Here is a 144179-nt window from a genome sequence, read left to right as displayed (position 1 = left end):
GTGTCATACTCATTTTCACCGGGGGCCACATCAGCCTCACAGTTGCCTTCAGAGGGTGGAATGTAATTTCAACTCCTTCACAGTTAAGGAGTAGTTACTTTTATACCGTCCTAAAATTATTTCACCCATTTAAAAGCAACTGCGAGGCTGATGTGGCCCCCCATGAAAATGAGTCTGACACCCCCGAAGTATACTATAGTATGTTGCTTTTTAAAAGTATGATTTTTTGTTACACTTAGAAAAGAAGACCAGAAAAGAGACATATTAAATTCTTCACAATGATTACCTTTGGGGAGTAAAGACACTTTAACTTTTTATTTACTTACCTGAATCTTTATAGGTAGTATACTTTTTTATATAGTCTTAAAAATAGTAAAGATATTTTATCTTAGACAACAGGTAAGGAACTTCAAAAACAAACGAAGCGGGCAGATGGTTACAGACAGCCAGTAAGACAGACTCGGGAAGCATCGGTGGTCTCTAACCAAATGCTCTTCCCCCTAAACTGAATTTCTCTTTCGCGTCCGCGCCTCTCCAGCGGGTAGCCATGCACAGAATAAATGAAACAGCTAGACATGGTGCTCTGCTGACCGACTTTTGGCCATCAGTTCTGCAGAATGGTTTCAATGAATCAATTTACTTGATTCTGATATACAACTAAGTGACAATGAGGCAATTCTTAAAGTAAAACAATGGACTAAAAATATCTGAGAGCTTCTGTCAGGATTTCTTTTCTTCACATTTGCATAATGCAACAAAGTTTCTTCGTTTTAAAGTTTCAAGTTGCATATAAAACTTTGGTACTTCATGTTCCAGACTATAAACATTCTATTAGAAATACCTACTTTTTTTTAGGTGAAAGAAAATAAAGTTTATCCAAAGATAATTTAAAAAAATAATAATTAAGCCCAATTTTGTCTTCTTGGTTAATGCATTTATTCTACTTTAACCTCCTAGGGTTGTAGAAAAAATAGATTACAAAACATTTTTATGGTTTAATGGGAATAAATGTTTACTAAAATTAAAATTAATTTTGCAGTGGCTGTGACATAAATGCAGCAAGAATGTTCATCTAATTAATGTTTGGTCTAAGAAACAACAATGCTACATTTTTCCTTGGCATAAAATGAGAATGTGTCCGGGCATGGGACCATTCGTTTGAACGGCAGCTGTTGAATGCCTGCTCTGGGCCTGGTCATGAGGGCAGAGCGGTAGACAGCATACTTCCAGGGCTCTCTGTGTTCTGAAGTGGGCCATCCACAGACTCTCTAGTCCAGCTCCTTTTTGGTAATGGGCTGGGCCACAGACCTGGAGTTGGTTCCATGTGTCGAGCCTTCCACTAAGGCTGGGAAGGCAGGTGAGGGGATTCTCACTTAGGCCTCCAGATCCCAAGCCCTGCTTGTGGAAGAAGCTCTGCCCTGGGGAGAAGGGGCCCTTTGTATGTTGGGACTGACTAGCTACTCTATTCCCATCCATTTGAGCACATGTCCAAAGCTCAAGGAGAGGTTTGGGAGGGGACAGGTCCCAATGCCACTGCCGACCCCCTTAATGGCTACCACGGACATCTTTAGTACTGTTTCTAATGGTGTTTAACTTCATTCCTGCTTAATGAAAGGCCTTAAAGAGGTCAAAGACTGCATCTTTTATTTGTTTGTATTCACCTGAAGAGCTTACTTAGTACACGCCTTTGACATAGCAAGGGTACAATGACTGTTTGTCTATATGATTTGCCTTCTTGCAGGAAGATAAAAGCCACATGTCAAGCATGATCAGCCACCTGTGTGAGTTAAGGGGCAGAGTCATGCAGATCAGTCTAAACAGGCTTATATTCCAGTCCTGCTAGATTTAACCACCTGTGCATTGAATTATACTTGACCTTCTCTCTACTCCTCTGCAACCCTTGCACCCACCACCACCCACAACTCTCACTAGGACTAAGAAAATAGTCCAAATTTCCCGATTAGGTCCTAATAGCCAGCTTACTGTACCCTTAAAATAAAGATATAACATCAACAAATATTTATTATTTCTCCTCAAATAAACTTCTTAGCCTCTCTTTAAGTGAAGAAAATAACTCATTTCTCTTAATGGAATAAAAACTTTCTAGAAAGTAATCACAAAGTTGCATGCAGTTGTAATAACCTGTAAGACCTATAAGAAATGTCTTCCCTATTAAGGACACAATCGTTTGTTACAGGGATATGAATTCCAAAATTATACTCCTAGTGACACACAATAAAATGAAGTAACATTTAAATGAATTAATCCTTAAATTAATTTAAGGTTAGCTATATGATGAACTGACTTCAGAAATGGGAAACCCTGACTAGGATGGTAGAAAAGAATTTTTCCATGGAGGGCAATTTACCCACCACTTCAAGAGGAAACTGCTCCAAGATGTACGGGCTGAGTGCATAGCTTTCATTTCCAGAACTTATGGTGCTGGCTACGATGGAATGCAAAAGGCTTTTGTAAGCCCTTGAACCTAGGATGAGGGCTGGCAGGCTTCATTAGACCATGGGCCCATCCTACCTGACACCCAAGTCCCACCTCACAACTGAGGCCCTGGGCATTGGGGATTGGACTGCACATAACTGGGGAGCTCTAAGAGATTCCCACTGGGGAGCCGAGTGCCTTCCTGCTGAAGTATTTTCCAATCGTGCAAGATCAGTTCTGATGGGAACACACCTGGCAAGTTAAGGGGGACCTTGGTCCAATGAGCAACATCTGGGGCCCCAGCTACCCCTCCAGAGGTGCTCGTGGATTCCCGAGCTCCCATGACCCATAGGTACAAGCAGAGGTGGATGCAATACTGAGTCCCCTGTCAACACACTGAGTCACCTCTCAGTCCATCAACTAAAAGTATTTACTGGGCAATAGACAAGCTTGGATTTTGGGGGGACCCGATAGAATATCAACCCACACCATTCTTTAAAGATCATCTAGAAAATCGAAATAATAAAATAAAAAGAGGAGGAGTTACATTTCTAAGCACCACTCAGAAACTGGAAGTTTACTGTGTTTTAGTCACCAGAGTTAGAATAATTTATTAATCATCCTCCTTCTGAGTCTAAGTCTTCTTGTCTTTAAGAATTGTAACTATTTTAAAGCCAATAAATAGTAGTGGCAAATGGGCAGAGAGTTGGTTACTGAATGGAGGGGTTTTTGTTGTTTTTTTTTTAAACAAGGCCAATAGGTGCTGGCTTTTAGAACTTTCAAGCAATTCCTCTCAAAAAGAATGTTAGGACAATTCTTTGTAGAAGGCAGACGGTACTAAGTTCAAAAGGAAGAATGACTTAAATAGGAGCTTTCATTTCCCAGAGCCAAGGAAGGTAAGCTGCATGAAAGATGATTTGGACTGAGAAGGGAGCTTTCGGGAAGCATGGTGACCCTTTTGCACTTATTTGGGTAGCATTAACCTGAGTAAATGTCACCTGCATCTACTTGCTCAGCATTAGAAGACCCAGCATTAGTCACAGAATCTTTCCTAATGGGATTAAACCTGCTTGAAAACGATCTCGCCAGCAAGCACTCCAGGCAGTCTTTCCTAGAATGTCAGGAGCAGGAACTGCTAGTTAGGTGCCTGCTTTAAACTTTTGTCAATGTTTCCCCAACCAGAGAAAGCCAAGGCCTTTCACAAGGCCCCTGGAACTGATACAAAATAGTATCGACCATAGACTGAAATTGAAAAAAAAAAAAGAAGAAGAAGAAGAAGAATAGATTTCGAAAGCGGAGGCTCACCTGCAGTGAGTGTTTCAGAGGCCAAGGGAGGTTCCCTGGGGCTAGATTACTGGGCATTGCAAAAGCCCAGTAATGAGCTCAGCAGCTCATGCCACTGCCTGTCGGTGCCCCAGGTGACAAGCTGCAGCAAGGAGCCAAGGGGCACATTTTGGGACACTGTCAGCTTCCTGAGACCAGTGCCCAGGCCTGTGTGCCCCACTGCTGGACACTCACACCCAGTCCAGGCTCTGGCACATTGGCTGTGCTCAGTTAACATTCACTGGGTGACGAATGAAGGCATGAACATCAGCTCTTGGACGGCTTGGAACCACTTCTGAGGTTTCTGGTTCAGGATCCACACTGCTTTTCCCAGATGCCTCTCATCTGTGGTGTTGACCACAACAGTGCAAATGTGGGAAATGAGCCCTCTCCCAGGAGCACCTCTCAGGTCTGAGCGTGTAAAACACACCTCCATGAGGGTGTTTTTGCACAGGAACACCACACCTTCCTGGTTTTAGGCAGTTTTCCAGTACGGTGAAGCTGGCGTCTTCACTGCAGATTATGCTGCCAAAAGAAAAGTGGTCAGGACTGTGGAGGCGCAGAGGGACACTTTTCAGGGAGGAAAAGGCAATCTAGAGTCACCTTCACAGGGCGCTTTATCCTGAGGAGCTCTGGTCAACCACAGTGTGTGTGACCTGGAGAGACAACATCTAGGGGCCGTCAGACAAAAGGCAGCTAAGAAAAGATGGCTTCTCCTTTGTCAGAACGCTAAGTATCCTTTGGGTCTATCTACAGAGCCAAGTTCTGCTTGTTCTACAAATGTACATACATTCCAGCAACAAGGTGTACAGCAGGATGTAGGGCCATAGAACGCTACCACAATGGACTTCGTTGAAGAAATGGAGGGTGCATCCAGGTAAGGTTGGAGTGTGTTGGCAAATTTCCCAATAACAGAGCATTCCCTTTTTCCTCTGGACCAGGTGACATTTTGGGGAAGGGTGGTAAAGTTTGAGATGAACAAGGCTGCTTTTTAATATTTAAGGAAAGAGCCTTGAACTTGGGATAATTCTGGGTTGCTTGTAGATATCCCTGACTGACTGATGGATGGAGACTTCTATATAATGTCCCACAGATACCTGAGCCCCCGGCAGCTCAGGAGACAGGAATGTTCTTAAGCCCTAAATGTCGAGAGTAAAGGCTGCTTATTTGAGTATGTGCAAACACAGCCCTAAATACGGGGGGGAATAGAAAATGGAGAAGAGAGAGAAAGAAAGAAGAAAGAAAGGGAAGAAAGAAAGAAAGAAAGAAAGAAAGAAAGAAAGAAAGAAAGAAAGAAAGAAAGAAAGGGACAACAAGAAGCGCCTAGGATGGGAAGAGCCTATGAAGGAATGCATTCGCGGCTGAAGTGGAAGTTACTCAAAGAAAGGACTTAGCCTGAAAATGAAGTGCTCAGAAAGCAGTTTATTTGGTGTTCGGTACTTTGGGATGGATAATCAGACTGAAGTCCTAGCCCTGACATTGGACTAGATTGATGTGTAATCTGTACCATGAGCAGGGAGTAGCACACACCTGATCTAGCAGAGAGTGGAGGCCAAATTCATGGAAGAAGGTCAATGACCGCCAGAGACCCACATACATCTTTTGGGAGAGACCCAGGGAGCAAAGACCCAGATTCAGAAACCCTGCAGTACTTTCAGATGTGGGCCAAAGAGTGGTGTTGAGGAAGACCCCTGCACCAAGGTCAGGGTCAGCTCAGAAACGAGCCAGAGGTCAAACTGACCTTACACTCAGCCGACCTCTTTTATAACAGGCACTGCAATGAAGTTGTGGGTACGCTGGGACACACTCAAAGGTTCACCAAGGCAGGGGAATGTGAGGATCTCTGGCAGAGAGCTCTCAGCATGGCAGCAACAAGACATAACGATGCCGAGTCAGACAGACATGACTTCCAGTCCTTGTGCCACCATTTACCAGCTGTGGGCTTGTACAATTCACCCAGCCTCTCCAAATCTCCCCTTCTTTCCCTGTAATGGAATTATGTGGGGCTGACCTCTAGCCTGCAATTGCTGGAACAATGGCCCCTCCAGTTGTTTTTAGCCAGTGTACATTCTGACTAGTCGGCACTCAAACCACGCCAATTGTTAAGCATTTTGAGCATCGCTCTAGGTATAATAATGGAGTTATTTTGAGAACTGTAAATAATACGCATACAGCCTATGTACTTTGCCTGACACACAGCAGGAACTTAAATAGATAGTAGCTGTTATTATTTTATTAAAACAGTTGTCACAATTGCTCACAGGTGTGGACTGAGTTTGTTTGTTGAAGCCCTAATGTGGCTGTATCTGGAGACAGGGACATTAAGGAAGTAAAGAAAGCTTAATGAGGTCCTAAGTGAGGGGCTCTAATCTAATAAAATGGATAAAACCTAATAAAAATAGTCTGGTAAGAAGAGGAAGAGACACTAGGAAAATGCCATGTCTGTGTGAGGACACAACAGAAGGTGAACCAGGAACAGAGGTCTTACCAGAGACCAACTCGGTGGGCAACTTGATCTTGAACTTGCAGCCTTTTAGAACTGTGAGAAAATAAATGGCTGTTGTTTAAGCAACCCAGTCTGTGGTATTTTGTTATGACGGTCAAGCTAATACACTAAGAGTCTGATTTACATTTCCAGGCCAAAGGTGAACTCCATTTAGATGCTGCTGGCAAAATAACCTACATTTGTGGCCTGCCATTTAGAACCAGAAGTACTCTGAACGAGATCTTACTTTAGGATGTCCAGCCTAAGCAGGGGTGGAGTGTCTTCTTACTTGTAGATAAAAAACAGACACAATCCTGCTGTAGGGACCTCTACAGGGGTCAGAAAATGTAGGAGGGAGCTTCATGATCTCACCTAATCCATGTAATAGCCACACTCTTCTCCTTGGGAAAAACAAGAATGAATGGGCTTTCACTGGGTGGCAAATCTCATTTTGTTTTTGCAGGGCTCTCAATAACGTGTCAGAGTACACTTGCAGGTACGCAGTCTCTGAAGTCTACACAAGAAACTGATAATAACAACTGTGTTCAGAAGGGGACATGAAGACAATGGTAGAAACTTTTAAATAATATTTTTGTATTTTTCTTTATGCTTTAAGGAAATTATTTTGGCACTTTTTTCCATTTTTTTTATTAAGGTATAATCGAAGAAGAAAAAGTATAACTGACACACATTATGTTAGTTTCAGGTATATAACGCAATGATTTGATATTTGCATATATTGCAAAATGATCACCACAATAAGTCTAGTTAACATCCTATTAACCTACTATTTTACAGTATTTGTTTTTATGCCTCTTCAACTTTGACCACGTGCAGAAATACAATTTTCTTGAGAAAAAGGAGGAGGATGAAGAGAAGGAGGAGGAGAAGGAAGAGAAGGGAGCTTTATTTTGGAAATAAAGAAAACAAAGAGGGCTTCCAAAAGTGACACAGTAATGTCTACCATGAGCTCGTATTTTTCACATTTTGGAGCACTAGTGGGAAATTTTCTTTGTAAAGAGCAGTGGATTTTAAAAGAAGAAAAACACAGCTGCCTATCTATCTGTTCCAGGGGTGACCTGCTTTCCTGCCCCTGCTAATCCTTCAAACATCCTCATACCATCTCTACTGACTTGATATGTTTGCTCAAATAGTCATTCCTTTCCCGCATTTGCATGTCTCCAGGCAGTCTTGTGCTGAATCCACACTTTCTCTGCTCTAAGACCGACACCTCTGTACTCAGGAAAGGAAGAAGGACTTCGACGAACCAGAAAAATCCTCCGGTCAAAGCCAGAGTGCCACTTGCTGGCTGCTGGATCTGCTGTGAGTGGTGGGCACAGTGGGCTGGAGGGAAGGGGCAAGTGCTCAGAAACCTCTTCTCAGATGGGAAGACAGTGTTTGGCCTTGATTTTCACTTGTCAGAAAGGGCCTCTTTGCAGAAATTACTGCAAACAGAAGTTGTGAACATCAGGGACTTGTGTTTCATCAGCTGCAACTGTTGAAGGCTTGGTAGAAATTCCCACGGGCAACAAATGGAAATGTGCACAGTTGGGAGCACATGGGGTCCAGGCACAAAGTTCCCAGTCGGAACAAGTGCTTTTGTTCTGTACAGTTCAGCTTGAATGAGGCAGCAGGCCACGGCAACAAGTGTCCTACTTACAACAAGGAGTGGGAAGGCCTGGGCGTGAGCAAAGAGAAAGGCGGTCCTTACCAAGGGCCATTTTTGTTCAAATAATGTCCCTGTTCAGAAATATTCATGAGGTAGTTCACTGTCTCTATTTTAAAATTTAACACATAAAACAGATCTATGGATCACAGAGAACAAAAGAACAACATACAATTAATAATCAATTGTAAGGAAGTATTTTTAAAGGTAAGAACAAGTGCCATTTTTTAGTGGGAAAATAGGAGCTTTCACTTTCACTGAATGGAAGATAGAATGAAACCAGGATTCTAAAAGACTGACTTTGAAATTAAGTTATAGTATGCTTTATTAATTTGGAATAAATTGTGCTAATTTAATTTGTTAAAATCCAATTAGAAATGTTAAAGAAATAGTTTTGGACACAGGGGTTTGCTTCTGAATGTATCCAGGTTCAGCAAGTAAAGGTTTTCTTTCCTTTCCTTTGATGACTAGATAAGTGAGATAATTTGTAGATAGTTTTTAGTATATTCACGGAGTTGTGCAGACATTACATCGCAACCTGCTTTAGAATGTCCCCAAACCTTAATCGTCCCCAAAAGAAACCCATTAGCAGTCACTTCCCATCGCATGGCTCAAGGGGCAAGTGAGTTTTCTGGGGTCCCTTTTTGAAGGGCACTAATCCTATTTATGAGGGCTCTGTCCTTATGTCTTAATCTTCCCAAATCCCCAGCTTCTAATACTATCACATTCAGGGGTTAGAATTTCAACATACGAATTTGGGGAGGGAGAGGCAGGACACAGCATTGAGTACACTCGAAGCAACAGGTGAGAGTCTTACTGGGCCTGAGAGTCTGACGTCTCAGGAAGGTTAGAGACCAGTGAGTCTTGTGGGCTGGTGGAAGCTTGCTTTCTACTGCTGATTTTTTTTTGTATCAGAAATAGCATCAGTTCTTATCAGTCCCACCCATGAAATTGCACTAAGTTTTAAAAGACCTGGGACTATGTGGGCATTGGTGGCCTTACCCAACCAGGAATTCCCTGTGCTCCTTCCAGAACAAAGATGGGTGGATTAGGAGGCCCCTTGAGATCTCTTCATTTTGTGGGAGTACTCTATTTCAACGTGTGATACTCCCCTAGAAACAATATGCATTCAATCTGAACACCTCTTTCCCCTCGTTCTCAGGATCTTTCCCCTCTAGCACCAGCATCTGTCAGGGGGTTGTGGAAGCTGTGTTCTTGTTTGATATATCTTCACAAGCACTTAGTAAAATCAAAGAAAACAGCAAGGTCCTTACGCCGCTTAGCTGAGAAAGGGAAGACCAACAAACACTTCCATGGTTCTTAAATATTTCAGGAAAAGAGACGGTATAATTTCTAAAAACAGAGAATTTTTTATCAGATCAAAAGGAAGAATATTGGAATCGATGATCAAAATTATGAAAATGGAGGTAGAGAATGTTCCAGGAAATAAATCACTGCAGATGAGAAAGAAAGAAAGAAAAGCAGCAAAAGAACAAACAACCCCTCTTGCTGAATGGAGTAAGAGCATTTGCAAGAGCCAGAAGAGCAGAACATGTCATTCCAAAATCAGGAGACATTTGTTTAATTAATACTGGTCAATGCCCTGCACCACTTTACTTCCTGTTCATTCAATCATAAAAATGAAACAGGATACAAAAAGTTCTGAAGATTGTATAATTCAAATGAATTATTTACCTGGGCACTGAACCTCTTAATCAGTGGCTTTCTAAGCCACTATTTGACCCTGGCCCACAGGAAGAAATACATCAATATTTGACATCAAAATCTGGTAGTACGCACACAGGCACACACTCTTCTAAAAGTTTCATATTACCTTTACGACAGGCGATGCACACTAATATTTTCTATACAGTCTATTTTACTCCATTTATCAATTTTAAATGTTAGAGACCCACTCAGTTCATTTCACGATTCATTAATGCATTGCAGTTCACAACATGAAAAGTATTATTAAATAACCTGATATCTGATATGTAACGTCTTAATTCTGACCACACCTGCTACTGCTCTGCAGACCTGGGCTACAGTGGAAGCTTTCTTCAGCTCAAGCCCCCACCACGGTTCCTGGAATGTGAACTAGACTTCCCGGCTATGCTTCTGGTGGTTTTCTCCCATTTCTTAAAATGGGATGTGGTTTCTTTCCCCTCTTCCAACACTGGGAAACTAGTGTTGTTGGCAAAGCAAGACAGCGTCCCCAGGATAACTGTGACCTCTACTTGTCTTCCTTTGGTGTCATTGCTCTCAGTCACTACCAAGCCACCAGGTTGGTACTGGCCTCCACTTGTGGTTAAAATCGGCCTTAGCTCTGGTTCCATTCAACCAGACTCACCCCCTCTGTTTCCACTGTTGACCCTGGTTGGCACCTGCTTGAGTACCTCTACCATCTCTCAGAGGTGGTATTGAAACCTGGGGCTCCTGGGTCACTGTCCACTGTGTCTCTGAGTTTATGCTGGTGTGTAGAAGACCCTTCAGTGTGGGGGTTGGCTCCTCATCTTCAGCACACCAGGACTGTGCTAGTCTAGCTGCACAGAAATGGCTATGCCATCCTCAGAAGAAGCTAGTCAGTGTGTGTGTTGGGGGGCGGGGGTCTTCGGCCAAAGTGCCGGGGTTGAGACTCATCCTCTGTGAAGCCTTCCTTCCCCATACCCCAAAGCAGGGCAATGACCACAGACTTCCTCCTGGATTAGGGAACCTCTGTTTCTTCAGGACACCCTCCTCAGTAGTTCTCATATGGCACGTTCTCTCCCTCCTGGTAGGGGAAGATGTTGACCCAAATGTGTGGGATCTACTGGAAATCTCCAAAGCCTTCCTTACAGACCCTGAACTAAGGAGCATAAATCCCAGGATGCCACGAGCAGTGAGAACTTGAAACAAACATGGATCTGAGTGTGAAGTTACGATATTGTATTGGAACCACTACGTAAAACTCAGCACAAATAAAAGCATGTCTCCTTACAATGGCATTGATGAGAGGTTCCAATGTACCATTGAACTCTTGGCATGAAGTTAGAGATTGTGGTACTATACACACATATGGGAGTGTTTTAGTGCTCTTAGTATACTACCACCTATAAAGTGAGTACTCAGAAGGATACTTATTGGTGAAATATAGAAAACTTTACGGAATTAACTTAGTTTATTGTCTAAAAGAAATCTTAATGTTGGTAGAACTCTAGAGTTAATCTAACCCCCTGACATTGTTATTTGCAGTTCATTTTCCTGGGTTAGTTAGGAATGCATTTGGCTGCAAATTATAGAAAAATCTGACTGCTGTTGGCTTAAGCAAATGCAAACGTATTTTTCTCACACAGTGGGGTATTTGGAAGCCAGCAGTTGCTGCCTTTGGTTTAGCAGTTCTGTGATGTCAGAACTAAAGGTCAGCTTCTCCCTGACTGTCGTGGCCTTTTCCTCAGGATTCAAGACAACTTCTGCAGCTCTTATCATCACGTCTTCACTTCAGGTAGAATGAAGTGGGAGGCAGCTGCAAGCCATTCATCTGTTCCTTCTTATCAGGAAATCAAAAGCTCACTCCAATGCCCCAGCAGGGAATTTCTCCAAGGTCTTAGTTACTCTGAGGTTAGAACTGGGTTGTCTGCTTACCAGCAAATAAAACTGAAGTATGGTTATAAAGGGAGAAAGTAGAGGATGGATATTAAGTAAGCAGTTGTGAGTGATGGCCAGATTTCTTCAACCAGCGACCATTCATTCTTGCTCGAACCTTTTTAGGGCAAGGGGACAGCCTATTTCATTTCTGGCAACTCTAGAAAGCTTCTTATTTTAAACTGGAATCCACTTCCCTGTGCCATTTCCCTGCAGCTTCTGATTCTGCCCTGTGGGGCTATGTAGATGGATTTGACTACTCCTTCTTGGTGACAGCCATACACACACTTGAAGACAGCTGCCATACCTTCTCCAACTCTCCTCTTACCCGTGTGGAACACCTCCAGGTGGGTCCTCGTGTGGCATGACTTCAAGTGTTCTCACCTTTCTGTTTGCTGTTCCCTGTGCCTGTTTGAATTTGTTGCCATTTCTGTTAGACCTTGTTTCCTCAAATGATGCCACTGGTCAAGCAGTGGCCTGAGCACAGAGAAGTCTGATGATCCTGTTTGTTCTGGGTTATCACTAAGAAGATCAAGTTCACCTTATTTTCCATGCACTTCCTGCTAGCGATTCAACCAAAAAGAGAAATAAAGCAAAAAAGAAAATAAAACAAGCCCATTGATGTTTTCCATCCCTTCATATTTCTTATGTATTTGGTCTAGGGATCCTAGAGCAGAATTTATATTTATTTGAAGTATATTGTATGGTGTTTCGTTTGACTTGTATTTCTAATTTATTGAGTTCTTTTTAGATTTCAGTTCTATTATCCAGGGCACAGGTTATTCCTCCCAGAATCACATTATTGGCAAAGGAGATAATGTATGCTGTTCTTACCTCCATATCAATTGCCTTTAAGTATTTTCCAACAACAAAAAAAGTCAGGTAAACTTTCAATCTGCTACCAGTGACTTCTTTCTAAAGTGAAGCTGATCACCATTCAGAGAGGGTCTTTCAATATGTTAGAAATTCACCTTATGATCATCCAGCCTACATCCTACCTTTGTCCTAAGGATGTTATGAGATCCTATTTAAACTACTTCGCAAAAATTCTAATCTATATATTAGTCTCCTGGTCAACTAACTTAGAAACCTAGTGAAGTTTATGTGGGAAGACTTTTCCCGGTGAACACACACTAACTGTGCTGGAGAGCACTAATTCCCCTTCTCGGTTCTTCAAATTAGCCTTTACATACTGCAGTCTAGAACTGTTTATGATCATGTCGTCCTTTTTACCCTGGATATTGGAAAATCAGAGCAAAATGTGGAGCTTAATCACAACAACTGCTATTAAATTGCACGTTCAACCAGGGATTAGTACAAAGGTGAAAATTATGTGCAATTAAAGTTATCTTTGAAAATCACTCAAATGACTCATGAAGCCTAGTATTCAATGAGTGCCATACATATCTTGTTGCGTGATCTTTTTCCTTGTCGGAGCTTGACAACTGCTGAGCTAGACTAAAGAAAGCTACACAAGGAAGCCCATCATGGAACATTTAAAACATTTTATCAATCCATCTCTAACGGCGAATGAGGGAAAGGTGAAGAAATTGTGAGTATCTTTGTTGTCACTAAGGTTTAATTTGCATTGATTTAATATGAACCCTTTATAATCTTAATATATAGTGATAGATTTTTTTTGTTGGTATAAGGATTGAAAGTTTAATCTATGAAAGTACCTAATTCAGGGTCTGACACCCAGTAGATTTTAATCTGTCTTTCTAGATTAACTGTATATGCACTGTTCTTTGAGAGTTTGGAGAAAAGATCTTGGCCACTGACTTCTTGTTTTTCCAAAACAGTCTTTCTCCTCCATGATGTTGGGCATGGATCCTATGATGACCCCTTACTGTGCATTGATCTTTGTGATTAGTTTCTGAAACAAGGAAATTGCAGAGTTGAAAGGTGGGCTTTGGTTTAAGATGGCAATAAGTAAGCATGACTAACTTTATCAGTTATCAGTTATATGGCCTTAGGCTTTTAGTTAGCTTTTTCAAACTTACTTTTCTATCTTCAGAAAACATATTGATTAACTACATCAGTGACTTCAGTCATATATGTGAAGCACCCAGCTCAGAGTAGACCCAGGTGGGTGTCTATGTTATCCATCCAAGTCATATTTCAGGAATAGATTGTTTATTTCAAAAGAGTTATAAAGGGAAATGATTTCTCTAAGAACTAATGTAAAAAGTCCACCTAGGTAACCAGAAACCCATCAGTCAGTTCTTTTTACTCATTAACATTGCCTCCAACCATATTACGTGACAGTTGAAAATGAATTACGTATGTAACAAAAACAATGAAATGTTTTGTGCAGTCATTCTTTCCTTTCAAACATTGACTTTGGGTGTACCAGTTGTCTAGGGCTGCTGTAACACAGAGCCAGCCCTGCCTGGCTGGAAACATCAGCAATTGTCCTGGTCTTCAGAAGTCTGAAATCAAGGTACGGGCAGGGCCGTCCTCCCCCCAGCCCTCCAGGGGAGCACCTTCCTTGCCTCTTGTACATCTGGCATTGGCCTCTGATCTTTGGCATTCCTTGGCTCATAGATGCTTCGCTATCTTCTCTGTGAGGGTCCTCACATCTCTGCACTCTCTATATGTCTGTTTCTGCCTCCAAATTATCTTACTTTAAAAAATAAGAACACCAATCATATTGGATGAGGGCCCATGCTAATGACCTCTGTAACGATCCTTATTTTCAAATAAGATCACATTCTGAGGTACCAGGGATTAGGACTTCAACATATCTTTCTTGGGTGGGGGTCACAATTCAACCTGTAACACTGGACTTGAGCAAAGAATCATGGGGCCATGCTAGCTTTTTGAACAAAGGTAATAGCAATAGAAGCTATCTTTGAGAGGTGGGCATTGGGCAGGAGGGGGGTGAAAAGGAAAAGCTTTTCACACCACTTCTGTTAATACGACATTTGTAGAGGAACATGGAGATGCACATGGAAAGTGGGAAGTGGCAGCTTGCTTCAGGCCTCAAAGTCTTTTATGGCAAAGAAGTCATAATATGAACAGAATATTATGAACAGTATAAATAACTAGATCCAAGGCTTTACTCTCTCCTGCTGCAAGTTACAGCATAACTTAGCACTGACTTAAATGTGTTCTTTACAAATCAGCACAGGACATGGATAACAACATATAACAGTTTGACACATAATAAACATCTATACCCATACTCAGTGAATATTCTTTTCCTCCCTCCTGTTGACTGTCAGCTCTTCAAAAGCTAACTTGAGTAGATTTACTATGACAGAGAAGAACACCACCTTGGCAGAACAGCCTTAGTGTCTCAGCAGGAAGATTTCAAGGAAGGCTATTTACAGAGCTTGGGGTAGGAGCTCCAGTGATACAGGGCTGATTTTTTAATACCGAGAACCAATTGACATTTGTCGGCATGTATGACATAATGGTTTAGGACTGGCGGGCACAGGGAAGTAAGGGTTTTGGTGAGTAAGCTATTGTCTGATAGATGAGCGTTTCTCACAGGTGAGCAATCTGATTTCATGCACTGTTTTCCCTGATAGTTTTCCCAGTTGAGCTAACTGGTTTTCATGGATAAATCAGTTTACAGGGATCACCTGAAGCAAAGAGCTGAACTTTATTCATTTGTTTATTTGTTTACACTTACCTCCCTAGGCGATAATTTCCAGAATATATTAACACAGGTGTCCTCAGTTCTCACGCCTGTCATATACTTGGACACAACCCAAAGTTATTTTACGGGTGGAATCTAAATTCAATTATCTTTAAAGAATAACATGGTGAGTTTTCTTTAAATGACTATTTTCAGTAGATGAAAGGATATGTATGCCTCTTTTTGCAATAGAAAGACCACAGACATACATATATGGGCTTTTTATAAGAGGTAGCGCATAAACCTGTGGCCAGTACATGGTGCTAAGCACATCACAGTCACTGCTGGGCAGGCCGGAGAACCTTTTGTTGTTTTATGACCCTCATTACACCTATAACCTCAATTTTCCATTATGGATGCCATTAATCACGAGAGAGAATAAATGTGGGCAACATCAGATGACTTAATAACCAAATAAGGAAATCTATCTCCACAGCTATAAAGAGAGCTCAAAGCACATAACCTTCAAAGAAGCATTTCTTACAGAGCTCAGCACATTGGCGAAAAGGCCAATGTGGCCGATGTACTTCTTACCCGCTGTCAGGGCTGACTGTAGACCACGGAAGTTAACTGAGTTAGGAAATATTAATACGACAGCACTGAACGAAATCTCCATGATCAGTACGGACACCAAAATCAAAGCATGCGGGAGGCATGCAGGCTGATGGGCAGGTGTGAACTTCGCAGCTCAGGGAATGTTTCTCTAAATAAACAGATTACGCTGAAACAGCAACTTCCCACCTGATGGTGGATCAGCATTTCTTCAAATCAGACTCTTATTTTCTGCAATAGCAATCACCGGTTTGATGACATAAGCATCATTTCTGGTTCTCATTTTGAGACAAGTTATATTTCACTGGAAAATTTCTAGCATGGGAGTATATTTTGGTAAACTGTTTTGTTGCCATTGATACCAAGAATAAAGACCAAGGGAAACCAGAGTGCCTCTTGAGAGAAACTGAACAATAGTGTTCACAATTTTAAGAAAATCTCTTAAAAGCCTGCTTTCAAAGTTCCATTTTAACATAATCAGCTCTTTAAAGACCTAAGCTTCAAGTACGGTTACATTCTGTGGTCCTGGGGGTTGGGATTTTAACATGAGGATTTGGGCGGTCATAACTCAGCCCATAACAGGGGTAACAAGGAGGGTGGTAGTGCCCACGGTAAACACACCAGGAGAGGCGAAGCCCAGGGGATACTGAGTAGACAGGTGCGTGTCTCACAGGACCCCGAGAGGCCAGGCAAGTTCTCCGACAAGAAGAGAATGAAGAGTTCTGGGCTCTGCTGCTTACGAGGAGCCAGTGCCAGGATCTGACTTAAATTTCAGGCGTGGAATTTGTGTGGAAGGAAAGCTCAGCTGCCTGAGGAGTTGCGCTTGTTGTGATGGTTTGTATGTCTATCTTTCTAGATCCCAGGCTCCTGGGGCCAAGGACTGTAATCCATCCACCTTGGCATCCCCAGTGACCAGGGGCCTGAAGGAACACAGCAAGGCTTGTTGAATGAATTAATGGGCTTCTTATGGAGGCATGGAATGAACTAAAGCCTTCTTTTCAAACCATCTGTGAACTGGGTCACTTTGCAGGTGGGTGGTCCCATTATTTCTATGTTTTTTTAATCTTGTTCTCAAACTCTGGTTCTTGTCCTCCACACCCCAGGCTGTCTACACATACATGTTCACACACACATGCATGTGCACACATATGGACACACACTGTGGTCCTCTGGCTAGAGCAAGAACGGATGGCAGAATCCCCACAGAGGTGGTACATACCCATCTGCCTAAAGGTAGAGGAGGTCAGACCTTCACTGGCCCACGAGCCTTTGTTTACAAGAACTGTTAGTAACACTGGGTTAGACTTCTAACTAAGAAACACGGTGTTTACTCTGCCCTTTCTTCCTACCTTCTTTAACCCTGCCCTGCCTCACCACTTTTGGAAATGTGGAAAGGTGGCCTGCGGTCAGTGGGAGTGGTCATTGCAGCTACTCTGAGAATCTGATCTGGGTGCAGATCACTCCTGTGGATGAAAAAAGAGGTTCAATGGAAAGTGACCTCACAGGGTGATCTGACCATAAATTCCTAACTGGGCAGGTCCTGCTGGGTAGTCACCTCCCAGGCATATGACTTCTTTAGAGAAAGGTTTCAAGCCGGCCCTGTCCATTGTTCCGGTGCATCTAGGCTAAGCACCTTGGGAATGCCTGAAGTCATGTGCCTGGAGGAGGTACGATGCTCAAGAGCTCACCCCATCTTGTTACATATCCTTTACTCCAGTCCCCACGGTGCTTTCTCCCACCTCCACACAGTCTTCCTTACATTCCCTGCTCAACTTCAAGTTCCTAAAAGAAGCTGTAAAACTTATTCTCCGGGCCATTTGAGATCTTCTTCCCCAGCTATGTCACCGGGTTGGTTCGAATAAACCCTGATAAAATTTTTCTACAGGTTTGGACATCCCATAGGTCCAAACTCATTCCATTTTTAGGCACTACACCTTGTCTTGCTGCAGTAGCTAAGACAGATTTCAATTTTTTGAGCCAGTGTGGTCTCTCCCATAACCCACACTGAATCAACGGTGCAGCCAAAACACAATCAGAAATCTTTGGGTTGGAATACAGAAGCAAATTCTTTCTAATCTCCATTTCTGAGATACTAGCATGACCTGGGAGGAAATGCTGTGTCCACATGAAGTGGGCAGGAGGCAGGTCAATTGTCTGCTTGGGCACACCGGGCCACGTGTTGCCTGTCAAGTTTACAGGTCTGCCCTGGGGAGGCTGCCTCCCATCCACGTTTACAGCCGGTAGCTGTAACGGAAAGCAAATGATCAAGTACAAAGGCCTCTCTGGTCACAGGGGGAAGTGCAGTTACTTCCCAACCAGTTCCTAACGTTTTTGTGCTCACAAGTGTGTCACTGGACCCAGTATTCCCAATGTCTAACCTCTCAACATTGCCAAGAGACAGGAAAACATGTCACAGTCCCTCTGATAAAGGCCTTAATTGTGCTCCGCACCCCCCCCCCCACACACACACACTCATATATTGAAGTCCTGGCCCCTTGGACTGTGTTTGGAGATAGGGCCTTTAAAGAGTAACTACCGTAAAACGCGGCCATGCGGGCGGGCCCTCATCCAATCTGAGAGTGTCCTCATGAGAAAAGGAGATGAGAACACACACAAAGCATAGAACAGGAAGCGCCTCCAGGGGTGCCCACAGAGAAGAGGCCAGCGAGGACACAGAGAGGAGGCGGCCATCTGTAAGCCAAGGGACAGGCCTCGGGAGAAACCAAACCTGCCCACACCTTGATCTTGGAACTTCTCGCCTCCAGTCCGTGGGGTTTTGTTATGGCAGCCCTAACAAATTAATACACCCCATTTTACAGTAAGCAGCTTGCCCAAGGCCCCTGAGCAAATTAGACTTGGACCAAGACCCCTAGGTTTAAAACATTTTTTACCTCGGTCTCGTTCTAAAAAGAAATATAGACATTTTACTTACCAGTTTAAAAGTAGCCCTCCTTGCTTTCTCCTTATTGTTATAAATGTACATAGGTCCACTGTAGAAAATTTAACTTTAGAACAATAAAAGTAACTTGAAAGAAGAAAATATAAATCGCCTATAATCCCAAGAGCCTGAGGCGACAGCCGCTGTTCTTGGATTGGGGCTGACTCCCAGGCCGACGGGAGTACCTGCTGGTTTGTGGACAGAAAATGGTCCGCCTCTGACTGATCTTTCAGTGGAAGCTCATCCTATAAACAGCAGAACAACAAAGTGGAAGAAGGCCGTTCCTGATCATCACCAAGGCGCCACCGAAGGCGCGGACTACCCATCTTACCTTCCAAGTGAGAAAGAGAAAATTTCATCCAACTAATCACTACTATTTTGAATGTCTCTGGTTCAGCCTTAGAACCAATGATCCTGACCAAGACTCAATAGAAAACTTAGAAATTTATGTATTCAGGGTTCTTAAGGTTAAAAAATCACGAGAACTCATTCTAGGTGATTCCAGAATACCACTTAGGTTATTAAGGAAGGTTAGTGAGATTTCATTACTTAATCCCAAAAATCTGATGAAAAGATTCCTTTAATCTTTTTTTTTTTTGCTTTCTGTTTCTGAGTCTCTCTAGAACCCTGCGTCCAGGTATGAAAGAGGAGTCTGCCAGATCTACTGTCGGGGAGCATCCGGCTGCTTCAGGGGATCCAATGAACTCTGGAGACCCCACTGAGGAGACTCATGAATTTTACAATTATAATAAATATGCTGTGGGACTATCATAATCACTACTGTTTATTAAGACCAGATGATGTACAGATAAGGTGCTAGATGTTTTTATGTAGGATCTCATTTAACTCCCAAACATCCTTGGGAATGAGCTCCTGTTAGTATGTCTTACTTTAACGAAAAACTGGGACTCAGGTAAGTGAAGTAACTTACTCAAGGTCCTATGGGAGCTGGGTTCCCCAAAGGATCTAGAACCAGCTTTGGCCCAGTGGCGGCCCTCACCCAGCACGGAATCAAAAGGCCTACAACTCCGTCCACTTTAGACAGTGTTCGAATCCCATCTTCAAAGTGCCCTTTGGATTTGGCGTGAAGGGAGAAACAAACAGCAATGTCCCATTTATTTTGTTGAAATGTAATTGAAACTGCTCATTGTTTTTGTTTAATCTGAGTTCCCTATCAGCCAACAAATAGTCGGCACACAATTGAAAGCAGTTTTAATGCAATGACTGCAGAGTTTGTGTGAAAATAAGAGGTAATAGAATCTGGCAGGAAGGATTTAGGGGGCACGCTTGCTACTTTAATTGTCATTAATGATAATGAGTTCATATAAGGACATTGCCTTGCTCAGAATTCAGCCTTTGTTTTCTCTCTTGAAGGTCTGCGTTACCTAGTTTACTTCCCTGGCGTGTTGCTATTTTCTTTTTAAAAATATAAGAATGTTTATAATTTTGGTTGATTCATATTTTATCTAAGGTATTAAGTATTTTAAATGTCAAGTTTGCTGGGTTTTGCTATCACTATTCATCATCCGTATGCTCCAGATAATAAATAAGAAAATAAATATACAACTGTAGTTCTTTTGACCAAAGTAACTACATTTATTAAAGGCCTTATGTCCTCCTCCACCTCTGCTGCACTGTTCCTGCTGTGAAGCAGAGCACCTTGAAAATTTCATCCCCCTTTCATATGTGAACCAACCAACCTGCATCCATTCTCCCAAATACCCACTTTGTCTAAGCCTCACATACCAAGCCAATATTTGCCCCTGCCTTAAACCGCCCCTGAGCTCAGGTACCCCTACAGACCAAACAAAGCCTGCTGGAATGATTCAAACTAGCTGGTCCTCAACCGTTTACTCTGCTCTGCAGGCCTTGCCTGGCGGAAACACTAAGAAAGGCTTCGGCCTTTCTTCTGTCCCTGACCAAACCCCAGTATTTTCTCTCTGACCCTGTGTGGTGTGGCCCCTTCGTCTTGAGAAATGTAAGTCATAAAAATCTTCTTTCAATGGCAAAACAAACAAACAAAAAACAAAACTAAGCATAGTCCACTATTACACCCCGATAGAGCCAAGTCCATGCATTAAAACATCATCAGTTCTGCCCTGGCTGGTGTGGCTCAGTGGACTGAGTGCCAGTGTGTGAACGTAAAGGTCGCTGGTTAAATTCCCAGTCAGGGCACACCCCTGGGTTGCAGGCCAGGTCCCCAGTTGAGGTGTGTGAGAGGCAACGAATCGATGTTATCTCTCACACATCAATATTTTTCTCCCTCTCTTCCTCTCTCCCTTCTCCTCTCTCTAAAGGTAAATAAATAAAATCTTTTTAAAAACCCCATCAGTTCGAATACCTGGGGCTTGGCAGGGCCGTGGCTGCATGTTCTCCTTCTTGATGAAGGTCAAGGCAGCCCTTTCCTGCCATCGTAACTCCATTGAGCCCTTTCTCACGTAGCCTAGTTTCACGAAACATGGATACAGGAAAAATTCATTATGGTTGTTCTCTGTTATTTTCTTTCCGGAGCAAAGAACAATGCATGGCATTAAGCATAAGAAGGAATAAAGCCACATTTAAAGAAGAAAACAAAACCAGGTCATCACCAATTGCTGAAATGCTGCCCTCCAGAATGGTTCCCCCAAGGGACACACCTTGCTCTCTCATTCAATTATGGAAGCAATTTCACCAGGGCAATAAACATTTACTAAGTCCCTCTTCCATCTGGGCACTGTGCTATGCCTCAGCGATTAAAACACAAACAAGAAACAAAAAGCATAATAAAAAAAAGTTATGACTTCCCACATTCCAAGACCTCAGAGTCTTGTGGGGGGGGAAGGAGCTACAGACAAGGTGCCAGTTCTTGGTGAGAAGCCACAAGGAGGTGAGAGTACTGTACAGACAGACCACAGATTCGAGGGAAGACATCCCATCTGCCCGAACTGTTCAGGAAGGGTTTTGTAAAAGACGAGCACTTACACGGGATGGGCAATGGGTGCTGTGCAGTAGCTGGGTGGGAGGCTGAGGGGTGAGGGGTGGGGGGACATTCCAGGCGGAAGGCCCCGGATGAATGGAGGCACATGGGCAGCGCAGGACTAGGTTTATGCGTGGCTATCCCCACGGCCATACTGGTAGGAAATACACAAATATGACACCGGTTACCTCTTAGTTCTGGGATTGGAGGTAAGTCAATTTAACATTCGCCATTCCCCATGTTTTCCAAAATTTGTACAAATAGACTGCTACATTTTTAATAAGGAAAAAAGGTCCTTAAGTGCATGCAAATTTGGGAGGAAGTAAAGAGGTCAAGATGCTGAGGGTGGGCAAAGAGCCTGAAGAAGAAGCCGTGGTTAGGACGGCCTCCATTTCCCTGGAGTCCGGGAGGTGACCTGTGACTCCCAGCCCTGGCTGGGGAGCTTGAAAATGTCTCATGCTCAGGCCACACCCTGACCAACCCACAGAAACTCTCTGGCGGAGGGTTTCGGGCCCCTGTACGTTGCGGTGGATATGCCCAGGCACAGACACTCTAAAATGAGTGTGCAACACGAGGCTGGGGGAGGAGCCAGGAGGGGGAGTGGAGGCACTGAGGAGGGCAGAGATCCGTGAGGATGTTCTAGGGTTGGGAGAGGGAGGAATTCAGCAGATAAAGGAAAGGGTGAAGAGCATTAGAAGACAGAGGGAAGAGCACAGGAAGGTGTGGGGTATTTGGAGGAAGGACATAGCAAGCCTGTGACTAGAACACGGTACAGAGAGGACAGGAAAGTGGTGAGATTGAGGACAATTGGTTTAACATATCTTAAAATACCTTTACCATTAAACCCATGGCTCCTTATACAATAGAATGTGATATGTTTGCTCTCTCTGGCCTCTATGAAGTTATGTGCATGGCTGTTGAGTTATTATTGATTTTCAAATAGTTTCATCGATCCAGTTTCAGATGTACGGATTCTGTGGTTAGTTCTGATTGACTGATGCTTATAAGCTGCAATTTGCTTTAATAATAATAATAATAATAATAATAATAATAATAATAATAATGTTAGTGTTTAAACTCTGGAGTCTGTTGGTCTGGAGCAGGGTTTCTCCACCTCAGTACCTACTGGCTTTTGGTGCCTGGTCATACTTTCTTGGTGGGGGGACTGTCCTCTGTACTTCTACACTGCTCAGTAACACCCCCAGCCTCTACCCACCAGATGCCAGTAACATCCTCCCCTCCCTCTCCCCAGGTATGACAATCAAAAATGTCTCTGGTTGTCACCAAATGTCCCTTGGGAAGTAAAACCTGAGCCTGCCCAAGGTGAGGGCCACTGGTATAAATCTAAATCTAGACAAACTCTTCTCAAACTGTGTGTGCATGTGTGTGTGTGGCCTGAGATTTTGCATTTGTAACCAGCTTTCTAAAGCGGTGCTGCCGCTGCCCCAGGAGCAGCGTTCTGGGGAGCAGGCTCTCTAAACCCTTTATAGAGTAGCTAGTGCTGAAGTGCACGCTGATTTCAGAACCGGCTCATGTTCTTTGCAGCTTTCCATTAGTGCACTTGGGAACTGACCATGACCTCTGTGCATTTGCAGGATCCCTTTCTACCTTTTTACAGAATTCATAAACATGGAGACTCGCAAATACACTGGATGCTATCAACATGGAGCCTGCCACCTGCGTGACTTTGTTTACATAATATTATTCACCTGGAAAGCTTCTTTTTAATTGCCCCATCGTTAATCCTTTCCACTACAAGAAGTGCAATTATAATGTGATCTTCATTGGCAGCATACATTTCCATTTGGTCATGGGATACTGTTTTATTCTAATCACACTCCACTATCTAATCAAAGTACATTTGTGGATCGTGGGTAAATGTTGTTCCTTTAGCCTAGGAGCCTGTATTAGAGGCTACATATTGGCCACCCACATGAGTCTCTTGGATGGAATAGATGTGATTCAGAACAGCTGAACTGGAAAATCCATTTTGCAAAGTTAAATAATATTTTCTCCAACTTATATAATGGAAAGTTTATTTCCCCTGCAATGACGCCCTTAGAAGACACTATCAAGAGAAAGTCTGTTAAGAATCCATTCAGCATTCTTTCAGTCCACAAATACTTACTGAGGCCCTGCAATGGGACGGGCACCGTTGCGGGAGCCCGGCACACAAGCTGGGACGTGACAGTGACAGGGAAGGGGATGCGGGTGCTCGGGGCGGGAGTCTCCAGGAAAATGCAGCCTGGGCGCTGAGGGCCAACAAGAAGATGTCCCTGCAGAGATGTGGAGGAGGGACACTTCCCAGGAACACAAAGTGGTGTGAGCTAAGAAGAGTGGACTGGAGTGGAAGAAGAGGAAATTTCAAAATAAAGAACTAGGGGGGGAAAGGGGGCCTTGTCTCACCTCAGTCACTTGCTGGCTCTTGGAAGTTGAGCAAACTTTCCTCATCCTTTCTAGGTCTCAGTATCTGCAAAATTAGTTGTTCCCAAACTTGGCTGCGCTTTGGAATCCCCTGGAAACCATCCAAACACCGATGGCTTAACTGGCCTGCGGTGAAGCCTGGGCAGGGGGACCCCAAGTGAGTCTAAGTCCACAGCAGTTTGGGAGCCCTGAGCTGGATCATCTGTGACATACTGCCCCACCCCTAACACCTACGGTTGCAGGGCTGACTCTGGTGTTAAGTGACCTCAGCCAGCTTGCCTCCCTGGACCTCTGGGCCTCCAACTGTTGGATGTGCGCAGTTGACCTGGATTTACCTACCCCCTTTTGTATTCTTATTATTCTATGACACGGTTAGATGGTTTGCTTATTTAACCACAGGGCTGAAATCCCATCTTGGGCCAGCAGCCTTTTTCCCAGCTGGAGGAGGCAACGTGATATGATAGTCCCTGCAGGGTTTCTTTCTGTCTCTTAGCCTTTCCAAAACAAATACACTTCTCCACCCTTTTCAACTGTAGCATGAAGAGAAAGAACCACAGTCTTTATAAGCATTTCCTTCATGGGAGGAGGCAAACAATAAAACAGCGCTCAGCTTGCTAGCCAGTGACACTCAGGACAAATTTAGAAACATTGAACTTGACCCATCAATTGACAAAACAGAGTGAGAATATGCTTGTTTTGTTCCTTGACTATTTCATTCCCCCATGCTCTTTTAAATTCCTTAAAATATAATCCAAAAGAACAGGTAGTGTTTCCAACCAGCAAAGCTCGCTAAAGGACTTAACTCTGTTAATGACTAAATTCCAGCTCAGGCAGATTAGCCACTTTAAGTCCTTGGCATTAGGGCTTCCTGTAACATCCAGGCCCATTGCGCTGTCTGCCCTCCTGCTCACAAATCCGCTCTTAGCTCCCAGCAATAGCAACTTAATCTATGAAGAAAGCTACCAAGGAAGAGATCTAAGAACATCCTGTGCCTCCAAGCTGCCCTGTAGAAATACAGGGTCCAGCAGAAGTGAGGCCTGCTTGAGTGTGGTTGGTAGGGTAATGATATGGGTGTAATAATTTATAGTTTTAATTTGAACATTTCACCTAAAGTGTCAAATGATGTGCTTGACTGTGATATTATTAGGTTACAGAATTACATGCTTATGATTTTGTAATAAAAACAGGGTCGTTATCTGTGCCGGGCCTGTAGCTTGTGAGCCACAGGCTAATTTAAAACTCCTTAGTAGCCATACTAAACAAGTAAAAAAAGAAGAATTGGAATTCATTTTAATTAATATTTTACTTTACCCCGTCTAGCCATAGTACCGTTTCAACACATGATTGATATAAAAACTTCATCAATGAGATGTTTTACATTATCATTTTCTTAACAAGTCATTGACACCCCGTGTGTATTTGGCTGCACAGGACAAGCTGAACTGGACACATCTGCAGTGTCCAGCAAGCCAAGGTGGCTAGTGACGGTGGGGCCTCAAAGGGTCCTGAGCGTCTGTTGCACTGGGGGTGGGGGAGGGGTGAAGTCCCATAAACATTTCTTTAAACAAATAGGACGCAGTGTGAACGCGACCAGGAAAAACATGTTAGCAAATTAAATTTTTTTATTAACGAGGCGAGCTTGAATGAAGAAAGGCTGTGTGGTCAAGTAGAGCTCGGTTCAAATCCTGCCTGTTTGAGTCATAGGATTTTTAGACAAGCTGTCTCCTCTCTCAGCCTCACTCTCCCCAACAGGAAAATGGGGGGAACTCCTCCTCATCTGTTCTCAGGAGAGCGAAGTGAGGACACTCGTGAAAGCCCCGTCAGAGCGCCAATCTGGGACTAGTCAATGAGGAAACTTGGACACCGACCCCAGCTACCCTTAGTGCCTACAGACAGCAGGGAACGGCTAGTGTTTGTCACCCTATAGAACGATGACAGCATTAACAGAAGCAGCAGCAGCCGGCCTGGTTCTTATCGACAGAAGCTCAAGAGCCATAAACCCTACACGTTGCAATAAATCCAAAGGCTGCTAATTTATTTATGTGTTCTCTAACTTCTCTGACCTTAACACAGGAACTATTATTTGGAGCAAGTTGCCACATCACTTCTTGACATGGCTCCAAGATTGGGTTAAAACGGTCATTGTTCTTTAATTAAAGCTCACTTTAATTTTTCTTTCAGATGATTTTTCTTTACTAAAGCCAAAGGCTGTGCTTTTGTGCTCTTCCAGACTCCCGCTGTTACATGAAAATGAACCCCCTCCACCCCTGCTCTGGGGAAGCACGCTGGTAATGGCTGAGTATCACCATATCGCTGCTTTTAAAATCTATAAGGTGTTATGCATTTCTTAACTTTTAAAAAGACAGAAAATATGCAATTTAAAAACAGTTTGGCATGGGTAGTGGGGGAGGCTATGCATGAGTCGGGGCAGGGGGTACGTGGCAATCCCCTGTACATTCTGCTTCATTGTGTTGTAAACCTAAAACTACTCCCAAACATAGCCTTCTTGGAAGAAAAAAAGTTTGGCACAGGTAAAAAACTGAATTGTAAACATACAGTAATACCATAGCTACTATGTTAGTGTATGCAATTTAGTTCTTTCTTTTCCTTGTTTTTAGCCATAATGAGACCTAGAGAGAAAGGGGTTATCTAATAGATGTAGAGACAAAGCTCAAATTAAGAATTGCAACTAGCAAGTCAATAATGTTTGGATGTCAGCTTGGGTAACTGTGGTTTTGCCAAACTCGGAGCTAGCAGGGTCGAAAACAAGCACAGGGCGTCTCTGTGTGCGCATGCATGCAAACCAATCTGGGGGTAATTTTCATTGCCTGAATTCTGATGTTAGTATAGGATCTAATAAGAGGAAAAAGATACCAGAATCAAATTGTACCAGGGTCCTAGTCTAAGTTCCCACAATCCACACCCTAAGACAACTCAGGGCAAGTCGTTTTGGGGGAGGTGATCTCAGTAAGTTACCAGTGAGGGAGCAGGAAAGGAGAAGGGATACAGGGAGAAACCAGTAAATAAGTGGTATGTAAATAAGCCTTTTCTCTAGGGACCTCTAAGATCAGTCTCACTGGGACCCTCTGGGGAGCCACACAGGACCTTACAGAATGGGCCCACTGTGGGGGTTGGGAGGGAGGGGGTTGCGAAGTTGAGTGTTTATCCACTGACTCCTCTCCCTCATTGACTGAGGGCTGCCCCTGAGGTTACTGAGTTCCTGGGTCTTCCAGGCTCCCCAGAGCACACAGACGGAACAGATGTCAAACTCCTTTTGAACGAGCAGAGGGTGCCCCCTCCTAGAGGTGGGAAGTTGTTGCTGTGCTGGGAACTGTCCACTGCAGCTGCCAGTGAACTGGGACAGAAGCAGGAGATTGGAAGGGGAAGGACGGGGAGGCAGAGGAAGCTGGCCCCGGCAGCTCTGTTTTAGAAAAAAACTGATCAATAGGTACATTCTGCTAATTTATAATGATGTGCTATAATTTTTTTGTAATTTGGTTCCTCCTTCCCTCTCTCTCTCCTTCCCTCCTTCTTTCCTTCCTTCCCCTTCTTTTACTCCTTCCCTGCTTTCTTCTCTCCTTCCTTCCTCCCCCTTCTTTTACTCACTCCTTCCTTCCTACCTTCCTTCCTTCCTGCCTCCCCCTCCTCCTTCCTTCTTTCCCTCCATCCTTTTTTTTTTTTTAATTAAAAAAAAAATCTTTAGACTTTGTCAGACCCAAACACTAGGAAGGGAGCCTAAGCATCCAAACTTGCTCACCACCACCTGGTGGCAGCTCCTGGGATTGCAGGCAAAGAGATTTGGTAAACAACTCTTGGGTATTATTAATTTAAATCTGATGTATCACATCAAAACTCCAGAGAAAGAACTAAACAAAATGGAGATAAGCAATCTATCAGATGCGGAGTTCAAAACACTGGTTATAAGAATGCTCAAGAAACTTAATGAGGACCTCAGCAGCATAAAAAAGATCCAGTCAGAAATGAAGGATAACACTAATTGAAATAAAGAAAAATTTACAGGGAAACAACAGTAGAGTGGGTGAAGTGGAGAATTAAATCAATGATTTGGAACATAAGGAAGCAGAAAACAACTAATTAGAAACAAGAGGAAAAATGAACAAAAATAAAAAGCCATGGTTGGTGTGGCTCCATGGATTGGGTGCCGGCCTGCAAATCAAAGGGTCACCAGTTCGATTCCTGGTCAGGGCACATGCCTGGGTTGTGGGCCAGGTCCCCAGTGCAGGACATGTGAGAGGCAACCACACATTGATGATTCTCTCCCTCTCCTCCTCCCTCTCTTCCCCTCTCTTTAAAAATAAATACATAAAATCTTAAAAAAACAAATGAGGATAGTGTAAGTACCCTCTGGGACAAGTTCAAGTGTTCCAACATTTGTATCATAGCGGTGCCAGAAGGAGAAGAGAAAAGGCAAGAAATTGGAAAGCTAATTGAAAAAATAATTAAAGAAAACTTCCCTGATTTAGCGAAGGAAATAGACATGCAAGTCCAGGCAGTATAGAGTCCCAAACAAGGTGGATGCAAAGAGGCCCACTGCAAGACACATCATAATTAAAATGCCAAGGGTTAAAGATAAAGAGAGAATCTTAAAAGCACCAGAGAAAAGCAGTTAGTTACCTACAGGGGAGTTCCCATAAGACTGTCAGCTGATTTCTCAAAAGAAACTTTGCAGACTAAAAAGGATTGGCAAGAAATATTCAAAGTCATGAAAAGCAAGGACTTACAAACTAGATTACTGCAGCCAGCAAAGCCATCATTTAGAATTGAAGGCCAGTTAAAGAACTCCCCAGATAAGAAAAAACTAAAGGAGTTGATCATCACCAAACCATTATTATATGAAATGTTAAAGGACCTTATTTCAGAAAAAGAAGATCAGAACTATGAACAATAAAATGGTGATAAATACATATCCATCAATAATGGTTCAAGTGGAAAATTTTATGTTAATATTTTACCACATAAAAAAAAAAGAATGATGAGGGTAGAAAATTTTAAAACCTTTAATAAGTCACTAGAAATTGTAGTTTATAACTATAGTTAATATACTATAACTTCTAGTTAAAAAATGAACTAAGCAAACAAGAAGAACAGAGGCAGAATCATGGATATGGAGAGCATTTTGATGGTTGCCAGATGGGAAGGGGATGTGGGGGAATGGTGAAGAGGTAAAGGGATTAAGAAGTACAAATTGGTAGTTATAGAATAGCCATAGGGATGAAAAGTACAGTATAGGAAAGGGAGTAGCCAAAGAACTTGTATGTGTGACCCATGGACGCAAACAATGGTGTGGGGATTGCCTGAGCAAGTGGAATGTACTAGGTGGAAAGGGGGCAAAGGGAGAAAAATTGGGAAAAGTGTAATAGCATAATCAATAAAACATAATTAAAAAATAAATATGATATATTTCCTTGAATAAAAAGGCCACTGAAATGTAAGGTGCAAATAAAGACTTCTGTTATGGGATAATGTCTGTGTAGTTCCAGGAATTTTTCTATACTTTTAATAGCCCTAGTTTCCTAATGTGTAAATGATGACACACAGGAAGGGTAAAAAAATTTTAAAATTACAGCATATTTTTAAAAAATTCTATATTAATGGAGATTAGTTTTGATGACAATGAAGAGATAGCACTGAAGTGAAATGACGCATTTTCTGGACCCAGAGCAAATGCCGCAGCAGCACAGACAGTGCTGACACTGGAAGAGTTGAAAAGGGCTCTCTTTTATTACGGAACTTCTCAGAGCCTTTATGCTCTGACCGTATACCTGGAATGTCCAAGGAGAGGGTTTGGCTGGCAGCTTTCTAATGATTAACAGTGGGATCAATCAGCGGCTCCTTAAATCAGTGTTTCTTACGTCACTGTGGAAATACCTGGCCGATGAAATGCCTAAAATAAACTTGAAGCGAGTATTTTGCTTTATGTGGAGATAAAAAAAAGATTCGAAGTTCAAAAAATGCATTGATCTCATTCCTTTTACAAGAGAGTCATGATTTTTTTAAAGTCAAAAATTGGTTACTCAAATTTTACTATTGTTTTACAAGTTTAATTTTTTTAGTGACTTTTAGAAAGCATACAAATAAGATAAATAGACTGAGATGGATCAACTAATAGTTGACGAGCTGTTTTGGTGTGGGTCCTTCACTCGTGTTTAACCAGCACCATTCAACTCACCAAATCTCCAAGTAACATCTTATTGTTTCTACATAATCTAATTGACCCATTTTGGATTTGAAAAGGCAAGAATAATGGAGTTCTGTTTCTTAAAAGCAGTGGTATATATATACTTGGCCATGTCCTCACTCCTTTAATTTCAGAGGCTTTTGTGGGGAAAGATTTGGGAAGTAGGGTGTTGGTGGCATAGACTGGATGCCCATTTATGTATGTGAAACAGACCTACCTCTCCTTCACCGACTGATGCCTTTAATGAGCAAAACAATGGCTTTGAAAGAATATATTTGGCCACTGAAATGTATACTTAAAATGGTTCAAGAGGAAAATTTTGTTAATTTTTTTATTACAATAAAAAAGAGAATGATGAGAGCAGAAAATTTAAATCCTTTAATAAGTCACTAGAAATTATAAACTATCCAAATATCAGATTTCATGCCCTTTACTGCTGTTGTAATTCCTGGCATCCTAGAGGGGTTCCCTTTTCCCTTGTTCTTTAGGAAAGGACGTTCTAATAACCTCTTCAGTCTCGGGAGATTCACGGGAGACCAGTATTTTGTCAGCACGCTGGCTGATTAGCATTCTAGTCTATCATGCCTGGGTATTCACTTTGAAAATGTCAAAATAGTTATTAATCATTCTGTCACTTACTGATCAAGGGGAATGAAGCTTGGTTTGATGTCTGTGTCCAAAAGCAGGATCCACTTGGCAGAGCAGTAACCTATTTTAATGTCCCAAGTCCATGGTCATGAGATGGACTGATTTATCACATTGGCTGCAGAAAATGCAAGTCTTGTTTCAGGGAATATCCAGCCTGGCCTAATTTTTCTTCGGGGCTGAGAGCTGTGAGAATGTACTCGGTACAATGCATTAGTGTTGTGCTTGGGGAATTCAAGGACCTGGTAGAGTCCCTAGAGGAGCAAAGAGAGAATGGGCTGTGGAGCTCAAGGAGCCCAACTCAAACACCCCCAGTGGCCTATATTTAACATCACTAAGATGATCTTAACGATCCAGAAAGTGCCAGATTGCAGAGCAAACTAAACCCTAGGAGGCCTATTGTCTCAGTCATCCAGATAGCTTCCTGACTGAATAATAGTTATTATTATTAACATTGTTTGCTGAAAAATTTCTACCTGTCCTCAGCATGCACACACAGATTTGTGCGGCCCTCAGCTTACGTGAGCCTCACATAGCCCCTTCGGGCTCTGCTCTTCCAGAACTCTGGTCCTGCTTTTGTGCACTGACCAGTTGCAAAGAGGAGTTTACAGTTCACCTCATGAGCCATCAGACTTACTACACTCAGTGTATGTCAGGTGTACAGTTGACTCTTGAACAGCATGGTGGTGAGGGCCGTGGAGCCCCTGCACAGTCAAAAATCCATGTGTAACTTTTGACTCCCCCAAAACCTAACTACTCATAGCCTCCTGTTGACCCAAAGCCTTACTGGTAACATAAACAGTCAATTAATACATAGTATTTTGTATGCTATATGATTTATATACTGTATTCTTACAATAAAGTAAGCTGGAGGAAACAAACTGTTATTAGGAAGATCAACCCTGGCTGGTGTGGCTCAGTGGATTGAGCACTGGCCTGTGAACCAAAGGGTCGCCAGTTTGATTCCCGAAGTCAGAGCACATGCCTAGGTTGCAGGCCAGGTCCCCAATGGGGGCCATGCAAGAGGCAACCACACATTGATGTTTCTCTCCCTCTCTATCTCCCTCCCTTCCCCTCTCTCTAAAAATAAATAAAATCTTTAAAAAAAAAAAAAGAAAATCATAAGGAAGAGAAAATACATGGATAGTATTCATGGAAAAAAATCTGTGTATAAGTGAACCCACATAGTTCAAGCCCAAGTTGTTCAGGGCCAACTGTGCTGTCTTTTCGACACGTACATAACCCTTCAAATTTCTGTTCAGAAAGACCTGCTGAGTTTGCCCCGAGGGAAGCAGCTGTCCCCCCGTCAGGCAAACTAGTACGTTCTGCTTTGTTTCAGGGTGCAGTGGGGCTATCTTGCTTCCTTTCTTTTACACCAAACAATATTAAGGCATCTAATGTGAAATCAAAGACCCATTTTGTAAACATCTCAGGGGCACTTACACTAGGATTGAAGATTCACGTACTTTCAGGCACCAGGCCAGTGACAGGCGAGAGAAGGGCTGACGCAGTACGAGAGGATGGAGGCAACTCTGCAAAGTGGAAGTACGCACCTCCCCTGAAGAGGAAGCCAATTCTCAGCTCCGGGAATGGCGGCCATGTGGCAGTGCCAGTCTGCCACTGAACCATCTTGATTCGTTCAGAAAAGCTGTCAATCCGTATATGAGTGTGAACATTCTCAGTGTTTGAAAGGGCTAAATAAAATGCAACTGCCGGCCAAGTAAGGCCTGCGGACTGCCAGTGTTTGACTTCACGCTCAGAGTATTTTAGACGTTGTGTTAATAAAAAGAGCCTGCGGTCTACAAAGAAACAGACAGGTGTAAGCCTTAAAGTATAAGGCGCAATGCTATCCTAAAGGGAGGTTCACGACTGACAAGGGGCACAGAGAAACTAGGAACCCTCACAAGATTTAACTGTCTCATCTTGCGTTTGCAATTTGTATCAGGCTGTTGATTAGAAACTTGACAGTGTGCAGGCCATGGCTTGGGTCTGCAATGATAATACAGGAGCAAAGTGTTCCAGAGAAGAAAACCTAGGATCGCTTCCTCTTTTCTATTAGGAGAACATTCATCTTAGTAGTTGACTTGGTCTTTTCCCCAGCCCCCTCCACCACCTTCCCAAGCAAAGTAGACTTTACTAAAGATATCACACCATCGTTTTCAAACGGTGGTGATTTTGCTCCCCAGGGGACACTAGGCAATATCTGGAGACATCTGAGGTTCCTTAAAGTTACCTTAGAATTACCATATAGTTCAGCAATTCCAGCCTTACATATATACCCAAAGGAATTGAAAGGTACTTGAACAGATATTTGTACAACCACGTTCATAGCAGCAATTGTCACAATAGCCAAAAGGTAGAAGCAACTCAAGTGTCCATTGGTGGATGAATGGACAATCAAAATGTGCTACATCCGAACAATGGGATTTTATTCAGCCATCACTGCCAAACAAATGATGTGCCGTGGCCTGCTGCGATGTGCAGGAATCTTGAAAACTTTATGCTGAGTGAAATAAGCCAGACACCAAAGGGCAAATACTGTATGATCCTGCTTGTATGATGGTGAGGAGGTATACTTAGGACAGGCAAATTCACAGAGATGAAAATAGAATGAGGTTACCAGGGGCCAAGGGAAGAGAACAAGAAGCCTAGAGCTTCTGTTCAGAGTGATAAAAAGTCTTGGAAGTAGACGGTGGTGATGGTTGCACAACATTGCGAATGTCGTCAAGGCCACTGAATTATATACTTAAAAATGGTTACAATGGCAAATTTTATGTTATGAATATTTTACTAAACACTCAAAAAAGCCCATGAATGTGACATTATTTAGACATAGGTCATGTCATCAGGGTGGCTCTTAATGCAATATGACTGATGTCTTTACAGAAAGAGGGAAATTAGAGACACAAAGGGAAAACACCACGTGACAACAGAGGCAGAGGGTGGAGAGATGTGGCTGCAGATCAGTGGACACCATGGCCACCAACGGAAACTGGAGGAAGCAGGGAAGGGTTTTCCCCTAGGTTTCAGAGGGAGCAAGGTCCTGCCAACACCCCGATTTTGTGCTTCCAACCTCCAGATCTGTGAAACAATAAAACCTGTTGCTCTAAAGCCACCCAGTTTGTGGCCCTTTGTTATGGCAACCTTGGGAAGTCAATCTACAGACCTTGAGTAAATCCCTTAGCTTCTCTGAGCCCAAAGATTTCCATCTGGGTAAAAGGTGGGCATCCTTTAATGAAGCTGTACGACGATGCTGCCAGGATGAAAGCGAACATCGGGGATCTCTGGAGGAAAGGTCTGCAAGTGTTGTTACAAGCTGACAGAGAAATCTTGAACTAGGTCAGTATGAATTAAACACACTCAGTAAACAGATATGAAAAGAGACTTCTATCCTGGAATCTGTAACTTTCCTCAGGTTCACAGGTTTATTTCATATTTTTTAATCACATACAAGCCTGGCATTTGCTATTATAACCTCCTACTCTTCTTAGTCCAAAGAGATGGTCAATGCAGAAAAAACTCACTGAAAAAGGAGAAACAGACTTTCCCCTTAAACTCTCTGTTCCTGACAATCTGACCCATTTTCCCCCCATGTCAGCTTGTCAGAGCAACTCAGGTCACTGGGGTTGCCGTGGATTCCTTGCTGCTCTGCTCACCTCACCTTCAGTCCGGGGGGGGGGGGGGGGGGGGCTTACCTGACTACTGTATTTTGGCCAGGAGAGGAGCCACTGCAACCGCTGGTTCGACTGACCAGCGAGTATGAGACCAGGGACCACACTAGGGGCAGCCTTCCAGGATGAGTTAATTGGTAGGATGAAAGTAAAAAGAGACTGTTATTTATTTTTCTAAGGGAAATAATTATAGTTCCACCTGGCAGGGAGAGTTCTGAAAAAATCATGCATTGTGTTTTCCAGTAGAGAATCTATCATTTGTGCCTTACTAATTGAAAAAAGAATGCCTTCTTGGGCATGGTCTGGGAGAAGAGTATTACATTAAGAAATAAATAAAATGCAAAGCATGCCATATAATAAAGTAACAAATAATCCTGGGAGAAAACCAGTTAAGAGGCTTTGGAACCCAACAGAAAAGGAAATGGGAAATTGGGTGAAAGGTGGATCACTAACAAAACAAGTTTTAAAAAGAGAGGGAGGGTCTTTGGCACCTGGAAGAGCCGCAGGAGTGGATAAAGAAAGGGCCAGAATCTATGTGTGGAGGTCTGGTCAGTGGCGGTGCCTGGCCCTGTTAACACAAATGTCTTTGTATACAAGTCAGATGTTCCCTATGTTAGATGACAGCTGATTGGGTTGTTACTTCTCCTTTCGGCAAATCCACAGAGACGGAAGTCATCAAGGTGAACTGGAAGGGACAGAAATGTCAGACAGGTGTTAGTCATGGGACCAAACACAGGGGGTCCCACCAAGGAAAGTCATGAAGTGCAGCCCTGAAGTGACACCAGGTTTGCCTGCACAGAGACGCCCCGCGGTGCCTGCGAGGACAGGGGCGGTGGGGCCGAAAGTGAAGATGAAGTTTTCACGGCAAATCTTTCAGTGTTAAAGAAGTTTGAATGTTGAAAATATAACACCTGTTCAAAATAAAAATAAAAAGATGTAAGTTCAATAAAATCTGCTCTATTTGGTAATAACTCACTTTGCATTAGGATTCCATAAAGAAGGTATTATTAAAACATAAATTTCTGGAAAGACAAAAGCCTGAAAAGGGGAGCCAAAGGTTTTTTCCCTTTTGTCATTTTTATTTTGAGATAATTTTAGATTTACAGAGAAGTTACCCAAAACGTATAGCATTCCCTTGGTCCCTGTCCCCAGCTGCCACTCACATTAACATTGTACATAAACACAGAATCATTGCCAACAGCAGGAAGTTAATATTGGTACGATATCAGTAACTAAGCCAAACAGAACTTTTAGCTGAAGTATTATTCTTGATGCCCATTTAGAAATTTGTTTGCTGATATTAAAAAAAAAGTCCAGAAGTGAAAAATAGGCTAGAAATTTTCTGAAATTCTCTCTTTTTCAGTGTAGCCCCCAGAGAAATGTCTTTAATTGTCTAGATGGGAAAAGGCATAGGTGGGCTCGTCAGTTGTCCCATCTGTTTCCCCACCTCCTCCTGCCTGAGCTAAGTAAGTTCCGGTTTCTCTGATTCCTTGTCCGCTTCTCCGCATGTGCACGTCCATGATGTAAATCTGTAGTTTGTTTCCAGGAGACCCAGGCAAAGTGATGATGCATCTTTTATCTTCCCCATCCTTCCCAACCTTTCATTCTGTGACTTTCCTCAGGGGAGCCTCAGGACTGCCGTTTCTGCACCCCACCAAGACCTGCCCTGTTCCCCAGCTCCCACATACCCTTCCAGGTGTATCTAGGCTGGCCTGAGTCTCTGACAAAAAATATATATATGTATCCAATAAAATATCAGTGCTGGATTAATACGCTGCGCCGAGAGGAATTTACCTGCAATATGCAAATTCCGTAGGCAACGTGGTCCACTGGATGGTGTTGATGGGGAAGGGGAGGGAAGACATGGAAATCTGAGTGTCTAGGACTGTCGCTACGGAGCTGGATATTTTCCCTATCTTTTAATATTTAAAAATTTTGAGTGTTAAAAATGTAACACCTGCTCAAAATAAAAATAAAAGGAACATGTTAAGTTCAATAAAATTTGCTATGTTTGGTTATTAGTTAATGTTTTGCATTAAGATTCCATAAAGATAGTAGGATGGCAAGAAAGGATTCGATAGAGTGTGGGGTGGCAAGAAAGATGGGGCAATTGCCCACCCCAACTATGCTTTCTCCCATCTAGACAATTAAAGAAATTCCTCTGGGCGCTACATGGAAAAAAAAAGATACTTCCCTTTAAAACAAGAGAATTAGGCTAGATGCATATTTCTGAATGTTCTTGACATGAAAGATAGCTTTGCAAATCTGATTAAATAAACCTACAGGCCTGTACTCCCAGAAAAAATACTTTTTGTGTATCTGAAAGGGACAATGATGTGAAAATACAGGAGGTCAGAGTCTTTCTTCCTCATTTCACATTCTAAAAAAGATATTGTAGTTGTTCTACTTTCCTCAGAGCCTCTGTTATACATATCAAGGCAAGTGTGGAAAGAAGAATGGGAAGTAACAAGAGAGGCTGGATTGACTTACCAAAGGGTCAGGATGCTAATGTAGAGAAGGCGAGTAAGAATAGATCTGGGGTAGATAAAATGTACTTCATCAAAATTAAAAACTTTTGTGCTTCCAAGGACATCATCAGGAAACTGAAAAACAACCCACACAACGGGAGAAAATATTCGCCAATCCTGTGTCTGACAAGGGACTTGCATCCACAGGAGATGAAGATCTCATACAATTCAACAATAAAAAGACAAATAAGCCAATTTTAAAATAGGCAAAAGACTTGACTAAACATATCTCTAACAAAGTTATAGAAATGATCAATTAGCTCACTATCATTAGTCATTAAGGAAATGCAAATAGAAAATGCAAGGAGACACCACTGCACACCCACTGGGAGAGCTATAATAAAAAGGGTGGATAATAGAACTGTTGGCAAGGACGTGGAGAAATGAAAAGCCTCCTGCCTGGACGGTAAAACTGTAAAAATGGCTCAGCAGCTGTGGGAAACAACTTGGACAACCTTCAAAAAGTTAAACACAGAGTTATCATATGATCAGCAATTCCACTCTTGGGTATATACCAAGCGAATTGAAAACACATGTTCACGGAAAAACTCGTGCACGAATATTTCTATAGCAACGTTATTCATGATAGCCAAAACATTTACAAGTGGAGAACCTGAGGCACAAAGAGGTTAATTCACTTGCCCAAGGCTACAGAGCTGGTAAGTCACAGAGCCAAGATTCACCCCAACCCAACTTGCCTTCAACTCATGAACGGAGAAACAAAATGTGGTATATTGGAACATTATTCTACCATGAAACTAAATGATGTATTGATACTTGCTTCAATGTGAATAAACTTTGAAGACATTATGCTACGTGGAAGAAGCCACATATCCTATGATTCTATTTGTGTAAAATGATCAGAAGAGGCAAATCCTTGGAGACAGGCAGTAGACGAGGGGTTGTCAGAGCAGCGGAAGGGGTAAAGGGCAATGACTACTGACGGGAGCCAGGTCCTTTATGGGTTGATGACAATGTTCTGGAGTTAGCAGTGATGGTTACACAACCTTGTGAATAGGCTAAAACCCACTGAATTATACCCTTTAAAATGAATTTTATAGTATAAGAATCATACCAGAATTTTAAAAAAAATAGATCCTGGGGCAGAAGAGGAGAGAAGAAATGAAGAAGACAAGGGAGACTGCTTGGGTCAGACTTTTGGGAAGAACGAGGGAAGAAAATTCCAGATATCCACCTTGCATGAGATGTGGGAGACATTCATGGACAAAGAGGATTTTTGAGAAGTTTGATGTATATTTGGGACATATCTCCACATCCTGTTGTTACATATTCTAGAATCTTCAGAAATTACACATTGTTAACACATTTTAGAATCGGATTTGTGGGTTTGGGGGATGGGATATTGAACTGAGATTGATTCCGAAATAATTCACTTACTTTTGGTTTACACATTCATTCAGTGAGCAAATGTTTACTGAGCAACTACCAAGTGCCAGGCCATGCTCTGAGGACACTGGTGCATGGTGACGAGGACGAGTGAGCTGCTGCCCTGCTGGGATCTTTGTAGGCTGGGGGTGTGGGTGTGGGCGTGCGCATGCACAGAAATGTGGGCTCCGACACAGGCTTGAAGAGAAAAGTAAAAACATATTATTATTATTTCAAGCAGTAGTAGTGCTTTTAATAAAAAGAAGGTAGAAAACAGCAATGAAGAGTGACAGGATCCTGAGGGCTCCATTTCAGGTGTACACGAAGCCCTTGAAGCCCATTGGTTTAGAGACCCCAGGTCCAGAATCCCTGGACAATTTGATCTCTAAATATCCCATTGATCTAAAAAAAAAAAAAAAAAATCTGTGATTCATGGACTGGGTATGAGAGGTGTAAAAGTGCCAAACACTCCAAATTCAATATAATGTCAGTAACTAGGAACCTGCCATTTTGAAATCTGCACTAGTAGAACGAGGAGCTTGGCTGAGATTTACTTTGTACAATATTATCAATAAAGAGAGAGTTTGCAAACAAACCGTGTTAAAGTCAAATCACTTCACCAACTCCCTCAATGAACTCACAGGCATTTCCTGAGGTCACGGTGCCCAAGGCACTGAGATGACCAAGGGCGGCCCACGTGGCGGACTCCCAGTGATGATCTAATAACGACTTCAATCCCTCCATTGTATAGGGAAGGAAATGGATATTCAGAGGCTCAAGTGACTTGGCCAAGTTTCCACAGTTTGCTAGTCGCAGAGCTGGGATTACCATTCAGGTGCCCTAATTCCAGGTTCAGTCAGAAGCATTCATTAAAAATAACTGAAATGTCCATAGATGATCCTCTATTTACTAAATCGAGGGTCCAAAGTTCCCTCTAAAACAATATATTGCTTCTTTGTTCTGTCTCTCTCAGTGAACAATAATGAAACAGAATTCTGTTTGTTGATTTTTTCATGCATTCAGGCTCGCTATGAAACAATACATCATTGTTTCATCACTCAACAATAGTGATTGACTGATTGCTTTCATTCATTCAGCGCTCTACTATGCGCCATTAGCAACGGGAACGCCATTCAGATGTAATCCCTGATCTCAAAAAGCTAAAAATCCAGAAGAAGAAGTAAGACGTTAAATAATTATGATGTAGGGTAGATCTTGGTGACACCATCAGATGCTACCACCTGCCATGAAGTCCCAGAGGAGCGAGGTCACACCAGCCTGGTACGAAGGAAAGCAGGAAAATACAGGATGGGGGAAGAGTGGGTTTACAGTTGTGAAGACACGAAATGCAGTTTATTCTCATATTATTATTTATTAATTATTGTATTATTTTCCATACGAACAACTATAAACCTACTTTCCCCCCCACCCTGCATAGTCTGACTTTACAAAGCTTCAGAGAAATAACATTTACAGTTTATAGAAACTGTTTAAGTCTTTGGACAACAAAAAACACATAAATTACAAGGGAAAATTAGCCATTTCCTTAAAAGCACCCAAACTATTTAACCACACACACACTTTTTTTTCCACAGTGGCAATACAACGTCCTGACCAGGGGTAGCTTCAGGGTAGAGAGTTTCAGACAAACAGTCCAGAAGTTAAAGAAATAAGTAGAAACGCTCCACACGCGTGGGTAGAGACCAGGGGCTCCCAGGCAAACCCCTTCCCATTTTCTCACCATATGCAGCTGGCACTGGGGACCCGGAACAATGCCATCTAGTGGAGTTCAGGAGGCCAGAGAAACAAGTGGCGAGGAAGTACATTCGGGCCTCAGTCCAGCAGGACAATGCGGCCAGTGTCTTCCGTTCTGGCTTCTCGGGTCTTGTCACATCTTCACAGACCACGGATAAAGAGATGGGAGTTGGCCAAGCCACCCTCATTCTCTCAGCTTTCCTTCTGTGGTTGCCAAAGCACCCTTCCCTCACATCACCCCACTAGCTTCCTCTTCCCACCACCCCCTCTCAGCAATGAAAGTTCATCATTGTCCAACAGACCCAGAGGGATGTGGAAGACGAGAACGGAGAGCTGGGAGGCATAAGCACACCTCCTCTCTCGCAGCAGTGGGGTGATCCCGGAGACCTACTTCCAAATTCCCACACTCTGCCACCAAATGGCTGTGCTAATTGGGGCTCGCTAGTGTCTATCTTTTAAAAAAAAGAATTGGGACTGCAGTTAAGAAGTAAACTATTTCCTGTATAATAATTTCTGTGGGGAGGGTGCCAATGCTGAAGGAGCAGGGCGAGGAGTTTTACTTCTTTCTGACCCTTTGACACCCCTGTGCCTCACTGTCCTTCACCCTTGAAATCAGCCTGTATGCATGGACCAACAAAGTAGCATGTCAGGAGAGGAGCCCCCTATGACGAGAATTTACCCACAACCCTAATAGTTTTACCATTTTTCTGAGTTTTGCCCATTTGGGGCTTGCTTCTCAGGGAGCTTCAGTTAATAGGGTTTTCTTTTAGGCCCGTACACCCTTAGCAGGTACCTAGCAAATGCTTGCTGATAACCTGTCATGGGAACCAACAGGTAAAGATGAAAATGGCCCAGAGCCAGAATGGGTGATTTTTTTTAAAAATCTAATTTTATAGGGTACATTTATTTTCTTTGAGATATGAGGTATTAATATTTTTTTTATTTTAAAATATATAAATATTTTAAAATGTGAAAACTAATAAAAGTATTATAATACATTTTAATATTATCATAAACATGGATTAACAAATCAAGTAAGTAAGCCAAGGGTTGGCTTATAATGAAAGCATCAGTTTCCTGCTTCACCTTCAATTCCCTCTTCCACTCAACAATTTTCAACTTATTTAGCTTTTTCTTTACGTATTTTTGTCTGTATTTTAAATTATATGCTTAAGTTGCTATCCTTTGGTGTTTTTATTTTAGACTATCCAACAGCTCTCTTCTATGCAAGACGAGGATTTCATTCCCTCACACGTTCCTGTACCTATTTTTCTCCTCCCCGAGCCCTGTACAGTCACGTCGCCTTCTTTTTTCCAAATTCTTTTTGCATAGTATTCTGTTCTTGTTTTATTGTCACAAAATTTCTTCTTATCTCTCTACAGATTTGAATTAGGTGTTCTCCCTCTGTCTCCATCTCCCCGTGTTTCTCATTTGTCGTGGCCCCTCCCGTTGAAGGCTTTCTTCCAACGCCTGGTGATTCTCGGATGTCTGTGACTGCCCCCAGAAAGCTGACCTGCTGCAGCTCTGCGTAAATAGACAAGAGTTTACTCATTGGTGGGCCTCCTTCTATGGTAACAGATGGGGACCCAAAAGGATTGGAATCAGTAGCTCTTCTCTCTTGGGTTGGTCAACTTCCCCCAAAAGGAATCCTCCATTCTCCCGTTGGGGTGAGAGAAAATTGGCTCCCCAGGATGATGGGAACCTTGTATGAGAAGGAAGCTATGGGCATATGAAGAGTTTCTCTGAATCTGCTTTAATGGCACCTCATCACTCCATCATATTCTGTTGAGCCTAGTATTCCAGAGCTCAGAGTTTCTCTAGAATTTCTAAGAGCAAACAAAGCTTTTGTGCACTATTCAGGTAGGGGATGGACAAGCTGCAGGAGCTAGGGCAGGGAATCTGGAAGTCTGACCTTTAAAGAGACTTTCAGCTCTTTTCTGGTTTTGGTTCTCTCCACACCCGATTTTCAATAAGCGGTATCTTCCATCACTCTGCCTGAGGTTCTGCAGAGGGAGTCAGCTTGCTCCTTAGTGGACTCTCCCCTCCACTGTCTTTGACATTCAGTTTCTGCTTTTTCAGCTCTGCCAAGTCAGCTACCACATGTCCATCTGTTTTTCATTTTGCAAAATAGTGTTGGCACCACTTTCTCCTCTTCCGCCTCCCTTGTTCTCTTTGACTTTGACTTTTCACCATTTTTATTCCTTTATTCTCGTTTCAGTGGACTTTCATGAAAAAATAAAATGAATGTAAGCATTCAATTTATAGTGTTTAACTGAAAGTAATAAATGTTTAATTTTTAGGTGTTGTATGCCCACTCAGCTATATGTATATATATGTGTATTTGGAGACACACACACACACACACACACACATATATGTATCTGTGTATACATTTATAACTGGGTGAAAGAAAGACTATCCTTTCCAGCTTCCCTTGCAGCCCGCTGTACCATGTGACTAAGTTCAGGCCAATATAATGAAAGTGGAGTGATGTCCGCACTTCTGAGCCTTGGCCTTAACATAAAAGTCGGTGCTGCTCAGCCCTCTCTTTCCTTTTCCCATGGGCTGGAATGTGGACGTGGCAGAAGCTCTGACTATGCATCTCTCTAGGGGATGGTGGAGCAACAAGACAGAGGGACGTGGGTCTTTGAATGAAGACATATGTCATCTTGGACTGTTTGCCTCCAGACTATCATGCAAGAAAAACATTAACTTCTCTATAGTTTGAGGTCTTTACACGGCAGCTTAGCCTAACACATTCTAGTGCGACCTCATTTCTTGGTTTCCAAAGCAAGTCTATGGATAAACTGTGGATCTACTGCCTGGGAGGATTTAAAAATGCACAGAACCCCAGAATGTATTCTCAGACGCAGATTCAGTCAATCTGGGGTCGGGTATGGAAATCTGTTTTTGTTTTTTCTTGACTACCTTGCTTTTTCTGATGCGTGGCCAAGATTATGAACCACTGACCTTGCCCAATGAACTATAAAACATATTCTTTACATTCCCATGGTTTTTCCATTCCTCATTTATTTTCCTTAAGTCTCCCTAGTCTCTTTCTGATTCCTTTGTTGAAAGCCACACGTTAATGTTATTGTGCTAAACAATTGTTTGTGTCTTCCCAGAACCCATTTGCCCTGGTTCTCCTTTGGGAACTACTTATCTTTTAGTTCCTGTCCCTGTGGCTCAGACAAACCAGCCAACCCAACAATGTCCCCAGCTCTAGGAGGGGACCTTCAACCACACCAGCCAGGCCAGGCCAGGCCAGTCAGCATGTTCCAACCTCCTGACCACCGTGGTGTGCTCAGGGGTGGATCCAAGGCAGCTCAGGGTAAAACCCCGTCTGGAGAAAAAGAGCAGATTTTTTCCTCTGGGAAGCCGAGCTGGTAGCATGTGTGCCTGATGCTGCTGGTGCCCATCTTCCTGCGGTGAAGGGAGAGGGAGAGTGAAGTCAACACAGCGGGGAGAAGAGAAGAGAGAAGGAGCAAGGCTGAGTTCTGACGGTACCATTCGACCTTCTGGGGCCCTGCTTGAATCCCTGGTTTCTCCACCCACCCAAGTCAGTACATTTCTTTTTTTAAGGAGGAGAGCATCTTATTACACATATAATAGAGTTATATATTACATATGCATATACAATCTATCATGTTCACATGCATGTATTATCATATTAGAATTAGATTACAATTCTATGTTTATGGGTACACATATGTGCATATGTATGCATGCATGGTTATAATATATATCCTATATTTATATACAAATACATATACATGCAACATAATTATAAAAGTAACTGTAAAATTCAAAAGAGCAAATAGAGAGTTTCTAAGGGAACAAATAGGTAACATTTTAGAGATGGTTTCAAAAAAATAATCATTAGGCCAACAGATGTAACATATCACTCTCCTGTTTTAACTGGCATCTCGGGCAGCGTTTGCTCGGGTTTTCACGGAGCTCGGGCAGAGAGGCCTTTGAGCAGTCCTGAAAATGCCTGTGTTACAGGGTCGGGAATTTTCTGCTTACAGTTCTGGACCTTATTCTAAAGTTTTTCCATGGAGAGTTGGATCCAGCTTTTACGGCCATTATAGGCCAACTTAAAACAAAATATGTGAACCATATAAAACCTCCTGGCCCAGAAGGTCGGCAGTGCAGGTTTTCTGAGTTAAAGCTACCTGGTAAACTTCAACTGGTTCCGACAACGAGCAGGATTTGCAGGCTGCGTGCCCTTGGCGACCTCAGGACAATTAAAGTTGGCTTGATAGCCTGAGCTTGTCATCACTTTCCCATGTTCTGCCGATTGGCGGCCTCCAACGCCATCCCCCTCCTCGCACACATGACGAGCCCGTAGCCACATTGTTAAGTGGCCGAGAAAGATCAAAAGAAAAACAACACTTCACGAACAGCACATGAAGCTCAAAACTCAGCGTCTATAAATAAAGTTGTGTTGGAACCTGGCCACACTCACTCCTCTACACGTTATCTCTGGCTGCTTTTGCCCCGCACGCCGAGTTGAGCGGTTGTGATGGAGTCCAAACAGCCTGCAAGGCCCAGGCTATTTATTCTCTAGGTCTTTACTGAAAACGTCCACGGACCCAACCCCTACCCGCCCCCCCGCCCCACAGGGGAATGTCAATCACTTTCCCATGACCATGTGACCCCATTCCGACCAATGAGATGTCAGGAAAGTTTGCAAGAGGAATTCTGAGAAAGAGTGCGATCCTTAATAAAGTAAAGGGAGCGCGAGGACTCCTTTCTCCTTCCTGCCTTCAATGCAGATGTGACTTCTTAGCGCCGGGGACATATTTTTTGCCACCAAGCTGAAGTAAGCATGAGGTTGTCAGCCTTCCTATTGGATATACTATTACTTCGCTGGTTCAAGATTGAATGCTTCCTTGAGTGTCTCGGGTTGGAATTGATTTGAAGCAGTCTGTCGTGTTACTGAAACTAGTCTCAACAACGGTCACTGGGGAAAGGGTAATTTGGACAAATGCTTCCCAAGGGAAACCTCCTGTTGCTTTAGGAATTTGGTCGTGGTCATGTAGCCCCAGTTCCCAGAGTTCAGCGTCAGCCCAAGCTAAATCTGCCAGGGTACTTGGGGTGGGAAGTGCACACAAACACATTTAAGAAACCGTGTCCCAAGGTTAACTGTGCTCACTGAACTGTGGCAAAGAGGTAAACACATGGGTGACTATGCATTCCTACCATCCAGTGCATCTTCTGTATAGGAGAAGTAAGTGTATCATTTTAAGTAAACACTCAGCTGAAATTTGATCTTCTTACATTCAATTCTCACTTCTATTACCTTATGTCATAAGTGACAATTTAGATTACAAAATCTCTACCACAGCTATTCCACCTATGGTCCTCTTGGGAACAAAGTATAAATAAATAAGTAACCTTTAAATATTTACCTGTTAAATTTTTTAGCAGGTAAAAGGCAGAAAAAAACAAAATAGAAACTAGTAAATGCTATGAAAAGATGAGAGCATTTCTTAACATTTCAGACCTGTAAGTCTATCTTGGGTTTCAACAGTCCCAGGGGGTGGGTAACCCTTTATTAAAAGTATTTTTGCAATCCATTATAGGAGAAAATAATTTCCCCTTGCAGAGAGAAAAACTGAAGCCCAGAAGAGATGGTCACAGTCACCGAGTAACACTCATTCAGGCAAAATAATGCATCACGAGGAACTTGTGACAGAATGTCGCTCAAACGTATGGAGACCTTCCGGAACCTTAAGCCTGTCTGTCACTCACCTTGAGCTCCCTGCCGCTGGGAAGTTTCAGACTATCACAGGGCATGTAACTACATATACAAAGCATAGGGTACATAAAACCATATAATTTCAGAGTGTCATAGAAAAATGTATTTATTTTCCAAAAATTAGTTTAAAAGCTACTTTCTGGGACATTAAAAAAAAAAAAGCCTCCCTGCCATCCTTCCCAAAAGTGGAAAGAGTGTCTAGCTCTCCCTTCCTGCCTAGGGTGGCCAACCAACCCACTTCGCCTGGGGCCAACAGGGTTCCCAGGGCGGGAGCTTTCACTGCTAAAACCAGGCAAGTCCTGGGCAAACCATGACAAGCGGTCACCCCAGCCTGACTCCCCTGCCCAAGGTCTCCCTTCATGCTCACCTAAGTCTTCCTCATCACTTCCTCATCACAAGCTCGAGTGATTGCATTCCCTCCATGATTCCTACCAGACCCGAGAGCAAGAATGTCTCTGCCCACACAGCTAAAGCTCTGGGCCCGTGCTGCGCTCGTGACACTTGCCCCACTCCGTTTCCCATGAGACACTTTTCACAGGTCCCACACCCTGGTTCTGCCCACCCAGTGCTTGATCACAATCAGTCAGTTGACTGGGAAGGTGTTCAGAAGAACTGGGCACTGAGCATCTTCCTCCACTCTGCATCCTGACTTCTTGCGTGAACAGGCACAGCACACCTTGCAGCCTGGGCCTCAGCCCCTCTATGCATATCTTTGAATGACTAGAAGATGCAGGAAATTCCAGCTGAATCTGGTAACCACAAACAAAGCTGGGAGTAGTTCTTCAGTGGGTTCCTGCCAAATAGCTTTGGCAGAGAAATATTCCTGATGGAACTCAGTGAATTAGCAGGAAGAAGCATACATATAACCCAGACAGAGGATTAGACTGAAGTCATTCCATGCCTGTTTCACAAAAACCAGCGCCCAGAGCAAAGAGAAATCACAAGCAGGATGGAAGAGGACTTTCTCCTTTGAAATAAGGGCCCTGGGGCAGTTCTTAAGTCTATCAAGATGTGGGAACAATAACTTCTGCAATCAAGTCAGGCAGAAAGGATGTGGTAACAGATTCAGAGCCAGTGGAGAGAGTTCAATAGCAACAGTTCCTTATGAACAGCATTTTCTCTGGTCGCAGGTGACCCTCAGGGCACACTGCTTCCATGAGCTCTGCCACCTAAGCATCTACACTCAGTAATTGTAGCCAAATCATCCTGATGGTTTGTTTCACGGAACCCTCAACAGTAAGAGTGCAAATGTATACTTCCAAATATATAAAGTTGCAAATACATAGTTTCAAATATATAAAGTTCTAAAACCTATGCTAATTGGAACTAACACAGTTTTACTATACTGTTTTCACTTGACTATTTCATCTTTGGACTAGTTGGTATAATATCATCTGTGAACTTAGCATAGTGTCAGGGCTGGGGTGAGGTACAATGAGCTTTCAGGGTCTCCCATAAGATTTTCAAACAGTAATCAGTGTTATCAATAGCAGCCTGGCAGGACTCAGAAATTCTGAACTTCTGATGCAGGAATACCACCTTCCGATTACCAGAAAAAAGGCCAAGAAGGGGCTGTGCCTTACTGCAGAGGGTCGCCCTCCCTGAGAGAGCTGTGGCTCAGGAAGCATCAGGTGGTTCTGAAATGAAGGTCACTGGGACAAGGACACACCAGGGGATGGAATGGGAGAGGTCCCTAAACGTAACAGGCTCTGCTGTCCCTCCTTGTCAGTAACCCCTCCTCCTCACTTCCTTTTCAACTCTTCCCTACTTTCAGCGTCCTTGACTTGACCTTTGACAGGAAATATGTTTCTCAATTGCTTCTTGCAATTCAACTCTTCCCCTTCTCTTGCTTTGATTTTTTTTTTCTTTCCTGGATTATGGACAAAAGCAAAGCTAACATAGAAAAAATGAAATAATGCAAAAAGGTGGAAAAGGGGAGGCGTGTGGGTAGTGTCTGACCGAGGTCCTCTGGCTGGGAAGGTCGCCCACCCTCTGGAGCTGAAGCGCCTTTTTAAGGGCAGGGTAACTGGTTTGAATCAGCAAAGTGTGTTGCTTCCTGAAGAAACACTGTTGGATGTCACTGCATCGTTGCCTGTGTTCCCTTGTAATGATAATGGCACTAAGCTCAATCAACTATGTATTACTCAAAATGTCAATCACATTCATCTCTAAAAGTATGCCTTGTTCCCCCAAAAATTACATTGTTCCCAAATTAATTAATTTTATGTAATAAAATTACATAAATTAAATTTTATTCCCAGTGATTTAAGATTTCCTTTATTTGGGTATTATTTCAAGAAGAGTAATGAATATATCTCTCTCTATAATATATATAAACTCTTCTGCAAACCCCAGCAAAATTATTTAATATGACTGAACATTCTACACTCATGGACTCAATATCATTTTAAAGTTAAGTGAATTTGAAATGTTATGATCCTGCTCTTATGCCGTCCCCTGATCTGAGATAGATGATAGCGTTCCTTTCATCATCACACATAACATGTCAATGCTGGGTCGAACTGAACACCAAATTTTGTATCCACCTAGAATTTTTTTTTAATTTTAATTTTTTATTGTTATTCAATTACAGTTGTGTGCCTTTTCTCCCCATCCCTCCACCCTACCCCAGCTGAACCCCTCTACCTAGAATTTTTAAAGATTGGGGAACTGGAGAAGGCAGGAGAGAAACAGAAGTTTCTTCTTCAATTTGGAACATGCAGCGATTGTGGAGAAAGTATTTTTTAAATACATAGAAATACACGTGAGAAAGAAACTTTAAAATCAGATTGGAGAAATGAGCTTCCCCCAGCTAATGCTCCATGTAGTAAAAGCTACCAAAAAATCAAAAGACTTTTAGTTAAACAGGTGTTCTTTTTTTGTTTTTTCAAGATTTTATTTATTTACTTTTAAACAGAGGTGCAGGGAGGGAGAAAGAGATGGGGAGAAACATCAATGTGTGGTTGCCTCTCACGCACCCCCCATCAGGGACCTGGCCCACAACCCAGGCATGTGCCCTGATTGGGAATCAAACCAGCGACCCTTTGGTTGGCAGGCTGGTGCTCAATCCACTGAGCAACACCAGCCAGGGCTAAACAGGTATTCTTAATGTAACATTTTAAGTGTTTAACCATGACAACAAATATTAGTCCACTTATGAAGCCTTCTTACCCTGTCTTGCTAAGGAAGGACAGGGTATTGTGCCAACTCACAGGCCCCCAGGGTTGTTCTCATTGCTGAAGATGGCTCCCGTGCCCATTGGGTTTGGGGGTGGGGGGAGGGGGATGTTCAGAAAGGGAGATATAAAATCACCAGTAGGTGGACCCATCAGGAACCACAGAGATCTGGCACTGCCCACCCCTCTAACAGGTGAACAAGGTCACATACGCAGAGTCACACAGCAAGTTAGTGGTGGACATGGCAGACGCCCCAGGACTCTCGAGTTCTATACTGAGAGTGAGGGCTCTGGCCAGAGGTCCCTGGCACCACCCTGATCAGGGTTGCCTCCGCCAAGTTCTTCGCCCCTGGGAGGCCCAGTTTCCTGTGGGGTAAAAATAGTACCAACCTCACAGGGCTATTTTAAGAGCCCAGTGCCACAATGTACACCAGGTATTCAGCCCGTGTCTGGCACACTGTAGGTGGTCGATAAACCCTGAGTGCTGTTTTTATATGATAACGTGTAATTAGCATATGCCGCAGCATTCATAAAATACCGGTGAAAATGAAAGTCAAACAGTATTTTCTTACACAATAATAAAACAGCACGTGCTTTATCCAATAAAATACTCACAAAGAGTATTAAAAACACCTATTTTTTAAAGACCACCAGAAATGCCAACAGTTCTCAAAAATCAAGGACTAAACTTTCATGTACAAAGTGCTGACATTGAAGGGAGGCAATTTCCCTTTTGACACATTTTAAAAAGGGATTTAGTTGTTAGTGGCTTCTATTATTTTGGCAAGTGTATGGCTGACTCAATTTTGTGAAACAGCTTTGCTGAGATATGATTCACAGACCACAGAATTCACACATTCGAGGCACAGAGCCCAGAGGTTTTCAGTGTATTCACAGAGTTGTGTAACCAGCACCGCAGTCTAATTTTAGAACATTGTCATCACCCAAAAAGAAACCCCGTAGCCATTCGCCTCAATGTGTCATCTGCGCGCGTCTCCACCAGTTTTCGAAGGGTTCCGATTCTGAGAGGCCCCTCCCCCCACCACGTGGGCCCAGGGCTGTTTCCTGGCTTTCCCTCTGCTGCCTCCTGTTGGGGCTTCCCCTGGCACACCCGCGGTTTTCAGTTACCGCTGCCCCTGCTTTCTGTACGGTCCTTCATCCCATCGGAAGAATTAAAGGACTGACTCTTCAGTATAAGAATGTGCAATGCTCATGATTTCAATGTCATTCCCTTGATTACATTCATACGCAAGTCCAAGTTAACGCAGCCTTGCCAAGGCAGCTAAAAGGAAAACCATTCCGTGCAGGTGAAACACCACATCCACACGTTTATGACTTCGGCATAAAACACATTTATTGGTCAAAACTTTACAAACCGAGAGCTTTTAAAAAGCACACAGCAACAAATGACAATATAGAAAATATAAAAATTCACCATTTCCTGTAAAGATTTTAACAAGTAATAATGTATGATTTCATAGTTTTGAACACTATAAAGGAGGAATCCTTGTAGATCAATTTCTCCTTTTTTATTTAGAGAATTAAATTATTTCTTAGAAATACCAGGACTGAAGGTCACTGCAATGGTGGAGAAATTACAGTAGCAACTTATGTTTTCTATATACCAAGAGAGAGAGGCACTCATTTGGACTCACTGCATGCCTCGCAGGAAACAGGAAGCTAACCCTACATCTCTAACTAGAGGTCACTACAAAGACAGGAAAAAAAGTCAGCAGAAACCATAGGCATGGAACCAGAAGGGACCTTGATCATTCACTCTGAACTTGATTTCCATAGGAAGGGACTGAGCCCAGGTCTCCCAGCCCGCTAGTGGAAGACCAGAAGCTAAAGGATTGTTTGAAATAGAAGCCTGGAGAGTGGAAGAGCGGGGCACCTAGGTTCTCTGGGCCTGTTGCCTCGAAACCACTCCCACACTGAAGGGTCTAGAATCCAACCAGAAAGTCCTAGGATCCCAGCTGAGCTGGAAGGAGAGTCGGCAAGAACTGCACAGCCCTGGGAATCCAAGGGAGGTCAGGTTTATCTTTAAATTCGCAAGAAAGCCGAAGATAATTCTTAACCAGAATGTGAGAGCTATAAAAATAAATACATTAAAAAAAAAAAGCCAGCTGTGGCAACCCAGCTGGATGAGGCCAGAGCCAGAATCGACTCGGAGCTAGGGGTTATCAGTGACGGGAAAGAATCTACATGCACCTGTCTGAATAACGAGCTCGCTTTGTCCTGTGTTAACAACCACGACACGGCTGAGAGGGGTCCTTTGCAAGGTCTGTCCCCATCCCGAGCACAGGCACCTCGCCTGACCCTGCGGCTGCAATACAAAGGCACTGGTGGCTACGCTTGCTGTTGAGAACTTGGCCTGGACCCAGGATGCACCACCAAAATAGCTCTTGCAGAAGGGCAAAATCAACAACGCGGTATATACTGGTCTCAAAACAGAAAAATGTCCGCGGCCCCAAGAAGACAGAGCTTGCTTGAGAGTTGTCAAATCCCATGCTTTAGGTTCATTTTGAAGCACACTCTACTTTTGGGACACTTTTGTCTCCTCGGGGAACTGCTGGGTTTATTGATCAAGGATCAGGACACAGAAGCACCTCCAGCTCAGTCTCGAGCAGAGCGATACGAACACAGAGCCGGTTCCAATCTGCATTCAGCTTCACTGGGATTCAAGCGCTTCCTCGGCAGAAGGACAGACTAGGAAGTCCCTTCTCGCTCTGAAACTTGGCTTTGGTGCCGTGCTCCATTCAGTGGCCAGGTCGGTGCCGTGAGCATCCACTGAGAGATTGCTCCAGAGCCCAGGTCCAAATGCACGCAAGCCAGACTCTGCTATCGGGGAGTGGCCAGGTCGGTGCCGTGAGCATCCACTGAGAGATTGCTCCAGAGCCCAGGTCCAAATGCATGCAAGCCAGACTCTGCTATCGGGGAACTTGTTGTCCCATGGGTTGGCCGTGGATTGGGGGGAACCTTCTCCTCCTCGTTTAAGCTATTAAGACACTAAGCTGAAGATGTTTGGGAAGGATCAGTTTTAAAAATCAACATATGAACTATTAGAGAAATCCTTTTGTTGTTAATACAAAGAACTGCTTCCAGGAGAAACTGGAGCAACTAGTTGGTTATTTCGAAGCTACCTTGTTTTTCTTTTTTAAAAAGATACACAAATTTGACTTGGAGGAACTCTCCCAGCACCACCAATAGACATCTTATCACTTAGTGTAAAAAAATACAAAAATACAGGAGATAGAAGAGAACCAGCAACCCCGGATTATTGGGGGGGAAATCCAATCAGCAAATCCCATCACCATTGTCTCTTGTCAGAGGAAGAGGAAGAGGTAGCCTGAAAGAGGCGTCAAATTACAGAGGTATGGGCATCCTGCCTGGATTCCACGCCCTGTGCTTCCCAGGACAGAAACGTACCAATAAAGGCTCACCCACCATCCGTAAAGAATGTACACTTCGAACATTTTCACAGTTGTAGTGAAGGGTTTGTGTAAACCATACAGCAACCCTTCCCCTGGTTCCCCATGGGACAGAGCAAAACTGGCTGGCCTCCCGAAGCCCTGAGGCTGCACCCTGCAATGTGAGCGCAACGGACTTCGCCAGACACAGACCACTTCAATACTTCCAGACTGCAGACACAGGAAATGACAGCCTGCAGGCAGTGTGCAGAGGAAGCAGGAAAAAGAGCTGTCCAAAATAAACAGCATGCCTGCACATTTTCTCAAGGCAGCTATCCCAGCCTCTCTTCCAGCATTCTGGGGTTACTGCTGTTGCTGTTACTGCTGTTGCTGCTACTGTGTTGCTTTGCTGCTTCAATTTTAGGTGCAAGTGTGTAGCAGATGAGAACCTTTAAAATAGAGGTCTCCATCAAACCATGCTCGTGGATACACTATATTACCCACATTTGCATTGCAGCCAAAGTTCACATCAAAAACTCATTTGCAATTTGTAGGGCTCTATGGAACTTACAACTGTGCTTTGAGTTTATGAAAGGACTTCTGGCCTGAGGGATTAAGACCTCTGGAGACCCTAAGAAAAGAAGAGATGAACTCCCTAATATTTGTACCTAACAAGAGAATTTGGGGTATGCCAAAATTAAAGGAACTGATGTATAGATTTTTTAAATGGTGGAAATCTAGATGAATTCACCCGAGCAGAGCTTTTCTCACTTTTCAATGCCTCTGTTTTACTACACATGAACTGTACCTGCTTACTAGACAACCCGCTGATGCCGGGGGGAGGTCAGCTCGGCCCTCTTACTCCCAACTATGAGGTTAAAATTCATACCTTTGTGAAACCGTAAAACACTATGTCTCATGAGCTTTTAATAAACTCCAAAGGAAGGAAATTCATGTGTTTTACAATAACTTAAATGCCTTTGGTTGTGGTTATTTGAGTCTCAGAGTTACATTCTGAGAGATTGAACTCTGACCAGCTGGAGAGTCATTTTATGTAAATGGTGCTCCTTTTCTATATATACAGAAATGTTTGTTTGTTTGTTTATTTGTTTTAATATTGGGTAAAAAGGATTTACAATCGAATTTCTCGCATCTAGTAAAGAAAGCGTTTACTAGATTCCCTGCTTTCTACAAAAAAAAAAAAAAAAAAATCAGGACCTTGGCCACAGAACCTTATGAAGAACCATCAAGAGAGAGCTCCCTTTCACCTGTGTGAAATGCATCCCTATTCAGGGCATTACCCAGCATGATTTCACTCTGCTCTGGCAGAACCCAATCCCGCTCCAGCCCAGAGCTCAATGTTTTAGAAATTAGAAGCCTGAAGACTTATTACCGATAAGTGAGAACAACTCAGGGGAGTTAGCCTCAAATACCCAGAGTGGGGGAAGTTCAGAAGCAACCCCTAGCAATGGAGATTGTTTGGAAACTAGACATTCTTCTTACCAAGTAATTACTTAATTACTTATTATTAGCCCAGTGGCTAATTATTAGCAGGGTCCCGCTGACTTGCTCCTTCCAAGCCAGCCTGCAGTACCGTCAGTCACTGGCATGGGACAAACAGACACAGACAATTATCTCCTTCCGAAAGTGGGTCTCGCCTTATTACAGGTTTCATCCTATGGTAGAGCTTTAAAAATTCTTCACTTTATGGCAAAGTTTGTGGGTTCCTCTGCAAATACATTCATTTAATCATATACTTATTTTGTGCCTACTCAGGGTCATGAGCTGACCCAGGCACAGGGAGACATCAGCGCGCAGAAGGGACAAGGCCCCTGCTCTCGCAGACCTGACCTCTGGTTCCAAGGGGACTCACATAACCCAAGTCAGCTGAGAACTGGACACATCTGACCAGAGGGGGCGCTCTCTTTCATAGCTTGTCTTATTCCAAGAGGACATTGGGGAAGAAAATTAACACCATTTCTATTACCATAAAAACCTGTTGCAATTTCAGTGTCCTAAAACATGTGCAAAAGTTCATCTTCCTCCTTCTCTGTGGCAAGTGAACGTACTCCGAAGCAGCTGACAAGGATAACTCCTCGTGAGCATCAACAGAAACCAGGAGTCGTGCTCTAACCCACACGGTTTCCACGTGGGAGAGGCACCCTTCCTGGAACACTGCACAAAAACCCTGCCCTTTTCTATAAAAATGCATTGGCTGACATGATCCAACCCATCAAATGATCTAAGTCTTAAAAGTAACATTATTCACTGATAAAATGGTCTGTTCAAGTGAAAGAAAAATAAATAAATGATCTCTTCTAGCTCTGTATGGCAGATTATTTTACACACCGACTTCTAAATGTCCCAGTGGCGCTGAATAGCAGCTAACACACGTAGTGAAAACACCGCCTTCCATTATTGTGATAGGTAGCAAAAGGGTCTAATTAGTTTTGGAAGCTGTCATATTTTTCTGAGGATGTAATTCTAACCCATTCCTGAACCCGTAATATGATTTCACCTTCCTAAACGAGGAAGGTGATTGAGAGACTTACAGTCATCTCTAACCTTATCTTACAGTCACACACTGTATCCTTATTTTACACAGGTGTACATACATCAACATCTGTCACTAAAGTAATACTTTTCAGTTGCAAACTTGATTCCATGGTCAAGGGAAAATAATAAACTTATTTGAAGTATTTATTCTCAGAATGGGATGTTCTCTCATCCTCCTCAATGCCTTCTGAGAGTACAGTTATTTAAAAACGACAGTCTCATGCTCTGGAATACCATACTTCCCCTTGTGCTCCTCAAATAGTTTCCTTAGCTCCTCCATGTAGGTCTGATGCAGCTCCTCGATCTGCTCTGAGGTTGGGTGCAGCGTCTGATGCACAGGGATTGGATGCCCAACTGCAAAAACAGAGAATACATCAGACGTAAGAAACTGAAACCACCCCACCCCAAACGACTGCCTCGCTGGCCAGTCCTGGAAAGATCTTCCCATCAGGACCCACCAGGCCTGCCAGGTCCAAGCCCCCTTTCTTTTTCCTGGCTGCCGACAGTGGTCGCCCCATCCCACCTGATAACAAATAAAGAACTTCCCTTCTCGTCAGACACTGGACTGTCTGTACCCTGGTAGGTTGGACTTGGAGTCAAGCGAACCACTGTGCTGACTGCAGCTGTGAGGGAAGAGGCCACAGCTGTGCATGCACGTCACCAGCATCCCTCCTCGGGGACAGCTGACAGCCAGACCACAGTCCCCTCTTATCACTGACTGTGAAATCTTGACTCATGAGGCATCAACCCTCTGCTCTCTTTTTAATGGCACCCTAAAAAATTCAAAGAATGCATGTCTTTGCAGCTATATATCTGTAGTAGGAAACATGCATGATCACAAAGATTCCACTATTTGTAAGAGTGGAAAACAGAACAACCAAAAGGCTCGGTAGAAAAGTTACTAAATAAACCATCAAACATTCACTCAATGGAATCCTAGGCAGCAATTTTTTAATTAAATAATATCTTTGTAACTATGTATAGTGAAGTTAACTACATTTATTGTGCTCATTTTGCAATATATACAAATATCAAATCATTACATTGTACACCTAAAACTGATAGAAATGGAATTACACTTCAATTTCTAAAAATGAAATTTTATATATATATACATATATATATATGTAATACACACAGAGATGTGTAAAATGTATTAAGTGGGAAAGAAGTTGTAAAAAAAATCGTATGACCTCATTTATGAAAAAATTATATTTCTTAGGTGCACGATAAGCTTTTTGTGTATTTAAAAAGTATGGAAAGAGAGACTGACAACTATTACCTCAAGCAAGGAAGGAGAGATGAAGAAATTCTCACTTTACCTGCACTGTGTAAATTTTCTACAATGAGAATACATATGTGTTTTACCTATGTAATTGAAGATGAACGAATTCATTTTTTTAAAACTGGCAACTTCTACATGCATTTTAAAGTGCATTTGTATAGTAAATAACTTTAATCTCACTTGTCTCAGATTTTAGAGAATACAGATAGTAAGGTACACAGGACTTTTTTGCTCTTCTCGTTCCCTCTGCTACTCACTGCGCCCTCTGCTGGTCTAGTGCTGCTACTAACGCCAAGAGTTTAAAATGTACAGGATGTTCAATGACCAGCTTGGGCTTGCTACCTTTGATCAGCCTGGGCATGAGGTCAAGTGGGGCTGTAGGTAATAGAATAGAACTCGTAGGGAAGGAGGTGTCCTTTGCCTACCCTGGGTTGCCCAGTGCTACATCCAAGCTCCAATCCATGTCAGTAACAGCAGGTGATTACTTAAGGGAGAACCAAGGAGATACATTTGTTGTATATACAGACCCTTGCTGCAACATTTAAGCAAATTGCTAAATTTTTAACCATTTATGCCCTCAAGAAGCTTGTGTACAGCTTCTTGAGGGTATAAATGGTATAACTTATACCATTTATATTTATACCATTATAATTTATACTTGAGGAAATAATTCATAGTCTGGAGGCCAAATTTCTATGTAGTAAACATCTGTCCTTTGTCATTCAACACAAAGAACTAGAAACAAGGGAGGTGGGGGGAGGCAGAAGAGGGTAAAAGGGGATGAATGGCGATGGAAGGAGATTTGATAGACACCTGAAACCTATATGATTTTATTAACCAATGTCACCCCGATACATTCAATAAATAAATTTTTAAAAAAGAATTGGGTAGTTATGCAGCTGAAAAAATAAAGAAGTGGAGACATAACCGTCTCTGTCTGTTGTGGTTGGAAATACACGCAGAGGCTAAGGTGCTGGGTGGCAGTAGGAGCTGGTGCCGCACAGGAACCAGGGGGCTGGGCTGGGTCTGGTGCTGGCTTACCAGCAGGCACAGTGAGCTAACTGGTCATGTCCTCCCTCACCTGCATTTCCACATGTATAGGATATAAAGTACAACTAGGAAGATTCTGAACTCCCTTTCAGCTCTGAACTTTGTTGTTTGAGGGGGGAAAGAAAGAGATATCTACATGTCAATCTACTAGCAAACTCCTGATTTTATAGGAAAAGCTTCTGTTTTCTTAGTGAAATTATCCCAAGGACAGAGGTCAAGTGCAACTAACTATTCAGGGTGGGAGTGAGGGACCTGTAGAGAGACACAGTTGTCTAAGAAGATGAGGCGTGGTGTTCCCAGCTTACTTTATAATTAGGATGTGTGAGTTCTGAAGTTGAGTCTTATTTTCTATGAGTTATCTTACAGTCAACTTCAATTCTCTTCAATGCACTTCTTTGCACTTCAGATAGTTCTTCCAGAGAGCTCAAACAGGCCTATTGTATTTACCATCGTAAGACCTTTCCCTGTAAAGTGTGAGGCAGTCACACTTGCCTTCTCTTATTTACATGGACAGAGCTGAGATGGTGGAAGTTGCTAAACACACACACACACACACACACACAGAGCAGAGGAAGTGATGACTTAAACCCAGTATTCCTGCCCCTCATTACTAAACTGACCTGACATTGGGTTAGAGAGTAAGAAACCTTTCTCCGTTACTTCTTAGGGATCAAGACAGAGGGAACAAACAAAAATTAGCAAATCTGAGAAGGATCTCCTGAGCCCCAAAAGACCAGCGTTCCCTTCTCCACAAAAAGGAGATGTTTACTACTAAGGAGAAGAAAAAAAAGTTTTCAAACTAAAACAAAGCTAGTGGCAAACTGCTGCATAATTCTCTTTTTACAATACCTAGGCAAAAACAGCTGCCTCAGGCTGCTCTTGGCGAGAGAACTCCCTGCCCTGGAAAAACCACCCAACCTCTACTTGTGGCAGAGCCAGGAACCCGAGCTTCTGTTTAGGCTTTGGTGCTTTTTAGAGCTGGCAGGGCCGCTTGTCCCCTTTTCCAAGTTCATTAGGCATTATCGCCTCCCATGGCAGCCTCACTCTAATGTCTGAGGTGCTGGGCTGCATTTATCAAAGACGAAGAACTGGCGACTTTGTGAGCCACTGTATTTACAGCTGGAGAACAATTTGGACATGGACATTTTTCCTTCTCACTGAGGCAAAGCGTAGATCTCTGATGAAAAGTAATCTTTGTTCTGCTTTTCTATAATTATGAAAACTCCACACTTTCTCTAATGGCCTCACACAGGAATTACTTTCTCTAGAAGCTACGAAGCCGTACATGAGAGAAAGAACAGGCAGAGAGCTGCGTGACAGAGTGCGTGAAGGGTCCCGTGTGGGTGCCAGCTGAAACCTAGGCGTCAAAAGATGCCCAGTGTGTGTGTGGTGTGTGTGTGTGTGTCTACATACACACATTACACACCCCACACTCATGAACGTTTACTGAGCACCTTATATGTTATACTGGGTACTATACTGATCCCCGTCAACATTATGTATTTTAATCTCTTCAATTAAAGGTTCCTCTTCCTTTCTTTCTATTTCAGAGAACCCTTTACTGTGATTTTTCTTTTCCTATCAGGATGTAATAATGACTTGAAACATAATAGACTACTTTCTTCCTCATATGGTTTCAAAGCAATTTTATTCAAATAAGTACATCCCTTCTCTATATATGAATCTCATATGCAAGGGGGGAACTAATAAAACCCGGAATTATCTTCTGTAGGGTGGGTCTCTTGTAGTACAGGCTCCCCCCCACTAGGTGAGTGTTCCAGGAACCCATCCGTATCAGTGCGCCAGCTGGTGTTGCTGTGAGAGGCTGCGTTTGGCTTTGGCAAATTTTTTTTGAAGACTCAACACATTTGCCCATTTCATGATGGGTGATTTACGAGCACACCTGCCCACACTGCGCTGAGTGTTCAGCAGTGTTTCACCAAAATGGCGTGACTCCCCGTTCCACCCTCCCTACTCACCCAATCTCGCCCCAACAGACTTTGTTTTGTTTCCCCAGGTGAAAAAAGTCCTCAAAGGCAAATGTGTTGCCAAAAAGGAAGAGGTGAAACAAAAAAACAGCAGAAGCACTACAAGGCATCCAAACTGATGCCTTCAAAAACTGTTTTGAGCAGTGGTAAAAAAGTCTTGATAGGTGTATTACATCAAATGGAGAGCACTCTGAAGGTGACTGAAGTTTAAACATGTAAGAATAAATAGATAATTTTTTTATAAATTCTGTTTTGGAGTCCCCCTTTGTATGTATTTACATATGTATTATTATTTTTATTTTTGTGGAACCATCTGAAAGTTGCAGACAACAATGATTCGATCATGCTAATCACCCCTACGTACCTCAGCACACAAGAACAAAGACACTGTCCCACATCACAAGGCCATTACCTTACCAAGGAATTTAACCTCTACCCCATATTACTTTGTACTTAACCCGCATTCAAACTTGATCAACCATCTCAGATGTACCCTTTACAGTCCCCCGCCCTCGGCGCCCCCCTCCCCAGTCCACAGCAGCTGCTGTGTCTCTCCGAGTTCTCACTCTCTCCGCCTAGCCTTTCACCACACAGGCGTTTTTTGAAGAGTCAAGATCAGTTGTTTTGTACAACATCCTACAATCCGGATTTGTCTGATCGCATCCTCATTATCGGATTCAGATGAACATTTTGGCCAGAATACTTCCTTACACAAGGAAATTGAAACAGGTTTGATGGCTGTCAACAATCTGGTCAGGAATCCACCTTCTGCTCTGTAAGCCCACCTGCATACACTTGCCCAGCACCTGGAGGCCACAGGCTCCCCCGCCCCCTCAGACCAGCTCCCGAGGGACCCTTTGAGAGGACAGGCAGCAGGCAAGTGTAACTGTCTCCCCTTTTAGAGCTGGAAACACGGAGGCTCCAAGAAGATAAGGGAAACGTTCTAAGTCGCCCGAGTCAGACCGCAAACCCACAGCACTTCCTTCCTCAGGACACCTTCCCGGGGGCAGAAGCACCTGCGAGCGGTGACGGCGGCGAGCATCAGCTGCAGCTGTCACGGTGGATCTGCAGATGGCAAGCGCCAATGCCTTTTTTCTGTTTTTTTGAGAGACACATCGATTTGTTGTTTCATTTATTTTTGTATTCACTGGTTGATTCTTTCTTTTAATATTTTATTTATATTTTAGAGAGGGGAAGGGAGAGAAACATTGTTGGGTTGCCTCTCACATGCCCCCATCTGGGGACCTGGTCTGCAACCCAGGCATGTGCCCTGATTGGGAATCGAACTAGCAACCCCTTGATTTGCAGGCCAGCACTCAATCCACTGAGCCACACTAACCAGGGCAAGAACCAATGGATTGATGGCATTGTTTGTATTTTTGCAATGTTGCCATAAGAATCCAAATGAAACAAACACTTCTGTCACACCTATAATCAGAAGACAGGCTGAGGGGTTAACAGGAAGTCAGCAGAAGTCTCGAGGCTAGTGAAGATGGGACTGGATCCCTTTCTGCACCACACCCAAACACAGCGGGTGAGCCTGTCTGGGTATCCACACTGCAAATGATCTAACACCGGGACTTTACGGTAAATGACAATTAACTAATGTAAAGGGATGTCGCAGTTAGAAAATCGCAGTTAGAAAATCACCAGTCGGCAGTCACAGCTGTAATAATTGAGTCAGGTCAGAATTACCAATGGATAGTAAACGAGCGAGTGAAGTTTAATGAAGAACAGGGTAGGCCCTGGCCAGGTGGCTCAGTTGGTTGGAGCATCATCCTGTACAGCAAATGGCTGTGGGTTAGGGCCCCAGTCAGGGGGCCTACCCAGTCAGGGCATATACAGGAGGCAATCAATTGATGCTTTTTCCTCACATTGATGTTTCTATCTTCTCTCTCTCTCTCCCCCTTTCTCTCTCTCTCTCTCTCTCTCTCTCTCTGCTCGCTCTTTCTCTCTCTTCCTCCCTTTCTAAAAATCTATGAACATATCCTCAGGCAAGGATTTGAGAAAAAGGATAAGTGCACCGTGTCCAAGTAACGCTACCCCCAGATAACTTCTCAATGAAGGAAAAAATATACATTTATACATATAACACATAACACATGTATGTAAATATATAAAGATGTATATAGATAAGTCTACAAATGTATCTTCATAGTAAAAAACCTGGCAAACACATCACCTAAGTGATCAAAGTTAGCATCACCTACAGTGAGACAAAGGGCCATCTGGTGTGAGGTACCCAGGAGGACACACCACCATTTCTGTGGAGTTCCTGCCAGACACGCACAACCGGGACACAATCACGGTGAAACACACCAACCCAAGCCAAGGAAGCCCAAGAGTTATTACTCTTTACGACGAATTTGAATTTGGCCATGTCCTTTTGACCTTGGACCAATTAACTGCTTGTCCGTAGGATGTAACCAGGCTGTCTAAAGGACACGCCACCTAAAAAGAAGTGTCCCTAGGGGGATAGATGACGATGGAGGGAGACGTGACGTGGGGGGGTGAACACACAGCACAGTGTGCAGATGATGTGTGGTGGAACGGGGCACCTGAAGCCCATTTAATTCCATGAAGCAATGTGGCCCCAGCAAATTCAATATAAACATCACATAAAACCAGCTTATCCTAAAAAACACGATTAAAGACGTATACTTATCTCAGTACTTTATTACACTGACTAATCAACGTCTTCTAACATTCCATCTGAGTTAAATGTGGCATTTAAAATGTGACGTAACTGCGTGTGAGATGCAAAGCTCTTACGAACTAACAGTTGTAAAATCCCATCTTGATGAAACAGACCTAAAAAGAAAACATTCGAGTTTCATCTAATGGGCTATTCATGGTGCAACTATCACTTCCAGTTTCCTAGGAAGTATACAGTTTGGTTAACTCTGCAATTAGCAGCTGACTCAGCAGTTTCTCATCTCCGACTCTCCAGTCCCTTGCAGTCGAAGACCTGACTACTTTCCTGCTCAGTCTGTACATCCACACGATCTGTCACCCCCCTCCCTCACCTCCGTTTCCCAAACATGCAGCTTTTAAAATAAAACAGTCTGCATTCGGATACGCATAATGCATCTAAACGACAAAAAAAGTGCTTTGACACAGAAACTGATGCCTGTGTGAATTGAACATGAGGAAGATACCTTTTATCCAGAAATTTGAACATATTAATAGGCTCTGATAGAACTTTATCAAAGAATCGCTACATTATGATCTGCTGCTACAGAGACAGATTCATCCTAGAGGATTAGAAACGTTACTTCTAAAATTGGATTCTACCTGTAGCTCAAGAGCAGGAACCTGAGAAGTCATCAATTCCTGTTCAAATGGAAAACATACTCATTTTCTAAATAACAGGCATCCTGAAAATGAAACTCGAATGACATCAATAGAATTGTTATTTTAGAAAGTTCTCACTCGAAGCCACTTCTCTTGCATTAGCGCCTCCGTCAATAAGAACAACTGCTGCTCAGAGGAAGTTCACATCTCTACTCGTTTTACCAAGCCTTTCATCTTTGACGTACGTACCAACGGTGTGAATGGGTTTCCTGTAGGGCACTAGCCCAAAATTGTACTGGAAAATCCCTCTGGCGTGGAACAGTGGCAAAGCGAACCCCATGACCTTCTGCAGTTTATTCTGAACCGTTCGAAGCAACGAGCCTTCAGGGTTGCTAACTTGTTTAAATAGTTCATTTTCACCAAAAGAAAACACTGGAACCAAATAGGCACTACAAATAACAAAAAAAGGGGGGAGAATAAGAATTTTAAATGAAACAGATTGAAAGATGTTATTCTGTCCAGCTGACTTTGCAAGACTTCTAACAGTTCTTTCATGTCCCCTTCCTAGACTGCTAACTTTGTGCTCCACACGTTGAAACTGACTTACACTTGAACTTGGGGGGGCGGGGGGCGGTACATGAGCAGTGTAGTAGTTGGTGGAATTTTATTCTATAGAAAATCAGGGTTCCAGGAAGATCTTTCTTCTGTAGTTTTGGCCATGGTTCTTTTGTTTATTTGGCTGGAAATCTTGTGTTTCTTTGTGTGCTTTGCTTTTAAAGAGTTTAGTTACCGGGTGCCATGCATGGCATTGAGAGGTGGGAAGGCCAATCCCATGCGCCATGAGCACCCACATCCGCTTTTAGGGGAAGGTCGACAGGAGGAGGGCTGCAAAAATGACGTTTACTCCTTTGTACTCACTTAACAGTGTCGACATGAAGAGCCACTTACCCGTGGGTCAAAGCGATTTTCACAAAGCCTTTCCGCTGGCGGATGAACAGCGTGAATTTCCCAGGGTGGGCATCTAACGACTCCTCTGCACCCCCGAGGACAATGACGGAAATGTTTCCACCTCCCTCCTTGCTCAGCACGTGGGACACACTTTTCTTGGAAACGGAGACTGGCCCTTAGTGAATAAAACGAAAGGAATAACTAATTATCCTTTTTTAAACATTAAAACATTTTAATCACAATACTTTATGGCATCAGAGAACATCTAACAAGATTTTCTATACCGCTTAAACTCTGTCTACCTCGACGGCTCAAAGGCCCCTCAAACTGCAGGCTTCCAAACCCACGGACCAAATTCTTCATCGAAGCTGGTCCAGGTCCAACATTTCCTATCAAGGTGAATGGAACCATCACCTGTCCTGTCACTCAAGTCAGAAACTGAGTCCCATGTGCATCCTCCTCTTCTTCGCCACCACGATGAAACCATCTTTCACTCAAAATCATTCCTTGAGCGCCTGCCACAGGGAAGACACCCTGCTAGATGCTGTGGGTATGGGGACAAGATCACCAGATGCTGCCTCCACAAGGCCAATCAATCACTAAGTCTTGCTGGACCTCTCAACCCTTCTTCATATTAATCCCCTCTTCCACATTTCCGCTGCCACCCTCACTGTGCCAGCTGAGCCCGCAGCACCTGTCCCTGATCACTGCCCCTCCCATCACCACAGCGTCCAGAATCACCTCCCTCCAATCACGCATCTCCTGTCTGAATGATTTTTCTCACATGCGAACAACAGTCAGGTCTCTCCTTTGCTCAAAGGCCCTCACAGGTTCCCACGGCTCACTACAAGGCAAAATCTAAAGTCCCCCCACAAGATACACAAGAGTGTAGTAATCTGATCTCCACTCCCTTCTGTGCCCGAAGGGGCGGACAGAGGGGGCGTGAGCCTGAAACACAGTGTGCTCTGGCTGACCCCTGCTGGGCATACACCCACCCGTGTGAGCCAGGAGGGAGGGCTTGGAGCAGGACTCACAAACACGCTGAGCCACAGGAATCTCTTGAGGGAGAGCAAAGCAGACACCTGACAACAAATGGTCTCTCAGACCTGCTGGCTCTTTGCGGGATGAGGTCTGGTGCACACGTCTGTCAGTCTGTCTGTCATGCCCAGACTGCACTTGCTGAGGCAGGCGCACAGCAGATGGGCAGCCTCGCACCAGGGCCTGTCCCGGGAAGCAGGCTTCGGGAGGCATTGGGAGTTCTCTAATCTTAGACACAAGAGTACTGAACCTCCACTGGCTATAAATTTGGATATTTTCATTTAGTTTTTTCTTTTAAAAAAAATTATTGAATTTATTGGGGTGACATTGGCTAATAAAATTGTATAGGTTTCAGGTGTACGACTCTATAATACATCGTCTTTATATTGTATGGTGTGTTTACCACCCCCAGTCGAGTTTCCTTCCATAGCCATCTGTCCCCCCTTTACCCTGTCCTACCTCCCTCCACGTGCCTTTCCCTCTGGTCATCACCACACTGTTGCCTCTGTGTGTCTGTGTGTGTGTCTTACTTAATCCCTTCGCCTTTTTCACCCAGCCTCCACTCCCCTCCCCACTGACAGCTGTCAGTCTGTTCTCTGTATCTATCAGTCTCTATTTTGTTTGTTAGCTTATTTTGTTTACTAGATTCCACATGTAAATGAAATCATATGGCATTTGTCTTTCTCTGACTTATTTCACTTACTGTGATACCCTCCAGGTCCATCCACACTGTTGCAGAAAGATTTTTTTTTTTAACAGCTGAGAAGTATTCCATTGTGTAAATGTACATTTATGCAGGTTTTAGAACATTTTAGGTCAAGCACAGGAAAAGATCTCATGGTGTCATACCGCAGTCAAACGCCAGCTCTGCAAATGGCAGAGGCAGTGGGGGCACTAGCAGGAGAGCGACTCCCAGGCTGAGAACTGGCAGCTGACCCGCAGTGGAGAGGGTGTGCCTGCATCTCTTGCACCGCAAATTTGCCACAGCTGCTCTCAAGCACACCACTCAAACCCACCTAACGCTGCACCTCGAATCAGCAAACTACACGAGTATCTGCAAAAATATTTCTGTGCTTTTTTGAAATGTTTTAAAAGATTTCCAAAGTTTCCCTTTAATTTTCTTGTGTAACACTCTAATTTCTTTGTTATTTTGTTCCTTAAGATTCCACATATGAGTGAAATCAGATGGTACTTGTCTTTCTCTGACCGACCTATTTCACTTAGCATGATGCTCTCCAGGTCCATCCACGCTGTTGGGAGGGAACCAACAATATAGAACCAGACTCATAGATAGAGAACAGACTGACAGCTGTCGGAGGGAAGGAGTGCAGGGCTGGGGGAAAAGTAAAGGGATTAGCAAAAAATAAAAATAAAACTCACAGACACAGACAACAGCACAGTGATTACCAAAGGGAAAGGGGTGAGAAGAGGCAGAACAGAATACGGGGGGACAAGTGATGATGGAAGGAGACTCGACTGGGGTGGTGAACACACAACACAATATACAGATGATGTGTTACAGAATTGTACACCTGAAACCTATATAATCTTATTAACCAATGTCACCCCAATAAAGTCAATAAAAAAGAAAAAAAACTAACCCAACGTCTGCAAAACAAGGAAAAGAAGGGATATTTTTCCTTTATAGTAGTTTGGGAGGGTTTAGTGCGCCCCCTAGAGGCCACATGCAGTGTCAGCCTCCGCTGGACTGAGCCCAGGGCCACGTGGGAGAAGGTCCATAAACAGACCCTAAAACTCCAGCTACACGTTAGTGTTCAGTGATTTCCTATCAGGTACTAATGACAACAGAGACTTGATCAATTAATAGGGAGTAGTGAAAACCTGGAAGACCATGGAAAATTTTATCTCTGAACATGCCACTTATTGATTCTGAAATTGAAATTTCTCAAAAGAGTAATTAACTATCCACTTTTCTTTCTATCCAAGAAATTCAAAGACAATAATCCACATAAAGCACTTTCTAAGTTACTGTGGTTTATGGTTAGTCGATAACTTGCTCCCATTGGAAAACCAAACAAACTGAGCCCCTTTGGGTGAGGTGACAACTACTGACACCAGCTAGGCCTTCTGTCCGCATTCATACGGTGTCTTTGTGGCATTTCTGCTGAGTGTACTCCCAGAATCAGTGGAATGCCAATTTCACCGATCAAACAGCCTTCCACTAGTTCAGAGTAGAAAAGTGCAATCAATGAAGTCTTATTTCTGACCCAAGCGATATGTAATCTGGGAAACAAAAGATGGCAGATTACGTTTAGTTTATAGCAGGGAAGCAAAATATAGTAGATTATATATACTGCCATTACTTCAAGGTACATTGGAGGACATTTCTCATCTCTAATATTCATAAAATACCTTTTATGAATATTCATAAGATATCTTTCCACAAGTGCACTTTATCATTTCTTTGCTTCTCTCTCCTGCATCTGTATACAGTACACTCATCAATTTATCCTTTTGTTAAATTCACGTCTAGGGACTATCCCTGGATTCCAGGCACTATGCTAGATACTCGGGTGGAACAGGAAAAAAAAGACGGTCTGTGTCTTGCTGGCACTTGTGGGGAGTGCAGCGAGGAGGCAGGAACATCCAAACAGTACACGAAGTGCCCTGTTGGGATAAAGATGCTGAGGAACTTTAAGCCCACTGGGTGTGGGGAGGGGACATTCCTGGGGCCCCGTGTCCCAGAGCGCTGCAGAAAAGGCAGTCCGCCCTCACTCACCACTGCTCATCAGATATTCTCGGAAGAGAGGACACCGGAACCAAATCGGAAGCACGTGGAGGTACGCAGTGAAGCCAGGAAACAGCTCCTTGAAGTCCGAATAGTTTGTGCAAAAATTTCCGAAGGCTCCAGCCACGAGCACTCCATGGGGGTGAAACCCAAATATATAGTTGTGATTTGGATCCAAATCCGTAGTTTTGATGAGCTACAACACATTTATATCAAGAGGTTTTTTTAATGTTCCCTGATCAGTTTCCAGGAAGAAACAAAATGACTCGCAATTACCTCTTATATCAACGCAATATAATATACAGATGATGTATCATAGAACTGTACACCTGAAACCTATATAATCTTATTAACCAGTGTCAACCCAATAAATTCAGTAAAAAATAAATAAATAAATAAAATATATCAGAACTTAAAAAAAAGAGGAAATAAAGAATATGACTTGTTTTTGTTCTCTGGGTTAGAGTTGTTCTCCCAATATATTTTTATCCTCACTCAAGGACATTTTTTATTTATATTGTTTAGAGAGAGGAGAGGGATGAGAGAGGAAGGGATAGAGAGAAACATCGATTAGTAACCTCTCTCACGCATGTACCTGGACCGGGGATCTACCCCGCAACATAGGAGCGTGCCCCGACCAGGACTCAAACCTGCAACCTTTTCGTTAAGGGACAACGCTCCAACCAACTGAGCCACACTGGCCAGGGCCCCCAAATTTTTATCTGTTTCCTGAGCCCAGAGCCCCTCACACTAGCCTTCTAAATTTCGATATAGCTTACAGTCCATTCAGTAACTTGGGCTGACCTGTATGTAGGCTTTCTCCCCTAAAAGGGGAAAAGTCTGAAACATGTGTAATAAAAGTGTTTCATTCTTCTCAAAATCATACTATGTAAAACAAGTCTACTCACATGAATTGGAAAATAGTCTTTAAAGTACTTCCAAACGGCCCAGCTTCTGACCCAGTTGGACCTCCTGCCTCCTTGCTCGGGGGTACGCCAGTCAAAGTAAAGCCATGTCAAATACGGGATGTAGAGGAACCAATAGTTGTACATGATCAGGAGCAGAAGGATTCCGATGCACACCTCCGCTGCAAGAAAGGAAGACCTCAGGCATCAGGGTCCGTTGGCACCTGCTCACCGTTGTCCAATCAGTGGCCCGTGCAGGGGGACTTAACACAGACAAAGGGGGTTAAACTGAGCCTCAGTTCAAGTGGGTAATAAATCAAGACGGCAATGACCTAGTATTATTTGACATTCACTGGATGTTTACTATATACCAAGTATCACATTGTGTATTCTGCCAAAATATTTCCATGTAATCCTCATATATCCACAGTATCAATGAAGCAGCCACAGTATTCTTAACGTCCTTGTTATAGAAGAGACGATGGAGGCCTAGAGAGGTTCAGAGAATTGCACAAGCCACATAGAAGAAAGTGGTTGATCTGTCTAAATTCAAAGTTCACACGACTCCCTGACATGAGATATGTGGGGGGTGGGGCAGCAGGGGCAGCAGGGGATCACGCCTGACTGGGGCATGCAGAGGAGTTCCTGCAACAGGTGTTCACCTTGACCGAGGAACGGCCGTTATGCATGCGCTCACACAGGGGCCCACGCTAGCGACAAACTTCCTTTTCAGGAACTCTACTGCCAGAGACGGAAAGAGTATGGAAGGGATTCTTTCCGTCTTCGCTCATCAATCACTACTTGCAACATTTCACAATGACAGAGCAAAACCCAACTGCTCTTGTACCTAATGAAGCAAAAGCTGACAAAACTTGACCTGGGTAATAATGAGAAGAATACATGCCTTAAAGCAATACCTTAAGCTAAGCTAGAGATTTCCTTTTTATGTCTGTGCTACATATTGCACTCAAATATTTATAAAAATATTTCTGCATCGAGAGAGGAGGGATCATGAAGACATAAAGCTTGGCACATAGCAGGTGCTCAACAAGTGCCAGTTGTTACTGTTACTCTAAGGAGTGCCACTGCCTGCCTCTCTGCTCTGATGGGCTGCAGTCGTGGTCCAGGGCTGACTTCAGGCCCCCAAGTCCTATCCACTGCCCGTCGACTTTGTTAAAAGGAGCTCTATCCTGACCCGACGATCCATCACAGTACCAGAGGAACAGCATCTTGATCTATTATTGTTTTATAGACACAGATTTTTTTCTGCCCAAATCAGAACATGTATGTGTATATATTGTTTTCTTTGGGAAACATACAAATCACAAAATTTCCTGGTATAGATTTAAGCCAAACAGAGACTCGAACCCCAACCGAGGAGTGTGGGCTAAAGGTGAAAAGAATGCATTAAGGAAGCGTAAGCCCTGCACCTCTCTACGGGTTGTTGTCTTGCATGCTTGGACCACCAACAGAGTTCCCATGAGACCAGAAACGAGGCCAAGTGAGTGTCCTCTGCCCTCATTCCTACAAGGGACATTCTACAGGGTCCAGCTTGTGCCCTTTTTTATTACAAAATCATAAGCATGTCATTCTTCACATAACACTATCACACTCAGGCACACCAAATGACATCTTAGGTGAAATGTTCAAATTAAAACCATAAATTGTTACACCCATATTGTCACCCTACCAACCACTCTCCCTCAGGCGGTACTTCTGCCAGACCCCGAATCTGGCTTCACCTACTTCCCACTGCCCAGATCTGAGTGCTGGCAATTTATCACCACTCGTTAATTGTTTGCTTTACAAAAACAGGCAAACAGTGTATAAGAAACGTAGGCAGGTCTCATTATTCTGTCCTCTGAGGTACATCCTGTGAGCTAAGAGCAGAGAGGGGAGAGGAGAGCTACCGAGGAGCGACCAGCCCCACCCTCACTTACTCCTTCTCGCAGCCCCGAAGGAACACAGGACAGTCCCTGTGTGCAGCTGTGGAAACGGAGGCCAGGCACTCTAAGTGTCCCAACGACTTGCACCTGGGTCTGCGTAATCCCTAAACCCATGCGCCACTTTTACAAAACCAAACCACCCCCAAGTAATGGTCCTAACATCATAAACGTCTAAGTATTTACTGCATGCGCACAAGCAGGCTTATAAGGATAGAGACTCAGGCAAATGAGACGTTCAGGGTTTGTGGGTTTTGTTGCTGTTGTTTTTTTAACTATAACGGTGGAGAAACTGAGACGAAAAGCAAATTTATTTGATTTCAACCACGGAGTGGAGAGCAGATCCAGAAATCGAGCCCCCCAGCTGCTAAGTCAGTGTTCCACTCCCCCAACTACACACGGCCTCTACCTGAATACACATTTGCATCTCCTTACTATTCATCATATGTTTTGCATGTATAATGATGAAGATTTGAATCTGGAATTGTACTACTTATGTGGGAATCTCCCCCAACTAGAAGCCTGACTTGAGGGAAGTCCTTTTAGTTCTTGAGCCTCAATTCCTTTCCCTGCGAAATGGGTGAATTACAGAACCTCTGTCCAAGGACTGTGGCAACACTAAACATGGAGATGCCACAGCGCCTGGCATGAAGCAAGCACTTGGCGAATGGGAGCCGTTGTTATATACGTATATATATTTACTATTATACAGGGAGAATGCCAAAGGTAGAAGGGGGTAAAATGTCACCCATGTTCCGGTCACCCAGCAAAAGTTACTGGTAATGTTTTCCTTATATGCACTCCTATGTTCATTGCAGTGTTGTTCACCGTGTCCAGGACATGGAAACAAACCTAGTGTCCCTTGATGGATGACTGGATAAAGACGATGTGGCACATACGTGCTATGGAACACTACCCAGCGGTAAGAAGAGATGAAATCCTGCCATTTGCAGCAACGTGCATGGATCTTGAGAGGGTAGAGGGGGCCAAACACATGGCGATGGAGAGAGGCTTTGGTGAGCACACAATGCGATGTACAGGTGATATATTGTAAGTGTATTCGAGTTTCTAGAATTATACACTTGAAACATATATGATTTTATTAGCCAATATCACCTCAATAAATTTAATATAATAAAAATAAAAAACTCTCCTTGTAATCTTTTTTTTTTCTAGGAACAGGTTATATTTCTTTAACATGGTTGATCATACATATTTTTTATTCTGTATTTTATCACTCACCCTGTTCTCACATTAGCTGTTTGGTATTATACATATGATAATATAACTTTCATAAATGTTATTTTAATAACATTTGTCAATGCTAAGTCAAACATTACTTTCTCTTTGAACAGCTGGGCATCTAACAAATTTTGCCTATAAATGTACATTTTCATGAAGCTTCCCTGCTTTTTTATTTTACTTTCACAGGACAGTAAGTCAAATACTGGGTCACCGAGCAGACACATCTTTGTCACCGGATACACTTCAGTGCCTTTCTATCTGAAGGAGTTGTTCTAATTTAAACCCCCATTCCGCAAATTGCATACACCCTTTTGTATTTCACATCATGAACAGCGCCAAAATCTTTTCCTAATCCCTTGGTCCTAAAATGAATCGAAAGCAGAAAACCCTACAAAAACTAGGTGAAGAGATCACCTCGACTTTCTATTTTTATCTCATTAAGCAATCCAAGGTAACATGATTCTTCTAAATTGGAGGTCAAAGACACAAGGAATATACGAAGCCTATTCCAATACATTGTGCAGCTCTCAAAGCTGATGTTGATACCTGCTAAAATGGTCTAGATGCACAAACCAAGTAGTACTGAAGGCCTGAATTTCAGCGGCCTTGACCTAGTACCTCCTGAATGAAACGCCACGGGTCAGCCCCTATCACTTACACTCCCATAGGCTCCACTTCCTCTGCACTGTTGAGGCACCTGCCTCCCACCATTATTTTATCGAGGTGAAATTCACTTCACGTAAATTAGCCATTTTAACTAGGTTAATCTAGCAGCATTCAGAATATTAATAATGTTGGGCAAGTACCACCTCTACCTAGTTCTGACACACTCAGATCATTCTAAGATAAAACCCTGCACCCATGAAGCAGTTACTCCTTTCTCCCTTCTCCCCTGGCAGTCGATCATCTGCATTCTGTTCCTATGAATTTACCTGTGCTCGATAGTTCATAAAAATGGAATGATCTACGCACACTTTCGTAGACATCGAGTTTTTGAGGCTCATCCATGCTACGCCCCAACACTTCATTCCTTTTATATTCCCATGTATGGACACCTCACAATGTGTGTATCTGTTCATCTGCGGACGCACTTTTGGGTTGTTTCCACCCTTTGGCTGTTGTGAATAGTGCTGCCAGGCCCCACTCCCTTCAATGGTACCAAAGTCTGAAACGAGTAAGATGCAGCCACAGCGCATGCATCGTCGCTGCACTCAGCATCACCAAGGCAGTCACAAAATGACATATGCCGCTCGATATGATCTCACGGAGAATATACTGCACTACCCTTGCGGGCTTCTTGCCACAACCTTTAACCTGCCCCTACTCAGGGAGCATGACCTAGCAACTCCAGACCGTGGGGCATTCTACAAGATAACTGAGACTTTTTACAAATACATATTTATAAGAGATTAAAGAACAAATAAAAGGCATAGGAACTGTTCACTTTAAAGGGGAATGTAAAGACTATTAGGGAAATATGAATCTGACTCAAATAAGATTATTGTATCACTGATAAATTTCCTGAAAAAGAAATGGGATTGTGATTCTGTACAAAATCCTTCTTTTCAAAGACACACTCTAAGGTGCTTATAGCTGAAATGCAATGATTTCTTGTTTTCAAACGGTCAACAGCAACAGGAACAGCAAAGTGTGTGTATGTGTGTGCGCGCATGCAGAGAGAGAGAGCAAATGTGGCAAAATGCTAGGAGTTGGTGAATTTGAATAAAAACACTCTTTAGTGAACTATTCTTTCAATGCTTCTCTAGGGTTGAAAATAAGTAAAATTAAAAGGTGGGAGAAATTATGCATCACACAGATAACTGATAATTATGTGCCGCAGGCTGAGCACTGCTGCCCGGCTGAGCACAAGTGGGAACCTCGGAGAGGGACCTACATTTGCAGGCAAGTCTTGACTTCTAATCTCAGACAAGAAGAGGGAACCACTGATCCAATGACCCCCTTTCAGCTTCACAGCATCCTCCAGGTCCTGCTAGCTTTATAGAACAGAAGTCTTCTAGCAAAACCAGGGATGTGTATTTCTTTTTTCCCCTCCGTGGACTAGAGACTTTGGCAAGGAGAGTGGCCCGGTCTACGGCATTTGGGAGACAGAGGGTCCTTCAGTGCTTACGTGGGCACTTCCCATCTCGGCAGCTGGGAAGCAGCGATCCCCCTCAGTGTCCCCCACTCTTTCCGCCTCCAGCACACTCACCTGGATATGCACAATTGGTGAATGTGGGTCGACCAACAAAGTGTGAATGGAGTGCACTCTACTGACAGGAGGCCAGCCTTTTGGCATCTCTGCGCCACACTGGGAAAAGAAGGGTTGTCTTGGGCCACACATTAAATACATTGCCACACAGAGTCACACACAAAAAACCTCATAATGTTTTAAGTAAGTTTACGATTTTGTGTTGGGCCGCATTCACAGCCACCCTGGGCCGCAGGCTGGACACCCCTGCTACAGTGCCTGACCCACGGCAACTGCTCCATCGATGTTAGCAGGGTTTCAAAAGTAAACGATCAACCTAATAACCTGTGACACATGGGGTTGTCCATCGACGGATGAGTGGATAAAGAAAATGTCTCTCTCACACACACGCACACGCACACACACTGGGATATTATTCAGCCATAAAAAGGGAAAGCCTATCACTTGTGACAACATGAATAGACCCTGAGGCATTAGGTCAATGGAGTAAGCCAGAGAGAGAAAGACAAATACTGTATGATTTCACTTCTCTGTGGAATCTAAAAAATAAAATAAAATCTTACTCGTAGATACAGAGAATTGGCCGGGGCTTGCCAGAGGTAGGAATGGAGGGGGAGGGGTGGTAGTAGGGTGGCATACACTTCCAGCTTTGAGATAAATAACTCCTGGTGATACCATGTACAGCAAGGTGACTGGAGTTAACAATACTGTATTGCATATTTGAAAGTTGCTAAAAGTAAACCTTAAAAGTGCTCATCACGGGAAAAGTTTGCAACTACGTGTGGTGATGGATGTTGACTAAATTTACTGTGGTGATCACTTTTTAGTATGTACGCATATCATCAAATCATTATACTGCACACCTAAAACTAACACAATGTTGTAAGATTGAATGACACACCTGGCTGGTGTGGTTTAGTGGACTGGGTGCCAACCTGTGAACTGAAGTTTTGCAGGTTTGATTCCCAGTCAGGGTACAAGCCTGGGTTTCAGCCAGGTCCTCAGTCGGGGGCATGAAAGAGGCAATCAATGGATGTTTCCCTCCCTCTCTTTCTCCCTCCCTTCCCCTCTCTCTAAAAAATAAAGTCTTAAAAAAATTGACACATACTTAACATTTATCTCAAGGAAACAATGTTTGATTTCATGACTAACTGAAACATTTTGCTATTTTTTAAAATATATCCCAAGGGTTTATAATCTCATTTCCTGATGGTGGAAAGAAAAATGCATTCCAAGATTCTGATTTAGAGATCTTAATATATATACTTAACAAAACCTCCCTTTTCACCATTTGCAGTAGCTATTACGACAACTTCTTACTTTAAAATTGATAGGTGGAAAGAAATAAGTAAGCTTTTATCCTACTTTTCATCTAAGAACTGAATTGTAGGTTAGTCAGCTGGCCCTAAAAATGGGGGGAAAATAATTCCTTGCATAAAGTCTGGTTAATATATGAATAATGAAAGAAAGAATAAGAAAACTACCATTTTTGCAGCCAAATAAAACAGTCAATTCAGGCAAGACTCATTAATAGAGACTTGAACCACCAGGCAAAGGGGGAACTTCTGTGTCCAGCAGGCTAGCTACCACCCCGCAGATGGCTTCCCATACGATCACTCTTGGGCACTAACAATGGGACAACGAGGTTGCATCCTGACCTAAGGCAATGGGAGACACAGCAGCACCTAGGGAGGTGCCCTGCCAAAAAGGCTTCACCTCGATCTAATGGAGCCCTAACTCTAACTCCCATTTTAGAAAAAAAAAAAAAAAAAAAAGCTCAGGGAATTGGGGAATAGGTTACCGCTTCAAAAAAGCAATCCGACAAACCCTGAAGGTAAGACAGCTCACCTGGCTTCCTCGACACTCCCCTGACAAGAAAGCGAATGAGAGAGCGCCGCTCAATACAGACACAGGAAAACTAATGCCGCCCAAGGGCCTTGCTTGGATCTTGGTTCAATAAATCACCAATACAAGTGGACTTTGGGTATAATTGAGGAAATGTGATTTGTTTAAAATTATGTTTTGCAAAATAATGGATAACATGGCAAATTGTTACAATAATTGTAAATCCAGATAATGGGAATATGGGAGTTTATACCCTTCTCTCTACTTTTCTGTATCTTTGAAATCCTTTATAATAAAATCTCCAAAATATATAATACAAAATAATATGCTCCTAGTAACATACATGTGAAGTGCATGCAAAAAAAAAATAAGCATTGAAATGAACTGTCTGTTGAGCCACCGTACTTCGATTCAAATCAGGAATTGTAGGTCATGTCCAAGTCACTAGTCCTCAGTGCTCGCTTCGGCAGCACATACACTAAATTGGAAAGACCCCGAGAAGATTAGCATGGCCCCTGCACAAGGATGACACACAAATTTGTGAATAATTTCACTTTTTTAAAAGGAAAAAAAATTAGTCCTTACCTTTGACCCCTGTGGCTCTCCATTGACTTTGAGCCTTGTGACCTTGAGTGACTCACTACACCTGGGAGGTCTCTCATTTGCAAAAGAGTGCGGGGGTGGCCCCTACCTCACAGTGTTGCTATGAGGATTACGGAGCTCAGAATCCGGACTGTGGGTTGAACAGCTTGCCTCCGGGGTGGCAGGGCGGAGGCAGGCATTCGACAAGCATTTATTGAGTGCCTTCCAGTGCAAGGCATACGCTCAGGGCTCCCTCACTGAGCTTCTGGCCCAGGATGGCAATACAGACCTTTCTCAAGTAACCACAGACATACACAAACACAACAATGACAGGTGCCATGAAAGGAAAGGACCATGCACTGTCAGACCTGTGCTGATGGCTCAGAAGCAAGTCAGTCCCCAAGTTCAAGTCACTACAGAGGCAGCACAGGGGTTAAAGCAAAGACTCTGGGGTAGGACACTTGGAATGCATCCAGCTCCTTTATCTCTGACTAGCTGTGTGACCTTGAATTTCACCTTAGTTCCCTCATCTGTACAAGTACCATACAACAAGCGCAGGTATGAACAGTCCTGACATCACTGGGTTGATGGGAAGAGTACACAGTCAATACCATATGTTGCCCAGAATAGGGCTGGCATGTGCTAAGCCCTCCATAAGTGTGTCTGTTATTACCAAGTGGTCCTTTGGCCCGGAGCAAAATGGAGTGTGATGCTTTCCACCCTGTGTGCTTGGCCTGTGAGGACTTAATGAATCAACTTTTTTCCCATGGCTTTCAGAGAGAGGCTGTGAGAGAGAAACATCAACTGGCTGCCTTCTCATACACGCCCTTACTGGGGATCAAACCTGCAACCCAGGCAAGTGTCCCGCCCAGGAATTGAACCCATGACCCTTCCGTCTACAGGACAATACTTCAACCAACTGAGCCATACTGGCCATGAGTTAATGTTTTGAATTTCCTCTTTCAGTAAACCCTAGCTGCACAATAGAGTCACTCAGAGAGATTGTTAGAATTTTGTTTACATTTTTAAACATAAAGTATGTACATGCACACGTATGTATACACATACACAGTGCATAACAACTTTCCAGGTGTATGTGAAACTGAGTTTATGCTTGTATTATTATGTATTAATCATTGCAATATTTATTTGTATCACAACTGTAAACCTTCTTTTGCACACGCCCGCATTCGATGCATGAGCTCCATTCTGAAAGGAAAGACCTAGAAACTCTAGGGACAGAGCCTGGGCGTCCGTCCATGTCATAGAAGCTCCTCCACTAATTCCAATGTGCAGCCTGGGCTGGGACCACGGACGGGCAATCACAATGTAAAGCCCTTTCGAAAGCACGGACCTCTCCCGTGCAGTGACTTCACTATTGCTGTTACCGTTGTTACTGGGCCTCCACAGTGTACAGCCCGCTGTCGGACCTCACAGCATACAGACGACATCACCTTCAGAAGACTTTAAGTCCCCACTAAGTTCCTTCTCCTCTCATGCCATCCCCTGTCTGTCCAAGGGCAGAACAACTCAGTCCCAACTCCACTCCGCCTCCACCCCCTGCTCCGCTGGGACGGGCTCCTGGGGTTTCTATGCGGGCTTCACCTGGCAGCGGGTCAAAGCGCACTCCTGGGCGGAACTATGGACAGACAGAGGCCAGCCACCCCAACGTGAGGAGCAGTCTGCTTTGTATCCGGAAGGTCTTAAACACGGAAATGCTAACTCGGCTATTTGTCCTGAGGGCGGGACGGGAAGGAATCAGGTGTTAAAGACTTGGGCATTGTTTCCCCATTTATGAATCAACTATTCGAGAAATGAGCTTATCAAGTTTGAAGAGTTGAAGTGCAATGTGCTACAGCTCCATTGGGTCGTGGTTACAAGTGAGTGAGTACATTTGCCAAGACCTGTTGGACCTTAACGCGTACAGTCTGTGTCTTTTGTTGTAGGTAAGGTACACCTCAGTCAGAAAAGAAAAATAGCACAGGGAAAAATAAAGTTGGCAAACAGTGGTTCTCCAGGAGGCTCTCGTGGAGAAAGAAAACAAGAGGAGAGTCAGTCCCCAGTTAGCTCCAAACGCCCTCTTTGACCTGTTCACTCAGCTTACGGGGGAATAAGGGTTGGAAGCGCGTCCTTGGACAAGGACTGTCGGGGAGGGAGGAGTCGGAGTCCTCTGCACCGCGGTGTTTTGCCTGGATCTGGGGCGCCGCGAGCACGCGGGGTTCTTACCGAGTAGCAGGAAAGTCAGGACCCACTGAAAAACCGCCGCGGTTTGCAGCCGCCGCGCCAGCGGGATGTTGAGCGGCGCAAACTCGACCTTCATGGCCCGGCCCCCGCGAGGACAGCGCAGACCGTGGTCACCGGGAACCTCGCTGCTCTGCAGCGCCTGCGGGAAGTGCGCGGCCGGATCAGGGCCCCGCGCACGGTACCCGCGGGGCGGAGGGCAGGAGGCGGCGGCCCCAGAGCCGGCGGTGGCTGGACTTTGGCTTGGGTGGGAGGGCGCGCCGGGGCCGAGGCTGGGGGCTACCAATCACGCGCGCCCGGGCCACGGAGCAGCTGGCGCGCCTGGGGCGCATTGGCTGGCGCGCGGGGGCGCTAGTGACAGCGCTCCGCTTTGGGCACAAGGGACGCCCAGAAGGATCAGCTGGCTGCCCGCCGGAGCCGGCAGCGTGGGCTCCTGCAAGCCCTGGAATCACCACCGGAATCGGACTATTGTTCAGCTGATCGATCACCGTGCGCTCGGCTTCAGCATCCGCCTTTAAACCCACCCCTTCCTCTCAATCCTCTGCGGCTGGGGAAGGGTTAGTTCAAGGAATCGCCTACCAGCTGGAGGAAAATGCGGGGCTTAGCTTCTCTGGGAGCTGGCTACTCACCTGTTTATTGGTCTGTGTTCCCCACACCACAACCAAACTGGGCGTGAGGGGACGGGGACCGGGCCTCCTTCCTTTCGTGTCCTCAGATTCCAACACGAGTCCTGGAAATCCTTTATTTATTCACTCATTCAACAGACACTTATTGAGTACCTACCACATGCCAGGCACCATTCTAGGCGCTGGGGATACAATCAGTAACCGAGTCATTCATGGAGTCTGATCTTAGAGTACAAATGATAGGGGGCCAGGAGAGGTGACAAACATAAGCAAGATAACTACACAATTGGGTGTGTGACTGCAACGTGAAACCCTGCTGTGAATGACTGGAAGAAGGTTCCAAGATCGAGAGGCTGGGGAGTCTCTGAAGAAGCGATCTTGACTCGGACTATAATGACTTGGGACTATAATGATGAATCTAGTCCAGGCAAACGGAAGCACACGTACAAAGGTCCAATGGCTGAAATCCAAAAAAGACCAATAGAGAACAAGGAGTTTGGGGTGAAGTGAGGCAAAAACCATGTCCAAGACTAACGCACTTTAGGAATGCCAGAAGCAATTCCTTGAATGGGGTGTTAGCCCTTAAGAGAGCACATAATCTTGTCAGTTCTCCTGTAATTCAATCCTCACCGTGCTTTTTCCGACCTCCACATAATCTTCCTTACCTTCCCTCCTTAATTTTAGTTGCTTAGGGCCCTGGCTGGGTTGCGCTAGCTCTCTCTCTCTCTCTCTCTCTCTCTCTCTCTTTCTCTTTCTCTTCCTTCCTTTCTCTCTCTAAAATCAATAAATTAAAAAAAATTAAGCTGTAAAACTTATTCTTGGGAACATTTGAGAGCACATGTCATCAGTTTGACTCAAGCTTTTATATGAAAATTCTCTACAGTTTTGGACATTTACGTTGACACCTGCTTTGCATCAGGCGTTACCTTTGTTGCTGATGACGAAGACGTGAATTCAGACACAGTCTGTTTGTCTGTAAGAATTCACTTTCATTCATTCATTCCCTGACTGTTTGTGGAAAGGCTTCAACGTGTTGGCACTAAGTGGGGAGTGGGGATGGGCTGCAATAATGAGTAAGAAAGGTCTCTGTCCTCACAGGGCTCACAGTCTAGCGGGAGAAGCAGCAAATGAACAAACACATAAGTGCATGGTCAAGTGTGTGCCAATGTGTCCAATGCCCTGACAGAAACACGCAGGTTCCAGTGACTGAGGGTAAGGAGCACCTGTCTAGAGCTGAATGGAAGTGAGAAGAGGGGAAGTACGGAGACCCTGAGAAGGCTATTGTAGGGTAAGAGAAGAGGAGGGGGACTTGATCTACTGTGGTACAAGGGAGAATAGAGGTGGGTTGGGGATCTGCACGGGGGCTATAAATCATAGGGCTAGTTGATAAATTGGATTCACAATCTATTGGTAAAGAAGAACAAGATACTCAACTCTCACTCCTAATCACGTGGAGTTTACGGGACTGAATCATGCTTTTGCCACTTTCCCAGAGGCCTTACCTGGTAGAAAAGAACTGTCACCGCCCACCACAGCCATTGGAGCAAAGCATGGACCCACCAGGGCTCAGGCAATGCACCAGCCTGTCACCATTTAATCAACAATGAACTCATTCACTGGTTCATTTAACATCCAACACATTTATTTGTGTACATACTGTGTCCCGGGTTATCGGAGGTAAGCGATTATTAGAATTAAAATGTGAGAGTTTTAATTTATCATCCTACTCAAGACAACTCATCTGTAGCAGTTTGGTTGATTTCTGGAACTTAAAACTAACAGGAAAACATGAAGCTTAGACATTATCTTTTCAAACTACACATTTTGTAGAACAGGGAGCCAAGAGCAGAGAAGTGAAGTGATCTGCCCAAGATGACCCAGCCAGTTACTGGCAGGGAGCAGACCTAGTCTCTACATCTGTACTGGAACAGGGGGAGAGCAATGTGGTGTGGGGGGCTGTAGCAGGGGATTTTAAAAAATCTTCAAAGAACTCAAATTTATGAAAGAAATCCAAGTAACACTTCTCTTGTTAGAATGGAATGGGGAACCTGGCTCCCACCTTCTCAGCATCATCCTCCTTTCTGAGGTGATGTAGTTTTAGCAAATTAAATAATATCAAACAGGAACAGAAAACCCAATTTGGAAATCACTACTTATTTGCCTTTCTCTTTCCTCCCTTCCTTCCTTCCTTCCTTCCTTCCTTCCTTCCTTCCTTCCTTCCATTCTTTCCTTTCTTCCTTTCTTCCCTTTCCTTCTTCTTGCTTCCTTCTTGCTTTCCTGTGTGTGGAGCGGGGCAGCCTAACATTTGGGTAAGTAATTGTATGGGGTCACAGCTAAAAACCGTGTGTGATATGTCAGCATTGCTGAGTGCTCACTAGCTTGCAGACACTATGCTGTGTGCTCTGTGGGCTGTGTCTGATGTAACCCTCACAGCTCTCCCAAGTAGGTACTATTATTCTTTTTACCAACAGAGAGAGTGAGACAAAGGTCAAGCTAGTTGTTTACCTACTAAGTAGAAGAACCAATTTCTGTTTTTTGAAAATAGGTTTGTCTTACAGAAGAAAAAAGAAACAAACAAAAAGAAAACAGGTTGGTTTGTTTCCAAGGTCTGAGCAAATAAGTGGCATAATAAACTGTCCCTCAAATGATGTCACAAGGAAGGAAGAAATGTTGAAACTGAAGAATAACACAGAGAACAACACTAGTCACAGTTTGGTTTGGGGGTTAGTTATTCATTCAATCAACAAATATTTACCAATCACATAGTACATGCTTGGCATTACATGTATATGAGTAGTAAAACATACTTAAATTTTCAATACATTAATTCAACCAAAATGTTTCAAGCACCTTGGCTGTGGCAAGTCCTGAAGAGGGCGTGGTGATAGGAAGCCGACACTATCCTGTTTGAAGATCTGAGATTCCACTGATGGAGTGTGGTTCCTCTTTCGACTGCTCGACACTGAGGAACAGAAGATGACAGTTCAGATTGACTCACAGATTACAACAGCCAGCTCTGGAGCAGGAGTAATTTAAAGTCACTTCCTTGTTGTAATTCAGTTCCTGTGTATTTCAGTTAGCCAGCTTCCACTAGCAAAAAGATGTTTTTCTTTCTTTCCTTTTTTTTTAAAGATTTCATTTTTTTTTTTATTTTTTAGAGAGAGAGGAAGGGAGGGAGGAAGAGGGAGAGAAATATCGATGTGTGGTATTGGCCTTTTGTGTACCCCTGACTGGGAACCAGGCATGTGCCCTGACTGGGAATCGAACCGGTGACTCTTTGGCACTCAATCCACTAAGCCACATCAGCTGGGGCAGATAATGTTTTTCTATTACATGACATTTTAGGCAGTTTAGGACAAAGGTCAGTGTTCTGATTTTCAGATGGTGCATTAATCATAAAGGTAAATATTCTTTCTCCCACACACGAAACCTAAACATCATGGGTACCGTCATTCATTGAGAGTGACCAGCTCTAGTCAAGTCAAACACAAGGCCATCACTATGGTAGCTTCAGAGGAACCTCTTTCGAGAAGTTCTAATTTCAAGGCTCTTTGGAACTACATTCAAGGAATTTGCTCTGGCCTCTCTGCTCCCTATTGTCTTCCCAGTGAATTACTTCGTCACGCTGACAGGTCTGAAGTATGCTTGCTCGGACTGAAGTTGCAGGAGTCTTGCCTGAGATAGTGAGGCTGTACGGCCGCCGTGATTACTGCTCGATGTGTGCTTTCCCACCCATTTTCTTGTTGCTATAGGCACAGGCAAGGTCTCCGACTATACGGCATTCCTGCCTTCCTGCCTTTCCCCTTCTCCTTTGAAAGCACCACTGACACAAGTTCAACTAACTATTGCTTTTCCTTTAGTTCGATTTAGTATATGATGTTTTCTCTACAAAATAGGTGCTCTTCAAGTTATAACACTATGAACAACTCCTCTTAGAAATTATTATGGTAATTACCAATATTTATTAAATGTCTTTTGTCTTCCCATGACCTTCACCCCCACTTTCCCCACTTCTGTTTGCACTTGGCCTGGGAACTTAAGCAAGGGAGGAATGAGGAGTAAAAGGCTGGGAATGCTTACTGTTGCCAACCTGGGTCTAAGGCAGACTCTCTCTCTTTTTTTAAAGATTTGATTTATCTACTTATTTTAGAGAGGACAGAAGGGAGGGAGAAAGAGAGGGAGAGAAACACCCATTGGTTGCCTCTCACACACCCCTATCTGGGGACCTGGCCCACGACCCAGGCATGTGCCCTGACTGGGAATGGAACCAGCACTTACTCCACTGAGCCACAGCAGCCAGGACCCATGGCAGACTCTTAAGGGAGGCAGACAGTAACTCCAGCAGCAGCGTCTTTGGAAGCAAAGCCGCCACCATCGCTTCCTTCCAGTTTCCAAGAAGGTCCAACCAGTGGAGGGGCCTGCACTCATACTGTATTTTTTTAGGTGTTTATAGCCACCTGTTACATGTTGATTGCTCTGGTCTACTATTACTCCTTTTTTTTCACACATGCCCTTCCCCCAGTTCTGGCTGCTATCATTTTTTATGTGCGAATGTTCAGCAGCGGATAAGAAATACACACAGAAGAATATGGGGCAGAGATTAGAATGGGAGCCATCTGTGCTTTGGTGGTAGCAGAAACTGAGATCTTTTGGGGAAAAGATCACCAAAGAGATAACACTGGAGGGTACCCCACACTGAAGGTGGGGAAGGGTAGTGTAGGATGTAGCAGGGGCTATGAGAGAATTAATACTTATCAAGTCTCCACAGTGTGTCAACCCCCCACATGAGCTACTTCTGTTACAATTTGCACAACCCCCCTATGCTACACTACAGGGTAGGTCTCACTATTATCTCTGTTTTATAAGGAACCAAAGTTTGCCAGTATTTGGTCACTGGTCCAAGGTCCCGGTTAGTCAGCAGTAGATACAGTGTTTCAATCAGTGACTCTTATCTTGTGTTATCTCGCACGTACAGATAGTACACAAATCCAGAGAGCTAAATAGAGGAGGGCCGAGATAGGAAAACGAAGAAAGAAGAATTTCAAGAATGAGGGCATTGTCAACAATATAAAGTGTCTAACAAGTTTATTTTAAAAACACAACTAAAACAACCATGGGTATGACAATGAGAAAGTCAGGACTGATCAGCCTGATTCTTGGGGGGTCTGGCAGACCGTTTTGGTTCCAGATCGATCCATCAGTAGAAATCCAAGAAGAGTCTCAGGGTAATCTACAAAGGAATTAGAGTGCCCCGGGAAATTTAGAGGCAAGGCAGATCAGGTTTAAGCCAGAACAGGACCAGTTGTAGACACACAATTAAAACAAGGCCAGTTATAGTAAACTGTGTTATTTATTACCTGAGTTTACAGCCCTGCCTCACCTTCCTGGAGACAGCCTGCCAAGTTTTACTAAGCTTAATACCAGAGACAAGTCAGTCTCTGATCACATGGGCTGTCACCTGGAGCATAAATATTTAATATTCGAAGGGCACTTTGCAGGTTTCAAGTTGTTTCCACCTACTTTTACCTCCTTAGCCTCCTGATCAGTTCCTACTCCATTGTGTAAGTGAGGAAACTGAGGCTGGGAGTGGACGGTGTTTGTTTTTGGAGAGGAAACCCCTGTGCGTCACACCAGTGTGCCATTTTAAACTCTCCTGCCACAGTGTGAAATGTCACCAGACACAGGACTACATTGTTAGGATCTGAAATACATAGGAAGGACTTCAGACCTGACAACATCTCTTTCCCAATTACTGCCCAATCCACGAGCCTCACGGGACATGATTACCATCATTTCAGCAACTTTCTCCAAGGTACGTGTTTATTACGGGAAAACTGAGGATCATCGCCCAGATCCACGTGGGCGCTGCCTGCCTGCGGATGAGAGGATTGGATTGTTTACCAGCGTCTGATTAGGCAGGCAGAACTGAACACAGCTGGGGGCTCTTCTCGTGGCCACTATTACTGCCTTGGTGTATAACAGACCAGTTGCTTTATTTTTGCTCACACTCACGTACACACATACAATCATTTTAAGTATATTGTCCAGTAATTTGTTTTCACATGATACGTTGTGGCCTTTTTTTGTGTGTGTTAGAACATGTAGTTCTCAAGTATCATTTTTGATATTTGCATAGTATTAGTATTCTATTACATGGAGTTTTCAGACTTGGTTTAGTCAAGTTCCATATTGTTGCACTTTAGGTTGTTCCCAATTTCCTATATATTACAAACAGGAAAAGACTTGCTTGATTATTTCCTTAGAATAATTCCAACAGTGAGATTTCAGAATCAGAGAAAATAAATATTTTAAAACTTTAAATTTTTTTCAATTACAGTTGACATTCGATATCATGTTAGTTTCAGGTGTGCAGCACAGTGGTTAGACATTCACAGAACTTCCAAAGCGACCCCCCAGGAAGTCACCTGGCCCCAAACATAGTGGTTACAGTGTTAGTGACTGTATTCCCTGTGCTGTACGTCACATCCCCATCACTATTCTGCAGCTACCAATTTGTACTTCTCAATCCCCTTCACGTTTTTCACATAGCCCCTCCACCCCCTTCCCATCTGGCGACCATCAGTCTGTTGAAAGGGAATACATATTTTAAAATTTGATTCATATTGCCAAACTGCTATTTATAGTCATGAAAGGCGTGTCTATTCATGTCGGCTTCCTAAACCTCTGCCAACACACGGTGGTATCATTTATTTATTCAATCTCTGCCAGTCTCCTGGGAGAAAAGAGCCCTGCTTTCATTGTTTTAATTTGCATTTCTCCTCCCCTCCTCACTTTTTGTTTTCTGATTGTATTGGGTAGGCCCAAAAGTTCGTTTATTTTTTTCCATAATGTAAAAGACACATTTTTCATTTTCACCCATAACTTGATTGATTTGGATATTTTGAGCATGTCAGCTATCTCCTGCTATCAGCTTCCAGTGGGTAGAGGCCAGGGGTGCTGCTAAATGCCTTTCAATGAATAAGAGCCCCACAGCAAAGAATTATTTGGCCAAAATGTTAAAAGTGCCAAGAAACTTCGGAAACCAATTTTGACACATTTGATCAGTCACGGCACCTTCTCCATACATTGCACAAATCTTTTTTTAAAAATTTCAGTTGTGCTTTTACCTTTTTTGAAATAATAAAGCTTAACATGCCAACAAATTTTGCATATATTCTTCCATCTTCAATATTAAAATGGCTGCACAAAAATTCACCAATTTGCTAAGTTTTATTAAAATGTACTCTGATATGGCAGCTGTCACAATACCATCTAGCAAAATTGTTTCAAATGAAGTTAAAGACCACTAAGCACTACCAGAGCCATGTACAGAAAAAATGAAACAAGCTTTTTGGCCAACGCATTATTTAATGAATTGGTTGTTTATTTTCTTTTTCCCATTTTTTCTACTGAAGTATCTACTTTAACAAATTTAATATACCAAATATTCCTCTCATTAAAAAAAAAAACTTCAAGTATTTATTGAGAGTCTGCCTATGCCAGTCACTATTTGAGGCTCTTGGCATATATGAGTGAACAAAACACAAAAACCTCTGCCTTATGGAACTTAGGTTTTAGCACAGAGAAACATTTATGTCTACAACCATAATAAATAGTACAGCCAGGGCTAGGTCATTCTGAGAAGACTTGTAGGAGCTGAGTGAGCTAGCCTTGCAGGAGTCCAGGGTCAAGAACATTCTAGCAGAGGGATCTGCTGGTTCAAAGGCTCTAAGGTGGGCCACTGCCTGGCTACTTCAAGAACTTGTGTGGAGCCCTGGCCAGGTAGCTGAGTTGGTTAGAGAGTCATCCTGGTACACTACGGTTGCGGGTTTGATCTCTGGTCAGGGCACATACAAGAATCAACCAGTGGCCCTGGCTGTTGTGGCTCAGTGGATTGAACGCTGGCTGTGAACCAAAAGGTCGCTGGTTCGATTCCCAGTTGGGGTGTATTCCTGGGTTGCAGGGTCAGGTCTCTGGTTGGGGGCGTGTAAGAGGCAACCTATCAACGTATCTCTCATGCATTGATGTTTCTCTCCCTCTTTTTTTCCCTCCTTTCCCATCTCTCTAAAAAGAAAGAAAGAAAGAAAGAAAGAAAGAAAGAAAGAAAGAAAGAACGAAAGGAAGAAAGAAAAAAAGAATCAACCAATGAATGCATCAGTAAGCGGAACAACAAACTGATGTATCTCTCTCTTCCCCCTCTCTATAGAGCCAATAAAAAAAAAAAATGAAACAAAAAACTTGCGTGGAGGTTGTAGTTATTGGTTAGGACAATCCCTAAACCCACAGATTACATTTGATTCCTAAAATATATTTTAAAAATGTTTTTCAAAACTTCAAAAATTCTAATATTCATCTAGAAAAATTAACATGAGAAAATAGTCAGGATATTTTTGAAAAAGAAGTCTTCGGAGGTACACCAACTCTTCCAAATATTAAACTGTATGAGATAGCTCTAATAATTAAAAGTAGTTTGGTATCGACAATGGAATAGTTTAGCAATAGATCCAAATATGTATGCAGATTTAATAAATGCTAAAGAGGTATTTAAAATCTGCAGGGAAAAAGAAAGTGGTTTAATAAATTGTATTGGGTTAACTGGATCACTGTTTGAAAACAAAATAAAGCTGATTCATTCACTTGATCCAAAAACAAAACAAATTTCAGAAAGATCTGAGATTTAAATGGAAAAAAAAAGAACATGTTCAAGACCTTTAAGCAGTATATATGATTTTAAAAATATTAGGTGATGAAAGAGCTTTTAAAACATAACCTATACTTGGATAATAATGATATAAACCATTTTTGAACCCTTAAAAAATAAAACATAACCTAAAACCCAGAATTTATAAAGGAAATGAATTATAAATTAGACTAAAATTTGGGGGGGAAGCTCTCTATGAAAAAATATCTTTAAAAATCAAATATTAAGTATTTCTATTGTTTTTCTACTCATCTATAAGCCATCAAGCATTTGTCTCCCCCACGCCCCAAGAAGTGCTACATTCAGCTCATTTCCCACCTTCGTCTTTACTTCCTTAGCAATACATCCACGGAGGTATACCAGGCTAAACAGAACATTACTGGTACTTTTGAGACCCATTTGGTATCCCAGCTGCCCAGACTGCATCCTTTCCACCCTACTCAGAACCAACGAGTCTCAGATTCTGTGTTTATCATTCCTTTTCCTTTCAGTTGTGATGTTTATTTATGTATCCCTAAACAATATCCTCTTTAAGTTAACTTCATTTTCATTTTTATATAAATGGCACCATGCTGTATATATGCTTCTATGATTTACTTTTTGGTTCACAGGCCGGTGCTCAATCCACTGAGCTACACCAGCCAGGGCTGTGATTTACTTTTTTATCCAAAAGAATAGATGACAGTATTGGCAGTTGCTCAATTTCTGGGAGCTATGATGTAAGACTGTATTAGTCATGTATGAGTATTATTTCTAATCTTTACAATAATTCTCTAAGGTGTGTATTATTATCTCTACACTGTAAATAAGGAAACTGAGTTTCAGAGGCCACGAAACACTTTGCAGTGCCCAGAGGGGAGCAGGTCAGCGTGCAATAATTGCGAAAGTCCTTTATTCATTAACTGAGCCCTGAGTACCAGTTTGGAAGCAGAGAGTTTTATTTGGCATTGGAGAGAGATGCTTGCCATTAACGGGAAATCTGCCAATCTCGTATGTTGGGCACTGAGAAGGGACTTCCTGCAGCCGTGGAGGGAAGCTACTAATATAGTGAAAAACTGCTTGATTGGCAATCTGGGAGGCCTAAATCCAACCGAGTCCCTGCCCCCTCATCTGAATGGCCTTCATGGCCCTAATTCACTGGACAGTAGAACAAATAAGGGCAAGGCCCCCTGTGGAACTGCCTCAGCTCTGCCTTGAGAGTTGGGTGATTCAAATAGCATGGGCCTCAGGTTTATTATCTGTGAAATGGGGCTAATGGTAGTACCTGGTGTATAAGTTCCCCACGGCTGCTTCAACAAATTATTACAAACTTAGTGGCTTTAAACAAATACATTTATTCGCATAGTTCTGAAGACCAGAAGTTCAGTATAGGGCTATTCCAGAGGCTTAGGGGAGAATCTTTCTTGCCTCTTCAGTTTCCGGTGGCTGCTGGCATTCCTTGGCCTGTGGCCGCATCACCCCAAGCTCTGACGTGTGTTTCTCTATCAAATCTCCCTCTGCCTCCTTCTTATGGGAACTCACGTGATTGCATTTAGGGCCCTTTTTTTATTTGAGTTTCTTTTTTTTGATATATTTATTGATTATGCTATTACAGTTTTCCCATTTCCACCCCTTCACTCAACTCCATCCTGCCCACCCCCTCCTTCCCACATTCCCCCCCATAGTTCATGTCCATGGGTCATACTTATAAGTTCTTTGGCTTCTACATTTCCTACACTATTCTTACTCTCCCCCTGTCTATTTTCCACCTATCATTTATGCTATTTATTCTCTGTGTAGGGCCCTTTCTAACACATCCAGGATACTCCCATCATTTTGAAATCCCTCATCTGCAAAGACTCTTTCCACTTAAGGCAACATTTACAGGTTCTGAAGATTAGGATCTAACATCTCTGGGGCGGGGGTGGGGGATGGAGGGGCTTATTCAGCCCAATACACTCAGGGTTGTTAAGAAGAAATATGCTAATACTGTCAGAGGATTGAGCATAGCATTGGCCAGTAAACAGCACTGACTAAATGTCAGTCTGTTTCCTCTTCTAAAAAAGGCTCTCTTATGAGGCCTCCCTTGTGGGGCTGCTGTAGGTTGAAACAAAGCACAGGTATAATGCTTAGAAATGTACGAGACCATGTAAGAATGAAATAAAAGCTGAGGTCTGTTCTCCCGCTCCCTTTACTCGGATTTGCACGTCCTTCTCCCTGGACACCTCAAACCCCGCCCACTCACAGTCTCCCCACTTGCCCCCAAAGGTTCTCCACCTTGAGGCCCCGCCCCCTATACGCCCCCTCCCTCTTGCTCCGCCCACCGAGTTTGACGCCCTCCCTCTGCAGGGGGTCGGAGAAGAGAGGGCCTTTGCTGTCTGTCTAGTGTAGCGCCCACCAAACCGTAGCCTAGTTTACCCAATTCTGTCTCCTTTACCAGCTTTTAGTTTATTCATCCAATGCACATAGATTTGCTGAGCATAATAGTGGTAATTTACTTGCCTTCATATAGAAAAGAAAAGTAGGAGCTGTTGGAAGAAGACTGGCAATATTCGAGACAGTCTCGCGAGAAGGACCGGGTCCTACACACTTCGGTCACGGAGGCCTGACGAGCTCGCCGCGCAGGCGCAGTGGACTCACTCACTCGCCATGCCGACTGTCAGCGTGAAGCGGCATCTGCTTTTCAAAGCACTGGGCCGGACCTACAGTGAGTGCCCGCCCCGTGGCTTGGGCTTTGTGCCTCTTCTTGGAGGCTGGGAGGTTCCCCTTCGCCCACCCCATCCAAAAAGGCATCGTGGCGTTGTTCATGTAGCTTGATCTGCTTTGGCATCGGGTAATCGGGGGGAGAGGCAGCGGATGGCCGAAGTGGCCGGTCTGGACTGATGTTACCGCTCGGAACCGGTCTCGCCCGGGCTGCAGTGGCATCACCCGCACGTGTTCGGCTCGCTCTGTTATTCATTCAGCGTTCTCGCGTTGAGCGCCCACTACGTGCCCAGTGGTAGGGATCGATGGGGATGAAGCCCCAGCTTGCCTCCCGCGTGTAGGTTGCTGAGTGCAATAAGAAGAGCAACTCCGTTCATGAGGGATGGGGGAAGGTTGAGCGGGAGGGGTGACGGCATTCTGTTTTTATTATTAATAATAGTGAACACCTGGTTCTCAGCGCTTTGGGAACGCAGCAATGCACATGACACATAAGATCTACTCACACGTTCTGATGGGAGGCAAACAGCAATGAACTAGAACGTAAATAAAGTGATTGCGGATAATGTTAAATGCGGTTAAGGGAACAAAAAGGATACTGTGCTAAGGATGATATTAGATAGAGTGGTAACGTTTGAGCTGAGACCTAAATGACTAGGAGTCTACTTGGTGGACTTAGTCTTCATGCTACACTTCACCTTTTCTAAAGTTCTAAATACACTACCATATAAAAGGGGAGGGGGATGTTAAATACGATTACCAGTTACTCTATAGATGGAGCAGTTGAAGTTACATCTGTTTGCTCCATAATTATCAGTTGGTATAAAGGTTGAATGTAGCACTTGATTTGTGAGTTATCTTTAGTTTTAGGGCCCAATATGGTAAGATAGCCCTAGTCGGTTGAACAGGTACTGCTTCCTAGAATAAGATATTAAAGTGAAAATAAAGTTAGCTTTTAAAAACGGTTCTAAAGGTGTACTTTTGGGTACTATGTATTCTTGAAGTATTATTCTCCCTAGAGTTCTGCCGTAGGTACTACTCTTGCCCTCTGAACTTGCCTCTAATTCCCTACACTTTTTATTCCATGATATTTATATTTTTCACCCATCCTTCTAAATCGTATTCACTCTAATGGTATACAACATTCCTGAGTTGCATAAGGTGGTATGTGGCAAATATTTGTTCAAGACATTGATCAGGTCCCACCAGGCATCCATCTCTGGGAAAGTAAGAAATAATCCAGGTTTTCAACAAGGGTATGAGCACCATTCACTGGGGACTTGTGTTATTCCCTGCCCTAGTTAATGATACCTCCACCAGAGACCTGGGAGTCTTCTAGACTCTAGTTCACTCACTGTCCCCGCCTTCCATTCAGTCCTTGAGCCTTGCAGATTCTGCCTCTAACATTTCTCACACTCTTCCTTCCTCCTGGTACCCACTGCTGCTTTAATCAAGTCCTCACCGTCTCGCCTGTACTGTTGCAGTAAAATCCCTGCCCCAGTCCGTCCGCCACCCTGCCACCGTTCTTTAAAATGCAGATCTAACGATGCCTTTGCCCAGCTAAACCTCTTTCGCTGGAACTCCCCATTGCCGGCCAGGAGGATGGAGGACAAATCCCTGGGCGTGTTATGACATGGCTTCTGTCTACTTGTTCTACTCTAACTCTTCCTGACATGAACTTATGCTCCACCCATACTGAACTTTACCAATTTGCCTTGCCGTTGTCTCCCTACTATGTCTGCTTAATGAACTCACCCTTTTTCTGAAGGCTTAGCTAACCCTAAGTAGAGCTGATTACTTCCTTTGTACCACCTCTGTACCTTGCCCTTAATTGTATTTACATACCTGGTTTGTTTACTAGAGTAGGAAATAGTTAACGTTGGAATTGTGTTTTATTTATCTTTGTAACCCTGGCACTTAGTACAGTGGCTGGCATATAGTAGGTACTCAATAAATGTTTGTTAAATTGACTTAATATTGGGATCTGGAATTTTTTTAAAGATTTAAAAATTTATATATATATATTTTAGAGAGGGGGTAGGAAGGGAGAAAGGGAGAGAAACATCAATGTGTGGTTGCCTCTTGTGCACTCCCTACTGGGGACGTGGCCCACAACCCAGGCATGTGCCCTGACTGGGAATCGAACTGGCGACCCTTTAGTTCACAGGCCGGAGCTCAGTCCATTGAACCACACCAGCCAGGGCAGGGATCTGGAATGTTAAGATTAGCTTTTCACTAGAATAGGAAGGGAGGACCCCCCAAAATGGACTTCATTTGTAAAAAATTGTGTGTTTATTCTTACATGTTTAAACTTCAGTCAGCGTCAAAGTTTTCTACATTTGATGCAATGCACCTATGGAGATGTTTTATCCCTGCTCAAGAGAGTTTTTGAATTCATCGATTTTGATGCCTTTTAGTGCTTCTGCTGTCTTTTGTTTTACCTCTTCCACATTCTTCCACATCCCCTTTGAGGACTTTTTTCATCCAGGGAAACAAAAAAAAAGGTCGCCCCAGGCAAGAGCAGATAACTAGAGAGGGTGGGGCATGGGGATCATGCTGTTTTGGGTCAAAAACTGCAGAACACTCAGCACAAGGGTGGGCAGGTGCACTTTTAAATCACCCGTCATGAAATGGGCAAACACATTGAAAAAATCTTCAAAAAAAATTCACTGAAGCTGGATGCAGCCTCTCACAATAACACCAGCTGGTACACTGCTACAAATGGGTTCTTAGAACACTCACTTAGCAGGGGAAGACTGTTTACAAGGGGCCTGCCCTCCAGATTATTCTGTTTTTTGGGGTGCCCCCTTATATACTGATAATGATGCTTTGTGTTAGATTTTTTGGTAATGAGGAAACCGTCAAAATGCTGTATCAGGTAGTAAACTGGAGTATAAATTAAAACTAAGGAAGAAAACTATTAATTATTGCAGATCTACCACATTTCAGGGGACTGTGACGAGCCCATTATCTGCATGAACTTATTTCAAGTTTTCCAATAGTTGCATGCTATAAATAAATGGCTGTAAAATGCTACTTTATAGATGAGGCATTTTGATTCACTTTATGGATGAGGCATAAGAATGAGAAAGTTTATATAAGGTGCCAAGCTCTCAGAACTGGTAAGTGGGATAGTCAGAATTCAAGCTCTTGATTGACCTGGCTCCAAAGCCAACTGTCAGGCTGCCTAAGAGGATTTTAAATGATAAAATTTATATGACATTATTCCATTGTGTTGGATCTGTGATTTGGAGCCTTTACATTTGATCCTTACTGAATGGGCTACTTTTCTTCTCAGTAAATGTAAACTCCCCAGTTCAAGTAATGTAATTCTGTAGTTGATGTGTGATGAATCAATTTTAAGAGGTTAGTGTGTTTTTTCTTACCAAAAATTTTTAAGCTTTGTTTTTAAATGATGACATCTGGTGACTGATAACTTAGTATGCATGGCATAAGGCAATTAATAAGAAAATGGAGTTTATATGCTCTTCATTTATGCTGATCAGATTAAAGCAGTGTTCTTGTTTCTCCCTAGCTGACGAAGAATTTGATGAACTGTGCTTTGAATTTGGTCTGGAACTTGATGAAATTGTAAGTATTGGATATGTATTTTTCTGATATTCTTTGTTTAAGCCCGCTTTTCAGCCCATTTTGCTGTAGTTTACCTTTGTTACCCTATGGTTAGAACACTTGTGGGCCGTTGTGATCCTGTGTTCCTCTAGGTTAAGGGGCTGAGTTCTGGTTCTGAGACTGTGTTGCTTTGCTTGAAATCTCAAAAGGGGTCCGTGCCTTATTCTGTGTGTAGCAACTGGCTAGTGCTGTGGAGCTGGGTAGGCCATCTCAGGCAACCCTCGACTCAGAGTGAGCTCCTTGGCAGTGAGGTGCCTTATTATTGCGGATGGACGGTACGGAAAGGGCCTGGGAAGCAGTGGGAATTTTGCTTTAGCCACAGTTGCTGTCCCCTCGGCCCCTGGCTCCCCCCTCCTTCACTTCTCTGTCCCCCACCCCACCTTCCTTTATGCGTATTTAACCAATGTTAATTCATTCCTAATTTATTACTGTATACCCTGATCTTATAAAGTGATCTGTTTTTGAAGAATGGCTTATAGAAATGATCATGGAGCACTTTCCTAGTTTTTTTATTGTTTAATGATTAAAATATTTAAAAAATAGCTTTACATACAAACCATATTAACTAATATTGATGATGTAGTAAAGGTGAACTTATAACTAAAAAGGTAATTTAGTGTTGTTATTACAAACAACTTTTTGATTGACTGACTGTAGAGAGCGAGGGGAAGGAGAGAGAGGGAAACATCAGTTTGTAGTTCCACTTGTTGATGCATGCAGCGTTTGATCCTTGCATGTGCCCTGCCTGGAAATTGAACCCGCGGCCTTGGTGTATGTGGACAGTGCTCTCACCAGCTGAGCTGCCGGCTCATTCGTGGCGTTGTCCAGTGAATGAGTATGCCACATGCGTGAGCTCAGTAAAAGTCATTTGTTTATGTTTGTTGCAGGAAAAAATCTGGGTCAGGTAGTTACTGCTTTATAGTGCTGACAACTACTTTTTCAAAATAATTTAGATTAATTTAATTTAATTTTACTTTTGTGCTTGTTCTAGACTTCTGAGAAGGAAATTATAAGTAAGGAACAAGGTAATGAAAAGGCAGAGGGGGCATCTGACGTTGTTCTTTACAAAATTGACGTCCCCGCCAATAGATATGATCTCCTGTGTCTGGAGGGATTGGTTCGAGGGCTTCAAGTCTTTAAAGAAAGGTAAGGGAATGTATTCACTAAATACTTTGCCAGACTGGATGTTTTTTCTTTGCCTGTCCTTATCAGCAACTCTAAGTTTCTAGAAAAACACCTTGTCGGACAGATACACGGGTGTGGTTCTGTGTAGAGGGGTGATTGGCGGGTGAGATTCACATAGGTTGTAGCCGTTTGAAACTTTGGGTATTGAGTCACAACCTTTCATTTTGGGAGCATATTTTAACACTGAAGTGGTTAACAGTTTTATGGAGAACTTTAAATCTTAGGAAGTTTGTTAGCTTTTTTAAAAACATATTCAGTTCAAATTTGATTTGTTATAACTTCAGCCCATTGTCCTAGTTCTGTTCATTTTGTTTACACAGAGAATATAATTAATTTATCAAATGTTTTGTTAATAATGAGCAAGTTTGTTTTAATATTATTTTAGGATAAAGGCTCCAGTGTATAAACGGGTAATGCCTAGTGGAGAAATTCAGAAATTGATCATCACAGAAGAGGTAATAAGGATAAAATCTTATTTTCCTTTGAAAAATCTCTTTTGTGTATATATAGGTGGAGAGGAAAAAAGAACAGAGCTGAATTCTTCTGCCAAATATAATTTCTTTGATGATTTGCAAAAGTGGATGTGTATATAACCTCTAGCTTTTAAATATTGTCAATTTGTGTGTATCAAGAATGAAAGGGAACAAAAGCATCTGTTTTCTATGAATAATTTTGGAAAATAACGTCCAAATGTTTATTTAAATTACATTTGAGATGTATTATTTAAATTGTGGTATAGTAATAAAATTAAAAAGACACTTTTGGAGGAGGTTATTTTGGTAAAAAATACCAACTATGAGCAAGCTACTTACTTAAAGTTTAATTTTTTCTTAATTATTTAGTAAGTTTTCAGAATTCTTACTGACTGGAAATTCCGTGAGGACAGTGACTTTGTCTTTTGTCATCATTATATTTTGTTACTTGTTGGTTGAATGAATATACACTTGTTTGAATGAAAATTTATGATAACGTCAGGAGTGCAACTGACTTGCTAAGTTGTTAGCACAGAGAAAAGCTTTAACACTTACCATCTCTCACGATACGGTGAATTTCAGACTGCTAAAGTACGCCCGTATGCTGTAGCGGCAGTCCTCCGGAATATAAAGTTTACTAAAGACCGCTACGACAGCCTCATTGAGCTTCAGGAGAAGCTACATCAGAACATCTGCAGGTTTGTGGTTGCACCTTCTTTTCCCCTGCGCTGCCTTCCTCCTGCTCCTTTCTCCCTCTGCTCTTCCTCTCTCCCCGTCTCCCCTTCCCACTTTCCCTCCTTTCTTCCTTGGATGCAGGATTTTTCAAGGCATTTCTAAAGTAATAAAATGTGAGAGTAACAAGAGCTTAAATTTGTTTTACCAGACAGCTAATTATAAATACTGCTTATAAATAGTGTATTCATGGAGAAATAAGATACATTTTGATGATACTATATGGAGAAGAAATACCTAGTCCTAGAGATTTTCATGATTTTTGTGTTTTTGATTTTTGGTTCAAATCGTTAGTAATGGATTATATTACTAAATATTACACTATGGTAATGTGAAGTATGATCTATTATTTTAAAAATGGAAAAGTTTTGGCTTGAATTCACTTTCTGAGTGAGTATAATTATAAATTGACAGTTAAAACTTGAGGCTTTTAATTGACCAAATTTTCTTCCTGTATCTTTGACATCACTATACATCATTTTCCGTACAACTCTGTATAGTTATCTCCAAACATAAATAATTCCTGAACTCCTGAAGGTCAAGGAGCATAACAGTGAGAGTCCCGGAAATAATTTCAGTATTTTAAAAATCTAATGAAAATTATATATTTACTGATGATAACAAACACCAGGCTTTAGGTAACATAACAATTTTGTTGTGTTGGTTCTGAAGTGTGTTAATATAAGTTACCTCATTCTGATCAAAAGGTATGATTAATAGTTATGTAGATCTTGAATAAAAATAGTAGAATTTTTTTTCAATAAGTGCAATTTGGTAACCCATGGAGATGAGGAAAGGCTTGTGTGTAAGTGGTGGGCTGGGGAGGGGGCTGAGCGGACCCTGGGTGTTTTCTTCTGGGGCGAACATTGCTCACAAGTAAAAATAACGCCTGTGGTTAAGCTCACGGGGTCTCTTTTTCCTGAAACATCTTTGCTCTTGTGGTAGACGAAACTTTTTTTTCCATATTCCAAATAACATTTATTCCCAGTTCTTTTATAAAAAGAGTCTATTTGTTAGCTTGCCAAAATGTTATTATTAATCAAAACAGTAAGACTTTAAATATAATTTTAGAATAGAGAACAAGAGATAAGATTCCTGGCAAACATATGTGTGGGTAGGAGTGTTGCAGCCAGATTACCTGTTCTGGATTTACTTTAAGACTCTATTTTTACCTAAATCAGAAGGCATTTCCTCAGTTCAACTCTGAACTTTTATTGGGTATATTTGGAAGTCCTGAGTTTTTTTGAAGGAGTTTTTTTGTAGGAATAAATCACATCCTAACACTCTTACGTGCCAGAGTCCTTATCTGTCAGTAAATCCTAATTAACGTTAAAGTGAACTTTGGAAATTTGCCTTTTTAGGGAATATATTCATTTAGTTTAATTTACCAAATTCATTGGCATAAAGCTGTTCGTAATGTACCCTTATCCTTTTCAAATCTGTGGTACGTGTAGTGATACCGCCTTTTTCATCCTGTGTCTTTTTTCCCTTGGTCAGTGTGGCTGAGGCTTGGTTTCATTGACTTTTCTCTGCGTTTCCCCCTGTTTTTCTGTTTTTCATTGCCTGTGTAGGGCTAATTAGCTGCCACTGCTGAGGCAAGACCCTTCCACCTACTTTCTCCACTGCCACACGCACAGTGAGGTGTTCAGGTGTGTGAGCACTGTCCCCTCTGGTTCCCTTGGATGGTTCTTCCCGCGCCATCAGGGAGTCCCCCACATCCTGTGCTGATGAGACTCGGGCGAGTCCTTGAGCGGGACCCTCCTGGACCTCCAGACCTCTCTCTCTTTGTAGCTGTCTCCTCTCCAGTACTCTGTGCACTGAATTCCGGCTGTCTTGGTCTTCCCGGACTCTCAGCTGTGTCTCTTCAAGCCGGAGAGTCCACTGGGCTCCACCCGGCGCCCCTTTCCTGCCCTGCAGTTTGGACACCCCTCCAGGCAGCAAGCTGGGGCAGTCGTGGGCTCACCGTATTTGTTTCCTGCCTCTCAGGAATTGCTGCCCCTCACTGCCTGATGTCCAGTGCCAGCCACGGAAACTGCTGTTTCATATATGTTGCCCTTTTTATGGTTGTTTCCGTCAAGAGAGCAAACCAGTCTCTGTTACTCCGTCTTGATTGGAGATGTTCAGTGAATTTTTTACTTCAGTTATTTTACTTTTCATCTCCATTTGTTTTCTTTTTAAAAGTTTTTTTCTGCTGATATTTCCTCATCTGTCCATTACGTGTACATTTTTCCCCATAATTCTTGAACAGGTTTTTGTAGTAGGAGCTTTAAAATCTGTGTGGTGTCTTGAAAATCTGGGTCATCTTAGCATTGGGTTTGGTCGATCTTTAATTTATATAAACTTAATGAACCATATCTATTTCAACTTATGACAGTTTTGGAGTTCTCTTTGATAAGTGCGTAACTCATTGAGTAAAGTAGCACTTCCTTTTTGCTTGTCAGCAATTCTGTTCAATTCAACCATGTTTATTAAAGTTTTAGTCACCAGTCTTAGAGGTGGACCAAAATCGGTTTCTTACAAATTTTAAAAATTGTTTTATAGTCATTGTAATACAGATTTAATACAATTCTTGATTGCTAATGCTTTTTATCTCTTTGGTGTGTATGTGTAGTTACACCTAAATATGCAAATATATGCACATACCTCTGAAGCCAAATTTAAGAACTGTTGAGAACACCATAAATTCTGACCTACTTCCTCTTTGAATTGTTGGAAAACTGAGATCCAAATTTGTGGCTCTCCTTGTTGGCAAAACTGGGCCTTTAGATTCTAATTTAGTATGAACAGCCTTCCTGGCTCTGTCTGCTATCCCTACTTTTGTTTCTTTCTCCCCTAATTTTTAACTTATTGTAAGTTCCTAAAATTACCTTAAATCCTTTGCAGTAGAACAAATAGCTTGTGAACTTTCCTTACACATTAAATTTTAAATGTAAACTAACAGTTCTTAAAATTAAATTTTCTCCATTATTAATGTAATACGTGACAAAATTTAGGAAAATACAAATAAGTAAAAAAATACAGCAATTTGGTAGTTTGTTCTGATTTAGTAAAACATTGATGTTTACTTGTGGATACTGATTGGAAATGAGGTTGAAAAAACGGGGGGGAATGTTGACTTGGAAAATGCCCTGTAACACAGGTCTTGGGAAGGCATATTGGTGAGGAATTACTTGAGCTACGGAAGTAATGTGTTGTTAGTGGGTTTATGATTTCTCATCACTTTTAACAGTTGTGAGACTTCATTCCCTTGACTCCTCTGAAGTTGCCGTACAGCAACCGGCAATTTTAGGGAAGTGTCCAAAAACAATTTTTAAAAACGTACAGTCTGTTGTCTTTAGAATTTCTGCTTTGGAATATTCAGATCTCTCTGTCTCCTTCCTTCTCTCTTCCTGTCTCCTTTCCTTTCAACCTTCAGGAAAAGAGCACTGGTTGCCATCGGTACCCACGATTTGGACACTCTGTCAGGCCCGTTTACGTACACTGCAAAGCGACCCTCAGATATCAAGTTCAGACCTCTGAGTAAGGCAAAGGAGTATACAGCCTGTGAACTGATGAACATATACAAGGTAGACGCCCCTTTGTGTTATTCATTCACTCTGAATAAATCTTGAAATTCCTTCAAAGTCAGGTGTGAGAATTATAGAAAGGTAATGAGTGCTTTAAAAAAAGAGCGGTCTCTGGGCTCCAACACAGACGTCTGATTGTTTGATCTGGAGGGGGGTGCTGGGTATAGTTTTGTTTCATTACTACATTTTTATCCTCTTGGATGATTTTAATGCACAGCTGGGACTGAGAGCCACTGAAGTAGACCGTGCCACACTGTAATATTCATATTTGGGTATGATGAGAACTCACGTAAGTGTAAGGAATAATGAGCTTTAGCTAGGTTGGGTGGGGGTGGGGGTGGGGGGGCAGTATTACAAAGTGTCTGCTTTGTTAATTTGATTTTATTGCCCAGCAGTGACAATGGATTCAGCAGTCACTTTAAGTTGCGTGTAACAGAGAAGTAGTGGGTATCATTCGAAAAAAAGCAGCAGTTATCCTTGGCCTGGTTTGCCAGTGATTTCGTCTGATTTATCTAAACCGTTCTGTGACAGTGTTTGTTTTATTTGAGATGACTCAGGCGAACCGGTGCAAACCTGTTTTCACTGTTGAAAGTGGCTCAGTCGTATTCTCATCTCTTCCCAGTGGGAGGGGAGGCTGTGTAAGGATGCTGAGACACTAATTTTTGTTAGAAAATTGTACAAACTTAGAACTCTGTAATTCGGTACAGGTTTGTTTTACAACTTTCCACCTTCTTTTTGTACTAGGTAGGTATGTAAACTAATTACATTGATAGAAATAAAAAACTAATTTTGTCTGATTTAATTTTTTTCAGACTGACAACCACCTTAAACATTACTTACACATCATCGAAAATAAACCCCTGTACCCGGTTATCTACGACAGCAATGGTGTCGTCCTTTCAATGCCTCCCATCATCAACGGTGAGCTAGTCCTTCAGCAGCATAGGTGTTTGCTCTCTCTTCATATTCTTCAGCATTTCTGTAGAATTTTCAATAGAATTGGCTGAGTCAATCAAATTACACCTTGATCTGAGAATCTCAGGTCTTTTGTAGATTTTTTCTTTCTCATAGTTCTTTCCATTCATTTGTTCAGTGGCATTTTACTTGGGGTTTTTATACAATTTATAAACGTGTAAATATTCTTAAGTTCATAAATACTTTCTGATGCCAGTCTCTGGATTCTGTTACATTCCTCCAAAGGGTATTGAGGTTTTGGTTTTAGGAGGTAATTCACTTGGTTAAACTCAAAGTCAGATTCTGCTTTGTCTGTTTTATAGTTAAAAATGAACTTTTAAACTGAATTTTACCCTCATATGTCTTTTCTGAAGGCTATTTAGATGAGGCAACTTGAATGAAATTACAAAATTTAATGATGTTGAAGCCATAGATGTTTGCTTTTCTGGAGATACGACCGGGATTTAGTTGATTCACCATAGACAGGAGAGCCTTTGCCTTCTGAGATCTTGGACTCTAAGTGGTTAAGAATCTGAGGCTGGAGGTTAGTCAGATCCAGCCTCAAATCTTAGCCTTGGTGCTTCATACCTTGTGAGCGTGGTAAATGAGCTTCATCTCTGAATCTTAGTTGTCTCTCTGCAACTCTGTCATGGGGTTGTGGTGGGGACGAGGTGAGACAACCTCTCCGAAGTGCTTGGTACAGCTCCTGATGCACTGAGTGCGTTCAGTCAGGCCTGCTACTAGTTTTGTCCTTACTCTGCAGTGGGACTTAATGTTGTATCTCTCCTTACTCTGAGACCTTCGTCAATGTTGTGCTGTAAAGTCAATGTAGGTTCTGTTTTGTAGAGCTTTGTAATGCTCTTACATTTCTAAAACTGATTGTTTTGTCAATATTGTTTTGTGCTCATTCTAGGAAATCACTCCAAAATAACAGTAAATACCAGAAATGTATTTATCGAATGCACAGGAACTGACTTTACTAAGGTAAATAAAACTTTTTTCTATTTTTGTACTGTTAGATACGATAGATTTTATTTCTGGGCCAAGACTCTATGGCCGAATTTTAAAATGTTTATTTTGAAGGTGGGAACATATAGTACAAAATTAAAAGATGTAAAGAGTCTATGGTTTGGTTACAGTACTTCCATTCAGTTGACGAATGTTCAGTGAGCACCTCCTGTCTTTTCGGTGCCAAGAATTTAATAATGAGTTGCAAGCTCCTTGGCTTCCAGGAACTGGTAGTTTTGGGAGAATTTAGCCACATACCTAACTGTGAAATAGAATGGGATAAGTATGTACTGTGATCTGTATAAATTGTTTATCTTAGTTGGCTTAATTGAAACGCCGAGTGATTTTGTACCTTCGTATATTTGGTAAAAATTCTTTAAAAACAAACTGCCTATAAAGAAATTTCATTCTGTGAATCGATCAAGGGTGTGTGCACAATGATAGTGAGAATATGCAGAATACTAGTTGTGCACTCACTTTCGGCTGCTACATCAGTTGGGTGGGATTGCAATGAAAGCTTCTTTCTACGGCATGTGATTTCTTCACTCATGTTAAGCAAGGCACAGAGTGAGGTGGCAGCCAAGCAACTCAAGATAAACTTGAATGGCAGGAAGAGGCTGGAGTGTAGAAGGCAGATAAATGGCATTCATATATGTTAACAGGATCAGACAGTTGTAAGCCATTTCATTTATAACTCTTTTGTACCATATTTTCCTTTATAAATATTGCCAGTAATATTCATATGAAACCATTTTTAAATTCATAAATTAGACATTGGATATCTTTCTTGAAGCTTTTATATAAGAGTGAGGGATATAGAAAAGAAAGCATATATTCTAATAAGATTACTGTATTTTTTCATATTTTTTCAATTAAATATTTTTTAACAAATCTCTTTGCCCTTTAGTATATCAGGCATTGTTCTTTGTGATTTAGAGATATATATTTTTTCATTCTTACAATAACCAAAAGAGGTAGGGAGTTTTATTATCTCCACTTGACAGTTGAAGAAACCGAGGTACAAAGACCGTAAGTAACTTTCCCCGAGTCAGACTGCTAGTAAGTGAGTATTTGAGGCATCTGGCCGCAGACTTATGGTGTCGATAAAGGTTACCCCTTAGTTAACAGTTCGTCTCTCTCGAGACAGGGTGAATCCAGGGGAGGGGTGTGGAAGTAAATGATTTGTCTCTGTTGCGGATCGTAACTCTCAGAAAACCACATAATGCCGAACACTTGAAGATAAGGACAGGCCTGATTTAGCTCCTAAGTGTTCATTCCACTGCCCCTTTTATAATGTGTATGTAGAGGTCCATTTTTAGATATTTGGGAACTAAATTATATTAAATATTAATTCATTTCCATCTAAGCAAAGAGAATACATGTATTTATAGATTACCATATTTGTCTTCTTTGCAGGCGAAAATAGTTCTTGATATTATTGTCACCATGTTCAGTGAATATTGTGAGAACCAGTTTACGTAAGTCCATTTGGCATCTTTATCTATGACCTGTTGTTCTGAAGGCAAAGCACAAAGGCCTTGTGCTCGGTATACAGATGAAAATGCATTCCTGTCACTAGAACATAGAATCTCTTTGGGGGCTGAGACATAGGCATAAGTAATGTGTAAAATAAAAAGTGATAAGCACTTCAAGAAGTTTCAGTGATGTTCTGGCTGTTTGTAGGGGCAAGTCACTCCTAGCTGAGGCAAGCCGCGCAGGCCGCGCGGGGGCAGTAGAATTTAAGCTGTGTTTAGGGATCATTGCATTTGAGAGTGGAAACATGATGGAGGAGCTGAACAGAGGTAGAGAAGAAGCACATGAGCAAATCCTGTGTGCTGTATATATCAATAGATAACTGTAATTTTTTTGAAGCTAGTTTTTCATTTAAAAATTTTATTTAACAAACTTATATGGCCCTTACTGTGTACCAGCATCATAGTTTATCCTAGAATATTAATTATAATTCAAAGTGTGTAACTGTAGAAATCAGGACTGAAAGCGTGTGAGCTGTATCAGTTTTTTTTAACTGATTTCCATTTTAGCGGCTGTCAGTCAGCCCTCATGGTGTGACACCTGAGCCTGGACGTCCCTGCCAGCACTGGCAAGGGGTCCTGAGAGGAGGCACGCTCCTCTGTGCTGGGAAATATGTATACCGGGTGGGCGCGCAGTGAAGAGACGGGGGAGCTGGAGGAGGGAGAAGGGGATAGTGAGGTTGTACTTAGGAGGGTTAGTCCAAGCAGCAGTGTTGAATGTGAATAGTTTGAATACATGGAGGCTACAGCTGTAGACCAAGTGAAAGATTTGTTAACCATACACATTTCCAAAATTTAGGGACCCTTTTTTTCTTAAGTATTTAATTTATTTTTTTCCCAGGGTTGAAGCAGCTGAGGTAGTTTTTCCTAATGGAAAATCATATACCTTTCCTGTAAGTACTTGAGAAGTGACTTGATGATGACAATGATGATGATGATGATGATAAGGATGATAATGGCTATAGTGTGCTTGTAGGCTGTCGGTTTATCTGTCCATCCATCTACCCACAGGCCAAGAATATACTGTGTGCATCACACGGATTTAATCCTCACATCAAGCCCATGAGAGCGGGTGCTATTATTGTGCCCTTTTCTAGACAGAGACACAGAGACCTTGAGATGTTAAGTAACTTGCCTGTTACTATTGAGGGTGGGGCTAGGATTTAAGCCCAGCCAGTCCGACTTTAGCTCCCAACACGCTGCATTATACCACAGCATTACATTATATGGCCATAATTCCTGTTATTTGCTGTATTAAATCAGTGTAAGTAAAAAAATATAATGCAAACCAGCATTATTCTTAATTTGGGGCTTCTCTCCCCCGCAAGAGGGCTTTATAAATATAAAGGTGGCCACTCTAATTATATGACAGCATCTCAGTCACTGCGTAAGGTTCTGACTCAGTGAGCCCGTTCTTGGAGGAGCTGGATTTTTTTTCACTATTTCTCTGTCATGTTGGAAGGAAATCAGCCTAGAAGGGTTTCTACTATTAATATTTAAATAGCTTTTAGAGTAGATAAAATCTGTCAACATCAAACCTTACCCTTCCTACTAATATTAGCATCATCTTTTATTCTAGAGTATGAGTTATAATTCAAAATAAATGTATAACTGTAGAAAGCATGACTGTTATAGGCAGTATCTTTTTAAAAATTTTATTTTTGTAGCTGTTACCAAGTTAGCTTATGTTATGTGACAAACTCTCCAAAGAGTTGATGACTTAAAATAACAACGATTCGTTTATCTCTTGGTTCTTTTGGTCACCTGGGTAATTCCTATGGGCTGGCCCAGCTTGGCTCGACTCTGCTGGGCTCATTCCTACGTAGTCAGCTGGTTGGTAGGCTGATAGCTGGATGACCTCAGATGGCCTCACTGGCATGTCCCCTTCTGGCAGTGGGGTCAGCAGGTCAAGTGTCTTTCATCATCCGGCGCGATAGCTTGGTCTGCGTTGCATGATGGTGGTTGCAGGCTGCCTAGCACCAGGACAGCATGTCCAGGGCTCAGGCGCTTTTAAGCAAGCCGTCTTGTTGGCCCAAACCAGTAATTTTGCTGGATTGAAAGGGGGGAGGAATAGACTGCAAGGCCACAGAGACTGGAGGAATTTGTGGTCATTTATACAGTTTGCCCATAGTAGTGGTTGGGATTAGCCAGAGATGGCTTTTTAGTCTGTTTTAAAGTAATGTCTGATTTGAAAAAGTTTCTCTTTTTAATATGAAGAATTGCCAAGTGTTAATAAAAGTGAAATATATAGCAGATTTATTCTTCCATAATAATGTTTTGAAACACCAAACCAGGTAATTTCAATATCAGACAGTTTCTTGGTGGGGGTAGGGTGGGGATGAAACTGTAACAAGGAGTTGAAATAGAAAGGGGCTAACACTACATCCAACAGGGATGATTTAAGCTTCTCAGTCTCTTTTTCTCTGAAGGAACTGGCGTACCGGAAGGAGGTGATGAGAGCTGACATAATTAACAAAAAAGTTGGAATCAGGTATGCTCTGGAACTTCATTTATTTATTTACGGTTGGAGAGAGTGCAAGAATGAAGTACACACAGGTTATTTAATTTTTCCTGAAAGAATGCTGGGAGATCCCCCTTCAGAGTAAGTGAAGTATTAGGAAGACACCTATTAGGATGTCTGCTGTCCAGTGGAATTGAGAAAGAAAGGTTACTATTTCAGTTGGTAGCATGTTTTTAAACAAAATGGAAACATGTTTTAAATAGTCGAGTGACATTTATACATTCCTATTTCAGAGAAACTCCAGAAAATCTTGCTAAGCTTCTGACCAGGATGTACTTAAAGTCAGAAGTCATTGGTGATGGGAATCAGATCGAGATTGAAGTCCCTCCGACCAGAGCCGACATCATCCATGTGTGTGATATTGTGGAAGATGCAGCCATCGCCTACGGCTATAACAACATTCAGATGAGTCTCCCGAGAGCGTACACCATAGCTAGTCAAGTAAGGTTGCGCCCTTACGTAAACACTCCTTACTGTTAGAAAGTGACTGTCCATTGCCAGGAAGGCTTCCAGAGAAACAGGACGTAGGAATTAAGCAGTATTTGGATGTGCTGTGCTATGAGAGGCATTTGCTGTGGAGAGGATACAAAACAGATGCCCAGCTGAGTAGAGAAAGTTGAAAACTTGTGATGACTAGTCTTTGAAGAAAGACAGGTTTTGGGTGTGGAGCCCTTGGTGACTCTCTAACTCGGAGATTTACTTCCTCAGCTGGGCCTAGAGGCTGGCTGTGTGGGGCGGTAAAAGTGTAGGCGTGTCGGGTGGTGAGGGGTGGGGACGGGGTGGTACTAGCAGTGTGCTAGGAAGGATGGAAGGGTGGTTTCCTTTTAGTGACATGTTCTGTATAGGTGGCTCTTTTAAAAATACAAACTTTTATAAAGGTGAGTTAAAGTAAACTTTCTTTTTTCCAGTTTCCCCTTAATAAGCTCACAGAACTTCTAAGACACGACATGGCAGCTGCTGGCTTCACTGAGGCGCTCACCTTTGCTCTGGTATGTTTCCAGGTGCTTTTTCTCAGCCGACTGTGTCCTTTGAAACTATCCTCTCTCTTCTGTGATTCCTTATATGGATTTACAAAGTCTAGACTGCCAAAATTTTCAGGTTTGAAAAGAGAAACTGTTATCTAAGATGGTACACTTTCTTGTAAAGAAATGTTGAAAGATTTCTCTAGTCACAGAAAAACATGAAGGACTAAAAAAGTGTCTTAAATAACAGATGATAATGTATTTTACAGTTTCAGGTAAGTGTTGATAGGTCACAGTGAATTTCATAAGCAAATTTCTTAGGTTAGAACTTGTAGTATTCACTTGGTCGTGCCTGTGTCCGCTAGATGCCGCCCTGGTTGAGGTTCGGGGACTGCTCCACATCAGACTCCTTTCTTTGTCTTTGCACATGTTCACAAGCCCTGCTTTGAGCTGCAAAGCTGACGTAAAAGGCCTAAATCAGGAAATGAATTTTATTTCAAAATCAGAAGGAAATCCGCCTCCCCTACCATTCTGACCATTTGAAAAAAAGAAAATGTGCATGTAATTTGTAGTTTCCTTTTCTCTTGCTGAACATTTCCGGGGAGCTTAGTGTAGTTTTGAGTGTTCAGGTAAGTTTCACTTATTGATGTAGGGCAAAAACCAAAATAAAGACATCCAAAACAAGCTACTTCTTTTTCTCCCCTCAACTCAATTCCAGCCCTATATTCCTAAAGTTTTAGAGTACTTACAGTAGTGGGAGTTCCTCCCATTATAAGGAGGTGGGGTAAGGAGACGCAGGCTCTCCCACGGTCACTTCCGCGGATATTTGTAATTCACAGATATTAACATCAGAAGGGACTTTATAGGTCTAGTTCAGCACCTTGATTTTTCTGATTCAACGATCATTTGTTCGACAGCATTTCTGATGCATGTGTTGCATGTCAGGCACAGTATCAGTGAAGAGGCCTGATGCCAAGATGCCGAGAGAGGGTGATGAGTACCTGACGGTTTACCCGGACAGCAGGAAAACCAAGGCCAGAAACCCGGCCTTCTCTGTAGTGTCATACTGTGTACGCTAGGCTTGTAATGCCACCTCATTCATATATGTACACAAATGTACGTAGCAGTTGTGAGCACTGATGACTTCATGTAAAATGAAATATAAAAAGATAGCTTTGGGAAACGTATATTATTTTTTTAAATGTTATTAAGTGGCACAGAATTTGACTTTGTAATTAGCCCCAGGCATCGCAGGGGAGCCCATGGTAGTCTCTGCCTCCTGGCGCGTAGCTGCCGTGCAGAGTTGGTTCTGTGCTGAGGGCTTGGTCCGCCATCCCATCACTCAGCAGGCCCTGTACGGAGGCCTTCCTGGCTCACACAGCAGGTAACTTAGGTAACTTGGCCCACTCCACACATCCAGTCGGCTGTGAGCCAGGGTCTTGGCCCAGGTCTGTCCGCACCCAGGGCCTGTGACTCAACTGTCCCACCAGGAGTGCCACTCTGTCCAGCTGTCCAAAGTCTCTTCACCACATCCTTTACCACCAGGGGAAAGGGTGGGGTGCTACAGAGCTTTAGGTTTATAACTGCAGTTTTCCTATAGATTTTCATCATTAAAGGCATTTATGAAGTTACATACTTTCAAAGCAAAACTAAACTTCTCTGAGCTTTTTATCTACTTTGCACAAGAGTATCAGCCCTTCTCCTAAAACCCAGCCATTGACTTCCCAGGTATAAGCAGGTCACATCTCATCATTAAGAGTTTTGCTGTCTGTATACTTGTTATCATGTTTTCTTTTAAACTACCTTTTAAAACTAAATATCTGCTCTAGCCTTATTGTAAGGATAATATTTATAAAAAGTGTGGGCTTCATTTACTTGTAATATTTTTGTAACACTTTAAAATAAACACACAAATATTAACATTTAGGAAATATTCCTTCCTGTACACTAGCTACTGTCAGTTCAGGATACCTTGATTTACACTGCCTATTATTTCTATCCCTGATCGTCCATTGCAGTGGTCAAGTACGGGTCACTCGGATGCCACCTAGCTGCCTCACCATGTGTCTGTGGAGCCTTTTTCTTTTATTCAGACAGTACGAGTTCTTTGTGAGAGTAGATTGCATCACGTAACTTGCATTTCCTAATTAATTGAGCACATTATATCTAAATCTTGTTGTAAAAACTCATCAGTGGGAAACATGGTTGTTCCTAGCCTGCTGGCCCCCATTTTCCACCCCTGCCCCGTGGTAGATCAGGCCGCATTTTCTACTGTGCCTGGGTGTGGCCTCAGGATCCTTCCTGAGAGAGCGCCGCAGTGAGAACTGGCATTGGCAGAAAAGGAACCAAACCCGCGCTTGTTTTCTAAGTGAATCACAGGCCGCTAGCCCTTCAAGATCGTGTTGTAGAACTGTGCGGTGAGCCGTATCACGGAGCACTGGGAAATGATACATGATCTGATGGTGTGCTAGTTTTATGTTAAGTTTTAACGCTGTTTCAAAGTTAGCGTTAATATATGTGATAATTCATTATTTTTAGTAATGATTTATTCATCGTCATTGTTAATAGTTTTTGATCACTTAATTTGTGCCAAGCATTTTATTTGCATCATCTCTTCTCATTTATTATTAGATTTGCTATATCTAATAGTTTTATTTTCATAACTTCTGCCTACCATTCTGGTTTTTTAAGGGTGAGCATCTTTGTTTTTGATGGATGAGTGCTTAGAAGTTTATTTATTACCTGGAGCTTTATCAAGCGCATATGCAGGGAAGTTAAATGGCCACTTGAATTCGGCTGTCAGTCCTGCCGTTCTGCCATTAGTCAGTACGGATTTAGCAGAGCACAGTGGTAGTCAAAACAGAAAGCCGCGGGGACTCCAGGGAGGGAGAGAGTTCTGACTAGAGTCATGAGGGATACTGTTATGGAAGAGGTGGATGCGAGGTCGTTTAAGTGCAGCCCTGGGGGATGGTAGCAAGTTGTCAGGAGGGTGTTTCAGTTAAAGGTAGGTGAAAGAGTACGGTTCCGGTACGGTTCCGGAACGGTGAGGGAATCGTGGGAGGGTAGATGGGTAGGGCAGATGGGAGGCCAGCTTAGGAAGAGCCCGAGTGCGTATTACACCCCCATCTCTGTGTGTATGTTCACTTCAGCTCTCTGTCAGGGCTGCTGTTACTGTTAAATTGCACCTGCTGTGGGACTGAGTTATTTGATAAATGTTTATTCTTAGCTTACTCTTAACTCACTGATTTGAATAGAGAATCTACATTGCTATGCACTGTTCAGTTGACCTGTGACACTGAATACTTTATGAAATTTGGTCATCACTTTTCCATATTGAACTGTTTTGTATGTATCGTATTTCTTAGTGCTCCAAGGAAGACATTGCTGATAAACTTGGTTTGGATATCTCTGCAACACAGGCAGTCCATATAAGTAACCCTAAAACGGCTGAATTTCAGGTAAGAATTTTCAGTAGATAAACATTTCGGTAAAGATAAATGAGGCAGTCCATAAGTTATGAACAGTCTCCTCACATGGCAAAATATTAGAGCTTTTTAAAAATCTCTTCTTGGAAAAGTTTGTAAGTTCTTACTTTACTGACAAAAATTCTTAAAAGTTTAAAATCTTTTCTTGATTAACTTTAGAGCTAGTTCTTACTTGCTATATATGTTGTGTAGCCCAGTCTTGTCTGAACTTTCCATTTTATAATCGATTTGTTAATATTCTTCAGATTTCATCTTTCTCACCTATTTATAATAGATGAATAAGCACCTGTTCCCAGTGTTTCCCTTAAGTCGTTCACTTTAAAATTAGTTGTGACATCAGTTCTTGACTCTGCCGCCTGTGTCTTCCACTGTGGTTGTCTGGTTTATTGGCAGGTCCGTGAGGAGTTTAGGGGTAGTTAAAGGAGGGCGGTGCTACGTTAGTAGTAAACGTTAAATGATCTGTGTTATAGGCTAGGGCATGAACTATAAAGAGCATTTCAAGGTTATACTGTATCTTTGCTTATTGGTGACTTCACCTCTCTTTCGTTCTAATAAGCTCTCATTGTTTTTCTTGCATATGCACTTTTGTATGATATTTTTTAAACCCAGGCTTTAGAGAAAATCATGCCTTCTAGCATCAAGGGAATCTTGGAAGGAAATGTTTTCCATGAAGTTAATGCTATTATAATATCTGAACGCTGAGATAGCTTCTTTTGACCTTAGTTTTTACTTATGTTAAAGGGGGCTGGATTAGTTCAAAAAATTCTAAAAGTTCTAAATATGTGTAGCTCTAATTTAAAAATCTGAATTTTATCCGTAGAACTACCTATTAATGTGGCACATAGAACTAGACTCATTAAAGAACTAATTGGTAACATGCATCAAATACATGAATTCTTTCTCTATACACAATGTCAGAACTTTGAGGAATCCTCACACTGGTACGGAAGGGTTTTGATACTGAGCTTGTATGTTTTGCTCTCTGAGGTCCATTAGCTTTTCTACTACTTTTAGAAGTGCCCATGGTGTTCTCTTTAATACGAGGTTTTTTAAGTTCATCTGGTTAGGGTGGTATTTCAGTAAATCTTAATGGATTTTTATTTAAGTTTATTGAAAATTTTTCTTTCCCTCCCAGTATTACTTATCAAATCTGATAGTTTTCTTAAGATGTCCTAATGTATTTTTTAGGGTTCACATCCTGTCTTAATCTTCTCTGTAAGTGGAAGGAAAACAAATCAGGAACACATTAAATATCACTATAAATAACTGTGGCTTTGCACACCTAGGAATCAATATTTCTGCATAAAATGCATTAGAGATGAAAGTGATTCTATCTTTTAGGTTTGACAGATTCTATATTTTATTCTTGCTTTACCAATAGATATGCTATTCTGATAGTAGGTATGTTAGAGAATGAATAAAAGAAATGCTACTTAGTCAAAATATATAAAATTTTACTATAATTATTACAAACAAAATTGCTAAATATTTCCACATCCCCCCTAAATTAGCAATAATCTTCCTTAATATCCTTAAATATCCAATCATTGTTCAAGTTTTCCCAATTGGCTCCATTTTTTTAGTTTGATTTGGGACTCAAACAAAGTTGTACATCAAAGTTGATTAGTGTGCTTCTTAAGTCTCTTTTACAGGTTGTCTTTACTTTTAATAAAATAAATGTTTAATTAAGTGTGAAAAAAATGATGGATATTTAAGCATTGCATTTTCCAGAAGTGTCTTCTTGTGAAGCCATGGGTCTTTTGCCTTTGTCTTTAACCAAGTATACTAGTTCTCCACCCCCGTTTCATATCTGTGGTTTTGCTTTCCTTGGTTTCAGTAACTTGCAGTCAACCCAGTCTGGAAATAGTGAATGTAAAATTCCAGAAATCAACAGTACAATCATTTTAAATTGCAGCTGTCCTGAGTAGTGTGATGAAACCTTGCCCCCCGTCCCTCTCCGTCCCATCTGGGACATGAATTACCCTTTTGTCCAGCACCTCCATACTGTTACGTACTACCTGCCACTTAGCGGCCAACTCGATTACCAGATTGGCTGTCGCGTTTTCAGGTAACCCTTATACTGCATAATGGCCTCAAAAGCACGAGAGCGATGATGCTGGCAATTCACATATTCCTAGGTGACACCATAAACTTTATCATAGGTATATATACAGGTACTGCCTGTATATATTACAGATAGTACTAATATATTACATATTTACATATATTAGTACACATATATTACATATATTAGTACTATCTGTGGTCTCAGACACCCACTGAGGCTCTTGGGCATATATCCCTTGATGAGAAGGGGGAAGTACTGTATGTTTGGTTCCAATTTGGTCAGTGCAATTTCCTGTCTTTTCCTGTAGGTGGCGCGCACTACCCTTCTTCCTGGCCTCCTCAAGACCATAGCAGCGAATCGGAAGATGCCTCTTCCTCTGAAACTGTTTGAAATCTCTGACATCGTAGTAAAAGATTCTAGCAGAGGTAAGAAACCACCTTTGGTTTGTATACCTAAAGCATTTTTTATTATGGAAATTTCAACTGTATACAAAAGTAGAGAAAATAGTATAATTACCCTCACGACTCCAACACCCAGCTTCAACAATTATCAAAACCTGGCTAGGCTTCTTCCATTTACACTCAGCCCACTTCCCCATATTACTGTAATGTAACTCCTAGGCATAACATTGCATCAGCAAATACTCTAGTATCTCTTTCTCAAAGATAAGGCCTGTCATTTTTGTCTTTTCTAAATAACCCACATAATAGTATCACACCTTACTATCATTAGACATTTACCTAGCATTTCGGTTTTCACAATTGTTTCATAAATTTAATTTTCACAATCAATTTGAATCCAAGCAAGGTCCAGATATTTGGTTACTCTCTCTCTTATTTCTTTTACTAGAAAGCAAGTTTTAGCACAGAATTTAGTAACATTTTGGGAGAGCCCTGTTGAAACCTCAGCTTGAAAAGCACTGGGGTGTTTCTGTTTTCCGTGTATGATGCGGCGTTTGTGCGTGTCATGTCAGGCACTGGATTTCTGCCCTTCTGGGTGGCAGCAGCAGCGACTGTCACCTCCACTGGTGTCCTGATGACTGTGTTTTGCCTGTTGGTGACTGTGAATGTTTTTTACCTGTTTTTGTCTCTTTTGAGTATGATCTGGACTTGTTAGGAGAGCAAGTTGTTTGGTTCAGCATTTGGAGTGTAGTGGTCATTTAATTAATGTGTATTTAGTGAGTGCTTACACCTGATTGCTGAGGAAGCCTGTCTTAGCTTCCCGTGTACCGTTCAGACTTCTCTGTGTCTGCAAACGCACCTGTGTCTGCCCGTCTCGAGCTGCATACGAGGTCCTCTCTCGGTGAGCAGTCCTCTCAAATGACCGAATTGCCGGCAGTATTTCCTTGGTTCCCAGGAATTAACAGTTCAAGTCCCAGCAGTGTTTACTCAGCGAGTCTTATGCCAGACTACAGAATTCCGAGTGTGTTCTTGTGAGTCAGTTAACAAAAGCAGAGGCCTTTTTCTCAACCTCTGTACGTGGACCGTCCACAGCAACTGTCAGCCAGCGCTGGGTTCCACCTGCTCCCCAGTATGCAGCCTGCTTTCTGTCAACAGCATCACCTTGCATTTATATGCTGCCTTTTACTTTTCAGAAAAAGTTTTTTAAACATACTTTTTCACTTTTGATTGTTAAACTGTGTCTTTGAGGTAGATGGTACAAAAAACACTCTCCCCTTTGAATATATAGGAAAATTAAGACAGAAAAATGGTCATTTTCCTAAGCCTTCATAAATATTGGCCTTAGAACTAGGGTTAGAATTTTGATCTTCGTGCTTATATGCTTGAGGATAAAAGTTCATTTTCATGTCAGTCTATAGAGAATTTCCTCTGGGTGGTAAGTCTTTTGTAACAGAAATCTGAAAATTTTCAGTGCCAGCTAAAAATAGTTATGAGGGGTCTTGTGCCTCATCCTCCATTGGTACAGCTAACTATGAATTTAATCTAATTCTAATGTCGAGTTTTTCTGTTAACTTTGACTTGTTTTCTTTCATCTTACTTCTCTGAGTTTTATGTTGTTTTGATCCTTGGTGATGCAAACATATTTATAAATAGAGAGTTAGGTTAGTTATACTAGATTTCCTGAAAAGTTTTGGAATACTGATTTAGCAGCAGGCCTCTTCCCTAACTGCAAGCGCTCCTTGCAGGGCTGCATGGGGGTGGGGTAGGGGGCACAAGCAGGCCACTGGGAGTCGAGAGGGCGAGGAGCAGGCTGTGGTCCCCAGAACTGCCACAAGGAGGGTGTCGCTGCTGGCTCGGAGCACTTCGGAGCACTCCGGAGCACTTACAGTACGGCAGTCCTGGATAGAGGTGCCGTTACTGTTGTTTTCCCCTCTGTATTCCTTGGAAAGGCCTAGACACAGCCTCCACTCTGCCCAAGGCCCAGGCTCAGAGATAACCTCCCCCACTGAGAGAGCCAGCCTGCGGTGCTAGTGCCGCAGGCATTGCTGATGATGAACCTGTGCACACTTTTTAACTCGAAGGTTTGCCTTCTGCTGCCCTGATTCCATCAGGAAGGATAGTTCTCAGGTCTGCAGCAGACCTCTTCTGTTCCTCCTTTCAGTTGTGATTATTCTGCTCTGCCTTCCCCGTCCAGCCATTCGCATCTGATAATTACTTTCGCCTGTTGTCTTGCACCGTTTGAGTTTACTCTCTTTCTTTAAAAGTTTCTATCACTGGGATTTGAGGAATGAGAGGAGGTAAATCTGCTCTGTAAGTTTACCGTCTTGAAATCATAGGTTTGCTTTAATTTATTTGGAGTATGTTTCCTCTTCAGCTAGTCCTGGATTTTATTTCATAACAAAAGTAGCTTTTCTGATGGATTATTTTAAATATGTGCATGTGGACTCCCTACTTGTCGTCTGGTGTACATAGAGACTGCTAGACGAGGCAGCCCAGCGGTTCCGAAGGGAGACTGCAGCCAGCGCGCCAGGCTTCAGTCGTGGTTCTGCCACTCACCAGCTGCTTAACTTTGGGCAATTTATTTAGTCTCTCTGTGCCTGAGTTTCCTCATCTGTACCATGGGGATAATAACAGCACTTATTTCGTTAGATGAAAAGTTCCAGCTACAAAACAGGCACTATTTGGTGTCTGCTTTTACTGGTAGGGTAGCAGCAACCCCACATGTCAGGTACCGAGGATCCTGGTGTGGCAGTTTTCTGTGAGAGTGACTTGAAAACCTTTGCTGGCTATTCAAGGATCAATCCCCCCTTGCTGAGACACTTGGGCTCATTTTTGTCCTAACCTTTGCTTAATTGGTTTCTCTTCTGTTGTGGACTATTTTTTTTTTTTTAAGGATAAGAAAACCAAAATGTACTAATGTGGGAATTTACTTAAGAAAAACAGGAATGTTGTTTTTTTCAGTAATTCATCACCCACTTCTTTTTAATGAAATGAGCACATACGTTTTTACTGCCTTTCAAAGCAGTAAGCATTTCTCTGTTGGATTTACATTAGTCATTTCCTCCTAAATAATAAACGTTTTTGAAGGAAAAAATCTAGTCCAAGAAAAGTGAAATGATAAAGAGGGTTTCCAGTTAATATGAAAGTGTCCAAAATTTTCCTTAGATAGGGCAAACCCAAGCTACTGATTCAGAAGGGGGAGAAATTGCCCTGGCTGGTGTAGCTCAGTGGATTGAGCACAGGCCTGCAAACCAAAAGGTTGCTGGTTCGATTCCCAGTCAGGGCACATGCCTGGGATGCAGGCCAGGTCCCCAGTAGGGGGTGCACAAGAGGCAACCACACATTGATAATTTCACTCCCTCTCTTTCTCCCTCCCTTCCCTCTGTCTATAAAAATAAATAAAGTCTTTTAAAAATTTTTTAAAAAGGAGGGAGAAATATGTGGCAAGAGTGAGCAATGCAGTCTCATTCATGGCCCAAAGTACTTTTGAGTTCCTGTTTTTTTTTTGTTTTGGTGTGTCTGTTTATGCTAAGGGCTGCTTAGAATGTAAGAGGCAGAGTAGATAGGGAACAGACTTTTCTGGATAGATGGATAGTGTGCAAGGTGCCCTGATAGCACAGGCACGGCAGTGACCAGTGCCACTAACTTGCTTTGTAAGGTTTGGGGAACACCCGGCACCACCAGCCTCCCGCCAGTGCTGTTCAGGCGAGCATGTCTTCCACAATGGAGATGAACAAAGGTCTGTCCTGGGTTTCAGTGCTCCTCCCACCAATACACCTGAGCACGTTCCTGTAAGAGTCAGCAAGAGACTACCAGACCCACTGTCGTGCTCGGCCTCATTGGACGGTTTCCTGTGCTAGGGTGGACTTTTTTGACTGACGGTCCATGCTGGGGTGCTCTCGGCCTGGCCGCCCAGTTAGTGACCAAGTCTGGCATGCTGCTCAAGTATCAAGTCTTCCACTGTGACTCAGACACGTTCCAATTCTTTGAGGGTGAGCCAGCAACTGCATTTACAGAGTTTTAAGATCCAAAGTTGCTGCAGTATTTTTTAAAAAGTAGTCATGACTCGGGACTGAGTTGATTGATCTCTTTCGTTGGGCACAGTGGCATGCGTCTTGTGTTGTGGGGTAAATTTTCGGCTTTATAACGGGAAAGTCAGTATAGCCAACACTGACACTAACAAATCAGGCTGCTGTGCGAGTTATTGATGGGTTCCAGTTGTTAATCCCTTTGTTTTTTCTGTTCGATGTCAAGGATAACTAAACTATAAACAAAATAGTAAAAAATGACTTTAGAGGAGCAGTGGACCTAATTGTGATTTGCTAATCTTTATGCAACCCTATTTTGTGAAGTCCGGCATTCTGGCTTTTTATTAAATGCAGTCTGAATTCTGCCATCACAGTTTATTTCGTGACGGTTACTGAAGCCGCCAGCATGCCTGGAAGCTCACTGAAAAGGCAGGAGAAAATGCATCGTGGGGTTGAGTTTAAGTTTAAAGGGAGCCACAGTCTAAGAAAGATGACTTAGTTGGCTTTGTAAAGTACAGAGGGTGATGTAGATTTAGCACAAAAGAGCCATTCTGTTGTCAGCTGGCGTATAGCTGTGGAGAACCCTGATAATCAAATTGCCATGCACCTTAGTTTCAACTACTGCATTCAAAGAATTTGGGGGGTTAGTAATTATTCTAGTAGGTGGAATAGGTTAAAGACCTCTGATCACTCACAGGGCTGCAGCTCCCTCCCTGGCCTCAGCAAGCTCGCCTGCTGCAACCGTTCGCTTCTTGCCCAGAGCATTCCCTTCCCCAGAGCGTTGCTGTAGTCCTGGTGCAAGTCTGTCTTCCTCTGCTTCCCAGGTCCCTCTTTAAATAGTTCCTGAAACTTCTCATTCTCACCGAAGCTGATTTTCTAATCAGGAATGATCTACTTCTTACCTTGGCTAATTTGGCTATGGAGCTCCAGAATTTATTTTTCCAACTTTAGTTGTAATATATTCAAGATTCTTTTATTCCTTTCTCTTCTCTGGGCCACTGTAGCTGCTGGGAACATAACTAATTCGCTATTCTTTTATGATTTGGTTTGTTCTTTCAGTTTGCTCTTGGTTTGGACCATTCATGTACCTGTCTTACATTGTAACCTACTGAAATAAAGGGTTCAGATCTTTATAGTTTTTCCTATAACTCTTTGATGGATAAAGAACTCAGTAAGAGTGTTTTCATTGTGACCTTGTGAGATACTTCAGCTCTGAGAAGTTGTCCATTAATTCTGCAGCCATCAAGTCATGGGAGATCACCTAGCATCCACATGTGCAATGTGGTTTTTGAAGAGCTTATGTCATCAGTGTGGATTAATTTAATTTTACTTCATATTTTTGGCATGTAGGATTTCCAATTAATAATTCAAAAAATATGGGTGTAAGGAACATTGACATTAACAATATTTGAAGTAGCATCATTCGCACATGTGATGGCATCGTAACTGTGTCAATAACATCATTTTAATACAGAAAGTTATTTTAGTGTGTTTGGTTCCACACAGTTAGATCTGCTAATGTGAGTATAATGTGATCTGTCATGCGTTGCGTATTATATTTTTTAATAGATAAAAATCCATTCCAGGTTTGTGTTAACTAAATAAAAGCCAACCCGCAAGAATACAACTTTGTCCTTCATGTATTGAGAAGGTCATAGATTTTTCTTCACATTTGTTTTTTGGCTTTTGGCATTATATAAAAAAGAAGAAAAAATCTGTATTTTGGTGCTATAATATAGATTCGTTTTAAGGAAAAATACTCTTTTTATTATGTTTGTTTTTAAAATTGAGAATATATGTGTAGTATCCTTAAGAACTTCCATGAATATTTATTTCTAACTTACAAATAATTCTATTCCCTTGATATTTAAAAAATATATACATATTCAACTTCTCCATAGTCCTACTTTTAGAATTCGTTGCCAGACATTTTCCACTCACATGCAGCCATGTTTCACGTTTCTTTAAAAAAAAGGTCTGGATACATGCTTTTTTGAGTTGACACCAGTGAAATTATGCTTTACTGTCCATCTTTTTTCTACGAACACATTCTGTTCACCGCATCCTTTTTAACAACTGCATAATATTCCATTCTATGGATGTACTATAATTTATTTACTCAGACTGTTGTTGAATATTTAGATTGCTACCAAGGTTTTGCTAAAATGTGTCTGTTACAATGAATATCCTTATACTTTTATACAAATATATATTTTTAGAAATAGAATTGTTTGGTCTGTAGATCTGCACGTTAAAGGTTTACTATCTTGTCAAATTTTATTCCAGGAAGGATTTTTTTACAAATTTGTAGTCCTACCAGGAATGTATAAAGGTTCCTGTTTTCCTATATTAGATATAACTTTTTAAATTAAATTTATTGGAATGACATGGTTAATAAGATTATTAGATATTAGTTTTTAAGGTGTATGTCTTCAGGGAATTCTTGTAGCTTTCATGAATCACTTAATACTAATCTGGAAGTTTTCAGGAGATAATGTTTAAGCTTCAGTCTCTTGAGGACCAATGTCAAAGAAATTTATTGGAGGGAATAGACTGGAAATCAGGATGCTTTATTTTCTGAGTATGGCCAGACTGTTAATCTCGAGCCCAATGCCAACCACTGGTTACCCTGGAAGCCTTTTTGGTTTTCCAGTAGGCTTTTTTCTGTAGGCATCTCTATTTGGGCTTCTGGGCGAACGTGAGAATAGAAATGGAAAGGTTGAAGACTCTGCCCTTTTCCAGTCTGTGCCGTATGATAATATAACCTAACACCTCTAATTTGCTCTTAATCATTGGTACTTTAGTGAAAGAGGTCTACACCGAGGAGGACCCTATTCTAAAAATTGGAGTTGTATGCAGTAGTCATCTAGTAAGGGACGACATCTACCACTCGTTTCCTTTATCTCTTGTGAAAAATCATCGTTCGGCAGGTTCTTTCAGCGCACAGGAGCATGGCCAGCTGCCCCTCTTCTGGGGGGTTAGATCAGCCTCCCCAGGCAGTGCTTTGAAGTCCGTGCAGTACATGGGTAATTCAGGCCGACGCACGGGGCAGGCCCACTTCCAGAGCGGACTGTGTGATGGCGTGACACGGCGGTCTGTCACCGAGCTATAAAGGACTGAGTCATTGCCAACAAACCCTCATTTGGGCATGAAATTTAAATAGTTCTCGTTTTGTGGAGTGCAGTCAGTGAACTTTGTGATTCAACACAGTTCTTTAGTGCAAAACACTAGGAAATGGGAACTTCACTACGCCTAGCCGTTTCTCCAGGGGGGAATGGGAGGAACTGAGTATGTGGTGGTTTTTCTCTTTTTCAATTCAGCTGCAGTAAAGGGACTATCTCAGCAAGCTGTGAGGAACTAGTGTAGAGGGAGTGGTAGCTCTCGGGAAATGTGGAAAATCAGCCAGGCAGTGGTGGCAGTTGGGAGGGGCCACCTAAGTAATGAGTTTAATCTAATTCTTATGGTGGGTTTAGTACAAAGCCCTAAAAGTCAGTGACCTTTCTTAAAAATATTGCAAAATTGAATCTAAAAATTAAAAATTTATAGCTCATTATTGTGTGTGTGTGATGTATATGCTATAAACATACCGAAACCTTTCTTGGAGTGTAGTTTTTTTAAAGTCCTGTATTTCTATTGTAATTTTATTCTGATCATTATAATCACTTAATTTTTTTTGAAATTGTGAGTTTTAAACCAGATGTTATTCCTCTTATCAGAAAGATAAGTTTTACGTAATTTGGAAATCAGCAAAGAAGTGTCCCAAGGCAAAGGTTACCAAAGCAAAGGTTACCCAAACAAAGCTTCCAGTTTATTTGCGAAGTTCCCCGAGTGGCGGCATTACTGCCGGGCTGTTCTCTCACAGCACTAGTGGAACAACAAAGTAGTTTCAGTTCGTGTCTGCGTGTTAATGTGGAAGCATGTGACACCAACAAATGGGTACCACATGGCAGAGATGCCCAGGAGCACTCGGTATTATGAAAGGGGCAATTTAGTTCTGTTTCATTTCATTTTTTTTCCTTCAGGGAGGGAGAGGGGAGGACAGGGCAAGAGGGAGAAGGGGAAAGATTGTTCCTACAGAGGAATCAGGCCCCTCATATTAGTTTATGCATGTGGTTGGCTTACTGAGGTTTTATGCCTGCTTGATTTTAATATCAATCTCTATTCTTCCACCTTCCATTAAAGCTTTTAGATGCCAAAATTCTTCATCCTTGCAAATGGAAACAATGGAGAGTGACGGCGATGCAGTACTCACTTTTCTACATCAGCTGACTCTTGTGCTGACTTGGAATGTGGCCTGTGGTCTGGCCTTGGCCGTGTTAAAGAGTTATTTGTGTGTGCCTACCTCCCTTTCCAGGCCTTACTCGCTTATGCAGAAAATGATTGCTGAAGCGTTGTTCGGGCAGGCCCTGTGCTGGCTTGCCCGTTACCCTCTGGGGGTACCTAGAGAGGAGTGCCTGAACATAGCAGCTCCTGCGAAAGGTCACGTGGCAAGAACAGTGATTTTGCCACGAGTGGTCCGTCAGCGTTCGACTTAGAAAACACTTTCCATGAGTGACAATGTTGTTGGTGGCTAGACACTTCAGTTAACTGACTTCTAAAAAGAATTTACTCCAGTAACTGGAATTCTTAGAACACTCAAACATCAGCTTATCATGTCAAAAACATTTCGAGAATGGAATCTTTGACTATATTAGGTAGTTATATAGCCACATATAAGTTTGCCCTTAAATTATTTGTTGTCATCTAAATCCCTGGGAGAGTTAGAGATTTCCACTGGATAGTGGAAAGAGCATGAGTTTTAGAGTCGGATGATTCTGGTCAAATCCTGGTTTTAAAACTTATTAGCTGTGTAATTAATTACAGGTAGCTCCAGCTAGTTGGCTTGACTTTGTGCAAAATCTTTCTGAGCTTTTGTTTCTCCATTTTATGTTCCCCATTCTATTTTATAGGGGTAATGAAACCCAGCTTACATGATTTTCTTGAGAATTCAGTAGGATTCTAGATACATTGATTGGTAGATACTGAGTACCTGGCACATGGTAAATAGTTAACATTGATTTCTCTTTTCCTTTTACCCCATTTATGTGCTCACTTTTATATTACTTTAGTAGAGTACAGTATCTTAAAATAACATTTTATTTCATTATCTGGAAGGTAAGGCATTCAGTATTTTGTGTCAATTATGCAATGGGAATTGTTATCAAAAACTTTCGAGACTGAAAGTTTTTCTGAAAGAAAGGGTTTATTGAGCCATATGCTAGCCAGAGAAAGGACCAGGTCCCAGAGCATATGGTCCGAGCCACCCACAGCAGGGGACACAGAGAAGACAAACGTGCCTGCCTTCCTGGGGTTGATGGGGCTCTTTTTTTTTTTTTTTTTTTAAGATTTTATTTATTTATATTAGAGGGGAAGGGAGGGAGAGAAAGGAGAGGGAGAGAAACATTAGTATATGGTTGCCTCTTGCATGCCCCCTACTGGGGACCTGACCTGGCCCACAGCCCAGGCACGTGCCCTGACTGTCAATTGAACCAGCAACCCTTTGGTTCAAAGGCTGGCGTTCAATCCACTGAGCCACACCAGCCAGGGCTTGGGGCTCTTTTACACAATGAGTTTAGAGAAGAAAGATGCAAGTTGTTTTGGATGAATTTACATTGGCTGTAGGTAAGAGGGCGCTGGAAAAGGAGAATGGGGTCAGTTCTGGGATAGATGCATGGTCCACAAGGAAGTACATGATGCTTTTGGATTGGTTGTGGGCACCGATTTGGAAAGGTCATGTGTGACCAGTATGCAGTGCCTTCTGGTGGTTGGCCATTCTCTCGAGGTAATTGAGGAGATGGCCACCTGAAAGTTGATGCAGTTTCGGCGTCCACTCAGGAACGTACGGAGGCATTAGTTGGTTTTGGCCCTTTTGCTGTTAACTGATGAATCCTTCTTGTCTCTTCCTTGCACCCTGCAGCCTGATGTGATTTAATTCAGGACATCTCAGAATTTTTCCTTCTCAAAATAAATCGGTGGAAAAACTTGGGCTCAATACATGCTAATATAAAGCTGCTTTTTATTTTTAGTTTGTTCCCTAATAGACATTAGTTCTTTCTTTGGTCCTAATTTGAAAAGTGATATGAAACCAACACTCATTCAGTATTTGTGTTAGAGCCGTGGCCTCCTCCAGAATTTATTAAGCGGCCACAGTGTATATACCCATTATAAAGCAAATGATCAGATTGAATTTGAGACTACCTCTATATGTAGTGTACTTCTTTTTTAAAAAAATAATTTTATTATGGGTTTAAATTTTTGTAACCATCACTACAAGATACAAAACTGTTCTATCACCCTGAAAACCCTTCATGGTTTCCATTGTAGTTAATTTTTTTCCTCCACATCTAACCTTAGACAGACACTACCTGCTGTTGCCCTTGTCCGGAATGTCATAGAAATGGACTCATGCTGTATGTAGCCCTTTGAGACGAGCCTGTTTCATTCGGCACAGCACCCTTGACATTAGTCAGAACTGTCACGAGCGTCGATAGGTTTTTGCCTTCTGCTTGCCGAGTACATTGTATGGATGGACCACCGTTTGTTCATCCATTCACCCATCCGGGCTATTTGGGTTGTTGAAAATGAACAATACTACCTTTTTAAAAGTACTGTTGTTTCTGTGTTCTAAATTTCAAGGTAGGATAATACATAACTAATGAAGGAAAAGAGAGAAAATAGATAAAATTTGGACAAAAATTATCTCTGCCCAAACATAACCTCTGTTAACATGTAAGTGCATCTGTTTGGTCTTTTTCCTGTGTGTGTAGTTTTTTTAGCTTATGGTTTTATTCACAGTTGTAATTCTTCATATATTGCTTTTTTCCTGCTTTAATTGTGAAAAGTGTTTATAACATATGGTTTTAAAAGAGTACTATAAAGAAGCACTAGGGTAGCCATCCAGCTTAAGAAATGGACTACTGCCAGCATCTTAAGCTTTTTAAAGACCCTTCCCCATCACATCACCTTCTCTTTACCTGGAGTAACCACTGCCTAACTTTTGTGACAGTCATTCCCTTCTCCGCTTTCTAGTTTTTGAACCTGTTGTATGTTCCTCTTTTTTTCTTACATTTACTATTTCAAGTATTTGCTCTAGCTCTATTATAAATCTTTATAAAGGTGCTTCTTAGCCACATGGTATTCTGATGAGTGATTGTACTATTTAGCCATTCCTTCCTCACTTCTCGTGGTTTCTAATTTCACAATCGGAAATAATGCTTTCTGCAGAAATAATATCTTTTCAGATGAAGCCTCTCTTTTTTTGTATTTAGGATTATTTCCTTTGTATAATATTGTGAAGTTTCAAGGCTCTGATGTGCGCTGCTAAACTGATTACAAAGAGTTTTACCACTTTATAGCACTATGGAGCCTTACTGTTCCTGGGCCAGCATCAAGGCTTTTCCTTACCTACCCCAAATAAAAACACTTCAGGGAATTTGGTGGTTTAAAAACCATCTTATTTTGCAATTGAGGTTGAATGGTTCTCTACGTGTTTACTAACAGGTTTTCTTTTTTGTTGATCTTGTCCAGCTTTGTGTTGGGGTAAATCAGATTCTTGAGTAATTGTCAGTGTGGCCTTGTAACTAGTTCTTTTATTATTTCAGATGTAGGTGCCAGAAACTACAGGCATCTTTGTGCTGTTTATTACAACAAGAATCCTGGGTTTGAGATCATCCATGGGCTACTGGACCGAATCATGCAGCTGCTGGATGTGCCTCCCGGTGAGAAGAAGGGCGGATACGTGATCAGAGCCTCTGGAGGTAAGACAGCGGCTGGATCAGAGTCAGTGATGATGTGACGCAGAGGCCCAGCCCTGTTTTTGATAAAGGTGTTTTGGGGGCATGCAGAGAGGAAGGAGATAGAGCCTCATTTCAATTACTTGTTAGTAATCTCCCTTTCCTTCCTACGTTTAAAGAAAACACTTTTCAGAGCTCTTGTGCTGCGCAGCACACTCCCATTATATTCCAAATGTGCTAGTTTCCCACCGTCCGAGGAATTCCGAAATTTCCGTTTCTCATCCCTACAGCTCGAGCCGAGTTCGTTTTATTAGGCAAGAGATCCAGAAACAACTTGAAAAGATTATCTTACAACTTGTTCCTACTATTTACTTTATACTTTTTTATAACTATATTTGGCTTCTTAAATTTTTAACAGAACATTCATTTTTTAGAAGTGTTATTGAGCAATTACTTTGTGGTGTGGGGTTGGGGGGGCTGTTTTTGTTTTTCCCATAGATTTATTTTTCTTAGTCCTTGGAGGTTTGTTGTTGTTGGTTTGTTTTAATTTGTTTTTATTTGGAGACTTCTTTGAAAAAGCAATAACCCAGAACTATGTGGGCCCTTTCAGGTTGAAGATTGATGGGATTGTCTGTTTCTAATAAAAAAAAAAAAAGATGTTATACTCATAGGATTCTAGAGTATTAGACCTGAATCTTGGGGTTTATCAGGTTCACTTTCCTGGTTTGACACTTGAAGGAACTGAGGCGCAGCGGGTTCAATGAGTCGGACTGGTCATACAGGTAGAAGCCAAGGTCCCTGTGTCCCAATGTTCTTTCCACAAGGCTGACTTGCTTGCATTCATCATTCCTTTTGCTGTTAGACAAAAACCTTTGATGCTGAAAGTTTTTCTGAAAAAAAAAAAAGGTTTATTGAGCCATACGAGCCAGGAGGATCCCCCCAAACAGGAATTTATTTATTAAAAATTGTGTATTTATTTTTACATGTTTAAACTTCAGTCACCTTCAAAGTACTCTCCATTTGATGCAATATACCAATCAAGACTTTTTTCCCACTGCTCAGAACAGATTTTGAATTTGGTGATTTTGATGCTTTTTTAGTGTTTCTGCCTTTTTCTGTCTCATCTCTTCCACATTGGCAACACATTTCCCTTTAAGGACTTTTTTCATCTGGGGAAACAAAAAAGAGTCTGTTGGGGTGAGATGGGGTGAGTAGCGAGGTGGGGCACGGGGATCATGCTATTTTGGTCAGAAACCGCAGAACACTCGGTGCGGCGTGGCTCGGTGCACTCGTAAATCACCCGTCATGGAATGGACAAATGCACGGAAAGAGTCTTCAAGACAAAATCACTGAAGCCAAACGCAGCCTCTCACAACAACGCCGGCTAGTGCGCTGAGACAGATGGGTTCCTAGAACACTCACCCAGCTGGGGAAGCCTGTGCTACAAGGGGCCCCCCCTCCTGAAGATAATTCTGGTTTTGGGGGGCCTACCCCTTGTGTGCTAGTGAGAAAGAGGACAAGGCCCTTGGGGCGTGCAGTCTGAACCACCAGCAGCAGGGCAAGGTGGAGAAGACAAACATGTCCTCGGTCCCGAGGCTGACGGGGCTCTTTCTATAGTGAGTTTAAGGAAGAAAGATCTGAGTTGTTTAGAAAGAATTTAGTTGGAAGATAGACACGGGGGTGGGAGAAGGTGCAGGAGGACAAGTTCTGGGATAGATGCAGCATCTGGAGGGAACAGGTACCTGATGCTTTGGGATTGGTTGTAGACAACAGGTGGGGAAGCTGATGCATAAGCAGCATGTGGTGGCGTTTGTTGGTGAGCTGTTCTTTTTTGATAAGAGCTGAAATTTTGGCCAGTGGCTTGTCTTCTTCCCACCCTCCAGTCTACTGTAATTTAGGACTGCGCAGAATTTGGTTCTCTGGTCACCTTATTCGCCACCTGACTTTTCGAGAATTCTGCTTTGAGATCTGCTTTAAGTCCTTGCTAATAGCGGCCTGAACGCTGACGTGACACATCGTCCTCACCTTCTGAAGTCTTTGCTGAAATCTTACTTCACAAACAGGTTGACTGGGTAAAAATCAGTTCCCTGAAACAGATTATGCCATGTATTTGAGGTCTATTTTTTTTTCCTTATTTGAAAGGTTGCAAAGAGCTGAAATGGTAATTTGAAGCATAATTTATTGTGGGTTGATACTTGTATATGTAAGGTTTATATTAATGGTGTTTCGATAAACCATAAACCAACGTTTTAATAGTATGACTCTCCTACCTCAATAAGCCCCTGAGACATTTATTTCCCACAAGCATCCAAGTTCCCAGCCGGGAGGCAGGCTTTAAGAGGCAAGGATAAGTAGGACTCGGGCCCTTCCCTCCAGGTGCCTGCAGTGGGAGGGACCCCTGCAGACCCGCTGTCACGCCAGGCTGCCAAGACTAGTGCTGTGAGGTCTCCAAGGAGGGAGATGGTGCAGCTTCTTGAGGGCATCTGGGAAAGCATTCATGAGTTTCTGGGATGTTAGGTGGGCCTTTGAAAGAAGGGTAGTCGGAGACCAAGGAAACAAGGCAAAGCACACGAGAAAGCCAAAACTGATGGGAAACGTGGCCGAATGCAGTTTGGTTTGACTATAGGGTGAGGAAGAAGCTTAGGACCACATTTAGAGTTTTGAATGCTAGAATAAGGAGTCTTAGCTAATTAGGGGAAAAATATTGAAGCTGCTTCTTCCTTTATTTTTTTAAGTGAGTGATATGATTAGATCTGTACTTCATAGGGATTAATCTGGCAACAATATGTAGGTTGGGCTGCATAAAGAGTAGAGGTGAAGAGATGGCTGAAGGTGTTACAGTGTATTCTAGAGCAGTTGGAATGAGGACTTGAACTTGAATGCTGGCCATAGTTATACTAAGGAGAAGAAGACTGATCTAAGAAACTTCAGGAAGGTAGAAGGTACAGTATTCCGCATTTGGAAAAGTTCATGATATGTGCCACTTGGAACCTTTTATGATACAGCTAATACATATTGATCTCCTTTTGGAAAGTCAGATTTTAATCATTCTAAACCTATGACTCTGTAATTTGAATCCTATATATTTAGCACCAAAACAATATGGAACTTAGCAGGTAATTTCTCTAATATGTGGATGTCTGATGTTTTGGTTTGGAGTATATTATTTTTATTAGACGATACATTCATAAACTGTAACCACTTATGATGTGTTTGTAGATCTGTATATTCAGTTTTTTTAGGCCAAATTGTTACAATGGTTTTTGGTTACATAGGTGGACAGAGTCAAGCTTGTGTTTCCTTTTGAATTCACTTTGATTCTCATAATAAAATATTGCAGTATTTTAAAGTTTTTACATATATGAGAAGTCCTAGATTTATGAATTTGAGAAGCTTTGATACAACTTCTTTATACATATGTGTGGCCTCAATCAGTACATATTTCAGTATAGCTAACTGGCTTTCTTTGAAAAAAGACAAGTACTTATTTTCGATGCCTTTGTCAGCAGCACTGGCCATATCATTTTTCTCGGGATGCTTTCTGTAAGAGCCATCAAGCCAAAGGGAATTAGTGTCACTGTAAATAACAGCTCCTCATTTCTTGTAGGGATTTCTAAGTCTATTTTGATTGTTTAATGGCAAATACAATTATCTTTTTTTTATGGTTAAAGAAATTAAGACCTAAGACGTGGCTTGTCAAAATAAATCAGCATTAGTTCTTCATCTAAAATTTCATAAAACTGTGCACTTCATATAGCTTTATCTCGTGAGTAAACCTGTAAACACAGAATTTGGTTGCTGGGGTATGTTTACTTACATCATTTTTTTTCAAATTTATAATTTTGCATGTTAAGTGTAGGTCTTCTGATTATCAAAAAGTAAAGTAGAAAGAGATTAAGTAGAAAGAGATTAAGAACTACCGTTTCCTACCCTTCTTGATTGCTGAGTTGTCTTCTGTTACTCTGGCATCTGGTTTACTTTTTAATAATTAAAAATCCCCGGTGGCTTTGCAGTTATTTTTGAGCAAAGTCTGTTCACCAGAAATCCCTGCTAACGTCAGTCTACTGGCAGCTCTGCCTCATCTCTCTGTCCTGTCTAATGAATCGCCGTTTCCTCCTGAGCGGCTTCGTTTGGAGGTAGGGGGAGTGGAACAGAACGTGGTTCGCCTTTGAGGAACGTGGCCCTGTTCATTGTAAGAGAATTCTGGAAATGCATTTAGCTGATCATCACACCAATCCCGAGGAGTTTTGTTGACACGGTGTGTAAGCTTGCTTATTGTGCAGGCGGCGACCCTGGGCAGCATGTGGAGCCCCTGCTGAGGTCGCTTAGCCTTATGCAGTTTCTGTTTGCTGAGCACCCTTGCAGTTAAGAACATAAAGTGAGGTAGACTGTCGAGTTGCCGATTGAGTAAGATCAGTTGTTGAGTGGAAACAAAGGAGCAGCTTTAACTTTTTATCAGACAGCAGCGCATTTAGAGGGTCTCAAAAGTGTCCAACTCAGAATGTGTCGGTGGCACTCGATCAGATCATTACAGCATATGGATGGATATGCTCTTTTCCAGGCTTCTTCCCCTTTGTTTTTGTGGTTTGTTGCAAACTAAATTATGTATGTTAAAATGCATTTCTCCTTTTCAAAAACCACTTTTGGGCAGGGAAAATTTTCCACATTTTTGTGTTTAGAGCAGTTATGTGGTTCCCGGGCAAATCAGTGGCAAAAGCCATTTCTTTTAGAAGGCAGAGGGCTTTGTGTGGGATTGGCTGCAGGGACTTAAGGGTGTATTTTTCCTCTTTTAATTTGTTACCTATTTCAGCTTATTTACAATTCTACAGAAAACTTCAGTTTAACTTGAGACAAGATCTCTGATGGACAGAAGTTTTAGGACTTTTGGTTTTGACAGTGCTAGTTTTCATGCTGCTCAGGATTCATTTTGTGAAATGAAAAATAACCTTGTAAGTAATACACACATAATCCTGCACCATATGTACCCACAGCGGCTGTTTAGATACCTTCTGTTACAGTAACACCTGGTGATTATTGACGTGACCTGTAGGTCATGACCTTTTTCCTCTTTCACGACACCGGAGAAAGGTTTCAGATGCTGACAACTGGGTGAAATTGTGATGTTTCCCTGGTCTTCACACTGGTTTTCAGTGTAGTATGAGCTTGGGAATGTATGTGCGGAACAACCTGTTGGAGTAAAGGTGTTGCGTTTATGGTTTGATTTGCATAAAATGTTCTGTGTGGCGTGACCACATTTAGTTACCATCAACAAAGACATTATTCCGTTAAGGCATCAGGTTTAAGAGAAAAATGGTTTGGAAGTTTTTTAAGCTTCCTGACCTTATTACTCTGTGTAAAAACAGTCCTTATTCCTTCGGTTCCCTGTTTTTGTGTTTGGGGCAAGCTTTCAGGTACAATTCAGAGAAGGGATTAAAAGACTCAGCAACACTAAACCTATCAGCAGTCACCGTCACTACGCAGTCGACACAGCGGGTAACACGGGGCCTCCGCAGCCACCACGCGAGTCATTGCGCTGCGTGCTGTTTCTGTGCATGTTCTTGTCCTCGCCCACTTTTTCTTCCTTGTGCGAGGCAGATGGCTCATCACTCATTGTCGCTTTTTTCTGGGGGTGGGGTGGGGTGTTTGGGTGCTTGTTTGGTTGACATTTCAGTGCTCAGCGAGCCCGAGTGCTGCAGGTTCGGTCTCACTGCCACGACTAGGGCAGCTTGGCTTCCCACCTGGCACTGTCGTGACCTGGTGCTGCTCAGCCTTTTTGACTCTTAAATCCTCTCTCCCCTAAGGAACCTTTAAATTAAAAAACTAACATTTAACTACTATATCTGCTGAATAATGTTTCATGTTATTTATTTACTTTAAGTTATAGTGTATCAAATTACATGTTTGCCAATTAGCAACTAATTGAAATGCTTAATATCCATAACCAAACATTTAAAAAATCATTCAAAATTTTTTTTCAGCAAAAGAAAAATTGAAAAAGTAATTTCTTAGAAATCATTTTTAGTGAGTGTAACTTTTCCTTAATGAGAGCAGAGAACTACCTGATAGTTAAATTCGGTCAGCGTCTTCTCTTTAGCACTTGATGTAATCAGTGACGCACGGACTAGCTCTTTGAATTAGAAACTCAGGCTGAGCTACACACAGACGCTCTTGGGACCCGACATAAACAGAATCCACGAGGCAGCCAGTGGCAGCCCCCAAGCAGCTCCCCACAGGACTTCGCAGCCAGCAGAAGCCCTCCAGTCACGGTCACGGCCATCTCCCTCCCCTGGCTTGTGGCCCTGATCGCACAGGGACTGTCTCCCATGTCCGTGTTGCTCCTGTGAGGCCTGGGACAACCCATTGAGAGGAACCCAATACCAAGGAGCGAGATTTCTGTCAGGCAGGTTCAGCTGTGGAGGGCCACAAACCGTGGTAACATGTAAGATTTTTTCATACTCCCGCTGTGTCCCCAAGAACCAGTTGTCACCCCTCTTAAAACTGTATACTGTAGCCGAATGCATTTGGGGGTTATTTAAATTTAACTGCATGTACTGAGCAAAAAAAAAGAGAGAGAGAAAGATACTTTTATTTAGCACTTTGCACTCCTTTCCTGTTCCCGAACTGGACGCTGACGTCCACTATTCCATAGAAAAGGCCATGGCCCAAATACAGAGAGATGCAAAAGTTCATTTTTAGCTCATCAGAGGCCCAGATTCTGAACCTTTAGAGGATTTGAGGGTGATTTTTACTCCTCAGCTTTTATCTCACATATGAAAGACGGGTTTGCTGTCTCACGTGCTGTTGGGTGTGCGCATGGGCCGCCCTTTGGCTGCACCCTGGTGTTGGACGTGGTGTGCTGCGGCGTATTGGTTATCGCAGGCCTGTGAACTCCTACCCATGATGCTTTCTGGTGAGCTAATTATCAGTCCTCTAAGTGTCCAATCAGCTTTAATCCAGAAGGATTAAAGGATGCTGGGTGGATAGAAAAATAGGTGAACGTTTGGAGTAAAGTCCTAGGGAGGGCTGAGGAGTGTGGAGCGCTCTGCTGTGCACCTGGCCTCGCAGGGCAAAGGCCGTACTTCCTGGAGCCAATACTCCGGTTTTGACGTGAGAGAAAAACAAACTTCTGTCTTGTCCAGCCATTGGTATTTGGGGCTTTCTGTCTTGAAGATTAAAATAATCCTAACTTACAAGTCATATTTTAATTTCTACCTGCCCGGACTCCTTTGCAGTATTAAAATACTACCCAGCTCTAAGATAACTGAATCAAGTTTCAAGCCAACTTATGAGTTATTTAAAAATTATTAGTAAAATCGCTCATTCTTTCATTTCCTCTCTCTCTCAGTTCCTTTACTCTTCACTTTTAAATGCTTCTGATGGCTGGCTCTCGCATCCACATCTGCAGTGGTTTTATTCCAAACACCTTCGTGTGTATTAGCTTCAAGGACGTACTTGTATCTCGTTGCCTTTAAGGCTGCTATTGCTAACCCCTGGCATTTATTTCCTGTTGGCATTTTTACAGCGAATGAGGACTTTGGCCATTCCCAAGGAATATGTTTTAGAGGATTGGCTTTTAAAATGTTTTCTGGGCTCCCATTAAAAAAAAATAAAATTGTGTATGTACTTGGAACAAAGTTTGAAGCCCACCTTGTGGAGAATCAGGAAGTCCATGGATGCTGCAGTGATGATGATTGGGGGTTCTCTCTCTTTACACCTTACTCACCCTGTTTTCTTTTAGGCGCCATGGCTAAGGGTGTCTGAGGTTTCAATACTACTGAGTCATCGTACCACACAGCAAGGTACATTGCGAGTGTGAAACCTGACTGATGTCAATGCGGCTCTTCATAAAGCAGCAGTTAGATGTCAGGGCCTGGGTGTTCTCGTTGCATAGGACACCAGGCACTTAAAGGTGCCCTACACTTCTGGATGCGGGAAAATGAATAGTAATTATGTTTCGTTACATTGACTTAAAAAGGAAAATCTGCCAAAACATTGATGATTCAATTCATATTTCTTAAGTTCTCTTTGGTAATTTGAAGAAAATTTAGTGATATGAGTTAATATGATATGGCAGAAGATCTTTTTGATTCTGTGCTTTTTTTTTTGTCTTAAGTTCCTAAAATTCCCCAATAAAATTAATTTAGTCACTTAAAATAATGTATTATATCTAATACTTTGTCAGGGTAAGGTAACAATGAAATGAGAGGATGTTGCATTTCCAAAAATAGTAGGAACTACTGTGACAGAGGAAAAAGCATGTATCTAGATGGATGGATGGATGGATGGATGGATATTAAGGACAGAAATAATTTATCTTATCTATTTGACCTTAAAAATAGTTCAGAAAAAAAAAGTTCTAAGAGAATAATTAGGAGTAATTTAAAACAGGTAACTGCTTTTGTTTCTTTTGAAGTAGATGTGTTCAAACAAATAGCTTTGTTAAATTTACCTGCGTGCAAAATGTCTTTCCCCGTGGTGTATTCATAGTTCCTTTCGAGGTGTAAGACTAGGGCAATCATTTTTAATCTTTTTTTCAAGTTATTTTTATTACAGTTGACATAGAATATCATGTTAACTTTAACATGATATTAACAACACAGGTGAACAACACAGTTATTAGACATTTATATGAGACCTGTCTGGAAAAAGTCCAGCCAGTGTTAACATAACAAGAACAGTTTGTGCGACATCAATGTAACCTGGCGGCCAAGGAGAATGGACTGGAATGTGCACATGTGAACAGTGACGACTTCACTGTACTAGTCAGTGGGGGCCGTAGACACCATTGAGCGAGTGTGTGTACGGTGTGGCCATCTTGTTAAAAAAAACTGAGCGAGTGGAACAATGAATCTGCATCACATTTTGCATTAAGCTTGAATATTTCTCTATGGAAACTGTCCAGATGATTCAGAAGGCTTTCGGAAATGATGCAATGAGTACAGTGCAAATAAAAGTGTGGCACAGACACTACAAAGATGGTCGAGAGTCTGTTGAAAGTGCTCCACATCCTGGAAGGTCCTGCAACAAGCAGGACCCCCGAGAGTGTTGAACATGTTGGGGCTGCAATCAGCAAAGATCGGCAACTGACAGAAGCTGATCTCGGGGTTCCAGAAACTACTGTATCGGAGATTTTAATGCAGGACTTGGCATGAAACATGTGGCAAAATCCGTTCTGTGGCTTCTGCTACCAGAGCAGAAGGAACATTGTGCTGCAGTTGCTAATGGCTCGATTCAAACCACTACCAATGAACCAGAGTTCCTCAAGAAGGTCATAACTTTGATGGGGACTGAGGTGCCGTTGTCCTGTGTACCATGTTTCTTGTGTCTTCTTCAATAAATGTCTCTAGTTTTTATAGCACATGGATGGATACTTTCTGGACAGCCTTGTGTGTACTTAGGAAGTGATCACCCTGATAAGGCCAGTGCCCATCGGACACCACACCTGGTCATTACAGTGTTACTGGCTGTGTTTCCCGTGCTCGACTTTACTTTTTTTTTTTTTAAGAATTGGTTGGAAGCATCCTTTAAGCAACTTAAACCCCATTTTGTTAATTTTTTAAAAGTCACATGCTTATTAAAAATGCAAGTACGTCTGTGTAATTTTGTTAGCTACTGTGACCCCAATAAATTCAGTAAAAAGGAAAAAATGCAAGTACAGTACAAAGAGCTTTTTCCTGAGCTATTTGAGAATAAATTGCCAACCTGATACCCCATTTCCCCTGAGTACTTTAGTATGTGTTAACTCCAAACAAGGACATCATCCTACATAACCATAATATAATCACCAACACCAGGAAAATACTCGTGTTAACATTAACCACCATCTACTCCTCATACCCTGTGCAAGTTTCGACAGTTCTTTGCATCAAAGAATTGCTCATTGCCCGCCCCCCCCCCCCAGCTGTCAGGTCTCACTAATTTTGTTCTGGGGCGTTCTAGCACCATCTTTCCTTGACCTTCAAGACCTTGACACTTTTGAAGATTACAAACCAATTATTTTGTAGGGTGTCCCTCAATTTTGGGTTGCCTGATCTTTATTTACTATTAGATTCCAGTTAGGTATCTTGGAAGAATGTCACAGAAGTAATGCTGTTTTCTCAGTGCATCCTGTCAAGACAGTTTCCATTTACCTCTTAACTGATAATGTTCACTTTAATTCCTTGATTAAGGCTTTTTTACTATAAAGTTAATCTTTTCTCCATCACAATTAATGTGAATGCTCTGTTCCTAAACTGGCTTCCCATTTATTTATATCAGTATGGATCCAGTATTTCCTATATTATTCAGTGTGTTTTAATCCACTGTAGTCATTATTCGGATGCTCACCTTGTCCCCAGTTTGGCTAAAGATAGCCCCTTCATGCTGGCTTTTCTGTCCTTTTAACATGTTCCTATTAGTCTGTATTATTATTAGAACTTCCTGTCTTTGGGCATTTTTAAGACTTCCTGACTTAACTAAGAAGATATACCAGGCTTACTTGGAACTTTCCTTTGCTCTGTTTCTCCATCTTGGTTCTACTTGGTGGGGAATAAAACACCAAGATTTAGGGTGTGTTTATTGCTATTAGGGGTGAGAGTTGCTATTTGCATGTGTATTTGCATATATGCATATGTTCAGATCCTAAGTCCACAACACCACCTCCATTGCAGCCCAACCCTTCAGGGTTCATTCGAGTTTCCTCCCATTCCACTCTTCTTTTCTCCAGTAGTGAGGAACCTGGCTCCATGATCTCTTATCTGTCTGTCTACTTATTTAACGATACTTTGGGTTTGTTTATTTATTTATTATTTATTTGCTTTTTTCATTAGAGTTATATTCCATGAACTAACAGAACCAATATTCAAAAATTGTTAGTAATGGTACTATTTAGTGATTCATTTTAAGGAAAAACATAAGGATGAAAAATGCTAAATATCATTTTTTTTCTTTCTTTCCTTCTTTTTTATTTACTTGATCAGTGCCCTGTTTGTAACCTAAACTCCGTTTTGTCGCCTGCTTACCTGTGGGCGTCTTCCCCTCCTTCGGCTTGCCACCCTGTGCCGACTTTCCCTTGCTGAATTGTTCTGGAAGAGAAAGGGAAAGGACTTCTCAAAGTCTGGAGGAGCCTCCCTCAGCTGGGAGATACGTGTTCAGTGGGTGGCCGGCGGTGATGTAGGAAGTAGATTTCTGGGCTCGTCGTATATAGTTTCTGTCTCAGACCTGGAACCAGCAGTATCTCCGAGCAGATGTGTTCCTTTTGGTGGGAAATCGAATTTTGATCACCATCTGGGTGCTAAGGTTGCCCGTCACTACTGAGCGAGTCATCGCTTCTAGGAGTTTTTAGTATGCGGAGCTGGGGAACCCCACCCCCTTTTTTAAAGGATGAAAATTGAGTTCGTGCCAATATTTCCAGTTTATACTGAGGATTAGAGAATTTTTACTTAATGTGTTTGGCTTTATAATTTATAGCTCTTTACACTGAAACCTTGTTTTCTAACAAATTTATGTCACTACTCACTTGTTTACCCTGTCTGTATGAGTATCATCTGTCCAGCTAGCCTAGTTTCAAAGTAGTACCAGTATTATTGCTGACAACTGAGTACAAACATAGTCTGTTTAAGCATAATCTTCAGTCTTCTTGTACTTAGGATATACACGGGGGGGGCAAAAGTAAGTTTACAGTTGTGAGTACGTGAGGTCAGAGTTTAGTCTGTATTATTATTTATTGGATTATTTTCCATGTGAACTGTAAACCTACTTTTCCCCCACCCCGTGTACTACCAGATAAAGCATGTTTAGAGAATTCCATCTTCGTTCCCTTCACACTGTTCCCTCCCTGCCTCTATCGTTTGTGAAAAATGTTTTCACTTACTTTTCTGTAGTTTTTTAAAAATAAAAGCATGCGTGTATTTGTACCCTCCTCCACTTTCTCAGCTGAAGAGCGGCTTCTCCACACCCTGTCTGTGCAGCCGTCACTGGCCATCACTCGGCAGCAGCGCCTGGCGATCCCCTCCTCTCTTTCGGCTCTGCCGTGGATCCGTGACACGGAGTCCACAGTTCATTCAACCAGCCCTCTGTCAGTGACATGTAGGCTGCCGCCAGTCTGTCGCTGTTGCAAATAAGGCTGCAATGAGCAGCTTGTGCGTGTTAGGAATTTTTGCTAGGGTATTTTTAGGACAGATTCCTAGAAGTATGGGATTATTAGAACAAATGGTAAATTAGTGTTTTTGCTAGATATTGCTAAACACTCCTCCGTAGGACTCGTGGTTCTAACACTGTACAAACAGGGGCAGCGTGTGAGCAGAACCTCGTTCCCAAGCTGAGTTGTCAGACTTCCTGCCTTGGCCAGTCTTTCGGGTGGGAATGGAGTCTAGTGCAGTGTTATCTGGGCCTCCCTCAGTATGAGCCAGTAAACACATCTTCACGTTTGCAGGGCAGTTTTACTTCCTTTTCTGTGAACTAATTGCCTCTTCACATGTGTGCTTATTTTTTCTTTAAGTTTGTTGGTCTTTTTCTTCTCTAATTCTAAAAGCTTTTTATGTATTAGGGATATTAGCACTTCATGATATATATTCAACTATTTTTATGTTCTCTTTTGTCTTTTGTTTTTGCCATGGAGATTTTTAAAGTTTTTATATGGTAAAACTTATTAATTTTTTTCTTTATTGCTTCTGGACTTGGAGTCATAGTTGGGAAAGCTCCTCCCACTGTGTAATTAGAGAGGAATTCCCCATGCCTCCTCTCATGCTTACATTTAAGTGTCTTACCTGTTTGTAACTTATCCTGAGTACATATGAGGAATAGGCCCAGTTTTATCTTTTTCTATATGTTTTGTAGATTTTCTTGACATATGTTGCTTTCCAGCAATGGCTGGGACTTTTTTAAATGGCACAAATGTTTGACTTTCTAAATTTACTTTGTTTTATGGTAAATGCTTTTTGAACCCACAAAGGAATAGAAGAAATCTAAAATTTTATGATTTTTGATATTTCTAAAAGATGAAATGATTTATAAAGCCCTTCAATCAGATTGAACATGTTCAGGAGAAAACATGGAGACATTTGAAACTGGGCAAGAATAAGAATCCAGTCCACATCAGAGCAAAGTTCACAGATCTGTAGTTACAAAGATACTGCTTGCTGTAGTCTCTGTTTCAAGAAAAGACCTTCAGCTGTAGCCGGGTAGCTCAGTTGGCTGGAGTGTTGTCCCGTACACCGGAAAAGTTGTGGGTTTGATCCCTGTTCGGGGTTTGCAGGTTTGATCCCCATGTATGGGAGGCAACCAATCAGTGTTTCTCTCTTTCTCTCTCAAATCAGTAAATATATCCTTAGGTGAGGACTTAAAAAAAAAAAAAAAGACCTCTGTCATTCAACTCTTTTCTTGAGAAACATTTCAAGAAATTTGCAAGTGTGCATCAGAGTTGCCACAATTTTCTCCTCCATCAGCCCAGCCCCTGTTGGATCACGTTTAAATTCTAACATTCCTGACCTCCTTCTGATTTTGAAATGTGAGTATATGTGAGTAGGTATGTATGAGAGACACATAGCTACAATTAGACTTTAACATCGATCTTAAGAAATGTTAAAAAGGGATAGCCATGGAAATAAGCTACAATTTTTCTAGACAAAGTAAAACTGGGGAATTTTAAAGTTAGGATTTTAGACATTTAGTCATAAGGTGATTGTGGTGATCTGTATTTTAAAAACTCTTTGTCGAAGACATTTTTCCATTAGTTAGAAGACTAGGTAGTCTGGGCTTTGCTGGTGACTTTTTAAGAATGAAGTTCTCCAGGAGCCAGCCGTTCCGTGCACAGATCTCGCCAGGCTGCCCTGCTGAGGGCCGTGCAGAGGGGCTCAGTGGGTCCCGGCGCGCTCGTGTCAGTTTCCTTCGCATAAGGGTTAATGATGTCTGCAGGTGTGTTGGGATTAGCACTGTAAAGTTGTGTAAGCGGTTTTCTTTCTTTTGATCTGCAGAAGGGGATGAAAGATAGCCATTAAACTCAAGGGATTAGGTCCCCTTTCTTTAAAGACCTCAGGTACCATAAATATTTCACTTTAGACGTCAGGTGAAGAATTGTTATGCGTCTGGGGGAAATGGGTGTTTTGTATTACCAGTTAGAAATTATTCAGTCTCCACTTACAAATTAAATGTTCTTTGCAGAGAAATTTTCTTCCACCCTGAAGTGTACTAAGGTCTGAAAAAATGTGTATGCTTATATTCAGTAGCTAGGCCATTTTTTTTCGGTCATACTCCTGAACCCTCCCCTTTCTTTACTGTCTCACCTGCACTATGCCTTGTCCTCCTTGGGCCCCCCCCTCAGTGTATAGTCCATTGGCCCAAGAACCGCCTGGCTCTAACGCTGTGAGAACCACTACTTTAAAAAATGGTGCCATGCTCACATGTGTGGTGCGTGTCTTCGGTTTTTAGAAACAAAGCCTCATATTTTATCTTCCCTTTAAATTAACATCATATAGAAAAGCGAAGTGAGGTTCACGTGTGGGCAGCAGGAACACCGCGGATCTTTTTGTCCTTTGTGTGAGTGCCGGGGATGGTTGGTGGGACGTGGAACGCGTTGTTTTCTGCGTCAGAGGCTGTATTAGAGTTAGGGTTGGGGGTGGGAAGGGCAAGCAAGGTTTGGGTAGGTGCCAAATGCCTGTTAAATGATTATTCCTTCCTCTCACCCCACAGTACATAATCACTCCTTTAGAATAGATGTAAAATACCAAATACATTCAGTTGGCCCAGTGGCTTTACTGTGAATCTATATAATTCTCCATTTTGTATTTTCTCCCTGAATTTGGGGACCTATGTGGTCGTTGGTATTAAACTAAGCTCATGATTGGAGTTTTTGTTATTTGCTGAAACATGTGACACAGACATTCCGTTTCCAGTGCTCCCTGCCCTCCTTATTTTGTTTTTATCTTTTTATTGTAGAAAATTTGGGTGATGAGTACCAAATTGCAGGAAGTTACAACATGTGGGTTTAAACCTCGAAAGCATGTGTTAGTGGTGTGCAGAAAGGGAAAAGTAAACTTTATTGGTAAATCAGAGATGGACTGAATATTAAGTACCAAGTGAATTAGTTGAGTTATTAATTCCTTAATATTAACCTCCTGGCAGGGAGTTAATATTAAGGAATTAAGGGTCTCATGCTTGATAACACCCTCGACCTTTCAGGTTAGGGGTCTGCTCAGTTACCACCTTATTTAACCTCCTACTTCCGATGCTTCATGAAGTTATAGGAATGCCTACGTGGGAAGTTCATCCAAACTTTGGTCCTGGAACGTTACTCTAAAAGAAAGGGGCAGAACGACATCGGGGAAGGTGTTTGGCAACGAGCAGGAGAGGGGCTCCCTAGCTCTTTGAAGGTCAATTAGCCAGAAAATGGGCTAAAGGGTGGGCGCTGCCCTGGATTACCCGCCAGAGTCAGCCCCAGGCTCTCAAAGCCGTCCTGCCATGGGAGCACGGAGACAATTACAGACCTCGAGGAGGTGCTACAAAAGCCTTAATTAAGGGACTTACTTACACCCCACTACGTTTTGGAAATTAAATTCTTGTTGGTGCTTAACCTGTGTTTCTTTTGTCTGGGCTTCCACATGTATTTCAACAGAGAACGCTGTTTTCCCCAAATCTGCTTCATGTTGGAAACCCTTCCACTGGGACGAGCACTGGCAGAGCTGAGTTAATCAGTGGAAGAACTAGGGGAAAGCGTGCTGAGAGGCTTTTTGCTGGGGAGCATTTTGGACGCAGGTTGAAAATTGTATTTATACATCTTGGTACATCAGAATACCAGGGACTCTGGGCTTAAACACATGAAAAAAAAAGAAAACGAATGTACTTTGTAGAATCTGAGTTTCCCAGTTCCCATTCACAGGGCAACATGATTTTCCTTGAATCGGCAACATCACGTTTCTACACACAACAGTGTTTTTTCTCCAGAAATACGTCTGTCTGTCTGTCGGCGAGATAAGAGTAACCCTTATCCATTATCCAGCTCTGGCTCTTCATAAGTCTGGACCCTGGACTCCGTTCAGATGGGACGTTTTTCTTCTGGAAAGGCTTTGATTGAAGTGGCATCAGTCCCAGCTAGAACATTTTGATCGCACTGATCTGCTGCGTTGGGAACTGCCCGGCCTGGGGGCCTGGGGCCTCCCTGCGGCCGGAGGGGTGCGCCCCCTTTGTGCTGTTACTGAGGCAGTTCTCTCCTGTCTGCCCTTCTTTGAAACAATTCATTTCTGCCTGTAGGGTTTGGTTTGAACCATGAAGATTCTTAAAAAGCACTAAGAAACGCTGGTGTTTTTACAACTTTAAATTTTCTTTCAGTATTTCTAGTTCACATACAACATCAAAGCGGCATATTTTGGGGTTTTCTCTGTGCCCCCTTCAAACCTGAAGGCGCTTTTGTCTGTCTTTCAGTTCCTTTCTGGAGAACCGAACTTCCGCCTTGCTCAAACTGAGCAGGGGAGTCAAAGAGAGAAGTGTTTCTATCATAATCTGACCTTGTTAGAAACGAAAAAATGGCAAGAAAAGGTTAAACTGTCATCACAGGTTAAAGTGTGTAGCTTTCTGTAGAGTGGAGTTCATGCAGAAGTCCCATTACTGGGCTGAATTTGTACCCGTGGGTGGGGCAGGAGAGGATGCTCGCTGGATGTGAGGGCCAGGGGTCCGTCCCTGCGCTGGGCTGGGAGTTCCTGATATTTATGTGATTTTGAATGTTCTCATACTAGCATGTTTTAAATAATGCATAATGAGAATTCCAGTTTTCTTTGCTTTTCTTGGGAAAGAGAAAATGATGTTTAGTGATGTGAATATTTTTGTTTACCTAAGTGTTTAAAGAACAAAGCAAAGTTTGGTCCAAATTCCTGGAGTGAGGTGCAGCTGGTGTTCCCATGCTTGCTAACTAAAGGAGAGTATGAATACTAACTGAACTTTGCTAAAAAGTGCTGATTCTAGAAGTTGTTTTATGAAGTAAAAATTCTAAATTCTTTTCTTTTAGCCTTTATTTTGATAACACTGCCAGAACTAGCACATCTGGCTTAGATTCTGAAATAGTCTAGTTTTACGCTTTAGTTAAAATGAATCCAGTCAAATTGGAATTTGAAGACAGATAAAAGCGAGGATTTTGGTACAGTGAAGATTCTTAAACATAGAAAGGTTGTCAGGGAAGGTCCTGAACATCTCCTTTCTGAATGGCCTTTAATATAAGCTGGCGTCCTTTGCAGCTCTGTAGGTAGTGCAGATAAAGGGCGCCAGTCGGGGTGGTGGGTGACGACTGAGTGACTTCCCAGGAGCCCTTTCAGTGACTGTCAGTTACACTGCTTACCATCAGGAACTTTATCCAAACTTCATTGTGTTATATGAAGATTTCTTTTACTTGGAAGGGGAGTGATACTGTCTTTTAAGTTAGGTTTTCATTTTGATAGACTTAAAGTGTGCAGTCTTTATCGGTTTTAGCTGGTCATACCTTCCTGAGGCTCTGCCTTAGCAGTCCTGTTTGGTTTCTCTATTAGTTTGAGTCCTCTTCCCACCCCTCTCCCAAGGGTAGCTTAGCGCATGTAGCCAAATAGTTATGACCTTCAGACGCAGGCCTTTGAAATGCCTGCTTTAATAGACAGCGAAACAGAATTGTTTAGTTTGGGGGAGAGGAGGTGTGAAAAACAGACTACCTTATATTTCAACCAGGTCGCTTTGGGATTTAAAAAAAATGGTAATTAAAGCTTTTTCAGGACTATAAACGAACGTCCTTCTGGGCTGATGGGGAAATATGTATGATCACCCTGTGTTTCTGTGGAGTAGCTGGTGCTAACCTGACAGTAGCCGCCCCCTGCCCCCCATTTCTGAATTTCTTCATCATGTTGACCTTGGAGCCATGAGTGGAGACTCAGCAGTTTACTCGCTCATAAATAATGCACTCTGTCTGGAATGGCAGTCTGGAGGCGTGTGGCCCAGCTCTGCGGGGTATTTATAGTTCATGCCAGTAAACGTTTCGGTTGGATCAGTCGGGAGCTGGGGCCCGATCCTTTTTCAAGTTGGTGGTGAGAGAAGTGAGTCAGCGTTTTGTTTTCTTTCAATGTCAGTGGAGTACAGAGTGTTGATACTCCTCTCTGGCACTGGTCACTTAGTGCACATGGAGTGGGCCCGTATGTTTTTAGCTCTTTAAACCTCAAGGACTGTTACTGGTTTGGTAAGGCGTAGCTGTGCATTGGCACCAAATGAAGAGAGAATTTTCTGCCTGTCTTGAAATAAATCAGGGGTCAGCCCAGACTTGTTTGGGGCTGGCCTTGGCTGTGGTTTTACAGTTGATGCTCCAGAACTGCTTAGCAAGCACCTTCTCCGGCAGGAACATGGATGGCGTCCAGGTGACAAGGTCTTTGTCTGCCAATGATGTGCAGCTGTGTTTCTCTGTAATAAGGTAGAAAAATTCAATGCAGACTTTTTATACAGCAAGCATTACTTTGGAAAAACCTGTTTCAAAACAGGTTCTTCCCATGCAAGGTCGTTGGTTTTACATTTCATCTTTCCCTTTGTCTGTTTTGGACCTGTTCAACGTCTGGGCACAGCTCTGCCAAGACTTCCGCTGACCGCGCCCGTCAGCTTCCCTTCCTGCATCCCTCTTCCGCCGGGACCCTGTGATAAACAACGCAGGGCCCTGGCGTCCTCGTCGCCCCTCAGCTTGCCTTGCGGGAGTTCTGGGGTGTGATAGCAAATACCTGTTCTTAGGGCCAGAAAGTGTGAGGAAGCACTCTCATTTCCTACTCAGTGGTTTAGAGAAGAATCATCATTTTTAAAGTAGACTGGTGAGCTTTTAGTGTTAAATGTCCATTGGCATTTTTGCCAGGAGAAACACTGATTTTTCTCACTCTGTTTTGCAGGTCCTGCTTTCTTCCCTGGGCGATGTGCCGAGATCTTCGTCAGGGGTCAGAGCGTTGGGAAGCTGGGGGTCCTTCATCCTGATGTGATCACCAAATTTGAGCTGATCATGCCCTGCTCCTCGCTGGAAATCAACATCGAGCCCTTTTTGTGAACATGGGTCTCTGCTGTGTGGTTCTGTCCCCGAGAGTCCCTTTCTCCTCCACTGGTCCTTCAGTCGTCCTCACGGGGAACGGCCATTGTGCTTTGACGTTGAATAAAGCAGAGAACACTGTCTCCTCCGTGGGTGGGTCCCGCTCATTCCCCGCATTAGGCCAGCTTGCTTGTGCAAATGCGAACGTGATGTCTGGGTGATGCGTCATTGTTTGGTAAAAGCCCAGTGGTGCCCAAGAAACGCACTAGCGGAGGGCGGATCCGTCCTAACATCAGAGAGGCTCCTCAGACATCAGAGCCTCACACCGTGGGCTGTGAGGAGGCTGCAGGGCGGGGCCCCGTTCTTCCCCTGATGAGTCAGGTGGTTGGTCAGAGCGCATGCTGACCGAGCGCACT

At 42.4% G+C, this 144179-nt stretch overlaps 2 protein-coding genes and 1 non-coding gene across 5 annotated transcripts; 2 read left to right on the top strand and 1 right to left on the bottom strand.

The window, feature by feature from the left end:
• Positions 1 to 50498: 50498 nt before the first annotated feature.
• On the bottom strand, positions 50499 to 78993 carry MOGAT1 (monoacylglycerol O-acyltransferase 1). 3 transcript variants are annotated; one of them, XM_045198390.3, is made up of 6 exons: positions 78444 to 78988; positions 68397 to 68656; positions 67480 to 67684; positions 63702 to 63876; positions 63003 to 63202; positions 50499 to 55490 (listed from the first exon to the last, which is right to left on the bottom strand). In XM_045198390.3, the coding sequence occupies exons 2-6, from the start codon at positions 68538 to 68540 to the stop codon at positions 55336 to 55338; spliced, it is 879 nt and encodes a 292-aa protein (XP_045054325.1). In that variant the 5' UTR covers positions 68541 to 68656; positions 78444 to 78988; the 3' UTR covers positions 50499 to 55335. The 3 variants fall into 3 exon arrangements, with proteins under 3 accessions (XP_045054325.1, XP_024419954.1, XP_053775096.1); XM_024564186.4 differs by having other exon boundaries at positions 68397 to 68575; positions 78444 to 78984; XM_053919121.2 differs by lacking the exon at positions 50499 to 55490 and adding an exon at positions 62110 to 62270 and having other exon boundaries at positions 68397 to 68575; positions 78444 to 78993.
• Positions 76090 to 76195, top strand: LOC112308117 (U6 spliceosomal RNA). Its single transcript, XR_002975119.2, has one exon. It is a non-coding gene; the product is annotated as a U6 spliceosomal RNA (small nuclear RNA).
• Positions 78994 to 90361: 11368 nt separating the features above from the next.
• Positions 90362 to 143906, top strand: FARSB (phenylalanyl-tRNA synthetase subunit beta). Its single transcript, XM_024563891.3, has 17 exons — positions 90362 to 90471; positions 94000 to 94055; positions 95086 to 95240; positions 95665 to 95734; positions 96335 to 96450; positions 99900 to 100050; positions 100863 to 100971; positions 101918 to 101988; positions 103429 to 103490; positions 104386 to 104437; positions 105974 to 106035; positions 106299 to 106506; positions 106974 to 107054; positions 110393 to 110485; positions 112888 to 113005; positions 124650 to 124805; positions 143633 to 143906. Exons 1-17 carry the CDS (start codon positions 90414 to 90416, stop codon positions 143782 to 143784), a joined length of 1770 nt encoding a protein of 589 aa, XP_024419659.2. The 5' UTR covers positions 90362 to 90413; the 3' UTR covers positions 143785 to 143906.
• The last annotated feature ends 273 nt before the right edge of the window (positions 143907 to 144179 follow it).

Source organism: Desmodus rotundus, chromosome 2, assembly GCF_022682495.2.
Source record: "Desmodus rotundus isolate HL8 chromosome 2, HLdesRot8A.1, whole genome shotgun sequence".
In the NCBI taxonomy this organism is placed as follows: domain Eukaryota; kingdom Metazoa; phylum Chordata; class Mammalia; order Chiroptera; family Phyllostomidae; genus Desmodus; species Desmodus rotundus.
This window is presented reverse-complemented; position numbering and strand designations above follow the sequence as displayed.

Bases quoted from the DNA above. Each gene is read 5' to 3' on its own strand.
- MOGAT1 (XM_024564186.4), bottom strand. From the start codon at position 78,537: ATGAAGGTCGAGTTTGCGCCGCTCAACATCCCGCTGGCGCGGCGGCTG. The intron at 67,685-68,396 runs GTGAGTAGACTT...AATGTGTTGTAG, and splicing joins AAGACTATTTTCCAATTCAT to CTCATCAAAACTACGGATTT. The intron at 63,877-67,479 runs GTGAGTGAGGGC...TTATTCACTAAG, and splicing joins AGAATATCTGATGAGCAGTG to GGCCAGTCTCCGTTTCCAAG.
- FARSB (XM_024563891.3), top strand. From the start codon at position 90,414: ATGCCGACTGTCAGCGTGAAGCGGCATCTGCTTTTCAAAGCACTGGGC. The intron at 90,472-93,999 runs GTGAGTGCCCGC...GTTTCTCCCTAG, and splicing joins AGCACTGGGCCGGACCTACA to CTGACGAAGAATTTGATGAA. The intron at 107,055-110,392 runs GTATGTTTCCAG...CGTATTTCTTAG, and splicing joins AGGCGCTCACCTTTGCTCTG to TGCTCCAAGGAAGACATTGC.